This window comes from Carettochelys insculpta, chromosome 6 (assembly GCF_033958435.1).
Source record: "Carettochelys insculpta isolate YL-2023 chromosome 6, ASM3395843v1, whole genome shotgun sequence".
Taxonomy (NCBI): domain Eukaryota; kingdom Metazoa; phylum Chordata; order Testudines; family Carettochelyidae; genus Carettochelys; species Carettochelys insculpta.
In genome coordinates this window covers 30,088,798-30,232,976 of record NC_134142.1, presented here as the reverse complement: position 1 = coordinate 30,232,976, position 144,179 = coordinate 30,088,798, and the positions used below count along the sequence as shown (strand labels likewise).

General features: G+C 44.1%; 2 protein-coding genes across 8 annotated transcripts in view; one reads left to right on the top strand and one right to left on the bottom strand.

Moving 5' to 3' along the window:
• Positions 1-8,253, top strand: part of UNC79 (unc-79 homolog, NALCN channel complex subunit) — a 164,108-nt gene extending 155,855 nt beyond the window's left edge. For all 3 annotated transcript variants that reach the window (XM_074998751.1, XM_074998750.1, XM_074998752.1), the window contains 2 exons: positions 6,726-6,767; positions 7,532-8,253. In XM_074998751.1, coding sequence (XP_074854852.1) covers positions 6,726-6,767; positions 7,532-7,732 — 243 coding nt within the window. In that variant the 3' untranslated portion in view covers positions 7,733-8,253. The remainder of the gene's footprint in view (positions 1-6,725; positions 6,768-7,531) is intronic.
• A 31,254-nt stretch (positions 8,254-39,507) lies between these two features.
• On the bottom strand, positions 39,508-125,324 carry PRIMA1 (proline rich membrane anchor 1). 5 transcript variants are annotated; one of them, XR_012646118.1, is made up of 6 exons: positions 124,997-125,125; positions 124,338-124,466; positions 114,891-115,041; positions 75,903-76,032; positions 43,561-44,334; positions 39,508-43,392 (listed from the first exon to the last, which is right to left on the bottom strand). XR_012646118.1 is itself a non-coding variant. In XM_074998748.1 (5 exons), exons 2-5 carry the CDS (start codon positions 124,428-124,430, stop codon positions 44,235-44,237), a joined length of 474 nt encoding a protein of 157 aa, XP_074854849.1. In that variant the 5' UTR covers positions 124,431-124,466; positions 125,289-125,324; the 3' UTR covers positions 39,508-44,234. The 5 variants fall into 5 exon arrangements, 3 of the variants coding, with proteins under 3 accessions (XP_074854849.1, XP_074854847.1, XP_074854848.1); XR_012646119.1 differs by having other exon boundaries at positions 39,508-43,705; positions 44,169-44,334; XM_074998748.1 differs by lacking the exon at positions 124,997-125,125 and adding an exon at positions 125,289-125,324 and having other exon boundaries at positions 39,508-44,334.
• Positions 125,325-144,179: the final 18,855 nt, after the last annotated feature.

The following is a 144,179-nucleotide window of genomic DNA, read 5'->3' as shown; positions in this document are numbered from 1 at the left end:
CAACCCTGCAGGGTTCTGGGTTGGAGCCCTGGGTTATGCACAATTGCAGTGTTGCTGCAAGAGAAGTTAGGCTTGAGCCCAGGCTCAAGTGCAGGCTTGCCCTGCATTGTAGATGTACCCTTTGATGTCCGGTAGCAACACAACAGCTAAAACTGAAACGCAATCTCCCTGCTATCATGTCTCCTTGAAACCTAGTGGCTGATGGAGTTATTCTGTTATACTATTGTGGAGGGCCACTTAAACGTGACAATATCTCGGTCAAAGAATTAAACTTTTCAAATGATTTTAGGCATTCTCTATCTTACTGCCTCACTTCATGTATTTCCCTTCAGTAAATAGACTCTTTTGACCCCCTCAAAGGAGGTGACATTTGAACGAGACAGCATTTCACTTCTTAACGGATGACTGAGCATGAGGCAGATCCGGATTGAGAAGATTCAGGTTCTATTAGCAAATGTTTTAAATTCAGATTTATAATAAGATAAAGAGCTCAGTTCATTTCTGAGCTCTGTAGATCTGGGCCCTGAGAGTGGGCAAGGCTGTGCCAGGATGGGGCATGGACAGAATTCCAGTTAGGTGCACTGATTCAACATCTGATTCAGGATCCTGTGAAGCCCAGAGAGGGTTTTAAAGCTGCCTTCTCAGCTGAAAGAGAGGTGAACATGGCACAAACTCTGCTGTACAATCCAAAGCAAAATTACATTACAATAGAATTCAGATTCAGAGTATGTGTCAGTAAAATACATAAGGGATGTTGTAATGATTACAAAAAATAAATATTATAGATCTAGGTGATTCAAGATTCATTTTAAAAGAAATCCAAGTATGCTAAGCTTTGTAAATACATAGGGCAACCAAACAACCTTCTTTCTGCCCTGCAATAACCATCTACTATATATTTTAGAAGGTTTCTCTTTTTGAATGAGAACTTGTCTAAATGGTGAGAGTTAGGAACACCAAATTTGGTACACAGCTTTCACTGATTGTTCCTTTAAGCAGTGTAAGGGTTTGATTGTGTTGGGAAAATGGGATGTGCCTGGAACAGGATTGCTTCTCATAAATCCAGAAAAGAGACTGAATCATCAAATCAAGTACACTCATGTCAAGTACTGACATAACTGAATGAATGTTGAAAGATGGTGAACCATGGTGAGGCAGAGAAATAGGATAAACCTGGAATAGGATTGCTTTTCAATAAACCTGACAGAAAAGGGATAAAAAAGAGAGAGAGAAACTGGAGTGGTACTCTGTTTTGGCAAAGTGCTTAAGGTTCAAATTCCCATTTAAAATTTTTACTAAAACAATTAAATAGAAAAAATTTAACCATCCCTTTTTTTAAGAAATCCAAAATAAAAGTTAACTTCATTAAAAACACTGTATTTTTGAAAAAACACAATAATTTAAAAAAAGCTTGTACATTTTCCTTTTATTTAAAAAATAAGTTTAAGGACCCAAGCAATGCCAGGTAAATCTGCTAGGGTGTTTGTAACTAAGACTTTTAGGCTGTGGCTACAGTTGGCCAAAACTTCAAAATGGCCATGGATGGACCGCCAGGATGGGGTGGCTGGGGTGGCTGCCCGCTTGCACAGTATATACTTGTGGGCTTACATGAACCACAAGGGCTACCACTCGGTGGTCCTGCAGGCCCTGGTTGATGCCAGCGGCTGGTTCCAGGACATCTACATGGGCTGGTCCGGCTGCGCCCATAACGCGAGGGTCTTCCGGAACTCAGGGCTGGGACGTCATATGGCCAAGGGGACCTTCATCCCCTGGCGGGAGCTCCCCATCGGGGACACGACGATGCTGCCCTGCATCGTGGTGGACGCAGCCTACCCCCTGCAGGCCTGGCTGGTGCAGCCATACACCGGGCACACCCAGCCGAGCCAGGACCTTTTTAACGAGTAGCTGAACCGTGCCCAGAACACGGTCGAGTGGGCATTCGGCCGCCTCAGGGGTTATTTTAGATGCCTCTATACCAGGCTGGAGGTGGCCCTCCCCAAAGTCCCGGCAGTGGTCGAGGCCTGCTGCACCCTCCATAACCTGGTGGAGGCAAAACAGAAGCCCTATATGCAGAGGTGGGCCGCCGAGGTGGGGTGTGGGTGTGGGTGTGAACAGCCCCCTGCCACCCCGTGCCACCAGGCCCACCAGTGCCTGCAGGACCACCGAGTGGTAGCCCTTGCGGTTCACGTTGGCTTCGCGGCTGTGTTCCAGGGCCCAGATGGCAATGTGGGTGCCATCCAGGGCCCCAAAGCAGTTGGGAAAGCCCAGCTCCTGGAATCCATGGATGGCATCGTCCAGGTCCCCGACACGCACCAGCTGCCTCAGGGGCACTTTGTTGATTGCTCGAACGACCTGCAGGGCATAGGAGGGCGCGCTCGTGAGCGTGGGATGTGGTGCGGCTTGCCCGCCATGCCCGTCCCCATCCCCGGGGTGCCTGCCCTTCTCCCGATGGTGCCCATCGCCAGACTGCCCCTTGCCCCCCACATGCAATCTAGGTGTGAGCTGGGCACAGCTTACCTTGATGAGGATGGCCCCAATGTTGGCTTTGCCGAGCCCAAACTGGTGGCTGACAGATGCGTAACTGTCTGGGGTGGCCAGCTTCCATAGGGCAATGGCCACCCTTTTGTGAAGGGGGAGCGCCGGCCTCAGGTGCGTGTCCTGATGCTGGAGTACTGCGGCAAGCCAGTGGCACAGCTCCAGGAATATCCCCTTGGTCATCCTGAAGTTCTGTAGCCACCGGTCATCGCCCCAGTCCTCTAGCACCAGCCGGTCCCACCAGTCGCTGCTTGTGGGGAAGCTCCACAGGCGGTGCATGACTCGGGGGACCGGCTGGGGATGTTGCACCCTGAGGATGGTGTCCAGGAGGGTGGCTACTGTGGTGGCCACCCGGAGCCGCTGCAGCATGGTGGCCAGGATCTCATCCAGAGCGCTGGCCATGGCTGTGATGGAGGGGGAGTACCGGTCGGGGGTCTATGGGGACCGGGATGCCACGTCCGATGCCTCTTGGTCTCTCCCTCTCTCTCTCTCTTGTGCGCTGCCTGGGGACAGGGTTGCTGGCCCTTAGTGTGTGCAGGCTGAGGTATGGAGGGGGGCCTTTAAGGGGACAGTGCGCGGCAGCCCTGGAAAGGCTCGTCCGCCATGTGACCCTGCCTGTGGCGCTTCCTGTCTCTGCTCTTTCAAAAGAGCGTCCTGGCGTGTGTGGATGCTCTCTTTCAAAATTGTGCTGGGGGCCTTTTGAAAGAACAGACCAAACCTTCGGTCCCTGCTGGTGTGTGTGGACACTCTGTTTCGTGAGAACATCTTTCGATGTTCTCTTTTGAAAGATGTTCTTTCGAAACAGAACTGTAGTGTAGATGCAGCCTTACTGTTTGTAGTCCCGGATTAGTTTTAAATTGTTTTTTTTAAAACAGTATTTTCCATTGTGTCAGTATTCCATCTCTACTTTAAAGGTAAGCTGTAAAATTGTGGGAAGAATATGCTGTATTTTTAAAACATTATGAAGAAACTGAATCTTTGCTTTAAGTGCAGAGCTCAACTTTAATTATGGCACCATGACTGGCCCTTCATTTATAACAGTGGTTTTCAAGCTATGGTTCACAGATCTCTTAGGGTCTGCAGACTATGCTTAAGATTTTTGGAAACCATGGAGATATACATATCTCATAGAGCTGGAAGGGACCCTGAGAGGTCATCAGGTCCAATCCCCTGAACTCCTAGTAGGGCCTATCACCATCCCTCACAGATTTTTTTGGTTTTTTAAATCTAACCTGTCCCAGAGCCTTGAAAGGCCCTCTCAAGGACTGAGCTCACAACCCTGGGTTTACAAGGCCACTGCAGTAACCACAGAGTTATTCCTCCCCCCAGTCTGAAATTTTTAGAGTCCACTAATGAAATCCATTCACTTAGAAATATGAAATTAACCCAAAATCAGTTTTGAAACTGTCTTATTTTCAAGGATTTCAGAGACAACTTAGCGTTCAGAACCCAAACCTATACAAAGAGGCTGAAGAAACAACAGAGCTCTCCATTGGTTGATTGTTATTTTTATTATTTTTCAAACAATTTAGAAATCCCATTATGCCTTGTTCTTTTTGTAATGAATTGTAGGGAACGGACTAAATTTTGTGTTTCAAACAACCGTTCCTTTACCTATATGTAACCCTTTCAAACAAAAATAAGTTATCGTTAAAGAATGATCAGCAGGAAGGAGTGAAATAAACATTTTTTATTCAGTTCCCTTATGTTCTTAATACCTATTTCCTGAGCTTTCTGCATTGTGCCAATTGGATAACTGCCACCAACCTCCCCCCACCCTTCTTAGCATAGTGGTTGCCACTGAAACCTGCTCACTTACCATCTTCATTGATGAAGTTTATTGCTGAATTCATTATTGTGAATAGGGAATCAAAAGTGCTTAAAATGTTCAAAAAGGCCACTGTACAACTTTATCAATGTGGACATAAAAATTTATTACTATAATCACCACCACAATTGGAGTCGGAGGGTCACATGATACCAGGCGATTTTTGGAGGCAGACTGTGGTGGGGAATCTTATTAGGAATGAGATGGGATGGGGATAGGGGGAGAGGGGAAAGCCAGGTGAAATGAGGCAAAATAGGGGAGTGTAGATCCTCTTTAAAAGCAGAGGACAGCTTTCTTTCTTTCACTGGCTGGAGCGGCACTTTCTGACAGCTCCCTGCCCTCTTCGATTGCTGTGATTCATCTATTTTTAGCAATTGGTGTTAAGTTTCCCACCCACTTGCTGGGCGTGTGGTTCCCCCTGGGATAGAGCTGCTCTTTTTTGGTCAGATAGCACTTGCTGGGCTGATTTTGAGGCATTTTTCACCCTTTTGGATAAAAGTCCAGCTGGGAGATAGAAAGAAAAGAAATCCAAGTCTTCCAATGCTGTTTCTTCATCCTCCAGCCAGCTAGGTGAGGGAATAGGAGGGGGAGGATTTGCTGCCTCTTAACACCCACCCACTCTAAGGCAGAGGGTTCAGTCCTCCTAAATCTGGTGTGTATCTTAGGAAACATAGGAAATCCTGTGTTTCTGCACAGCTCCCAAACACCTTCCACTTCGGCAGGAAACATGCAGACACTGTCTGGCTCCATAGGAGCATCATGAACACCTGATCAGATTTCCAGAGGTAAATCTGTGAGATTACTAGAGGGAGAATGCCATGGAATTTGAGTGCTGTTTTAGTTGTCCTATTTCTGCCTCTCAGTAATCCTGCATATACCTTGGTCATCAAAGTTCCAGGGGAAGAGCTTCTGCAAGGTCCCAGAAAAGCTGATGAAAAAGCTAATGTTCCCCTGTTTTCTGCCTCTGGCTGGGTTCCATCTGTTCTGGCATCCATCTGACAGCAGAAGCTGAAGTTTGAAAATAGTTCTTTATTTGCTGCACCAAATAATCAGTACTGATGGAGCTGCATATGATCCACTAGCAAAACAGTACTAAAATTTATGTGATGCAGCCAAACAATTAGCATTCTTTGAACAGGGGAAATGGTGCTTTATCTAATACTGTGTCAATAATGATTAGGTTTAACTTACAGTTCTCAGTATCATAATTGGTAAATTGCAAATTCTGATCCCATTTGGAGAAGCATTTCAGAACAATTTGCCTACTGGTTAAATGAATATTGCAAAGCATGGATAGAAATGGTTTCTGTCGGCTTGTCACGTAAAGTTACTCTCAAATAAAAGTTCTGTTAAGAGATATAGCCAGAAATAAATACCAGCAAGTGGACTAGTCCTCCTTGCTTCTCCTGCTCTGCTGATGTCTGAAGTAATTCCTGATCCTTCAGTTGCTCTATAAATAGAGTTGCCAGGGTAGTCAGAAGGAGTTTTGAATGTGGACTGAAGAAGCACGGGTCCAAAGAAAATACATTCAGGCATAGGTCAGAGCCTAAGAGGTACTTTTTCATCCTGATGAGTGAGCCTGCTGTCTCTTGGGATAAGGGTGCAGGGAAGGCTCTTTTCAGGGCTCCAGTGCACAGAGATCAGTAGGTGATCAGGACATGGGCAAGGCCAGGCTGAGGCTGGAAGATCCATTGCTACATGGGTTCACCCTTCCTTCTCATGGAGGGCTGCAGTAACAGCTGTACAGGAACTCCATGGCTGCATGGCCGGCTGAAGGGAAAATTCCTTATCACAGCCTTCACACTAAGATACCCAGCTCACTGTGTACATGTGCAGTACATAGTGAAAGGAGGTCTTGGGGCTAAATTAAATGTGCAAGTATAGCAGAGATGGCTGCAGTTGTTGACCTATAAAACTGTGGTCAGTGCTCATACCATAAAATACGCTGCATCATCATGAACTTCTGCTTCAGTCCTTTTCACTCTTAAATATGTGCATCAGCACGCACTCTTTGTGCAGTCTCTTGTATTGCATTCATTCCAGCACTGCTCACCTGAGTATTAAGAAAACATCTCCAGGAAAATGAAGAATTCCTTTTCATGGACTTCTATTTTAACCTGTCAGCATTGCCTTGCAAGTGTACCAGTAATTGCTCTGTATTGTAAAAGAGGATACAAATGATCAGAGCTGGTTTCCTAACCTCTGCAAAGATATTTCCATATTTATGGATGAGTCCTTTCATCATGTGTCACCATCCATTGAAAGGACTCAATGAGTTAGACATACCCTGCTCTGACTCACTGGAACTGATTTGTAGGTTCATTTAGTATACTAACAAAACATTTGTTGTGTCTTTGTACAGCTAATACCCATGTGGTTGCCAATGATTCAGTCAAATCTAAAGGTAAGTTATGTTTATTGTTCTTTTATGTACGGTATTTCTGTTCTGTGCTTTGTCTGATTGTACTGTAGAAATAAAACTATTGGACTCCCAACTCTGACAATGCATGATAAAAAATACCTTATTTGTTTCATAATGCATCTCATTATAACGTAATCAGCCTGGTATTTGGGCACATGCAATGATCCAGCATTGAATATGCCAAATTTGAGCAGGCAGGGCATCAGGTAGGACAGTACTTCTCAACCTCTTTGGTACTGAGGCTCTGCTCCATCCATTACTTCTGTCTAGGGGGAACTTTGGATCCATGACCCACTGACATAGATCAACAGGTTAAGAACCCCTTATGCAGGGAGTGGCTTTCAGTTCTATAACACCTGGTGTGGACTGGCTGTGGTCTGTTGGCTGGACCATAGTAGTGCTAAGTGGCCCTGTTTGTGACAAAATTGAGGATGAGGTGTACCAGTGAGTCCTGTCAATCAAAAATAGATGGAAACAAAGGCTGTGCAAAAACCTCCATTATAAGGTGTTGCTGAGAACATATAAGTGATTTTGGGGATGGCAGCCTGAAATCATTGCCTTTTGTGGCAACATCATTGTCAGTGGTTGGAGAGGAGGAAGAACGAGACTTGTGATGGAGAGGGTGGGGTGTGTGAAGAAATACTTTCTTCCTAAAATGAGTGCCTTGGGAAAAGTCTTACATAATCTGGGTTTAATGTGTGTATTGGATAAAAGAGAGACACTCAACCTTCTGCTCGTTTTAATAGCATTTATCTGCTGGACTCCAACTGCGCCTTCAAGCCATTCAGAATAATGTGAACCACCACAGCCTGCGGAGATTACAGGGGTCAGGACAAATGAACAACAGCTCATCCATACTCCGCAAATGGCTCCAGTGTACCCAGTTTAAAATGGCTCAGGTGGAAATACAGTCATCTGAAGCTGCATCTCAGTTCTATCCTCTATAAATTATTACAAATCCTCACTTTTTAGGTCTAGCAATAATAGGGTGAAAGCTATAAGAGAAAAGCCCTTTTTTGTATATATCAGTACTATATCTATGCTTTTTTAGCCTAGAACAATTGTGAACAAACTTGCACAGGGCAAAGCTAAGAGCCTGATCCTGCTGTTCCATAATCACACCTGTAAATTATTGCTCTCATGAGCATGCTCAGTGATATTCTTGAGAGAAATCTCAATAATGTTTGCAGGGCTAGGCTCCAGCTATCTGGCTAAACATATGTCTCATCACAGAACTATTTAACTTCTTTAATTTCTTTAACTTCTGGTTTTTTTAAACTAGACTAGTGCATACTCACCAACACACAAAAGTGCTATGTTGGATCTCTCACTCACTCACTCACTCTCTCACACACACACACACACACACAAAAGCAGAGGTGTTTTGGGCTCCTTTTGAGCTGCTTTCCTTTGGGCTTTTTCTTTCAACTCACAGTTGGCAATGCAATAAAACTAGTCACTGTAAAACAGTGGTGTTACAATAAGGTATTTTGTCAGTATGGTCTGAAAAAAAAGTAGCTTGTGAGGAGCTATTACAAAGCACACATAGAAATAAGGTTGTTAAACTGTGCCAGATCATTTGTCTTTTGGGTTAATGTTTACCACACCTGTCAAGTATGGCTTTATTTTTGAGAGGAAAAAAAAGACTTTTTACATCATTGATTTTGTTCTGTATTTTCCTGTAAACTTCCTGGAAATCACTTTAGTTTTGTGAATATTGTATTTTAGTCTTTTGTCAATATTTGTACACAGTGCAATTAAAAATGTACAGCCCAATTCTGTTCTTTCATGTCAAGGGAAGTTTTACCAAAAGAATTGAATAGGAGCAGGTTTGGTCCTGAACTTAAGCATAATGATGATTTAACAAATTAAATCTATGGCATAACATTGTTTAGAAAGTTTGTTGAATATCAAGGAATTTTAACAACATTTAGGGACTGATTCAAAGCCCATTGAAGTCAATGGAAAGACCATTCACTTCACTGGGTTTTGGTTATTTCCTAAAAGGATCAGAATTTATCACCTCGTATAATTCATATTTAACATTGTTGATTCATAAATTTATTACTGTAATGCACTGACTAGAAGGATAATAAACATTATATATATATATATATATTTAAGCTGTATATTGAAATCCTATTAAAACATATCCTTTACTACCACTCTCAGCATTAATGTGTTTTTTCCCTTCTACCTTTGAAGAGGAGATGGGTCCTGCAAACGATTGTTTGAGTATGTTTTTGTTAAGTTTGCTTGAGTATGTTTTTGTTAAGCTTGGCTGTGTCATTCAGAGGAGGAAATGTTTCTTCAGTGGATCAATTAGAAGAAAAAATGGAAGTAACTGGAAGGTTAAACTTTCATTATACTCTGTTGTAGTATCAGATTCACAAATACCAGCTTAGCACCTAGAGCTTGCTACCACATAGGACAGGAGCAACCTGTATTATTGGTGATAATGGACAAGATGCAAAGCATCCTAATTTAACTTATATTGCATAGTGAGGCTGTGATTTAGACAGCTAGAAGAAAAACCCACGTTTACTTGTAAAGGGAATGCACTTCTTCTAGAATCATTGGAAGACACCCATTGAGCTCCAACATGTTGCTTTCCAGAGCGGAACCACATTGACTCACTCATTATTTCATTTGTGTGGTACGCAGAGGCAGCACCATACAGACTTTGCCCCAGAAGCATAGCCACCTAGAGTCACCATGCAGAACAGTGTCATGCAAAATGTGCTGGTGGACTGTGATGGGCTTCACTCTCCTCCAATGAGTGCACCCTTTGGCTGATAGTGCATGCCTGCAATCCCTCTCTCTTTCTTTCTGCTTCAAAATAGAGCAGCACCTAAGAGCCACCGCCCTGAGGATGAAGTCTTTGCTCCCTTGGGGCTTCTTTGCCACAGCTCTCTAGCTGGGCCACTATGCTTCAGTTCCTCCTCCAGTGTGCTTCAGTATCCAGTCCCAGTGACTAATGAGAGGAAGGAGCAACCAAGGCCCAACCACATCTTGGGCTCGCAGCCCAGGAACCCTGTAGACTCTGGCAGACTGCAGTGTCCATTCATTTAAGTTCCACTGCTGCTCTAAAGCCATGCCCTACATTTTGCCCTTACTGCAGGGCTTTGTCCGTCTAGAGCACCAGCACCAACCCAGGGCTCATTCTCTCCAGCTCCTGGAAGTGCCATCTGGTTTGGGGTTCTGGCAGCTATCCACACTCCTGCAGCTCCAACAAGGAACTGAACAGGCTCTGGACCAGCAGTTCTCTTTATACTAGCTTGCTGGGCCTGATTGTGTGCTTTTCACACAGCTGCTCATGGGAGCTTGGAGGACTTGGCTTCTGTTCTTTTTGAGTGGGGTGATGGGAAGGGGAGGCAGGGGGAGGGGATGGGAGACAGGGCCACAAAATGTCCAGCAGAACATGGAACAAATGGGTCTTTTTGAAGCAGAGAAGTGAGGACTGAATATATTAACTGGAAGCTGTTCCAGAATAAGGGACAGCCTGAAAGATGGCGAAATCAAAATGAACAAATAACCCAAAGTGAGATGACAGAAGTGACCCATTAGGGATACTTTTAGTAAAGCCAGCATATATAATAGTTCAAGGTGTGGACTTAGCTAGATGTGTACTTTAACACATAGAATACAAGATGCAATTTTTAACACTGTAATATAAATCTCTGGAAATGATGTAGGCAGCCTTAAGAAGAAGAGCATGATCTGTTTTAAAAATGCTTAAACAGTTTAAAACATACCTTTAGGCTACTTGAAGGTAATATGCAACTCAAGTCATTCATGTTAATACTGAAATAGATCAGAGCAGCAATTCTTTGTGTTTTATAGGCAGATTAGGAAGTAAATAACATTTGGTGTTCCATAAAAATGCTATCAAATAACACAAACTAATCTTGTTTTCTTATGCTCACGGAGTTCATATCTCTTTGTATATGTGTCAAGAACAGTCAGGTTGTATTGGTCTGGTCTCTCTTCTGGGTACTCTTTAAAGAGCTGGAGCTTAGAAGTAGCATTTGGTTGTACATTGTGATAAGCTTCTTAAATAAATGCCTGTTGCCACATCTGACCTAGTAAAAGAATCAATTTCTTTTGCACTGAACTGTGAAATTGACAAACACAAGACAAGGCACTTGGGATCAAATGACTGTTAAAAAACACTGTGTAGGCAGCCCAAATGGTAAATTACATAACTCTGTGTCCTGTATGGCAAAGTTATTGGATGCATTGAACACCTCAGATTACTTAATTTTTCACTGAACGCCTCACTGCTTTATCCATACTGAAATACACACTTCAGACAAATGGTGTTTCAGTTGATTTTATTAATCTTTACTCAGACATCATATCTGGTGGTGGTGCAATATGGCCTGATGTGCCTGTTGTGGCCCCGAATGCTTCTCTAAACTCCAGACCCCTTGAAGTTGGGAAGTTGACAAGAGACCAGTTTTCCCAGGCCATTTTTCAGGCTGTGCCGTCCAATAGGTGTGAGGTGGTATATTTTCAGCCATGAATACGCCATATAGTATTACTCTGTATGTACCAAATCATAAAGATGAAAACAGTACATTCATAAGTGACTGGTTTTTCATACTTTATTTTTGCTTTTCCATTGTGCAGCTCTGTAAGTGCCAGGAGACTCTGATACATTGGTTCTCCAGCTTGTCTGGGATTGTCAAAGGGGCCAAAGAGCATTTCATACCCATCCCCCATTGACTTTCCCTTAAGCCCCTTTAAATTCCAGCTTTGGTTAACAGGATGAATCTTCAACTTGGTGTCAGGCCTAAAACCAGAGTAGGACACTGTCAAGCAGGGCATTGGAATAGTGGGGGAGCTGGGAGCCATTGAAGCAAATTTTAAACAGATACTGTATGTGTGTGATGGAAAGCACTTTCAGGGATGCTTCTGCACCCCCAGCACCCTATTTCCAGCACTTATAATGTCAAGACAGTCAGACCTACAATGTCACATGTTTAGGATGAGAGGGGACTGGGTCGCTGCTTAGCTGTAGAGATTGTGTGCATGTTTGGGAGGAGAGGTTCTAAGACATTCTCCTTCCAGGTACAACGATGAAAATCTAGGATGGCTCCATTCCCGTCTGGTGAAAGTACTTGGGTCAGAAAAGGGATATAAGAGGAAAGCAGAGGAAGATAGGAGAGCAAAATGTATGGTTAGCTTCTGTAGTCTGGAAGAGACAGTAAGCAGAAGATGAAGTAGTAGTGTGCACCATTCAGAGAAAAGAGTTCGGGTGTTATCCCAGGCTGTAGAGGAGCCAGAAAGGGGCTGGTGCTGCCACAGCTCCAGCTGCTAGTGTCAGATGTACTTGGTCAGGTAGTATGGGACAAAGTTGGTGGAAGGAAAGACTTCTGGGCCCACTGGCTCCAAGGGGTGCAGGTCCCAGCCAGTAGATGTGGGGCAGTGTTTTTTCAGCCATGAATAAGCCATACAGTACATATTGCTCTGCACGTACCAACTAATAAAGATGAAAACAGTATGTTCATAAGTGCCTTGTTTTTCATTCACTGCTAGGGAAACTCAACATAAACATCTGGGATCCAAATGACTGAAAATTATTGCCTATGTACTGGATTTGACAGATGTCACTAATCTACTAATTCATAACTGAGCAATCTATGAGCTGCACCAGATAACATCACAAACAGATACTGTATTTAAGCAGTTGCCTATCAAGCCTGACAAACCATAACTGTGTGCTGGGAAGCTCTGAGTTTCATAGACATAGTACAATGCCAGGTCAGCTTTGTGTATGTATAATTCTGTAGCTTAGCAGGACAAACAGAAACTGTTAGGCTGTTTTTAATATTTTAGATCCTTTCAGAAAGGTACAACAGCATGTCTGTACAGATTTAAACACAATAAAAATGTCATAGGACAGCCTCATTTAGGGCAGGTTTGCTTTTCTGACAGCTCTATGGCTTTCCTATGAAATCAATTGGCTTGCAGCGAAGTTCTTTCCAAAAATTTTTTTGAACCTGGGAATTTTTGCCCCATGGAAATGTTATTAATTGCAAACTTCACCTGTGAAAGGTGGCTGGATTTGAGGAAATTCTGTCTAAATGCTGACAGAGTTAGAGCCTCAGCGGATGTAAATCACTGTAGCTCCATTGAAGTCAGTGGGGTTGCCCAGATTTACACCAGCTGTGGATCTGGCCCAGTAGTTTTGGCTTGTAAAAGATAAGGGCTGGCCCAGTGGGGATGGGATGCAGGCAAATGATATCACGGAGTATATAGAGGCTAGTGTTAGTCCATCATAGCTGTGCATTATATTGCATGCTATTTAATGAATGTGGCCATGCCTTAGTCCTCATGCGGATGTGTTTAGTAAAGGCCATACTGTGCCATTAAGGAACAAGACAGTGTTGGAAGCGATGCAGGGCCACTAAGGGCACAGCCCGGTCATGCCATCCTTAGGAAGGGGTAACATGCCACCATGTATCCCGCCTCCTTCAGTTCCTCTGTGCACCCTACACGGCCCCGCCTCCTCCTTATTCCTGGGTTGTACCCGGGAGTGCCAGCAGTTTCTGAGCTAAGAAGAATATGGGCTCTATAACTATACCTGGCTACCAAACAGGAGTGTAATGAGAGCCAACTGGTGGCTGGCCCTCTTTGTGGGAGTATGAGAAGGAGGACAGAGAAAAGGGGGAACCCCTTCTCTCTAGGGCAACTATGCTGGCTCCAGAACACACACACACACACACACTGGTGGGGGTTGCAAGTGCAGTGGTGCACACTCATAGGAGTGGGTTGGAGGCAAGGCCAGGCCCATGCCCTCCCTGGTGCCCTTACAAGCACTTGGTGCCTGCCACTGAGGAGAATTTGCTTTGAAACTTTCAGAAGGTGTGCACAGAGCCATTGCTGTGTACGTTCCTCTCAGCAGCACTAGCCAGTAGGTGACCAGGCTGTTCAGAGCTTTTTTGGACTATCTGTGTCTGTCCAAAATCCTATCTCACTTAATCTGAATGCATCCTGCAGATAAATCAATAAGAACATAATTGGAGGTAAACATCTTCTAGAACTGGAAGGGACCTTGAGAGATCATCTAGTCCAGTACCCTAACCTCTTGGCAGGACCAAGCACCGTCCCTGACACCTATTTGCCCCAATCTCTAAACGGCCTTCTCAAGGATTGAGCTCACAACCCAGGGTTTAGCAGGCTAATGCTCAAACCCCTCAGCTATTCTTCCCCCTTATATAGGGCTGCAGAAACAAGCCTGCCTGCTTTTGAAAAGCCCTTCTTCTCATTTACCTTGTGACTGACAGTAACAAAGGTGGGCTTCAACCCAGATGGGATTTGAACCCACAATCTTTGACTTAAAGTGCCAATACCTTAACCAACCCTTGGTCAGGTCATTCAGTGCAGCAATAACCTAGCTGATGTTTTCTGCCTTCCTCCAGTACCTCAGTCTAGGCTGGCACCTGGAGAAAGCTTGAGACCCTCTGGCCTAGAAGAGCGGCCAGGAGGAGCCAAGCCCTGTATGTGCCAAAGCCCCACACAGCACTGGCACAGGGAAGATTCCCTGTGCCTCAGCTAAGCTCTGCAGTGAAGGGAGCTATTTCTAATCTGTGCCCCAAACCTGCAGGGTCTGCAGCGGCCTCGTCCCAGGCAGGGGCTTGGCACCTTCTTCACTTGTCCCTGCCCTAGGTTAAACTCCCAGTCAGTGTGGGGTTGCTCTGTCCCATAGGCACTTCTGCTGAGCCATCTCTGTGTCTGCAGTTCACTGAAGCCACTGCATTCAAGTTCCCTGGACCCTAGTGCAGAAGACATCCTTAGGGAATGACTCCTTCCCACCTACAGTGTAGCCAGGGACCAGCAGCAAATAGTCTGAGTGGCAAAGTGCACTTTTTGCACTCGGAGGACATTAAATTACACAGAAGTGTTTGGCTTTTCAGACCAACTTTTAATTAAAGCAATGAAACATGCCACCCACCAGAGACTCAAGTGGTCTCCCCTTTGTCTTCTGAACAGTAGCTGTAATTTCAGCTACTTTAAGGCCACTTATAATAAATAAAAATCAGAAAGCAATCAAGCCTAAAGTACCACAGAAATCAGATTAATACAATCAACTTGGCAGCAGGGAGATTTATTTTTTTGTGCAGGTTCTTGACAGATAAAAATAGAAGGCACAAAAGCCGAGTAGGTCCCATATGTTGTGTTGCTTCTTGTTTTGTAGCACTAAATGTTTTGGAAGCAATGTATGGTAGCCTCAGCAATTACAGACCAACTTTAGATGAATGTGCCTGTCAAAATCCAAACAAAATCCTGTATCATTTTACTTGTTTTTTTCTGCCATTCTAAATGAAATTATGGAGAATTAAATTTCTGAAGCATGACCATTGCACAAGGATTATTCAGAGAAGCTCTGGCCACCTGCATAAGATTCTTTCCCCCTAGCTTGTTTGTTCATTTTCTCTGTTACTAATTAGGTTTCTGACTTAAACTTAGTTTGCTGATAATGGATTTTAAAGATTATCATAAAAGACAGGATAGTGAGGTCAATCTTTTGAGCTGACAGTGGAGTAACCTTCAGAATGTTTATGCTTTATGATATCCCATGAAAACGAAAGACTGCCAGGTCTGCTAACCTGCCATACTTGTTGGGGATTAAAAACCCCACAGCACGCACCAAATAATACTGGCGCCACAATTATGGATATTATCCCTTTAGAGCCACGACCACTGTATGTGATGCACTTTATAAACGTTCAAGAAAGGAGGGCAGAGGGTTTTAATGGTATAACTATTTCAGTGAAAAAAAACACACACCTAACTGCATAGTAACACTGGTGCAAATTCTTCCTGTATGTAGACCCCACCTTTCGTTTGCAAATCACTCCACTGAATCTTCTGGCAGAGTGAGGGCCTACTCAGGTCTGCTCCATTCATGCATTTTGGATGGTATAAGTAAAATTTAGGCACATGAGTATTTTTTTTTGCATAGTGGATAAATCAGTACAAGCCTTTAGTTAATGGCAGTGGGGTGTGATAGAGCTGAACAGTCACTAAGAACATGCAGTCCGTCTGCTAAGCTATGGCAGAGTAGTTTTAGGAAGTGTTATAACCAAGTGTAACTTCTGGAGAAGACATGACTCCTGGGCTGTGACATTGTGATGTGGTCTCTGGAGCTCATCAAGGCCCTTTTTAGCACAGTGTACTGTAACAGAAATGAAAGAACGGTGGGTCAGATTTGTGAAGATTAGTGGCTAATCTGAATTTCTCCATTGTGGCACCTGGGATTTAGGACCCACCTTTAAACAAGGTGGATACATTTGTTATGACTAACTTTAAGACTTCATATGCAGAAATAGTACCAAGAGTGAAAACCCAATACCAGCTTCACATCACTTCCTATTGATTTACTAATCATTTTATTAATTCATCCAACAGGGACAGCTCAACCCAGTGGTCTCAGACCATTATTCTTCTGTATCTTGTTGAGATTGCCTTGTTTTTGACTATGCAAACCTCCCTTTTCTCATGCCAGGGTCAAGTATTTGCATTCACTAATTTCAATCAATTTCACATTTGTAGTAATTTAGCTCACTGCAGCATGTTGATTAGGTTCATTGGCAAAGACAGCTCTGGAATATCCTGTGGCAGGAAAAAAATTACTCTTTGCAAAGCACTCATGTTGATGGAAGAGATTATGATGGGGAATGCCAACAGTGAGGTAGAATAGAAGGATTTATCCCAGGAAGTTAAAACATGATAGGGTGGTGGGACAACAGGGAAAGGGTTTGGAGACAGTTTTTGATTTAGAAATGATTCGACTTTATTGGATTTGTTCAGTTAAAATCCCTTGTAAATTAATGCTTAGGAACAAAATTGGCAAAAAAAAATGGTATTGATATGGAATTAAATTGATTTGTTTGCAAATTCTTTGATCTTCTTTATCATGGACAGCCCCATTTTTAAGTATGTACACTTGATAGGATTTTCAAATCCTGCTTATAGATGCTTAAATTGACCCTTAGGCACTGAAAGTACCATTTTATATATTTGCATCACTCTGAATTACAGGACTTGGATGTGTCCTTTGGCGAAATAGGCCCAGTATGTGATACCAGATGGAAAAGGTTGTTCATTTGAAGTTGAGTATCCATTGCGAAAGGTACGATAATTCCATAAATTCTAATAACTATTGGCAGCCTGGGTGAGACCAGTCTTGTAGCTAACTCACATGGCTGAATTGGAAGAGAGGAAAAAGGGGTTATTCCCCGCTCTGCTCTAGTCTCTTTGTAACCTGAGGCAAATCATCTGTTTCTATTTCTTCACCTATACAATAAACATTATGGATCTTTCTGCAGTGGGGGGAGGGGTGACTGTCCCTGGGTACTACCGGGGTTAACTAAAGGTGGCTAAGGTACTTGCTAGCACCTGGAGGATGAGTCAGGCCCATGTAAAGAGGCAGCCCAGGTGGGGTTAGTGAACATATAGTAGGAAGACCAGATGAGAAGATGGCTGTGGGGAAAGAGCTTGGCAGTTGCTGTGATTTCCCAATAGTAAAGGCAGGGCTGGGAGAGGCACAAGTATGAAAGGACCTGAAGGAAAGCAAATATAGTGAGGCGCCTGAGGAAGCAGACATCAGCTGTCTGTCACAATGTCCCTGTAGTGGAAATCAGAGGAGAGAGGGCCTGTTTCCTCCTACTGGCCACTGGAAAATGCGGTGCATAAACGCCCTGCTATGACGAAGGGAAAGACAACTGAGTTCAGAACTAGGACAAATTTTCTTAAAAAAAAATTGCTTTTAGACAAAAAAACCCTCAAACAGCAACATGTACATTAAAACCAAAATTTAATAATTTAACCAGGTATAGCAAAGAAGAAGTAACATTATATCCAGCTTTAATAATGGAAAATATATACCATCAGTGTATGCTAACAAACAAGTGTCAGATGCTCACGGCACACCTGTGAGTGGTTCGTGGAACATCAGTGTTCTGTGGAACGTGGCTTAAGAAACACTGCTCTACAGGTCACATCCTCCTCAAGCACTTTGCCATGCTGTACAGGCAAATCCAAAGGGGCTTCTGCAAGGTCACACCAGCATTCTGTTATGAAGTGGCAATAAATTAAGCTGTCCCAGCCACCAAAAGATCCAAATCACTTTTGGGAGCAGGGGAAGTAAAATGGATTAAACATTTTAAATTTCTTTTGGTCCACAATGAACTACTGTCTCAAATTTAATTTTTGGACCACTCATAGTCTTAATCCAGGAAACCCTCTACTGAATTGTTCTTATGTAAAATAGATGAGCATTATCTAATACACAAAATGCAATAATACTTTTACTCCACTTGGGACTACAAAGGCATAAAGGGATTTTCCTGAATATAATTACAATTTGACCTTTTCCCTGCTATGGGCTCTGATAAACATACCAGAATAGATTTGCTAATCTCTACAGTAGATTATTTTCTGTTTCAAAATGCTGCCATGAGGCACCTCCTTGTCATTTTATGAACTTTCTCCTCAGTTACTTATGAACAAGAGCCTTCCAGCTTTGACTTGCTCACATTCCCACAATGAGCCATTGACGTTTAAAGTGATCACAGGAAGCCACTAACGAATATAACTTCTCATTTTCAGGAGAGACTGCAAGTAATTGAGGCGATGTCCTACACTAGCCTGGAACATTGATCTGTTCAGGGTTGATCTTCTGGGGTTCGATTTCACACGTCTAATATGGATGCACGAAATTGACCTCTCCAGGTCACAGTCGTCCCATGTACTCTTCGTGAAGCAGAAGGAGTAAGGGAGATTGACACAGAATCTCTCCTGTTGACCTTCCCCAGTACGGACAGCCAGGTTAGCTGAGTGCAGATACATCAATTCTAGCTAGAATTGCATATCTATGGTTGATTTACTTTTCCTAGTGTAGATGTAGCCCAAGTAAGTGCTCTATAAAGAGCTACATGTAATGGGTTCTGCTCCCCCCTTCTTGCCTGCCCCCCCGCATAAAAATAAAAAAGAAGAGTAAGAAGGAAAAGGAGAGGGAAAGGAAAGTAACCCAAGGCATAAGGATGGAGGCTGGTGAGGTTATGGCTCTGGCTTAGGTCCAAGAGATGGGTTCATTTCCTGGCTCTTCTAGAGACTCCCTGTGACACCTTTAAGAAATCATTTAATTTGATATTGTTTTTTAAATTAGATAACAAGTTTGGTTGATAAATGCAGCTGTTGACAGTATACTTAGACTTTAACATGATGTTTGACCTGCTGCCACATGACCATTTTATATCATTGTAGTTTTTTAAATAAAAACATGGCACTCATTAAATGAATTAAAACCCAACTAACATGGGTCTCAAAAATGCAACTGTAAACAGGCAATCAGCACTGAAGGGGGTTTATTTCCAGTAGGGTCCCACAGGTATAAATTCTTGGCCTTAACACTATTTAATATTTTTAATCAATGACCAGGAAGAAAACAAAATCTCCTCTGAAAGTTTTCAAATGACACAAAAATTGAAGGAGTGATAAATAACACAGGTTACTCATTCCAAGTAAAACAATATACATTTTGCTGTGGCTAAATGTAAGCATATGTGTCTGGGAACAAAGAACGCAGGCTGTAATTACAGAACGGGGGACTCAGTCTTGGGAAACAGTGATTCTGAAAAAAAATTTGAACAGGAGGGGTCATCGTGGTTCATCAGCTGGACATCAGCTCCTAGGTTGATGTTGTGGCCAAAAAAAAGCAACTGAGGAGCTAGGAGAACAGCTAGGAGATCCCTGGCAGCCCTGCAGCTGCGAGTCAGCTGGGGCATAAAGCCTGCAGACAGCCCCGCAGCCACAGGGATTCTAGCTGGGGGCAGAGGGACCTGGCAGCCCTGTAGCTGGGGTGGTGAGTCCTGCTGGCAGCACCAACTGCAGGGACCCCTGCCAGGCCAGGGAACTCCAGCAGTCCCATGGCTAGGAGCTGGCTGGGGTGCAGCGCCCCAGCTAGAACCCAGCCACAAGGACCCCTGCCTGATGGTGGGGGAGCCTGGAAGCCCTGCAGGGAGCCCTGAAGGAGTGGGGCCTTCCTCTAGACAGCTGGCCTGACTGCCCTTTGTCTGGCAAATCCCCTTGTCTGGGACCACCCAGGTGCCAAGGGTTCCAGAAGAGGGAGGTACAACCAGTACTATTTGGCACAGGCCCAGGCCTGTGGATGATGGATGGGGGAAAGCAAAGGGAGCAATTGCCCTGGAGCCCAGATATTCAAAAGGGCCTGCGGCTTCCAGCCCCTGCCACCATTACTACAGCAGTGACATCAGCCAAACCCATGGCCCTTTAAATCACCAATGGAGCACCATGCAGTGTGCTCTGGGCAGCTCTGAGGGCTGCCTGGGCTACAAAGTGGGGGAACGGCCTGTTGTATGTGGCACTGAGGGTTGACTGCCCCAGCCCTGTTCCTTCTGACTGAGGCCCTGCCCTTTCTGGGAGTGTGGAGTCAGGCCCACCCCCCCCAACCATCACCTTGCCCAGGGGCTCAGAAATACTGTTAGGCACCCTGTGCAGGCATGGATGCTGATGGAATAGGATGTCCAGTTCTGGCACCCATTGAGGAAGGATGTTGATAAGGTGGAGAGGGTTCAGAAGAACGCCACAGGAATGATTAAACGATTGGAAACCCTGCTAGTGATGGATTCAAGGAGCACAGTCTACTTTGTTTAACAACGAGAATATCATGGGGTGACCTGATGTCAGAGGCTGGAGGTGGATGGCAGAAGAGATCGCTTATGTTCTTATGGTGACAGTCCACAAGCACCTACACAGGAACTAAATACTTAATAACGGGCTCTTCCATCCAGCAGCAAAAGGCAGAATACGATCTAGTGGCCAGAAGCTGAAGCCAGACTTGATTTCAGACGAGATGTGTGAATTTGAACACTGAGAGTAATTAATCATTGGAACAATTGACCGAAGGTGGTTGTGGTTTCTCCATCACTGACCATTTTAAAAGATGTCCTCTAGGATTGTTTGGAGGGAGCCAGAAGAGAAAGGAGGAAAATTCTATTGCCTGTACTACATAAGAGCTAAGACTGACTGACTACAATAGTCTTTTCTGGCCTCAGCATCTGCAAGACCAATACTTTGAATAATATACACTGGCAGTGACTCGACTCCCTATGAATAACCACTTTTGCATCACTTTTAAGAGACTGAAACTATATTGCACTGAAGCCCATGGGAATGTAAGTTTTCAGTGGGAGTGACCTTTGCCCAAAAAGTGCAATGTAAGTGCTTAGTATACTTATTACTAACAATCATTAATACGGTTCTTAGACACATTCATCCAATTTTCTTTCTGCAGGAGTTCTGCTTTTATTTTATTCAGGCCATTCATTTTATTCTCTCCTAATTAAATGCAATTTTTCTCAGCAGAAGCCTTTTTTAGTCAGAGTTTTGACTCAGCAAAGCTAAATAACAGGCCTCCCATTCTCACTGTTAGCATTCTATCTCTGTCTCACTGCAAGCAGCATGGGCAACGTGGTGCCAGCCTCCAAGGAAGTCAGAGCTCCATTAATTCACCCGAGGGAAGATCTGTCATGTTTCTGTGAGCCCCGCAGCACAGATAATGTCCTCATGTCTGAATTGATAATCAAATGATAGTCCCAAAGCCAGGCTGTGCATTCTTAATATCACTTTTGGAGAATCAATCTTACAAATGCAATAAATGCAAGAGGTTGCTGGCTTTTTGAAAATACAAATTATAAATCTATTCTGGAAAGGAGAACTTGGCTTTACTCTATCTTGCAGACCCTAACAATCTTCAGGCACCTTCCCTTTAATGTTTCTCCAAAATTCCCTCATTTGCTTTCCACAAATCCCTCTTTTTTCGAGTCACAGACCTGATTTTTATCTCTGTGAATTGCTGGTGTCTGGGGACACTTGCAGAGCAAAAGAATGGTGCCAAATGATTCAGGTTATTATTCACAAAGGCTGGATTGCAGGAACTGCCCCATTCATTTGAATTAGTGCTTCTGGGTTAGATTTATCTGAATGTGTAAAACAGCCTGGGTCCATTAAGCCAATCACCCTTGGCTCCTCATACAAGACTTTTAAAAAGAAACAAAAATAGCATCTGGCAAGATCTCACAAGAAAAATAAAACAAAGCAGTGAGACATAACTGAATGGGATCAAATGAAGAGGACGCTACATGTAGTACTGTAACATGTAACTTCCATTGCATATAGAAGTTTAATCAGTCAGTGATTGATTTTTAAGGATAAGTTAGACCCAGTGGATAAAGGGTTATTATTACATTAATGTTGATAAACTGGCGCCCTGGTTCCTGTCTGGAGAAGTGCTCTGCATTTGTTTAAATAATGGCAATAAGGTAATAAAATGCTTTTGGAGCTGGGAGAACATTCTCAACCATCACAAAGAAGGCATAGTGCTGTGCAGAAACGCAAATTTCTACACTTCCACTGCTAAGAGTAGCAGGGCCTCAAACTGTCAAGTTGACAGCCAGACAGGCAACTTGAAGAACGAGGGCCTCAGCTGGTATGAAAGAGCTAAATTCACTGTTAGTTTATACTGAGGAGCTCACACAACTTGCAGAAAAGGGAGCAGATTGTTGGAACTGCTTCAACTTTACTGAAGGAATGAAGCCTCATGGGAATGAGGGATTCCAGCATGTTAAAAAGTCACCTGAGAAACTTGGGGTAAAATCAGCATTGGTCCCGCCTTGTATAATAACTTTACTGACAACCCATTGGCCACCTGCTGAGCACCCCCATGCCTGGTGAATTGTAGCCGCAAGGAGAGTGTGGTAGAAAGGAACAGATGCCAAGAAAAGGGGCACTTGGACAGACAATCAATTAGTTAATTTGTAAGGGTTTGAATGAAACTGTTTCAGAGTTGGCTGCCCAGTTCTCCATTATGTGTTCTGTCCAAGGAAATGCATGACTTGGAAATGGGATAAAATGAATGGACTCTCTATTTTATGTATTTATAATAGGTCCACCATGGTAATGTCTTGGTACCAATGGTGCTCACTATGTTTGCCAAATCGGAAGGCTCTAACCCCAGAGGTACATTTACCAAATGGGAGACGTTCAATGGATATTGAGATGTGTATCGAGACTGTGCATCTTAAAACAGCCATTCCACTTGAGTAAAACAATCCTTGTGAAAAAGAATAGGGTGAGTCCTGATCTTATTGCCATAAGTTAACTGCCTGAAATTACCCTAACTTTAATGCTTAGTTCACTGAAGCTGGTTGAGGAAACAGGGACTCTCGCTAGGCAAGACTCGTTTTCTGGTGATGGATGGAGGACCTTAAATTGGACAAATTGGGAGGGCCTTTTAGTATGATGGGTAGAAGTAGCACCACTGGTAAAAAGGCTGCACTATGTTATATACCAAAGTGTGTTGTGTGCCAAGCTGACTGGGAAGCTGAAAGATGTGATGGAAATTGAAGAAAATAATCATTTTAACTAGTCTCAAGTGTGCAACACAGACTACTCTGGTGAGCTGAGTGGAGTCTTCTGCCGACCACAGATCTCCTCCGCAGTGATGTCTTCTGCCTTAGTAAGGGCACAGCACTTGCATACCTCTGTGAACACGAGACTCAAGTTTTTGAGTTCCTTCAGCCAAGCACTCACAAGAAAGCAGCTCGATATCTGGCCCTTGTAGCAGATACTGAATTAATGGTCAAAGTGGGCTCATTGACCACTGTTCCATCCCACACCTCCAGCTGTTAGATTTGCACAGATCAGGAAAAAAACCCAAATGTTTCTAGAGCACATGCGAGCCACCCACATGGACAGGGCACAGTTAAATGCATAGAGGAGAACCATGCTGGAGGACAGGAGAGCAGTTTGGGAGGACAGGAGGGTGCTCAGGGAGTGTGAAGTCCAGACCCAGGAGGAGATGTTAATGCTGATGAGGCAGCAAATACAGCTCTTAAGGTGCCTGATAGAGGTGCACTGGGCCCCACTGTAGCCCATGATATACCACATGTCCTCCTCACCATGTTCCATACTCTCTCCCCATAAGCATCCCAGAATTTGGGGAGGGAAGTCAAGGACAGCCCCGCATTCCATTCCCAGGGATGTTTCTCAGACTAGCAGGCAGAGATTCCCCCACCTGTGATGGCAAAATGCATTTTTCCCTTGCTTACCCACCTCCAAAGCCCCTACCAAGAACTACTGGCTCCTAAATAAAAATGATTAAGCGTGCAAAAACAGTGGCTTTATTGCTCGTGTTGCATGGGTGGAAGCGTTTTACAGGATTTACAGGCCAGCACAAATCCTGGAGGTGGCAGCTCCTTGAGAGCAACAGATGTGAGTGTCATTCAGTTATGTCATTGTCTAGTGACTCATAAAGCTGTTTTTCAAAGCCTTCCTGATTACCAGTGTCACTATGTTGTTTCCTTATTGCTCTGGTGTCTGGCTGCTCAAAATTAGTGACCAGGTGTTCTGCCTCAGCTCTCCAGCCTGGCATGAAATTTTCCATCTGACTCTCAGATTAGTTATAGTGCACACAGCAGGCTGCCACCACAGGGGAATGTTGCTTTCACTGAGGTTTAACATCATCAGGAGGCTTCTGAACCAGGATTTTAAATGGCAAAAGGCCTATCCTACTACCATTCTGTACCTACTTAGCCTGTAGTTTAACTGCTCCTTGCCATGGTCCAGGCTGCCTGTCTATGGCTTCATGAGCCAAGGGAGCAAGGGGTAACCTGGATCTCCCAGGATTACTATTGGTATCTCCATGTCTTCAGTGGTGACTTTCTGGCCTGGGAAGACAGTTCCATTCTGCAGATTTCTGAACAGACCAGAGTTCCTAAAATGTGAACATCATGCACCTTTCTCCACCATCTCACACTGATGTTGATGAAATGACTCTTGTGATCCAACCAACCCCTGAAACACCATGGAAAAGTATGCCTTGCATTTTATGTACTGTGTGGCAAGGTGGTCTGGTGCCAAGATAGATGGAATGCCTAACCCTATCACCCCACTGCAGTTAGAAACCCCATTGCAGCAAAACCATCCCCCTATGTCCTGCACATTTCTCAGAGTTACTGTCTTTCATAGCAGAGGAGTATTGATTGCATTGGCTACCTAAATCACAGCAGCCCCCTCTGTAGATTTGCTCACTCTGAATTGATTGCCCACTGACAGGTAGCTGTCTGGTTTTCCATGTTTCCACAGAGCTATTGCCACTAGCTTCTGAACTATCAGAGAGAGTCTCATTCTGGTATTAGTAAACTTCAGAGTGGGAGAAAGCAATTCACAAAGTTCCATGAAAGCGACCTTATACATGCAGAAGTTTTATAGCCACTACTGATCATCCCATACCTGCAAAACAATATGCTCCTACTCATCTGAGCTTGTTTCACGGCACCCGAACCCATGTTCCAATGTGTACAAAGCATCAAGTGCAGTCAGCTTTTTCCCCATTCTCCTCTCCAGTGTTTCACATTCATATATATCTGCATCCTTCTCTGAGTCTTCATTGCCGCACAATGTGTGAGAAGCTCATAATACTCGCCACAACAGATGAAGCTGGATGGGTTCCATCCTAGCCTTGCAATGGTGTCTGCTGAGATACCCAGTGAAAAAAGGGAGAGAAAACACTTTTGCTTTCCAAGGGGAGGAGGAGGAGGAAGAGATACGTGCACTATAGGAGGCTGATGACACACAGCTAGAATCACCCACAGCACTTTTGTCCCATCAGAAACTGGGAGCTTAACCTACAATGCAAAGGGGCATCAGGAATTGTGGGATAGGTACCCACAGTGCATTGCTAACAAAATCAAAGCTGCCAGCCCTAATGGGGTTGCATTCCATTGACTTCATATGCCAGTGTGGACATGCACCCTTGACTTTACAAAATTGGGTGCTAAAAAAATTGATCTTAACAAATGTGACCTAATTTCCTGGTGTAGATGTGCCCTTTGGGCTTTAAATTTTGTGAGCAAGAACTTTCTCTTAGGTCATGCATGTATATAGAATGATTACTACAGAGGAGCCCCCCGCTCTTAGTTAGAGCATAAGTATATGAATATATGAATAAATATATATATTGATAAAGAAATATAAATAAATGGATTATATCATTATATTAAAACTATTTTTTCAAACCACTTGTTGGAAATTGAACATCACCCCAGAAGTATGATGGATTTGTTCACTATTTCTGAATTAAATAACTGAAGTATTTTGGTAAAGAATTAAAAAGTCATCAAAGTATGGCTTTACTTTGAAAGATGACACTGTAAAATGGCTCAATCTTAATCTTCAAATATGTTTAAATGGATTAATTATAACTAAAGTCAATAAATTACCTCTATGCTGTTTTCTACTCCTTTTAGTCCTGGAGAGCCAACACACCTATATGAATTCTCTACCTTCTCGTGCATCAGCAGTGGAATTGTTTTCAAATTCCAATCAGTTCCACTTTGAAAAACCCATTGAATGCACAGAGGTCACAAAGGTCCTACTATGAAGACATTGGGGTTGTGCAAGGGTAACTGAGGATTTACTTTAGCAGCCAGAATCTGTATTATTACTGATGTGTGAGCAGAAAAAAAAACAGAGGGAACCAAGACTGCAATTTGCATTTGACAAGTGAACTCCTGCACCAGTGTAGAATCTCATTAATGTCAATTTTGCACAAATCAGGGAAGTTATCAAAGTGTTCAGACTGGGTTTGCAGGTCTGACAGTTAGGAAAAATTATATAAACTGAACGTTTGTTCAGATGGTCTGCAACAGAAAAATATGGGGCCCGAAGATGCTGTTTTGATGCAATGACTTTCAAAATACAATCAAATAAAGATTCTGCTATTGTGATTAGGGGCATGAGAAGTGCCTTGCTTTGAAAGATGGTGTGAGACAATATAAAATAGAATTTATATATGAGGTTTGGAATTTTTGCTCTGTGTGTGTGTGTGTGTGTGTGTGTCCCCCAACCTACAGATGCCCGCCTTCCTCTTCTCTGGGACTTCCCACCGCCCTGTCCTCCTGGACAGGAAGCTCTGCTCTCCCTCAGACAAGGCACAAAGTTAGGATTACCACCCCTCTGCAGAGCAACAGATGCTGAACAAGTTCTGCTCTTGCAGGGCTCAGAACCTATGAAACTAGACCCCAAAAGGGGCCAACTCCTCCCCTCCAAATCCATCTTAATCTGCATCTGTGTTTTACCCAGAGAAACCTCATAAGGCCAGGTCAGCTCTCTTTATCAATGAAAGAGATGTAAGCACAGTGGTTGTTCTTCAGGTACTAATTATTTACACTGGGCTTGGTAATCAACAGAAGTATTTTAAGTACAAAAAGTAGGATTTAAATGGTTGCAAGTGAAAACAGTCAAATCAAAATAAGTTACTACTTTAAAATAAACAAAATATGCCAGATAATCCTCATCCACTAAGAAATTTGTTACATGAAAATTCTTATCCTAAATAGCTTTTTATTCTAATCATCTCTTTCACAAGCTAAGTAGCCTCCTAGCTTGGGACTGATCCCCCTCCCCCATTCAATCTTAGCTGTTTCCTGCAGCTATCTTAGATGGAAAAGTGTGTGTGTGTGTGTCTCCCTTTATTTCCTGTTTGCCCAAAGTGGGAATTCTTTGTGCTCAGTTCAGACTTTTCACCTGGAGTGGAAAGTTACCAGATCCAAAATGGGTTTTAGCATCAGATGGTCTGGCCACCTCTTTCTAGGACCAACCACAGTTTGGGTTTACATGACTCACAAACTGTTCACAGATTGGTGATCTGATCGTCAATCCATTAAGTTTCCAAGGCATCAGAAGGCCACACTTAGAAACAGTATTTTTTTTTTGTAAAAAAAAAAAGAGAAGCCAGCTGGCTCTGTCCCTCCTCCCCAGCCAATCCCAAGGCTGGGGCTGCTGAGGAGTACTGGTGCACGCATGTATGTGCGCGCGCACACACACACACAAACACACACACACAAAAGCACTGCTCAGGACTACAAACAGAGCAACAGTTTATGAACTTTACATACAAGAATACCACATGCACACAATAGGATCTGCAGATTCAGCAGATTGTAACTTTAAAGTTGACATGTTACATGATGCATTTTACATAACGTGTCTTTGAGTTACACATAATCATATTCATAAGCCAATTTTCATTAAGCATGGGTGGGCCAGTCACACCTAATACTCTGGCTAATTGTAATGATTTTTGCCTCATCGCTCACAAATGCCCCGTCTGGAGGACTATACGTGTCTGCACTCCTCCAAAGTTCAATAGTCTTTTTAACTACTCAGCCTCCAGCTGTGTCACAGTCTATGTATCACAACAAGTCTGTCAATTGCTCAGCCACCACCCCAGAGTCAGATAATAACAGTCATGGTTGTTGTTCTGGGCTCAGCCTTGTAGCTGAGCCACACACTGTGGAGATACACACCCCTTCCAGGGTATAATGTTAACAGAACATGCCTTGGTGTTCCTGCTCTAATGGCTGTCAGTAGCTTCCCAGCCCTTGTCAGGGGTCTACTTGCCATCCATCAGCACCTCCTGCAGTCTGCATTGCTGGCCAGCTCTCCACCTGGACCTCTCCAAGATAGGTTCTCTCTTGATTAAGTCTTCAGTCTCATTGACCTGCTCTGTTGCTGCAGCTCCTTTTTACGGGCCATCCTGGCTCCTGATTGCCCACTTCTTCTCACTGCTGCTCTAGTCTCCTTGGAGGACTCCTCTATGGCTTAGAGGACTTCTCTATGATTTGGAGGATGGGGCAAGGCCACAAGTCTCAGCAGGGCCTCTTGGGGCCTAATCTGCCCTGTCACATTAATGTTAAGTTTAAATACCAGACAGGGATTGTAATTAAATAGAGCTGCTGTACAGAGGGGAAGGAGAGTGAGGTAGGTGTATTTTGAATGAAGTCCACTCTTGTACTTGTCTGGAGTAGATGGTATAAACTGACCATTGGTTTTGGGGATACCTCAAATGAAAGATGCAATATATATGTAAGATTAAAAGTATTTGTTAGGCTGTACACTGATGCACGCAACTAAGGGGTCTGCCACTCAGAGCAGTTGCGCATAAAACCAGAACAAGGAGTATGTAACGAGAATAGATTTACATGTTAGACCACTAATTTTGTGTCAAGATTTGGGAAAAGGGAAAAAATAGTTTTAAAATAAATATTTTGCTGTCTGCTGTTATAGCCTATGCACCCAAAACTTTTCCACCAGGGAGAAGACAGCAGTAATAAATCTTTTAGCATCAGTGCCTATTGCTATGGTAACATGTTAAAAAGGAATAGGTAGACAGCAGTTTATTGCACTCATTGCTTAGGTTGTTTGATGAAAGATACAAATGTTACTGTGATAAATGGTATTGTGCTTGGAGTTCTGGGTTCTGTTTGTATATCCACTTGTGTTTGAATTTGGATAAGCCAGGGACCCTAGTGCCTGAAGCTTATTCGTCTCAACTGTGTAAGATTTCATTTATGTTGGCAGAACACTTCGGGATCATTCTCCAGGCAGTGCTGTGAAGGTATATTTTAAATTGCACATATGAATGTATATTACTTTACATTAATTGAACATTAAGGATGCCATGTGCTCAGAAGTGGGGAACTTCCAAAATTAAGTTGTCCAAGCAAATTAAATTCGCTCCCTTGTGCATATGCATTTTATGACAGGTTTTAATTACATGATTGGATATTATTTTTAGTAGGACATTTCCTTAACTGCTTTCTAATGCAACCTTAACCTTCTTTTAACTTAGTTTTTAATATAATTCCCAAAGTCCCTACATTTTTTAAAATTTAAAAACCCAAACCATGTTGCTCCATGCAAACAGGTCAAGAAAAGTGGGGGGCATGCCCCCCATGGGGGTGTGTGAAGAAATTCCAGGTGGGGTGTGCGGTGACCCAGCCCGCCTCTCCCATCATTCTCCCCACCTGAAGAAAGAGCCGGCCTTTGGGTCTGCCTCTCAGCCTCTGCCATTTTACATGGATGACCCGGTGCAGCCACTATAAGAACAAGACAGCTGGCGAAGACCCATGTGGAGCTAGCTGCATCCTGCAAAGGTGATTGAGTGTGGGTTGGAGGATGAGGTTAGATGGAGGGCTGGGGCTGGGGTAAGAATGGGGGCTAGTGGTGCTTGGCTTTGTGAGAGGAGAGGTCTCAGGTGTGTGGCTTGCAGGGCTTGTGGGGCTCGAGCTGGCAAGTGGACAGTTGGCCCTGGCATCATGGGGCAGCTTGGCCAGCAGGCTGGCAGCTGGCCCCAACAGTGCGGGGCGCAGGCAGTTGGCACATAGCTGGGGTGGGTGGGCTGGTGGGCAGGCAGCAGGTCCCAGCAGTGAGGGGCTCAGGAGGTGGGGGCAGGTGGCTCTGGAAGTGCAGATCTCAGGTCGGTGGGTGGGTGGGTGGCTTGCGTGGGCAGCTCTGGCGGCTGGCATGGGGCTCAGGCACCTGGCCAGCTGGAGCTGCACCAGGCAACCACAAGGGGCCCAGAAAAACTATTTGTGCTTATTTTTAATTTTAAATAACATGATGGTAAAAAAGAGGTGGGGAGCTATGAGGGTGTCTCAAAAATCAAAAGGGGGCGTGAGGCCGAAAAGTTTGGGGATCACTGGTTTAAACCATCAGCGCCACAGCACATACCTCTACCACATGAGGTAATCTTGCTTCATCTTTTGTCCCTCCCCCTGTCACTTGCCCTTCCCGTCTTTGATTCAGAGCACTTCTCTCTTCTCCTTTACACTGGGTAGAAGCACTGAGAGTAGAGGAAAAACAGTCTCCCTGCTTTCAGTTCCCATGCCACAGCTGCCCGCAGCAGCGAGGGAAGTCTGGGCAGGGCATGGAGCTCTGGACTGGTGGATGACCATTGCTCTGTGGAGCTGGTGCTTGGGCAGTCTGGTCTCAGACAGCAGTTGTGAGGGGTGGGACTGTGGTCATTTTACATGGAATCTTCAGAGAAATCTGCCACCAAATTCCTACAGGTGTCTACTCAGGATGAGCATATTACAACTTTTCCAGAGTTTGTAACTCAGCCACGGACACTTGTGGACACCTTTTCACAGAGTAGCAAAAGGCACAGCCCTGACACCAAAGTGACCTACCTGGCAAATTTCAAGTCCCTTTGCCAGCGCCTGGAGATTTTATAGCTTATTCAATTAAATGATCATAAGAATTATTTTAATGTGGACAAAACAATGTATTTCCCCTCCAGTCTCAGAAATGGCTGCATCATTTTTAGCAGAAGCTTTAATAAATTAACAGTGTGAGTCAGACACTTAGCATGGAAAATTTCAACCTGAACAGTTTAAATTTGGCCACTTAATAAGCAATGACAACGATGTATTATAATGTACAGTATAGAGCAACATTACTTATAGCATCTGTAACATGTTAATGTCTTGAGCATTCATCTTAACTATGTCCAGAATAATAATTCTGCAAAGAAAAATGGGTGCACATATTATACACCCTTGAAAGTTTTTGCAAGTACCTTCTTTTCTGGGGAAATGCTCTGTTCGCGAGATGTGCTGGGTTGACAGCCTGTTTGGGATCCGGGGAAAAACTCATAGTGATTATATCCAATGAAAGAATTGGGCCTTAAGAATCCAAGATGCTTTTCTGAGCCTTGTCTCCAAATGACCTTAACCAAAACAAATGACTTTGTTCAGCCAAAGGTTGAGTCCGCCAGAAGAGAACTTTGCTTGGCAGCTAGCCAGTCAGTCGGCTAAATGTAACCTTCAGCTCCCAGTACAGCTGTGTTGTGGGGAAGACAAATAACTCCTCTGCAGCTAAATTCAGAGGTCATAGGCAACGCTGTATTTTAAAAAACAGACTCAGATCCTTGTGGCTTTAAATTCTCTGTTAAGCTATTGATTTTGTTGTTGAGCATGAAGCTTTGCTGACAGGTGCATTGGCAAAAGGTCCACTCTTATTAAAGATGTTTACATGCAAAGAATTGTTCATCAGTGGTGCCACCTGAGCAGTAACTGATGTGCTTATTTTGGAATACTGACACTTTTGTCCACTTTGCCAATAACATGGTATGTTGTGTGTTGCTGGGTGTCTCTCAGTGTCTTTGTGCAGAAGTTATCACACCAGCCACTGACATCGTTGTTTCTGAGATCAGTTTAAGGCCGCAGTGTCCAATACGTTCGCCACATGGGATGAAAGGGACACTGTGGTGTGCTGATTATGGGCTCTGGAGCCTCATGCAGCTCTTGGGTCATATAAATGTGGCTTCTTAGAGCCACACACGAGTGCCCACCTCCCGTGCCCTGCATGTGCCCCACCATGTGGTGGGACAAGCACATGGTGGCAGTGTTTCCTGTGGCCCCTGCTGCTGTGGCGTGGCTCCCAGCACAGCTCCTGCCTTCTGCTGCCACGTGGCTCAGGCCCTGTCACAGCTCCTGCCTCAGGCCCCTATGCAGCTTGGGCCCCACTGCAGCTCCTGTCTCAAGCCCCTGCGTGGTTCCACAGCTTCTGCAACCAAGGTTTAGGCCCTGGTGTGGCTCTGGCTCCAGCCTGGCCCCAGTGTGGTTCCTGTGGCTGCGGTCTGGTTGGTTGCAGTGTGTGTGTGCCTGACTCTGGGGGAGAGCATTCAGTTAGAGTGTGGGAGAGGAGCTGGAGGTGCCTGGCTCTGGGGGAGGGGGAGTGTATTTATTTAGAGTGGAGGGGGACACGGTGAGACAAATACACAAGGACAATAACCACAAGTGTGGCAATCCTTGCATTACTATTGGACACCCCTGATTTAAGTCTTGAATTCAGCAACTCTTAGGTTGAATTACCCATACAGTAGGACTGCAGAGTTATGAGCACCAGAAACTACACAACTCGTGTGGTACCTGACGTATGCAATCAAGTAGCAGCACAGACCCTACCCAAAAAGTCAAAAAAAAAAAAAGCAAGTACGAGAAAGTTAAATGTAAACTATTGAAAAAAAATTGAAAGTTAAAAAAAAATGATTCGACAAGTTAAGGAAACTGTTTCTGTGTTTGTTTGACTTAAAATGGTAAAAAAAGATGTATTTTTTTTGGCATAGTAAAGTTTCAAGGCTGCATTAAGCCAGTGTTCAGCTGTCAACTCCAAAAGAACAATCAATGTTTTGTTCAGCAATACTAGCAGCCTTCATTCCCAAGCTGTTCATAACTTTGAGGTTCTGCTTTACAGCGCATCCCATTGCAATGCTACGCAATATGAGGGGTTGCAGAAAGGATAGCTATACAGTAAACCCTCGATTTAATGGACCAATGGGGGTATGTCTGTTAATGCCAAAAGTCTGTTATATCCGAATGGTTTTACTGTATGATGATGCACTGACCTTCCCAGCCCATCACTCGCTCCTGCCCTCTGCTCCCCTCCTCTCTTACCTGCTTCTGCCCCATTCTTTGCCTCACACCTCCTTCTCCCTCTCCCAGTTACCAGGAGAGGAGTTGAATGCCAGCCTGGCTCCTTCCACCTCCTGCAGCTCTCAGCGCTGCAGCTCCTCCAGCCCCTGGCTCTGAGCTGCCCGTGTGCAGGTTGAGCATGGCCACCCCAGCCTGCCAGTGGGCAGCAGCCTTGGACACCAGGGCTGCTGCTCAGCGCCATTGCAGGCAGCGGTGGCTGGGCACCAACGTGCTCCACGCACATGGGGCTGGGGGAGAAGAGCTCCTGAGCCCCGCCACAACACCCTCCCCCGGCTCCTCTGCCCCTCATGGCCCCTTCAGCCGCAGCCACTCTGGCAGATACTCCAGCACCGGTGGTGGCTCTGGTGACTATCCAGCATTTATTTGGGGGAGGGCCTGGCAGACGGCGTCTGAACTCCATTTTAGTGGGTCTGTTAAATCGAGGGTTTACTGTATATATATTTAAAGCACTGGGCTTGGCAGTTTAATCCTCACTTTGTTACACACTTCCTGAGTAGCCTTGAGCAGTTCACTTAATCTCTGTGCCCTGGTTCCCTGCCTGATCCAGCCTCTGCTCTGCCATCTTTTCTCTCTCTCTGTTTAGCTCTTAAGGGCAGGGACTTTCTCCTGGTATGTGTATGAACAGCCCAATGGAGCCTTGATCTCAAATCAGGCTTTCAACGTGGTGCTTAAAGTCCATTCAGTTCTGTTTTCTAAACGCCTGCCTCTCCATCATTAGAGGTATAACTGATGGGCTGTCAGGTGCATTTGTATTTTAATCTCCCACTGAAGAGAAGAGACTAGCCCTTGAAGTATTCTATTACGCAGATGATGGCAAATGAGGTGTGAACCCACTAATCAGAATATACACTTCTCATTTTCATTTGCATTCTCACCCCCCAGGTGGCATTGCCTAAGTAAGGGCTTTTCTGGGATTTTAAACACTGGGATTTTTACTTGGCCTGCTCAGGCTGTCAGGTCTAGTTTACTGCTGAAATAGTTCATGCTTTGATACTGGACAATGCATGAATGTTTAAATTGCTTGAACTGTCTAATTGAATTAGCCTCCGATTACAAATCCAAATGGGAAAGGCTGTCTCTAGCTCTCAGGCTCATTCACTTGGATGTGTGTGTGCCACGCCACTGCTTTTCTTTTCACTTCCTTTTGGCTTCTGACTATGTTTGCATTAAATGAAACCCTAAATCCTGGAAGCATTTCTGAGCTGGGGTATGGGGGAGGTGGGGGGTGACGCTGAACTTCTGCCATTTGAAGGGAAATGCACTCACCTTTTCACTCAAGGCTCCCTTCCATAGAATCTGGCCCATGGTGGATGGAGGGTGTGGAGTCCCGTGCCTTGCAGACTGGCTCCGGCAACCTGCTGTCTGGATCCAGCCCGCGGGCCTTGCTGGGCGCTGGAGCGGAGGGGCAGGATGCATTGCAGGGGCCCACTGCCGGTTGCTGCTGTTGTCCCAGCTGGTAGAAGGTGCACATCTGGGGATGCTGCATAGGCGAGTGCATGCCCATCACCCAGACCCTGTGTCCCAGCCGGCTCCTGCACCCCCCTCCTATCCAAACCTCCCCCCCACTCCTTTTCTGCACCCACCCTTCCAGACCTTACACTCCCATCCTGCTCCCTCCCATGCAAGCCCCACTTCCCCCTCCTGCACCCCCCCCACCCAGATCACCACCTCTCTCCTAGGCCCCCTCCTGCCCAGACCAGCCACTCCCAGCCCACTCTTTCACCCTCCCTCCTGCCCAGACCCACCACTTCCCAGCCTGTTCCTGCATCCTCCCACCTCCCTCCAGTGAGGGGGGCACTGACTGATTTGTCTCTGGGTCAGTGGCCCACAACCTGGAAAATGTTCACCACCCCTAATCTGTAGGTGCTTGGTCCTGCCAGTAGGGCGGGGGACTGGATTTAATGACCTCGCGAGGCCCCTTCCAGTTCTAGTGTTCTATGATTCTAAGTAAGAAAACCAGTCAGCTCCTTTTTACAGGCAGACTTCCTTTGTCTAGACAGGTCACAGACAATATATTATTTATACAGACCTTCATAAACACCTCTTATTCAGTCCCCCTACAGGCTTGTAGATTAAGGAAACGAACAGCGCTGAAAGGAACTGTGCAATATATCAGTCACAATAGGACTGGTATATTCTAGCACTAATGTTCATACACAACAATAGAAGTGACAAAGTTTGCATTTACAATAACTAATGGAGGGGGAAATGAATCATAGCTATGAGTAGAGCCCTGTCCCCCTGCACAAGGCAGCTTATCAGGGCTGCACAGAAGGGTGTTTTCACTAGAAAACTTTTGCCATTATAAAAATGTCAGGTGGGGTAACATATATATATTGGCAAAAGACCAAGTGTAAACCTTTATGCCAACAAAATGCTTTGGCTGAGCTGCCTTATATCAGGCAAAGGACTGGTATAAGCTGTCAGAAGCATCAGAAGCTTTGTTTACATTGGGTGATTTACTGGCATAGCTGTACCAGCAAACGTTTTCTAGTGTACACTAGACCAAGGATGCATTTCCCTCAAGCGCTACCTCTTTCATGGCGGCATTGACTTCCTCACATATCTTTGTACACTGCTGGCCCTCCCACACCTTGCGCATCCCAAGAGCCATAACGGTGCTCTTCATGTAAGATGTTCCTGAGGCAGTTAAGTGGTATATATATCAGTCAGCAGCAAAAGGCTGTGGAGTAGATATTCTGCCACCTTTTCTCCTGAGACTGTGGCCATGTCTACACAATATATTTTTGTTGACAAAGAGCAGCGTTAGTTGACAAAACCTTGGTGGTGTACATAAGTCAAATGCCTAGGCCTTTGTAGAAGGACAAGATTAATGGCCCTGAACTCTTCTATTACTGCAACTGCCATGGTGGCCTTCCTAATTTGAAACTGATTGGTGGCTGTCTGGCACTGCCACCATCCACACAGCAATTGCCACGTGTCCACCATGAAGGGAGCTCTGATTTTGGTGTCCTTGCACAACAGGGCAGAGGTGAACTTCACACACACACATTAGAAGAAGGTGGCTTTGCACATCCAAAAATTCTGCTCCTCATCTCATCATCACTAAGCAAACCACCATGCAGTGCTTGTTTCTGAGGCCAATAGTGATGGTCCACTGCTGCTTTGTGACCACCAACCGCAATTTTAAATTCTTTCTTTCCATGGTACATGACAGGACAGACACAAAGGTGCCATTATCAGATTTGCAGCTCATGAAAGACTGCAGGAACAGCTGCATTGCCTTCATAATGCTCATCACAAATTTCAGACGAAGATGGTGGGCCTGTTGCAGAGTCGTGTTAAATGTAGTCAGAAGGCCATCAGAGAAAGAAAACTACCGCCTGGGCTGATAAGCCTAGCCCCAGAAGGCACTTCTATCCATTTCTAGAACACACTGCAGCAGATGGTGGTGACTTGCACAGTGGGATATTGTGGGACATGCACTGCCATCACAAGCAGTATTATGTAGCCAGGCAAGAGCAGTTTAATTGCAGTGGTGGATGATCATTGACTTAACACTGTAGTGGATCAATAGCTTGAGACTATGGCTAGATTACAGCAATTTGCTGACAGACGTTTTTATCAGGAGAGACCTTCCGACAAAACTTCTATTGACAGATCATGGACAAACTGCCAAACAGATCGCAATAGCAAGCTGCTCTGTCCACAGAGAGTGGCCGGACTACCTGGCCGCTCTACTGGCAACATGGCCAACCAGAAGCACAGCAGACAAGGCTGCCCAGTGTCCCGGAAGCCCTATCTGTTGACAGAAGGCCCCCTGGACTGTGCAGACCGGATCTCTGTTGACAGAAGCATTACGCCTCGTTGGGAGCGGGATATGGCTGTTGACAAAAGTGCTTCATTCTGCTGATTTACTGTTGACAGAACGCCTTGGGAATCTGGATGTTCTCCTCTTTTTGTTGACAAAAATGCCACTTTTGTCGACAAAACCCACTAGTGTAGACATAGGTTGAATGTGTACTAGCACAGAGTTCTCTGCCTCTGCATAAAGACTTGTCTGTTTTTATATGATGGAGGGCAGTGTCACAAAACCAGACAGCTATTACATTAGCAAGAATGAGAGCATGTGTCTGACTCATAACACTAAAGAGCATCGTTAATCTTTATTTCAACCTGTGCTGAAGTCCAGAATAGGACCTTGACATGCTGCTTTCTAAGCAGTTGGGAGAGGTTCTTAAATTTGGAAATGAACGTTACTGTTTCAATATGACACAGAATAAAAAGTTTGTAACACACTAGGATTTCTAATACTTTGTTTTGAGTACTGCAAAGTTAATTCGATTTGTGTCACCTTTAAAGGCAGCGGTTGTATTAGTTTGAAATCAGATAACCATTTTTGTTCCATAAAAATTGTTAAATGTGTAATAGCCACAGAAAGGATATTAAGATTGTTAAATAAAAGATTGTGAGGGGAGAGAGACATATTTGATGGTCAGAAGAATAACATTTAAACTATAACTTCTATCAATTTTTAATACCATATAATTATTTCATTCTAAGACAGGGATTCCCAACCTATGGGTCACGACCCAAACATGGGTCATCATTAGATTTTCTAAGGATCGCCTGCTGGGTGGCTCCAAGCCACATGTGGCTCTTTAAGGAGCCATTTGCAGGTCCCGCCACTGCTGCCACTCACTCCTCTGCCCCTAGTCCCTTCCCTGTCATGCTGAAATGGAACTCCATTTAATTGGTTTAACAGCCAGCAGGAGGGATCCGTCCGTTTAACCTGTTAAATTGAGTCCCATTATTTCAGTGCAGCAGGGCAGGGAAACTACCTGTGCTGCAGGTGGGGGAAGGGAGTAGGAGGACTGGAGGGTAGCCACGTGAAGGAGGTGGTGGCAGTGGTGGCCCAGCTAAGGGGGCAGCAGCAGTGTTCCTGTGAGGTAGGTAGGGAGATGTTTTGGGGTTGCGAGGGGCTTAAGCCTGGGGTTGGGCGGTGGTGGTTTAGGGCTGCAAGGGGTATAACCCTGGGTGCAGAGGAGGGGTGGGGGTACAAGATTTATAAAAAATTCCTCGCTCTCCCTGTTTTAAATGCCTTGGCTTACAAAGTCTTACTGAATTGTCAAAATGTGTCGTGGTCTCAAAATGTCTGGGAACCACTGTTCTAAGACAATGATCCCATGATTTCCAAGTGTGTCCATTTTCAAGCATCTGTCACACACAAAGGAAATTGTAGTTTACAAAGTAATTGTATTGGACATGTTCCATTAAGCTAAATGAAATCACTGAAATGCATTTGATCATGATTAGGCAGAGAAAAATAAGTTGTGAATCTTTTGTAGTGTTGCTATAGCTGTATCTTACCTTTCTAGTGATTGTTCTCTGGATCTGCCACCTGTTCATAGCAGGGGCTTTCTCTTCACTACCACAACATCATTTTAATTCAAATGGAGTATGAAATCATCTTCAAAAAACCATTGAAAGCTATTAAACTACATGAATTAAGTCAGGTATTATACTTCTCTTGGGTATTAAAATCAACCAAGACCCATATACATTGAAGACAGGTCCCTATACTTTCATACACAGGGCCAGATTTTGAGCTGGGTCAATTGGTATAGTTCCATTGGATCATTGGCTCAAACATGACAAAACTTTTCTTTTTACTCTTACAAGTTCTACAATGTAAAATTATATGATTTCCTGGATGCTAGTACACAAATAAAGTGATAATGATGTGAAGGGTAAAAAATGTACTTTTGAGATAAGCAGTATTTTTGTTAGGCAAATTAGAGAAACGCATTTGAATTTATTCTTACTTCCCACAAACGATACCATTGAGCCAAATAGACTGAAAATGCCAGTTATTTCTAACCTTCTTGGGCAGCTGCAACATTTTGCTAGTTTAATTTCTTGGCTCTACCAAAGTTATTTTTTTTGCCACTCTTCCCTGCAACTAAAAAAGGTAACACCTTCCTGGCTCCCCTTCCTATGCATCTGCAGCCTCCTCATCTAAGATTGGTTGGGGATTAGAGTGTGTAGTGCTGAAAGGTGAGGTTCAGCACAGAAGCTGCACTGCGGGTTCAGTGCTAAGCATATGGTATGGGGCACTTTGAGATTTTGGCTGATACATTGCACGTACCAATGGCTGGGAAGCCTGATGAAGAGGATGCAATTGAAATTCAGCTCAATACAGAATGTATACAATAGCCAGAATTTGCTTTGAAATCACAAGGCACTATATTTTTAAATAACTGTAGTTAAGACAGGCGACAGTAAAAAAGCCCTTCAAATACGCTTATTTTATTCTGTTTTTCTGTTTCCCTTTGGTGCATATAGATTCTTAGCTACTCAAATGACAAGGCACAGGAAACTTATTAGAAGTACATTTTTATTTAAAATAAAAATTAATTATGGTGCCTTTTTATATAGGGTACTGCACAATCTGTATACGCAACGCAGTTTTTGGTACAGAACATACTTATTGAGCAATATCCTTAAATTCTAAATATACATTAATGGCTTGTTTGAGAAACATGACAACATTAATTTTCATTTTTTCTCTTTAGTCATTTACCACTGATACAGATTTCCCATAAACAATATTTGTTTTCATCTGTACATGTGGTGCACAGTCAAGAAGGCAGATCTCAGAATATTTACATTCATGCATTAATTTTAACACATTATCTTTGCAATATAAAATCATATTTTTGTTTGTACAGATGCAGGGAGTATTGTAAATATATATCTTTATATGAGGCCTGATTTTCCATTGTTACACTATTTATAGTCCTTTGTACCTCTGCAAATTGAGTGTAAATTGCTACACAGTCAGAGCAATACATTTCTACCCACATTGCTTAGTGTAAATGACAACATAAAGTGCAAGATTGTGGAGAATCTGGTCTGTACGTGTGTAGTCTACACTTTAACACTAATACAGCTGTCTGTCCATTATAGTCTGTTTTTGCAGTTTCCAAGCAAGGTCACGTGCGCATTGTATCCTAATTGGCAAGGGTCTAAGCACTGTAAACTCTTTTGATGCCAATATGGGTTGGGTGCTCAGCATTTTGCAGAATCAGAACCTTAAGCATTGGCCTCAGCTATAAGCCTTCTAGTTGCAAGTATTTATTTAAAAGTAGATCCATTATCTCAGACATAAACAGGCCCCCGGGAGGGCAGGGCACTTGCCCCAGGGCCCGGTGTATCAAAGGGGCCCAGAGTTCCAGCCACTGCTGCTATTTTGGCAGCAAGAGCCAGCGCTCTGGGCCCCTTTCAAGTACCACAGCAGCACGGTTCTGCATGTTTCGGGTGGGGGGGGGCAGTGGCACAGTCCAGGTGGCATTGAAGCTGACTTCCCTAGGCTGTGCCCCTTCTGTCCTGGCCCCACCCCTTCCAGGGGGATGGTGCCAGGCCCCTTCCCACCTGGCCCTGGGGCCCTTGGTGGGTGTTGGCTGTGCGGGACATAAAATATTCAGGAAGTTTATGTTCAAGTCTGACCATGATTAGGTGTTAAGGCCGTAGTCACTAAGTAAATCTTACCATGGTAACAGAGGACCGCAAATCTAGAAACTCATAACTTTGAGCCAGATTGTCAACTAGTGCAAATCACTTGACTTCACATCATGCACAGATCCTCATCTGGGGGTGTGTAGGGACTTGCAACATTTTATCATCTTCGAGGCTAAAATTACACTTTACATTGTTAGTCTCTGAGGTGCAACTGAACTCCTTGTTTTGCCTAAAACAGACTAACCTGGCTACTTCTGAAACTTTAAATCCTGTAAATGCCTATTTTGAATTGCCAATTCCTACTCTACCGGGTCACTCTTACAGTGCGTCTCTTACCTGCTCCTTTTCTATTTAATTAAATGTGTAGTAATGGAGCACACAAACCCTGTACACTTTGCAGTCTTAAAGAAAACCCTGAATTCATCAGAAAGCTGCACAAATGGTCCCGCAAGGCATCCCCTCACTGGCTTCTCTTTTCGGAAAATTGAAATCTGCCTCCAGTGTATTGCTCCCAGTGCCCATCTTAAAGTGCCCTTTGGTTTTGCTGCAGTATATCTGAGGGCATGTGGCAAGGTTAGGATTCTAAAAGCAAAGTGATCCCTGCAGAGTTTTCAACCTGTTCTGAAAGCATGATCCATGACTGTTCAGAATAACGTCTCTATGATAAAGCGGAGGTGAAACTGCTAATTTTAACTGGATCTGCTCTAATGTGGCCAGCAAACAATGAAATAATTTGAGATTTGTTTGCTTTTTAAATGCATTGAACTGCACATTCAGAAATGATGGATCAATATTATGATGGCCGACAATTTACAATTAATGTGCCTTACTATGCTTAGTGAAACTGTCCACACATCTGGCTACTACTTAGGTCCTACTTGGTGTTTGCCATCATATATCTCTACTCACCCTTGTAAGTACCAGTATAAACTGAGGCACATAAAGGCAAAGTGACTTGCCAAAAATCATACTCTAGGTCCATGGCAGAACTGAGAATAAAACCCAGGATTCTAGAGTTCCTGTCCAGAGCAATTTCCTTTGAAACATGCTACCAACCCATTTTGTGTTTACTGTTTACTCACACACTGCACTGTAGATAGTTTAGAGAGCATGGGTTACATTTTGATCATATTTTATCTCACGGTCAGATTCTTGTTCCAGTGAAATCAATGAGATTAGGATTTGACCTTGATGGCCTGTGCTTAGATTTTTTTGCAAAAACATACATTTTAATAGACACAATTGCAAATTCCTTTGTAATCATGGCCTTACAGAGCATGCCTTTAAAGCTTTACTAGGAAATAAAGAAAATCAGTGAGCATTAAAGTGCTAATCTGGAATCTGGATTATGTTCACACTGCATGCTCAAACTATGGCAAAGTTTTGTGAAAGAAAATAAAAAAAAAATTAAAAAGAGAAAACATAAGTAACTAGACCAAACTAATCTTATGGAGTAAGAAACCCTGGAAAGATATTAAAATGTTGCTATTATAGTATTTAGGGGACAATTGCCTTAGGCAATGAATATCTGAAAGAGTTGATTCAAATTGTAAATTATGTTACTATTAATTTCACCTAAAATCATATCAATGTATTTTGTGCAAGAATACATATAAATACAGCAGAGAAATACATCATCATGATTTTGGGGTGAAGGGTTCCTTGTTTCTTTTCACATTTGCATTCACTCCACGTCAAGAAAGATTTTGACATTTAAAAATAATATTTATATATTTAAATTGCTACATAGGGATGACAGACTAAAAAGCTAATCAAATAACTCCATAGATTCCTCAACAACAGTATATAGCAGCATTTTGTTTGGTCAGTGAAAGGATATGTATATTTACATAAACTCTACCCATTCATTAAGAATAAAAGAGTAGAGATGGCCCTGAACCAAAACTGTTTATATGAGTATCCTGGAAATCTAATGGAGGAAAGGCTTCAAAATTCAAATTTCACAGCTTCCCTGTATCTAGTGGCCGAACACTGAACGCCAGACATGGAAAAGCCTCGAACTCCGGGGTGCAGGAAATCAAGGTTCAAGTTTTGCTGCTCAGGGCCATCCTTATATAAAACTGAAACATATTACAGTACAGACATACTTTAATGCCAAGCTGCAGATACTTTATGCAATGAGACTGCAATGGCTTGTTTGAGTTTTTTCAAACAGTGATGATTATTGAAGCTTGACAGCAAGATGAGAAGCTGCTGCATTGCTACTTTTGACACAGTGATAAATGAAAACATACACATTGAATGACAAAAATAAAAATTTCAAATATCCTGCATCAGAAGGTTGGGGTGGGGAATATTGTGGACGAAACACTGGCCTTTACCCTAGGGGATTACTGATTAAGTCTAACCTGAGATCCTAAGTGAAATGTCTGGTGGATTCAGCTTCACTTTTAATAATCTGCAATCCATGTCACGAAAAGATACAACACAAAGCTATCACATAGAATTTGGCACAATTGGCAGTCTCTGCTCAGGAAACGCAGAGAACTGAGCTAACACGGGCACATCGATTTACTAGTCACTAGTAAATAGTCCTCTAAGTCAGGCCTACAAAGTCCTTGGAGGGCCAGCTCAGGAAATGAAAAACCTTCAGCATCTGACACTTGTTTCCTGCCCCAGCAGTTGATCAGTGGATAAGGAGGACTTCAGTTTCCTGTGCGGCTTGTCCTTTCAACACAGCCAAGCCCAAGTACTCATTCCAAAATCTTTTCTAGAGGGATACTCTGAGGGATCTGGTGGTGCAAATACAGAAAATGTGCAGAACTTCATAGAGGAATCTAGAACTCATTTAAAGCTAGGCAACAAAGGATATGCTGGGGGAAAATAGAGGCTGATTATGAAGTAACAGTGTTCAAAGCACCTTTTAATATTAAAGTATCTTTATAAGCTATGCTAATTACCAGTGCTCATTCTTTGACTTCTTTTGTTTGAAAAGTCTTCAGCCATGGGAATTGCATAGTCACCTGACTGCAGTTGTATTTCCTGGGTTAACTCACAAGTTCATGCAGTTTTCGGTTGCTTGTTGGATTAATGGAAACCCTTTTCCTTGAAATAACAAAGTAATAATTAATGGAGATTACAAAGCTTCTAGCTTATAAAAGAAACTCTGCACAAGCTGGAGAGAAGCATGCAGGTGACGACTTTCACCCTCTGAATCTCAGACCCATTCACAATGAATTGCTGCCACTAAGGCGTATCATCGTCACATCAAAGGACCATATTTAAGCAGCTCTTTGTGGAGCATTAAAAATAAAGGGGGGAAGGGGTGGGGAAAGAAGAAGAAGCTGGAGGCATCATGATGTTGCTTTCAACAGATGTGGCATGCAGTGATTATGTCTTTGTGAGGTCTTTTTTCGGGGTAGCCCTGATTGGCAAGTTCCTCTTCCCTTTGACAATCAGCAAGGCTGAAGATCAGTCTGCTTTTCTTCTCTGAATAACTGATGCGTGCACTATTCCTGAAATTAAGTCCATGGCCACAGAGCTCCTTTCATTTCCTTATTTCACCCACCTTGCATACTTGGTGTATGTGCTTTTAAAGTTTAACACCTCCCATATCTTGTGGGGTTCCCGGGGATTATACAACTGCATTGTTATCAACTGTTTTGTTGTTTTGGGAGGACGTCATTGCATATTCAGCTCGACTTGTTCCATTCTCTTCTTTTCTCAGTGGTTTCCTTGGGTGATTACACAGGTTCAAGGACAAATGGGGAAGTGGAGAAGAAAGGACAGAAAAATATCTTCATTATCAAAATAGACTGAAAACAATTCAGCAATGTCCTAGACAAACAAATAGAATTTTTCTATACAATGTTTCATTTTACCTCTTTCTGCATGTAAGTCAAATCAGAAATTGTTTTCCTCTAACCTTCTGCTCTCTCTGAACATGTTGATTCAGTTGCTTATGTCAGTAACAGGCTCTTTGGCTTTTCAGTCCCAGTCAATATTTATTTTATCAGTATTATTTAAACAGTATATATGTAGTTGAATTTGCATGCTGGAATGACAGGCCTTGGGAAAAGAATTCCTGATTTAGCTAGCAAGCAGGTACATTCTGAATATGGGCATTGTGAGTTTTCTGACATTGCCCGTCAATGTATTGCTTACGATTTGTCCTGGAGAGAAAGTAGCTCTGGCTCCATGCTTGTTCAAGCCTTCTTTGGCTTTTCTCTTAAAAGGACCAACTAATGCAAACTGTGATGATGGGAAAACAGAACCACAAGGAACTGAATTTCCACTTATTTTACATAGCTCACTGAACAATTATAACATGTCAGTTTTCAGTTGGTAACAAAATGGGTTCCATTGAACCAGTGATTGGAAGGTGAAAAGCTGTGTGTAAAGTTGACCCCATTACCACTATCATCAGTTGGTAACAGCCTGCAACCTTCAGCTCTGGTAATGGTGTAGCCTGGCAGAAATCTCTACCAGTAACTGAAACCATCACTGAGCAAATGCACTAATGCTCTCTATTTCAAAGGGCAGTTGAAGAGAGAGAACAGAGCATAAATTTCACAGAGGAAAATTTTCCATAATATAGGATAACTATCTGTCAGGCATTCTCATCCCTCATTAATCTTCTCCAAAGTGGCCATACCCTTCATGTAAGCATGCATGTTAAAGGTACATCATACAGCAAGTGCAAAAGCAAAGTAGTTTTCATAAAAATGTTGGCATTTAATTTAAGGCACTTCTTCTTGTTTTGTAGAGCCAAAAGGAGCAGAGGAGCACACATAAAATTTCTGTATTGTTTTGAGTAGGTTTTGCAAGGTAAAGCACCAGAAATAAACTGTTAATACCAAGACAACTCAATACAGTACAGTTTCAGCAAGAGAAAAAAAGTTAGATGATGAGTTTATAATGGCTGAGTACAAAACACCAGATTTGTTCCAGTCACAATGTACACCACCCCATTCTGCATTTCCTATCTTGAGTTAAGACTTATTATTATTAATTGTGGTTCCAGCAGTTAGAGAGTCAGTATATTAAATAGCACCCAACCCAGTTCCCATCTTTCTGAGAAAAGTAATGAAGAACCTAATGAAGCCAGACATTTTCTCTCTTCCTCTCTCTTTCCTATAAGAAACAGGGGTACAATTTTGTGAATTTTTAAAAAATCTCAATTTCTTCAAAATTCAATTTTTAAAACATTTCAAAATCTGAAATTTAGTTCTCGAGTTGTTGAAAAATGGGGGAATTTTTATCATGTTTACTTTCTACCGTATGCATTCCCCATCTTTTTATATTCAACACTTTTATTCTTTTCTCTGATTGCATTCTCTGTCTTTTTCTGCCTTCCCCATCTTTCTTCACTTGTCTCTGGGTCTTTTTTCTTCCAGTTTTCTCTATATTGTTGCTTTTTCTCTGTATCATTTCCTTTTGGGGAACTTGCTGGCTATGTCTAGAAAGCAGGGTTTTGTTGACAGAACAGCCATTTGTTGACAAAACCCACAGAACATCCGGATTGCGAAGCGTGTTCTGTTGACAGTAAGTCCGCAGAACAGAATGTTTTTGTGGACAGCCGTAACCCACTCGCCACAAGGAGGAACACCTCTGTTGAGAGAGATCTGGCCACCAAACATGGGTCTGGATGTTCCAGGGGCCTCCAGTCAACAGAAAAGGTCTCTGGGATGCCACATAGCTGCCCCAGTGGAGACCCCATCCACAGCAATCAGCGTTCTTTGGCTCTTGCCTCTGGCCCTTCTTAAAGCCACAGGGAGCTCAGGGAACCTGGTGGCAGGGAACTGAGAGTGTGGGAGCAGCAGATCTACCTGCAGCTGTATCAAAGGTTCTCACAGACACCCCTTCTCTCTGAGCAGTGATGTCAGAGGCCCCCTGGAATTCCCCTGGGAGTTTGAGAGAGTAGCCCCAGGGTCCCAAGACACTCCCCAGGGTTGGAAGAGGCAGGCCACTTGCGGGTCTGGCCCAGAAATACAGGACCCCCATGCCAGATGCCACAAATCAATCAGCTAAGAGGAATAAGGGGATTTCAAAATGTGCAGGGTCCTTTTGAAAAGGACCCCCGTGTAGCTGCACCAAGCCACGCGCATTCGAAAACAGCGCTCTTGGAGTGCTGCAGCCAGAAGCGTGCAAATGCTAATGATGCACTGAATATTCAATTCAACGCCTTGCTAGTACTCTTCGATTTGGCCATTAGCATGGCCATTTTGAAGTTTTGGCCAAGTGTGGCCACAGCCTTGGTTTCTGGATGTGCTCTGTTGACAGAAGTTTTGTCACAAGATGTCTTCTGACACCAAGTTCTGCCAACAAAACCCTGCAGTCTAGACATAGCCCCTGTTTCAGACCCTTGCCTCTCCTTTCTCTTCCCTCTTTTTCATCCCCATCTCCCTATTTCTTTTCCTCTCCCTTTTTGCGTTCAATTCTCCTTCACTACCCTCTCGTGCACTATACTTGTTCTTCCCTCTTTTTTCAAGTGTGAAGTCTACATAGAGCTGGCCTATTCATCTTAAAACTTGCATTGGAAAACTGAGAAAGACCTACCTTCCAATGAGTGAGATCTCTTCAATGTCAGTTGAACAGAGAGGTCTATGAAGAAACTCTGACTGTCCCTAATGTATCTTTAAACATTGTGTTTCTAAGAGCTTGAAAATAACGGAATGGGAAAATATCAAATTTACAATGGCTTTCACTAGTCAGAGTATCACATTTTGCCCTCACTGCTTTAGACTTAACATCAGTAAAGCAAAACAGCTATATTATTGAATATCCGTAATATAGCAAATTGAGATTTATATATTTCAAAATCACATTTTTGTTCAGGTTATGGTTCATAAATTCAGGAAATTTATTTTCAAATGTACTGCAGGTACATGAATTTCAGGGGTCGAACTCTCCTCTTAGTTACACCAGTGTAACTCCACCGACCTAATGGAGTTACACCGCCATATCAGACTGCTGAATTTCACTCTGTTTGTGTTAAATGTTATCATCCTTTCCCTACAATACTTAACTTGCCATTATATATTAGGCCAAAGATCATGGGCTCTTGTTTTTCTAGACATTATTAACTTCAATAAGATTCATGTGTTCAATGAGAAGCCATTTTTAATATCACATTACTGGGGAGATACTTTTATCCCATTTAGTGTCTGTTAAGATTGTCTGTCCCTTTACTTCACTCCTTATCAAACTCTTTGAATCACCTTCAAGATGGTGTGCTAGATCAGTGATACTCAGACTGATGGTGGTGAGCTCTTCCATGCATCTCCTGCGACACTTTGTAGCGCATGATATTAAAACTCTGGTTAACAATTGAAGGACACCATCTAAGTTATTAGCCCATTGGAATGCTTCTTCCTATGTCATTAACCAATTGCAGTTGATAAAATAATACCTGCTTCCTCTTTTCATTGTGAGAATAATATATAAAAATGGTAATGGAAGCAATGAATTCACACTACTCTGACTCTTTTGGAAAATTCTTATTGCTAATTTAGCTTCTGAACGCCTGAGGTCTGAGTATCATCCTGCTCTAGCATTGTTAGTTGTACGCTGCTGCCTCTGTACTACTTTTCACGGCAAAGTGGGTGTGCCAAGATTAGTGATAGTGTAAATGGGGAACTTGTCACATACATAATACTCACTCAGTGGTAGGAGAAACAGGCAGGTTCTTTAACAAGTGGGTTGCATCTCTTTAAAGCACAATTTACTACACACAGGAAGGCAATGTGTAGCAAATGGATTTGTGTGCTCTTCATATAGAACAATTTCAAATGGAATGTACATGCAGCTCTGCCTAGCTTAAAGCAGGTGACTATGGCTCCCAGTACATGCATGCAATGGTGCTTCAAAGTCAGAATCCATAATAACCTCTCCACCAAGTCTGCTTTAATGTGCACATATCCTAAAATCAAGACAGCATCAGAACAGCCATTTAATGAATACCCTTTACATGTTTATAGAATGTACTGCTCAATACAAGTCTAACATTCACTAGTAAATCAAGTTTGTTAGAACAACAGACATCTTCTGTGCTACATGTCTGTAACACTGAAATGGAACCACAACAAGGCAAGACATTTGTATGCTTTCTTCAGCAAATTTCTTAAAGGAAAAGCTTTTTGGGCACTTGATCTTAGCTAAGTGGTGGAAACAGTTTGCCTGGTTTACAAAATCCTTCACTCTAGATCCTGAGACGGTATGCATTTGGCATAGCTCCACTCACTGTTGTCAGTGGATCTATTTTGATTTCATACAATGGAGAGGCTGGCCCTTTTATCTCACTGGCACTTGATTTTGCCAGGATGTGGAAGACCTGCTGGACAAAAAGAATAAGAGCTCATTGGATTGTTAATTTAAACAAGATATTATCATGCCTTGCAATATTTGCCACAAGTGGGTTTACTAACCCTTTGGGAGGATGAGACCACCTAGAAATGGGGATAAAAGCTTAGTTCAGAATGGCAATGTTTAATTAATTTTGAAATGTAGGGGCCAAACTTGTGAGATACTTAGTTACTTGAATAGGAGTTGGATTCTTTCTGTAGACTGAAGAACCTTCAGGCCCACCGCTGAAGAGGCTCCATACCTGGGATTCACAGCGGCTAAAAGAATCAGGCTCTAAAATTCAATATTCCCCTAACATTGAAATAGCTATTTTTTTTAACTACAGAAACTCAAAAATGGAGCTTTCAGTGCCTCTGTGAAGTGAAGTGAAAGCAGGTTTTATTTCTATTGTGCTCAGCATACAGGAGCAAAAAAATGCAGTAGTATTATTTTAATGTGTCACAATCCCAAAATATGGTTGCTTAAAAATATTTAATAAGAATAGAAACATTCTCTCTTTTTATTTGTACAGGTGTGTGGATAAAAATAGAGGCAGCATAAGTGGCTTCATGTTACCTTTTGTCTACCCTTCCCCTCAATCCTGCAGTCCACTGAAGGTCATTCAGGCATAGTCACAAATTGAAGCAACCTTCATAATGACCCATGAAGGGCTGTTCTGTTGGCCCAGGATTGCTCGAGAAAAACAAACTCCATCTTTGAACCTCCAGGTGGGGTTTGAGCCAGGAATTGGTGGAATAAACCAGTAAACTGGGGGAACCCTTTCAGTGGAATGCCAAGCTGTTAGCTCCTGCCACTGGAGCGGTACAAAGGAGGCAGAGCAGAGCTCTGAAATGAAAACTACTGTCATAAGGCGAGTCAGCCAAGGGATTGAACATTGCTCTGCAGTGTTACAAAACCAAGCACAGATAAGCACTGTGCTAGCACACAACAATTAAACAATGAAGCCTATAGACCCCCAAACCAGTCCGCTGTCAAAGGCCAAAGTGAGTGGAATGGAAAAGTAAACAAACATCCCCAATAGTGAAAAGTACTTGAGAGTTCCTTTTCTTTCAGTATCAACAACAAAGGTGTTCTTAGTAACACAGCGATGTGCACACATCTTAATTCTCGTCATAACAGTTTTACACGGGTGCAGTTTGTTAACTTCAATGAAGTTACTAGATTGGTATAAAGGAAAGAATCACATCTATAATTTGTCATTTTTGCCATAACCTCTTTTAGTAAAGTTATATGCCACAGGAGGAAGAAAGTGGAGTTGATAAATACAAGAATGAAGAGAATGGTACTACAGGTAGTCCATATGAACAACAATTGACAATAGTAATTCTGGGTTGTCTGTTTCTCCTGTGTTCTCAGTTATATGCTTGTTTCTTTCTTTTAAAATGTGTTTCCACCTTCCCATCAGAATGTGTGTCATCTGTCATGCATCAAATGGCAAAGTAAGTAAAGAGAGAGTATCAGGAGCTAAAATAATATTGACATACTTCAAAGCAGTGCTTTTTTCATTACAAAAAAAATGGGGAGCTGGTACTCAGCTGGCTCCCAGCCCCTCCCCACCAGCCAATCCCTCAGCTGGGGCTGCCAAGGTGCCAGGAGTAAGTACCAGCAAGTACTGGCGCAAAAAAAGCACTGCTTCTAAGAATTAAAACTTCCAGCTTGGATTCAGAGAGAGAGAAAAAATGAGGTTCATTTGGATTATACAAAATAACCACTTATTTCTTTGATTGCTGTGTTGCAAGTCTAGGGCTACGTCTACACGTGCACGCGACATCGAAATAGTCTATTTTGATGAATAACGTCTACACGTCCTCCAGGGCTGGCAACGTCGACGTTCAACTTCGACGTTGGGCAGCACCACATCGAAATAGGCGCTGCGAGGGAACGTCTACACGCCAAAGTAGCACACATCGAAATAAGGGTGCCAGGAACAGCTGCAGACAGGGTCACAGGGCGGACTCAACAGCAAGCCGCTCCCTTAAAGGGCCCCTCCCAGACACAGTTGCACTAAACAACACAAGATCCACAGAGCCGACAACTGGTTGCAGACCCTGTGCATGCAGCATGGATCCCCAGCTGCAGCAGCAGCAGCCAGAAGCCCTGGGCTAAGGGCTGCTGCACACGGTGACCATAGAGCCCCGCAGGGGCTGGAGAGAGAGCGTCTCTCAACCCCTCAGCTGATGGCTGCCATGGCGGACCCCGCTATTTCGATGTTGCGGGATGCGGATCATCTACCAGTGCCCTACTTCGAAGTAGGGCGCTATTCCCATCCCCTCATGGGGTTAGCGACTTTGACGTCTTACCGCCTAACGTCAATTTCAACTTCAAAATAGCGCCCAACACGTGTAGCCGTGACGGGCGCTATTTCGAAGTTGGCGCCGCTACTTCCAAGTAGCGTGCACATGTAGACGCGGCCTAGATAAGCTGACAAATTTGTTATGGGCCTGCTTTAAAACATCCTGATTTAGAAAAAGCAGGAATGAAAGAATAAGTATTATACCATTATTTAATTATGCCACTTTTATCAGACAATCTCTCTCATTACATATCTGGCTAAGTCTACAGGGTGAGAGCTATTTTCTCTACTTTAAAAAAAAAATGCTGTCCCAATATTTATCATTGGACATATTAGCTGTGTCTACACATGCACGCTACTTCGAAGTAGCGGCACTAACTTCGAAATAGCGCCCGTCACGGCTACACGCATCGGGCGCTATTTCGAAGTTAACCGACGTTAGGCGGCGAGACGTCGAAGTCGCTAACCTCATGAGGGGATCGGAATAGCGCCCTACTTCGATGTTCAACGTCGAAGTAGGGACCGTGTAGACGATCTGCGTCCCGCAACGTTGAAATTGCTGGGTCCTCCATGGCGGCCATCAGCTGGGGGGTTGAGAGACGCTCTCTCTCCAGCCCCTGCGGGGCTCTATGGTCACCGTGGGCAGCAGCCCTTAGCCCAGGGCTTCTGGCTGCTTCTGCGGCAGCTGGGGATCCATGCTGCAGGCACAGGGTCTGCAACCAGTTGTCAGCTCTGTGTATCTTGTGTTGTTTAGTGCAACTGTGTCTGGGAGGGGCCCTTTAAGGGAGCGGCTTGCTGTTGAGTCCGCCCTGTGACCCTGTCTGCAGCTGTGCCTGGCACCCTTATTTCGATGTGTGCTACTTTGGCGTGTAGACGTTCCCTCGCAGCGCCTATTTCGATGTGGTGCCGCACAACGTCGAAGTTGAACATCGACGTTGCCAGCCCTGGAGGACGTGTAGACGTTATTCATCGAAATAGCCTATTTCGATGTTGCTACATCGAAATAAGCTATTTCGATGTTGGCTTCACGTGTAGACGTAGCCATTGTGCCCTATTAGTTTACTTCCAAATTAGAACGCAAACAAAAAAAATTGGATGAGCTATGAGAAAAGATGGAAAAAATGGGTTTGTTTAGTCTGGAGAAGAGAAAATTGTGTTTGTATGTGTGGTGGGTGGGGGGAACATAACAACAGTTTTCAAGTACATAAAAGGCTATTACAAGGAGGAGAGAGAAAAGTTGCTCTAGTTAACCTCAGATGATAGGACAGGTTCAATGAGCTTAAATTTCAGCTAGGGAGGTTTAGGATGGACATTAAGAAAAACTTCCTAGCTCTCTGGGTAGCTAAGCACTGGAATTATTGGAAGTTGTGGACTCCTTACCCCTGGAAGTTTAAACGAGCAAGTTAGACAAGGGTTCTGCAACCTGCAGCTCCAGAGCCGAATGCGGTTCTTTAAGGACTTCTTTGTGGCTCCCAATGCTATAATTACACAGTCAAAAAAACCAACCCTCCTGATTATTTTCAATAAATGGTGAATGTCTAAAAACCCTAAAATGAACAGCTCATATCTAAATAGCAAATAACATGTGATCTTGAAACACTGTCTAACTCCCCCTACCATCCTCCAGATAGAAGGTTTGGGAGTGAAAGTCAGGAAGACAGCGGTACAAACACACGTGTAAAGTGTGAGGAAATAGAATGTGCAAAAAGTTTGTGAATGTCCTGCAGTGAACATGTATCACGTTATAAATCATTGTGCGTGCGTTGTTCTTAAAATAGGAGTTACAAAAAGCATGTATTGACATTATTATTAAGGACCATCTCATATTCATGTGCATTGTGGCTCTTGAATTATTGAGATTTTTACCAAAATGGAAAAAAAATGGCTCTTCATGCTGTTTTGATTATCCACCCATGGGTTAGACACACATCAGCCAGAAATGGTCTAATTATTACATCGTTCTACCATGAGTGCAGGACCCTAGACTAGATCTGATCTACTGAGATCCTTTCCAGGTCTCCAATTTCTATGATGTTATAACATCACCTGTACAAGTTCAATGACTGCATGTCTCAACTACATTCTGTTTTGGACCACATGGCTTGAGGTCTGAGTTACAGTACAAGCTTTATTATCCAGTATCCCTGGGGAACAGAAACTGCTGGATAATAAAATGTGCCAGTTATTCAGGTTGGGGCTGCTGGCCCCATTCTGCCAGTCTGGCTGGGCAGCTGGTCCCACAGCAGTCAGTTGCATAGCAGCCAGTCCCGACCAGGAAGCTGGACTCTTGGCCACTAGCCCTGGCTGAGCAGCAGTCTCCCCTGTTGCTGGCCCCGGCTGGGCAGCTAGCCATTTGGCAGTCGGCCCTGGCCAGGCATGCCGGTTAACTGAGTATACTGGTTATCTGAGTGCTGGATAACACGGATTTTACTGTAGTTATAGTAAGGCCCTATTATACCCTCTGGCAGGGTAAAAGGGACTTTAACATAAAATATACACCCACTTTAAAGGCCCTTTACCTTGTATGAAAACATAGTGTAAACAGGTCTTTGTGTAGAACTGAGTTTGTCTATAATGTTATAAAATTTATCTTGTTTCACTCTAATTCCAGAACTCTTAAGAGACATTAAGTCTGATTCTCTTCTGCCATATCTTGAGTGACTTTTTAGTAAAGTCAGTAGAGTCACCTTGGTGTAAATAAAAGGAGGATCTTAAGAAAGATGGCCACATTCTCACCCTACCTAGTAAAGACCTATTACCAAATTTGGCATGCATTGTACATTGCAACATGGAGGTTGTACATAATATTTAAACTGATTCTGATCTCAATGTTGTAGTGTACAGTAAAACTCTTATTTATAGATTAATGGAGAAGTTGATACATTTGAACATATCATAAAGAGGATAGGTTGGGCTTGTAAGTATACTGTGCTGCATCACTTTCTTCTTGGTCAAACCATTTGCAAAACAATGTTTCATGCACCAAAGACATCAGAATGAGAGAAAAGATGTTGACTTGTTCTTCACCACCACTTTTCCCGTGTGACATTTTGTTCCCCTCAAAATGGTTCATGTAAGTGATTGTGTGACTGGTGATTGTAAAACTGAGGTTCTGCTGTAATTTTATTATTTTATAACCTCATTCCTAATTTAGTGTGACACAACAGAACAGACCAGGCTTTCTGGAAGACAATATTCTATATTCAATAGTCTATTCAGGCTTCATTTATTCAGGCAACAGGAAATTTATTTGTAATGTGGGAAAAATCTACAATACAGTTAGATAGCATCTTCCTTATTTAGGCCTATGTCTCATATTAGATTGTGCTTGAGCTACAGTTTAATTTCTGCTTGGCCCCAAGCCCAGGTCAGGTGTGTCTGGTAGGTAACACATATTCTTGGCTGACTCTTCCAAACTGTTCAAGAGATATTTCACTTCAGCTGGCTGTTCTCTTCCATGGCCTCAGCCAAACCTTTGTGTGACAGATCGAATTTACAGAGGAAAGGTGGCCCACGTCTTACATGTCCACATCTTTTCTACTTTTCACAGAGGGGAGAAAATAGGACTTTCACAATTGCAACCCTCAATTCTACTAGGAAAATTAAAGAAGGCAGGGAGGAAACACATTTTCCTACCATTGCAGCAAATCACATTGGCATCAATGGGGTTTGGATTAGACACCAACTGCCTTTTTTCATAGGTTAGGCTCCCACCCTGTCTGAACGCTAGAGCTTTGTTCACACATTTTCAAATTACCAGGACTTCACAGTGACTGCTCTCCAGCACCTGTTCCAAGCTAACGATTGCTAGGGTCAATTTTAGCAGGCCCTGAAGGCTTGTGGGTTATTTCCACTTTTGGATGCATCAGGCTTTTCAAGAGAGGCCAAATTTCCCCTTCCTGTGCAAAAGACTAAATATGCTGCTTTCACTCAGGGGCTCTCCCTGGGAACAAAATGCTCTGAAGCTGAGCTGCACATCAGCTGTTCACTAGAATTTACAAGTTCACTGACCTTGTGTTCAAAGGCGTCAGAGAGTATAAAATGTGATTGTCTAAGCTCTTCCTTCATAGATCTGCCTAGTGCAGTCCACTGAAATCAATGGGAGTGCCTGAAGGGAAGATCTGGCCTATTTAGATTACAAATAACATTTCTGAGATGTAAAAGAAATTAAAGGGGTGGGGAGCTTATTCTGACACCTCTGCAAAACCGGAATAACTCCAGAGATTTCAACTGAGTTGATCAGAAATTAGTGCGATGTGACAGTAAAATCTGGACCAGACAACCATAGATAATACAATCTTATTTCCTATTACCACTAAATATTCTCTCTTTAAAAGCAGTGATTTAACTTTTGTTCCTTGCTTATTGTCCACAGGATACCTGCATTTAGAAAGACAGGATGCATTACGATAGCACTAGCCTCATTAATAAAGGTAATTTTATTAAAATAAATTTACCTAGCAACACAACCTAATCCCACTCCATCCCTTCAGTTCCTATTAAAAAAACCCAAAAACCAAAAAACAAAAAAAACCGACAGAAAACTCAGAAAGGAATTTCTTACTAGAGAGATTTGATAGACAGCATTATACTTCAGTTGTTTCCAATGTAGAATATATCTCTGTCAGATTTTTATGATAGTAGAAAATAACTCAATGGGCCTAAGGTAAAAAGTGAACTCAGTTTGTTGACCATTTTGCACAGTAAAAATCTGCTCAAAAGTGAATTATGCTCTATTATGTGCCTAACGAAGGGCACCCTCTTTGGAACAGAAATGAAAAATAAGCCTCACAAACACATTAGTGAAATCTAAAGGGATCTCACATTGCAGTTTTATTGCTAGAATCATAGAACACTAGAACTGGGAGGGACCTCAAGTGGTCATCAAATCCATTCCCCTGCCCTCACAGCAGGACCAAGCACCATCTATATCATCCTTGTTAGATACTTATCCAAACTGTTCTTAAATATCTCCAATGATGGAGATTCTACAGCCAACCTCAGCAATTTATTCCAGTACATAACCACCCTGACAGGAAATATTTCCTAATTCCAATTTAACTCTCCCTTGCTGCAATTTAAGCCCATTGCTCTTGTCCTATGTTCACTTTCCCTCCTCATTGTATCACCCTTTTAGGTACTTGACAGCTGCTATCATGTCCCCTCTGAATCTTCTCTTTTCCAAACAAAACAAAAATCCAATTCTTTTACTCTTATCTCAGGAGTCATATTTTCTAGACTGTTGATCATTTTAGTTGCTCTTCGCTGGACCCTCTCCAATTTCTCTGCCTGTTTTCTAAAATGTGGTGCTTAGAACTGGACACAGTACTCAAACTGAGGCCTAATCAGCAGAGTAGAGTGGAATTATGTCTCCTGTCTTGCTCACAACACTCCCGTTAATGCAACCCAGAATGAGGTTTGCTTTTTTTTTTTTTTAAGCAACAATGTCACCCTTGAATTCTGACCCTAACCTCCAAAACACTTGCAGCCTCTCCCAGCTTAGTCTCATCTGCAAACTTGATAAGGGTACTCTCCATGCCATTATCTAATTCATTAACAAAATATTGAACAGAACTGGCCCCAAAACTGACCTCATACAGAACCCCACTTGTTATTCCCTTCCAGCATGACTATGAACCCTTAGTAACTACTCTCTCTGAATGGTTATCCAACCAGCTATTAGCCCACCTGATAGCAGCCCCATCTAGGTTGCATTTCCCTAGTTTATTGATAAGAAGAACATGAGATACTGTATCAAATGCTTTATTAAAGTCTTGGTATACCATGCCCACTGCTTCCCTTTTATCCACAAGTCTTGTTATCCTCTCAAAGAAAGCTATCAAGTTGGTTTGTTACAAATTTGTTCTTGACAAATTCATGATGTTTAGTACCTATCACTGTATTAGCAACCTCTCCTTAATGGATTCCTTAATTATTTCCTCCATCACATTTCCTGGCACAGAAGTTAAGCTGACTGGTCCATAATGTCCTGAGTTGTCCTTACTTCCCTATTTATAGATGGACACCATATCTGCCCTTTTCCACTCTTCTGCAATCTCTCCTGACCTCCATGACTTTTCAGAGATGACAGCTAGTGGCTTGGATACCTCCTCTATCAGCTCCTTGAGTATTGTAGGATGCAATTCGTCAGGCCATTGTGACTTGAAGATCTCTAACTTTTCTAAGTAATTTTTAACTTTTTCTTTCCCAATTTTATCTTCTTGACCTCCATCATTTTCACTAGCATCCATCTGTTTGGAAAAGGCTGGGCAAAACAATCTCCTATCACTGGGAAGAAAGATGGTCTTCTAAGTAGGGCTCTGGATACCTGGTTTCTATTGCCAGCTCTTTTAGTTTTCTAAACCTAAATCTGGGCAAATCATTATGATCACTGTAAGGTAGCACCTGGATAACCAAATTTTTGAGAAGAAGGGGCCTGCAGAAGGAGGACTTCATTCTGGAAGCCCCCCCGGGGGCCGCGCTTCTACACAGCATTTTGGAGTCTGGAAGAACGGTCTTCCGGACTCCAAATCACATGACGTTATGCTAATGAGGTGCGGGAAATTTGCATCCATGCCTCATTAGCATCTTTCACTCCGTGTATTAGCATGCCACTTCCAAAGGAAGTGGCCTATGTAGAAATGGCCTGTGAAATTAGGTTTACCTATTTCAAAATAAGTCAACCACTATTCTGAAGTTATTTAAAAATAATGGTTGTGTCATGTCAATGCTAGCACAGTTATTTTGAAATAACAGTTATCTTGAAATAACTTTGCTATGTAGACATGGTCTTGCACTGGCTAGCATAATCAGTCAGCAGTGCAGTATGTGCGTTTGTGTGATCTAAAAGGATGTAACATTTGGTGTGCAGAGTCTGTTCCCTTTGGGGCAGTGTAGCTGCTTCCACCCAGTCCTAGGGACCGTCCCTAAATAGTTCCATCAAGCTCTTTATTAGTTCAATTTGGTTTAAACTGGGAGGATCCTAATGCCCTTGCAAATATGACTGTATTCCCACTCTTGTAAAAAGTACAGGGCCTCACAGTGGCAATCCTCCCACCCCGACCCCAGTTATTAAATCAGCTTAACTGTCTCTCGCCAAATTTCTCTATGTAAGGGGAATCCCTGGGAGCTACTGGAGAACCAAAGTCACTGTTTTGTGTCACCCTCTTCTCATCCCAAGCAGTAATCCTAGGAGAAGGAAACTACTCCAGAACCTCCGTGATGATCATTGACTGATGGAGTGGGATCCTGCCAAGAGTAGCTCTGAGTCTGCTGTAATTGTACCAGGGACCAGATTGAACCCAGGATCAGGGAAAGATCAGTCGAAACCCCATTTTACTCTTTGTACAAACTGTGCTGCGTATATCTCAGACACTCAGCTGTGCCAGTACTCTCACCCCATGTTCAAAAATAATAATCAGCTTCTTCCCAAACACCTGAGATTTGCTTCAAGATGAGATTGTTACAAAGGTGAGGTCTTATTTGCTTGCTCGTTTTGGAGTCTTAGGGTGCATTCAGATCATGATGTTGAGGTTTCCTCCACAATCACGATGGCTATCAACCTGTTATACAACGAAATGAAAGCCACGATTCTCACGTGTCCTGAGAGCTGGCAACATTCCGCACTATCTTCAAAACATTGCTATGATCCTGGTGCAAACTGGGCGTACAGCAGATGCCACTTAATAGCACCCCTGATAGTAACAAGTGTTGGTTCATAGCAACATTTTGCCAGGAACAGATCCTATCTTCTTGTCTGTAATGTTCATGGGATTTCAACAGTGGCAATGGCATGCCACTTACTGAGAACATTGTTTAGAAAAAATGACCTGGCTGCAAGCCGGTCTGCAGGGCTTTGCTCAGGGAAGAAAGTGCTGCAACATGACCGTTTGGCACATCCCAGTGCTTCCTGCTGTTGCTGCCATGCCGCAAATTTGTCTGTGCCTGGAGACCACACAGGAGATAAGTGGCTGGAACACCCATGGGGCCTAATGGGAAAGCCCCAGCTGGAGTCCTAACTCTGCAGGCTGGGAAGGGAGGCTGTAGCCAGGCTGCAAATGGAATGCCAGGGCTTTCCAGGGCTAGCACCACTGCTCAGGGAGCTGCATCAGGGACCTCTCCTTGCTGCTGCCCCACCTCCAGTCTCTCCTCCCAGCCTGTAGGGAGCTGTACCTTGCAGCTCCAAAGGCCCCCAGGTCCCTACAACCCTGCTGCCCACAGTCTCCCCTCACTGTGGAAAGCCCTGGCAAGTAGGTTGCAGCCTCACTCCCCACTTCTGCCCTGAATGCCGACAGATTTGTGAGGCTGGAGGAAGAGAAGCCATGCCCCTGCACGTGCTTTCCTGGCTGCAGTCCACAAACCTGTCTTCTGCTTAGCCGTAGCTGCTGGATAATAGCAACTTTTTGATGGCAATTGAGGCATAACTGAGTTCAGTGATGCCAGCATAATTACACTAACATAGGACTAGCATTAACTGAGCATCATGTCTTAATACTACAGTATTCGGCCCTCTGCATTTGGGCTAAGTACTGTAGAGTCCTGCCACATTTTTCATAAGGATGACAGGAGGAGACAATTTTCTACACATGCCTGTCTCCTCATCTAACATACCACTGCAAAGTATGGTGAAAAATGCCATATTCGTTAGTACTAATGGCACAAAGTTAATGAACCACTGAACAGACCATGGTCTTTAGATTTCTAATGTCTTCTCAGTCAATATGCTGCAAATTAGAAGTCAATAACTGAACAACATTTTAATAGAAAGTCAATTGTGCGATACGTACGGCATTCCTCTAATGTTACAAATACCTGGAAAGGTGTTCTGTAAGTTTTTGTCATTCTGGGTTATAGGGAAACAAAGTCATATTTTCCTTTTTGTGGCAGGGCTTTTTCTCCTCAACTGCATGATGCTAAGTCTGTGAACTCCAATAGACAAACAGACAGAGCCTACTTCTCCCCTCACATCCCCCCATCAATAGCCATGCCCAAATGCAGTGTTTAAAAAATTCCAGACTGACAATCCTGGAGGACAGAGTCCTACGCTGATCCACAGAACAAATGCTGCACAAGCAGAGCTAGCTTCCTGACACAGGTCTGTTGATGTGCTATAATGAAAGGATTTTTCATTTGTTATGCCCATTCAGTCCTTAAACTGTCCCAAGAAACAGTTAACAAGTGGTAGCAGTAATTTTTCATGAGACAGTCACTTATCTACTGGGACCGCCAAACTCATGTCACATTGACCATTATACAGCTATCAGATGACACCAACTTTCAGTAACTGCCAATTGAGACCTTGTGTCACTGAAGTCAATGAAATGGGTCTCATGGACTGCAGTGGGATTTGGATCAGGCCTTTAGTGCTCAAGTGTGGAACACTTACTTTTGGAAACAATCCAATGGAAGTCAATGCTCAGTAGAGCGCACAGGCTGGACTTGAGCTTACAGCTTAGAAGGTATTTATACCATTAACCCAACACCCTGAGAGATCTAGTCCCCCTGCACACAGCTTTTATGTAAAATAAGGTTTGGACTCTGCCACTCTTATTCACTGTGCAATCAATGTCTACATGTGAAATAAGATCAACATAGGTTAAGTTAGCAAAGGTGTAGATCTGACATGTTTTAATAGCCAAATTTCATGGATTACCAGAAGTGTGCATTATTTTCTTTTAGACAATACTCCGCTGTAATTCAATTTGGTTATAGTCAGTTTAGTAAATTTTGGTCAAAATAAATCACAAGTGACCCAGGGAGGAGCTCTGAATATCTTGAAAGCGTGACCCTTTTCATAGAAGCTGGGCCAATAAAAGACATTACCAAAATTAATAGGTCTTTCTTACAACAGCACATTTCTTCACAAGTAAAAATTATAGTGTGTGAGTTTTCACGTGAGAGTAAGATCAGTGGTTCAGAATATTTAGTATGTTGTCAGTGGATCACCTATAAAGAGAAGTTACTCACCGTAGTAACGGTGGTTCTTCGAGATGTGTCCCCGTGGGTGCTCCACCATAGGTGACGGCTTGGCCGGCGCCGCAGATCGGATCTTCCAAGCAGTTTCTGCCGGACCGCGCATGCGCCGGTACGCGCCGCTCCCTGGCGCGCTCCTGGCCATGTGCGCGATCCGGTCCCCGCCAGTTCCTCGACCAACCGCCTCGGTTGCCCCTGCAAAACACTAACAGAGATCCGAAGCGGGGAGGATGGGCGGGAAGTGGAGCACCCACGGGGACACATCTCGAAGAACCACCGTTACTACGGTGAGTAACTTCTCTTTCTTCTTCGAGTGTCCCCGTGGGTGCTCCACCATAGGTGACTACCCAGCAGTAACCCAGATAGGTGGTGGGTAATCGGATTATGTGCAGCTGGTCCCCGAGAGGACCGCTGCAGAGAGACGGGTATCCTCTTGGAATACCCTGTGAAGGGCGTAATGTTTGGCGAACGTGTCGTAGGATGACCAGGTCGCCGCTCTGCAAATGTCTTTCAATGCAACGCCCTTGAAAAAGGCTGTTGATGCTGCCACCGCCCTGGTGGAATGAGCCCTGGGAGTGGCCGACAAAGGAGTCTTTCTGAGCTCGTAGCACATTTTTATGCAGGATACAATGTGCTTTGAGATTCTCTGCGATGAGAGACCTTCTCCTTTAGATTTGGGAGCGAGGGAGACCAGGAGTCTATCCGATTTTCGGAAGGACTTGGTCCTGTCTACGTAGAAGGCTAGCGCCCTCCTCACATCCAGGAGGTGTAGGCGCGCCTCTTCGCTGGAGTTATGAGGCTTTGGATAGAACGAGGGTAGAACAATAGGTTCATTGATGTGAAACTCGGAAGAAACTTTGGGAACAAAGGCTGGATGCAGCCGTATGGTTACCGCCTCCTTGGAAAAGACAGTGCAGGGTGGCGTTGCCATGACTGCCGCAAGCTCGCTCACCCGACGGGCTGACGTAATTGCAAGAAGAAAGGTCGTCTTTACTGTAAGGAGGCGAAGGGGAACCGTGGCCAAGGGCTCGAACGGTGGTCCCATGAGTGTGGTAAGCACCAGGTCCAAGCTCCACGAAGGTGGAATCGGTTTCCGAGGGGGGTATAGGTTTACCAACCCTTTGAGGAACCTGGTAACCATAGGGTGGGCGAACACCGTGTGCCCTCCCTCCTCATGTCTGAACGCCGAGATGGCGGCCAGGTGGACCTTTAACGAGGATAGCGAGAGTCCTGCTCTCTTGAGGTCCAGTAAATACTCTAGAATTGTAGGTATAGGCACCGAAAGGGGGGCCAGCTGCTTGGTAGAACACCAAGCCATGAAGCGAGTCCATTTTTGTTTGTAGGTTTTCCTAGTGGAAGTCCTCCTGCTACTTTCTAGGACTTGCTGTACTTCCACTGTGCATGTGCTCTCTAGGGAGCTGAGCCATGGATTAGCCACGCTTGCAGTCGCAGGCTTTGGGGGTGCGGATGCACTATGGACCCCTGGGCTTGCGTGAGCAGGTCCGGCGCCACCGGAAGAGGCATCGGTGGGCGGTCCGACAGGCGCAGGAGTAGGGGGAACCATGGTTGGCGATCCCATGTTGGGACTATCAGGATCATCCGAGCCTTGTCTCTCCTGGCTTTTTGCAGAACCTTGTGGATCAGCACTGCGGGGGGAAACGCGTAAAGCAGGGGGCCTCCCCACGGGATCGCGAACGCGTCCCCCAGGGACCCCCGGCCCAGCCCTGCTCTGGAGGAGAATCGTGGGCACTGTTTGTTGTGCTGAGTGGCAAACAGATCTATTTGGGGAAACCCCCATGCGTGGAAAATAGGCCGTAGTAGATCGGGACGGATCTGCCACTCGTGGGTGAGCGCAAAACGTCTGCTCAACTGGTCTGCCTTCACGTTGTGCGTGCCCGGCAAGTAGGAGGCTCTCAGGATTATATCGTGGGCGATGCACCAGTTCCATAGGCGGATTGCTTCCGCGCATAAGGTACGGGATCGAGCTCCTCCTTGCCTGTTTATGTAAAACATGGTGGAGGTATTGTCTGTACTGATCCCGACGACTTTGCCTTGTATACGGTCTCGAAAGTGTTTGCAGGCGTTGAACACTGCTCTGAGCTCTAAAACATTGATATGCAGAGACTGTTCCGTGGGTGACCACAGTCCTTGAGCCACCTCTTCGCCCATGTGCGCTCCCCACCCTATGAGGGAGGCATCCGTAGTGAGGAAAACCGATATTTGCGGCTGATGGAAGGGTACCCCTGTTAGCAAGTTCCCGGGGTTTACCCACCATTGCAGGGATTCGCGCACCCCAGGTGGGGGCGACACCACCCTGTGAACGGTGTGTACTGCCGGCTTGTATACACTTGCCAGCCAATGTTGCATGCCGCGCATGTGCAACCTGGCGTTCTGTACCACAAACGTAGCCGCTGCCATGTGGCCCAGCAGCTGCAAGCACGTCAAGACCGGCACCGTAGGGCTGAAGGTGATGACCTGCACGAGGGAACCGATGGCTCGAAAGCGAGCCTCTGGAAGGTATACTCTCGCCGAGACTGAGTTTATGCGAGCCCCTATGAATTCTATGTCCTGTGAGGGGTCTATCTTTGATTTTGCCATATTGATAACCAGGCCAAGTGCGGAGAACGTGTTTGCTGTGACGCGTATCATGCGGAGAACCTCCCTTTTCGAGGTCCCTTTGAGCAGGCAGTCGTCCAGATACGGGAAAATAAACACCCCCTGTCTGTGCAGGTAGGCTGACACCACTGCCAAGGTCTTGGTGAAGACTCTGGGGGCCGAGGAAAGGCCAAACGGCAGGACCTTGTATTGGAAGTGTTCGTTGCCCACCATGAACCGGAGAAAACGTCGGTGAGCCGGATGAATGGTTATGTGGAAGTACGCGTCTTGTAGATCGAGGGCTGCGAACCAGTCTCCATCGTCCAGTGCTGTAAGGATGGAGGCAATAGTGATCATCCGAAAACGTTGCTTGCGCAGATACCTGTTGAGGCCACGAAGGTCTAAGATGGGCCTCCAGCCTCCTGTTTTTTTCTCCGTCAGGAAATACCGAGAGTAGAACCCTTTCCCTTGCAGTTGCTCCGGCACCTTTTCCACCGCCCCTATGAACTCTAGGTGGGCCACCTCCTGCCTGAGCCTGGCTACATGGGAGGCCTCCTGGGGGTGGGGCTTGGGCGGGGGTCGCGGCGGCGGGAGCGACTGGAAGGGGATGGCGTACCCCGTGGCTATGATCTCCAGCACCCATTTGTCTGTGGTGATCCTTTGCCACTGGTCGTAGAATGGTCGGAGGCGATGGTGAAAAAGTCGTTTCGGATGATCTTGTGCAATGGTGGTGATGGCGCAGCCCTGGATTTGTATGTCAAACTTGTGGCCTTTGGCCCCGCCCCGAGGACGTACGGCCCTGTTGTGAGCGTCGCCTGGGGGTTCTGTACTGCTGGTGCTGCTGATGCCGCCCTTGCTCGTAACCCCTGTGATACTGGGGGCGCTGTTGCTGGTATTGGTACCGCCTTTGCTGTGGGTAGTACCTTTTCTTTGAGTATGGAGGGGTGTAAATCCCCAGGGTCCTGAGTGTGGCTCTTGAGTCTTTACTGGAATGAAGGACCGAGTCAGTTGATTCAGCAAACAGCTTCTGCAAGTCGAAGGGAAGGTCGATTATCTTCGCCTGCAGATCTCTCGGTATGCCCGAGGTCTGGAGCCAGGACTCCCGTCGCATCACCACTGCAGTTGCTGTGGAACGTGCTGCCGTGTCCGCAACGTCCAAAGCAATCTGAACTTCCATCCTCGCAGCCGCGTAGCCCTCTTGCACTATGGCCTTGAGGACCGGCTTTTTGTCCTCTGGAAGCGAGTCCATGAGGGAAGTTAATCTGGCATAGTTGTCGAAATTATGGTTCGCCAAGTGCGCTGCATAATTTGCCATTCGCAAGGTTAAAGTGGAGGAGGAGTAGACCTTTCTGCCGAACAGCTCTAGCTTCTTGGCATCTCTGTCCATTCCCCCTGTTTTAAATTGAGATGTTTTTAATCTTTGCTGCGAGGACTCCACCACCAAGGAGTTTGGCTGGGGGTGGCTAAACAAGAACTCCATGCCCTTCGCCGGCACGAAGTATTTCTTATCCGCTCTCTTTTGGACAGGCGGAATAGTTGCCGGGGTCTGCCATATGGTAGTGGCGGACTCCAAGATCGCTTCATCAAGCGGGATTGCTACTCTGGAGGAGGCCGGGGAGCTCAAATTTTTAAGGAGCTTATGATGTTTCTCTTGCACTTGTGCTGTCTGGATGCCTTGCGTGAAAGCTACCCTCTTAAACAGCTCCTGAAACTGTTTGAGATCGTCCTTGGGATGGACGTCCCCTAAAGCCGTGGCCTCATCCGGGGAGGAAAACGAGGAACCGCTGGGGTACATTTCTTTGGACCCTTCCGGTTCTTGATGGTGATGGTGCGCCCTCTCGCTGGAGGTTTGCGAGGGAAAATCTCGTGGGTCCACGGCCAGCCCCCCCTGGGATGCTTGAGTCTCCGTCCCCGATCGCGATTGCCCTCGGGGGTACGAGGTAATATGTGGGGATCTCCCCCTGGTAGATTGCCGATGGTGTCCATGCCCCGCGTGGAAGGGACGACCATGGTAGTATAGGCACTGTTCCTGGGAAGGTGACCTTGACCATTCCCTTTGCACGTACCCTGTGTGTCTGGGAGAGGGGGATTGTCGAGACACTGGAGAGAGCGATTTTGCATAATAGTCCAGCGATTCAAATCCCAGGAAGGGCGAGGGGGGTGCCAGCCATGGGGAGGCTGATTGCAGGAAAGGAGAAGGGGGCTCCGGGTAGGCTAGGGGGGGCCCCTGCCTTCTGGTTGGAGTCTGCAACATGAGCGGAGGGCTGTGAGAGAAGAGCTCCACAGCCCTGTCTGGAGAGGGGCTGCAATGCCTCCTCTTGTGTGCAGCCTTCCCCCTCCCTTGAGGAGGTAACTCCGCCCCCTGATGGGCGGGGGATCCCGGCCCCGTCGGCACCGTGCTAGGCACGCTCGAGGGCGGTGCCACACGTGCGGAGTCCTTGTGCGCCTGCAGGCTACGTGCCTGTGCGCCCTGCACCGCCGGTTCTCCGGGGATCGGTGCCGCTGTCTGCGGTGCCGCTGGTACCGGCGCTTGCTTAGCCGCCGCCCTGCCTGCGGTGCGGGGCGGCTGGCTGATGATCGGAGGCTGAGCCGCTTCCACGTGGCTCTCCGTGCCGCCGCCGATCAGCTGTTGCTGCGGCTGGGGGCTGCTCGCTCCTCCCGTCCCGCTCACTGTTACTGCCGGCAGGGATCGGGTTGGAGAAACTTTCCTCCGTTTTTGCGCAGATGGAGTGAGGGAGGCAGCTTTCCTTCTAAGGGCCCCGGAGGGTCCCTCCTGCTGCGGCCGCTCCGGCACGTCTGGCTGGAGGGCCTTGTCAAGAAGCAGCAGTTTAATTCTCATCTCCCTGTCTCTCCGTGCTCTGGTCGTTAACTTTGCACAGAAGGCGCATTTTTGTGCCACATGGGACTCCCCCAGGCACCTTATGCATAGACTGTGCCCATCGGACACTGGCATCGCCTCTCGGCAGGACTCACATTTTTTAAAGCCTGAGGCGGACATTGTTGGTGAGTCTTTGAGTTTGCTTGTGGGTACTTAGCACTTCTTTGTGCTGTTTCCCCGTCCGATGGCCTGCCTCCGCAGGAGGGCTGATGGCCCTAGCTCCCGGCCTCCGGCGCTGGTTACTGGGACTGGCTTGAGCTGTCCCTCCGTAGCTTGTTTGTTGTTTGTTTTTTTTTTTTTTTTTTTTTTTTTTTTTGCAAAATAACAACCGGTTACTTATGGTATCCTAAGAACTGAAAAACTTTAAAGAGAAAAACAAATAAAATCGTTGAATACGCTATGTGGCTTTAGCCTAGTCGGATTCCGTCTGCAGCCGACGGCGGTTGAGAGGAACTGGCGGGGACCGGATCGCGCACATGGCCAGGAGCGCGCCAGGGAGCGGCGCGTACCGGCGCATGCGCGGTCCGGCAGAAACTGCTTGGAAGATCCGATCTGCGGCGCCGGCCAAGCCGTCACCTATGGTGGAGCACCCACGGGGACACTCGAAGAAGAAACCTCACTCCCAGGCACAAGATAAGATGAAGTTCATTGTGATATGCTTAAAAAGACAAGTCAAGAAACTTATACATTGGCCTTTGAGCCATAATTAAAAATGGTGGAGCACTCAGCCAATCCTTTGATGATGACCATAAAATTATAGAGGAACTTTGTGTGGAAAAACCCAAGACACTCAGGCTACAAAGCGTTTTCTAGGGCTTACTGGGTTTTTGTTTTATGGGACACCCACGTTCTTCCAAATCTATCTCTGAATCAAAGCACTACTGCCTGTGGGACTGCATTTTGTATGGGCTGACTCCCTTCCATATTGGAGGGACTTGGTTTTAAAGTCCTGGAAATGGGGTTCTGGGTGGCAGCGTACACTAAAGCTGCTTTCATAAAAGGTTTATCTGCTGCTTACGCATTCTCCATCATCACAGTCCTGCGTCCCAGTCTTCTAGCTAAGTGAGTTAGCTTGAGCTTCTCCCACAGCTTGACTAATGACATTCTTGCATTGACCACATTGTTAAATGTAACCCTCAAACCACCTGCTGAAAGGTATTCTGATGTTTGAAACACATTCCCTTTGTACTTCAAATTACATTCTGCCTCCCCGTAGAGAATACATGCTGCCCCAATCTGTGTAATTTATTCAGTCCAACCCATAACAACCAGTGTTTTTCCTGTGAGTACAACTAGTTCATTCAATTAAATGTAGAAAGGTTCACTTGATTATTTAGGCTTGGGTACTGCAGCATGTAAGGTATGTAATGCCATATGTCGGATGTTAGGCCCTCTGGAATACCTAATCTGTGAATTTTCTTGTTTGTCAGTTTAAATCTGACCAGTCACTTTATCTCAACATAGTGCTTTTCTCTATTCAAATATGCTTTGAGGGTGAGTGCACCAGTTATTTAAGGACATGCATATGTAAGTATTGACAATATGTCCCCTGTACTGTGGAGAAGATACATAACTGTTTTAGTCTAGCAAAGTTACAAGAATGGAAAAACCCGTTATGTGAAATTGTTAACAAATATGGGCCTGCCTCTTCCTGCTGATTTAGCAAGAATATTTTTTTCAGTCCCCAAACCCTTTGACACACAATTGAGAACAGAGTTATCCATCCTACCACAGATCCAGCAGACTTTAGAAGTTACTTTCCTTGGCCAACTGAGCTGCTGAAAGGTCATCTCAAAGAGTGAGGGTGTTCTGCAGATTTTTAATACAGCCTAAAACATGGGTGTCCAATCTTCTGGCTTGCCTGGGCCGCTTTAAGTGAAGAGGAATTGTCTTCGGCCGCATATAAAATATATAATATAGTTAATGTATATAAATCACATAATAATGTCAAAAGTTTACGATCTTGTGGGGCCGCATTACTAGCTGTCCAGGGCCGCATGCGGCCCGTGGGCTGGACACGCCTGGCCTAAAGTCTTCACGTGCAGAAAAATAATCTGAAACCTGTTCTAGAAAGCCCAGTCCCTGGACCATCCAGTGGCACAGACACTTGGGCTATTCAGGGTGGCTATTCCCTTCCTATCTTAGGAGTCAGCTGAAGTCTCTTCACTTTACATGAGAAGTCAGGCGTACTTTTAAATATATTTTTAGATAAATATCTTAGTCCTTTTGTACTAAGATAATGACCTGCTAGTGAATTACAGAAATAGGATTATGTAATTCACCTCCATCCCTCATCTCATCTCTTTACTTACCAAACAGCAATCGTTTTTACTTATCGACTCCCCCTAATCTCCCCACCAAAGTTTGTCACTGTGCTATGATCTAGATTGCTTTCATTACAAGTGGGCAGATAAATGAGTTTAAGAGACAATAAGACCCTCAGCTGATTTGAATGGGTATACTTTCACCGTGTTCTTTGATGTTATGCTGCTTTACACCAATGAAGGATGTGGGCCACACAGTGTGGCTTAGACAGCAAACTCAGATTGAGTTACCTTTAATTCAGTCAATAATCTGAGTAATACCAGGAGGGTCAAATGTCTACTGTCCCTCTCCCTGCATCCTAACCTATTTACTGAGTCTTCTTGGATCATTCGCATTTACTAAACAGGATTCACCCACTGAAGGGAAAGTGAAGAGTGTCAAGACTTTACAGAGACACAAGGAAAACAGCTGAACTGGTTTTGGATTGGAACTCCTCCCTCGCGCTACGAGCACAACAGGTTCCCAACTTTCTGCTCATAGGCAAAAACTCATAAGAGGGACACTAAATTACCATTAAAATACACATAAAAGTCTCTGATGGGTTCCTAGGGCTCCTAACTCGGCAAAGGAGAGGCAGCAGGTGACACTGCTTTTGAAAGGTAAGTGAACCGTGGGTTGGGGGGGGTTAGGGAGGGTTAAAGGCTGGGAGCGGTTTGGGGATGTGAGTGGGAGGGTTAAAATTTGGTGGTGGGTTGGGTCTGTGAGGGTGGGAGGAAGGCGGGGGTGGTTCAGGCTGCTGCAGGTTGGGTCTGTGGGGTGGGTGGGTGGGTTTAGGCTGCGGTGGTTTGGGGGCTGGCAGGGGGGGATTAAGGCTGTGGTGGTTTGGGGCTGTGGGGCCAATGGCGGGGCGTCAGGCTGTTGGGCTGTGGGGGGTTCAGGCTGCCACAGGGCCAGAGAGGGGGTCAAGCTGTGGGGATGGTGGGGGGGTCAGTCTGCTGTGGTTTGGGGCCATGGGGCCACCAGGGGGGGTCAGACTGCTGCGATTTGTGGCTGTGGGGCCAGTGCGGGGGTCAGGCTGCCCAGTTTGGGGGCCGTGGGGCTGGTGGGGTGTCACGCTGTGGGGCCAGGAGGGGGGGTTTGGCTGACGCGGTTTGGGACCGTGGGGCTGGTGGAGGGTGTCAGGCTGCAGCAGGATGGGGCTGTGGAGCTGGCGGGAGGGTCAGACTGCACCAGGTTGGAGCTACAGGGAGAGGTTTAGGCTAAGAAAAATAAATAGAAACTAATACCTATTAACATTCCTAAGGTGTCCTTTCTGTTCAAAAAGGGAGGTTGCTGCCACAAAATATATAACCTCCTCATTAGCATGACACTTCACAGTGTGTGACCTCTCCTGGCACTCAGTACATGCCAACAATACGTGCATATACAGATAGAATACTGACAGCGAGTCATTAGATGTCAAACATTGCAATTTGCTTGCACAAATATAAATTTCTCAGGCCACGTCTAAATGGCCAGAGAAAGTCGACCTAAGATATGCAGTCTGGCTATGAGAATAGTGTAGCTGGAGTAGATGTATCTTAGATCAAATTTCTGTGGTATCCCCACTGTGGAAGGTCGACAGAAGAAATTCTCCTGTTGGCTTCCGTTACTCTTCATGACCCAGAAGAGTGTTGGGTTTGATGGGGCACTATGAACAGTTAATTTAGTGGGTTCTTACTACTCCTGTTAAATCAAACCTTGAGAGATCAATCTCTGGGTAAATGAAGACAAACCCTCAGGTACACAACTGGCTGTGAAAAGCTGTATGCACAATAAATCAAACCTGCTCTCAATTTTCCAGACTGTACGGAATCCCCTTTAGAAGTCTGTCCCATATAATCCCTTTTAAACATGTAATTTGTCTGGCACAACTTGCCAGTGTTCTAAACATTGCAGCTGATTGATACGCTCTGCTATTAAACCAAATATGGAAATGAAAACAGAGGGACTGATTAGGTTTACACTGATGTTAACTCCTCTGATGGTAATTGAAGCCAAGAGAATGAGACTGCAACATGTAGATTTGGCTCTAGCAATAACGATTTTTTCCATTGAAAGACCTTATCTGCAGTATTGTTTGTTGTGAATTGTAAAATAAAGGTTAAAATGCTGATGATCTCATGACTTTACAGCATTTTAGAAACCCCAAGAGATTCAATTTTGATCCAAATTCAGCACAAATGCTGTTGTGTTATTATTACTTTGAGAATGGTGACTCCCCTATTTTTCCTCACAAACACATGCAGACTCCAGACAGAGTCTGATTAAATCAGGCCTTTGAAACTGCCAAATGAAATTAAAGCCTCAATACAATAGGATTTTTCTTCTTTTTTCTGCTTTAAATTTGATTCTTATGAAAGTGAGGGACTAATACAGTAGATCCAAGCACTTTGCAAATAAATCTCTGCCGAAGCTTCCCTGCATATAACTTTTAACTCTTACTGCATCTGATTTGTTTTATTTCCCTGCTTAGCTTCCTTTGAGCACTGCCACAGCTAACTATGTCAAATTGCGTGATAGAGACAAACATGGCATAGCAACCACTTATGGTGAAGGCTGTACAACTCTGTTTGTGTGCCCAACCAAATGTGAGCTCCTGATTCCAAAAGGTTATTGCATTGAAATTACTTGTAACAATTCCCAATGGCATTGCAACACTTGTGGGTTTGCCACTGACTTTTCTCTCACTCACACTTTGAGGAAAATATAAATCTGCACTTTTAATTTATATTAGGCTGGACTATAGCATCTGGTCTCATGACAGACAGATATTTCTTTTAAGAAATCAGGGGTCACATTACTGTGTTTTTCATTTAGATTTTTCTTTCTACGCCCAGTATAACTGACTGGCTGAGGAGAATTTTTGAATTTTGTGTTAATTGCACAGAACAAGGAATGTATAGTGATGGGCAGACCTATTAGTGCTTAATAGCAGTAGTAGTTCATGTTTACATTGTCAGAATGTCTAGACAGCCCAGTCAGGACCAAGAATCTACTCTTTTAGTTGCTGCACAAACATGAAGACATAGTCCCTCTCCAAAAGTGCTATAAATATAGGAACTCTAGAACTCTTCAAATATTTTAATTAGAATCAGGTAATGTGTCTCCACAACAGCCACAGGAGGTAGGTGAATATTTCTGTAAATGCTCCTGGTCCCAGCCCAGGTGCATAAGGAGACATAGTACAAGGAACCTCTGCACTTCCCAACTTCACTGAACAGAGACTAGCTGCACTCTGACAGGGAACAAAGAGGCAACACTCTCTGTTAGTGCCTTTGCTGGTCCCTCATGTCTGCATTGGCATGATGAGGGAGGGCCATAACCATGGTTTCCTCTGGACTAGCTAGGCTGGGATTAGAGAGCACAGGTGTCATCTAGATGTTACATTGACATGCCCTGCTTAAAAACTCACAGGATAGTTTCACTTGGGTTGTCTGGCTTTGGTGCATCCATTCTGACACTACTCCAGTTGAACTCAGAAAGCCTATGGCACCACTAACATCTTGTCACCCACTCAAGCCTACAGAGAAAGTCACGGTCAGAGCACAGAGTGGAACTCAAGTGGTTCTGTGTGAAGAGAGTGGGTTCATGTCCCAATGAGCTCACAATCTAATTTAGCCACAGAAATATGGGATCCATTGGATGATGGTCAAACAAGAAAAGAAGCAGGCTGTGCCGGTATTGGAAGACTTTGTGAAGAGAGGTGTGTATGGGAATGATACTGCTCGGTGCACAAGAAGTGGGGTTCAGTCCAGGCAGAGAAGGTGGTATTAAAGAAAATGCCAAGTCAAGACTAAGCGAAGGGGAATGATGATATACAATGGATCTTGGAGGGATTACCAGGTCCCAAAATTCAAGTATCATGCTGTTTGTAACTCCAAGACCAAGCATCCCTGCAAAGCGTTACTAAGGACTGAACAGACATAGCTAGAAACAGAGAACCTATTAGAAAGGAACCTGCCTCGGAGAACAACATAGGTTAATTCCCTTAACTTCCTTTGTGTACACCAAAATACTGTGTTTCTGCTATCTTTCTCTGGGCAGATGAGAGTAATATAAACAGGATGTACTGTAGGGGATTTCTCAGACTTCACAAAAAACAAGGTGTTCAATTCATCATGCTTAAAATAATAAAATATTGTGTTTATAATCGTCTGAGTAGCTGTGCTGTTCTCAGGGTATGAAAGAGACAATGTAGGTGAAATAATACATTTTTATTAGGCTAGTTTCTTTTGGTGGAAGGGACAAGTTGAGCTCCACAGACCTCTTCTTGAGGTCACATTTGGTCTTATTTCCTAGGGTTTATCTATAAATATTCCTCAAAGAGGATAAAGAAAACAATTAGGGGAATACTGCCAACAGCTCTAGGGCAGCCATTCGACAGAACTTTTACTAAAAGGATTCACTGCAGATGGCAAATGCTCTAGTTACTCTGAAAACAAACCAATTTCAGTCCATGAGATTCTCTTTTATCATCCCTCCTTTGAGCAGTTCTTAGCTTAGTGTTTGTCAATGAAGTGATCATCAATATAAATCTCAACAGCTAAATTAGCCTTTGGCTCAGAAAAGTGAAAACTCCTATCAGTCCTTCCTACTTAGGTTGTCTTTATTTGGTAGTTTTACTGTTCTGCCTTGCAACATGATGTGCCATAAGCTTTTCTCAGATCATCTAAACTCAGGCTTGGATTACACTACCAACTTCTGTCAGTACAACTATGTCATCCAGGGGTGTGGAAAAGCCACATCCCTGAGTGATGCAGTTATATGACCTAACCCCCAGTGTAGACAGTGTTGTGTCAACAGAAGGGCTTCTTCCATAGACACAGCTACTGCCACTCAGGGAGACAGAATACCAACTCCACTGGGAAGTGTGACGTAAGTAACCTCTTCACTAAGCACTACAGAGGTGTGACTGCACTGGTACAGTACTGTAAGCATAGACAAGCCCTCAGTTGCTGGAACATCTTTTCTGTACCCTCCCACCCCTCCGAAGATAACTGCTGTGAAGAGAGCTCCCTTGCTGGGTGAGTGTATAATTGAGAAGTTGCTTCCACTGTGAGTGTGTTTTACAACCGAGTTTCTGACAGAAATCATTAACAGGATATTTCGCAAGATCTAAGCCAGAGATAAGGGGGTGTGTGTGACATGGATACCTATCCACTAGAATTGGACTCAGACCACAAATGCATTTCACATGAAGCCATAGTCATGAGGGACTAATAACTTTCAGTCTGTCATCACTGACTGACAGGTGGGGTTACAACCTAAACGATACAAACTTATTACCAATTATCAATTCCATTAGCCATCCAGTTCTCTGCATTTAAAGCAGCTCAGCCATTTAAGATGGAAGCTTTTAAAATCTATGAAATTGATAAAAATGCAGGTTTTTGGATAAAGCACGAACAACTGATTTCTGTAAAATCACTAATAAAGTAGGTATGCGACAGACCATTCCATTCTGTCCTCTGAACCCTCCCTTTGGCTGAAACTGGGTACTTTATTCTTCATTTTCTATCCCGATACTCTGCACAGGTTTTATGAATGCTCTTGACACATAAACTATGTTCCAACTCAGAGATGTCTGAACTTGGGCTGATTTTTCACCCATTTTTAACAGAACATTGGGTTTCTGACTAAGTTAATTGCATAATAAAAGTGTCTTCTTTCTGCAGAAAATTTCTACTTTTCTTAAAAAAAAATCCAAAAACAAATACACAAAACCTGATTTTTTTTCCAGTTTTCTTCCAAAAATAAAAAATTCCTATTCGAAAATGCTCCTGCAATGCTTCATGCTCCCATTCTTCTCTATGGGCTGGGTCCTCCAGCCAGCCCACATGACCATGGCCAATGACTCCACTGATGCACTGTGATGATTCACTAAGAGGGAAGACTGTGGTTTACCACAGAATATGTAATCCAATCTGGGAGTCTAGCCTACAGAGGATAGTGGGGGCAGGAGGCATTTCTGAATCTAAATTTTTGGTTTTAAATCTGAAGGTTTTGACTAAAATTTTTCAACTTGTGATTTGTCACTCCAAAGTCCACATTTTCTTTGGAAAATGTGACAAAAGTTTTTTTTTTTTGGGTGGGATTTCTTTTGTTTGTTTTCCAGCTAGATCTAGTCTATATCAGTGGCTGCTGGCACAGTAGGGATAGGCTGCATTACAGGTTGTACGTCCCTTGTCCAGCACCCTCGGGACCTGAGCAGTCCTGGACAAGGGAAATTGTTGGATAACAGGAAGTCTGGTCAGCTGCCTACCGGGTGGCCCCCTTTCTTGTAGGGCTCTCCCACAGGGCTGAGGACCTCTCTATGGCCGTGTCTACACTAGCGGAATATGTATTTCAGCACCTCATTAGTAATCTTCAAAATGGCCATTTGCATGGCCATTTCGAAGATTTAGGTTAGTGTAGATGTAGCCTCCATCTGCTATGGCTCCCAGCCTCAGGGCTGCCATGATTCCCCAGCCCCCTGGCCAGGTTTCCAGTGGCTTGGGTTGCCCGTGTGGCTCTGCACCCCAGCAGGCTCCCAGCTGCAGGGCTCCCAGGGTTCCTGTGGCTGTGGCTGCTGGCAGGGCTCAGTGCTCAGCCAGCTCCCATTGTCCAAACCTGAATACATATCCCAGCACTGAAACTTTGGAGGAAGTTTCCACTCAAATCTGAAAATAACTGATTTTAATCATCTTCAGGACTGAAAGGTTTTGCTTTGAACTCCATCTTTTACACAAGGAAAATCAGACAACAGAAGCTGGCTTTACAATGAAAACACACACAATGATGTGACAGGATGCATGAGGAAAGGGAAACCAGGACACAAGATGGCAGCCAAATAGGTAACAGCACTTTAAGGAGTTGATCTGCTCTTGGCACAGTCAGGGTGCCCACAGTCTTACCTTTTTATGGCTTTGTAGCAAATGATGACAACTACAAGGAGGAACACTAGTGTGGCGCAGCATACTGCAATGATGATAACCAGGCCTGGCCACCAGGACTCTTCAGTGGGGCAGAACGTAGACTTGGGAGCTGTAAAAGATAATGTGAAAAACATACGAGTTCCGCTGGATAAGCAGTTTATAATCAGACAGGCTTCATTCACCCGGACTATAGGACTGCACCAGGGCCTGAGACATGTACAAAGAGGTTATTTCACATCAGGGACCAGTTTTCTGAGCAGTAGATTCTGCTGTGCTGTACACTGGATTTTGCTTGAGACCTTCATGGTGCAGCAAGCTATCAAGTGCTGGCCGAAGTCCTTTCTGTTGCTACATCATCCACCATGCTGTATTCAGGTACAAGGGGAAAGGCACAGATCTGCTGCCAAAGAGCAATCTCTATTCTCTTGGTGATTGCACGTCTATAGCAGGATAAGTTTCAGTTTTACAGAGACATCATGCTGATAAGTTCAGGCTTTTAAACAAAATTAAGTTTATCTGGGAGAAATAGCAGTGCCTACAATCAGGGATGGAGCTGCTATCATATTAATCTTTGGATGGAGGGTGGGAAATTAGTTTAAAAGAAAACAGGAATTTTATTACATTTTTAATAGCTTTTAGAGGAGATTACAAACTTTTTTCAACTGCACTGTTACTTTTAATGCATGTACTTCATATCAATTAATTAACACATTTTATGAAAATATAAATGAAAAGAAGAAAAGTGTATTAATTTGTAAGGGCACTACCCACAACAAGGAGTAATCATGACATATTTGTTTCCTGTGAGGTTTGAGAAGAGAGCAATATGATTAAAGTCTGTAGCTAGGCTTTTCAGAATTTGATTTTTAAAAAAAGTAATTTTAACAGATATCAGTGTTTATTTGAAGCACTTTTCAAATTTTTAACATAAATTTTCACATTGGCCCAGGATTATGGGTTTTAATAATTGTTTCTGATTTTTATGATTCAAATTTTCATGGTTGCAGAAGATTATGGGGGTGCATGAGAATCACTAATTAATTATAGTAGACGTTGAGATTCATAAAGTCAAAATGCTGTAGTCATTCAAGCACAAACTGTCAATGTCACATGTCAAAATATTCAAGCAAATATCCTTAGACTCTAAATTCCCAAGTAGGATTTTCTTACATTTCCTATATGAAAGTTTCAACCATTACCAATGGAAATATTTTTTGACACTTGGTGAATATGGTGAAAACCATCTATTGATGAAAGTGTAATCCTTCAAACCTATCTATTGGGCTGCAAATTATGAAATCAGGATTGGACATTTTTCTAAAACATATGCTGCAGAAGTTATGTGTGGAAAGTTGTATGGATTTGTTATATAGGAGGTCAGTTGTTCCTTCTGGTTTTGGAATCTATGAATCCATGGCATTCCCCGTGGCCAACACAGCTGGAACTGGGAAGAGACCATTGAATTTCATTGCATTTGTGACCTGACCAAGATTATAATTCATGTCTCCATAAATTGAACATCAGGGGTTCTATTGTTCAATTTAATAAATACCAGAACAAAACGGAGCACCAGACACTTTTTATTATCATTTGAACATGTTGCTTTGATCTGGTGCATTTCACTCTCTGAGCCTAATGTTATATAGTCACTGCCATAGATAAGAATCAAACTCTTCCCTCAAAACTGTTGTGATCAGGTTTTTTTCACTGACATGATTATGACTGGTTAAAATCACAGAACTCCCCTTGATTTGTACCTCTGGTGTGCTGATCATACCACTGATAGCTCCCAGGGGCTCCCCATCACACTTTTCTGCTGCACAAGATTCTCTGATCTCCCCAGCCAAGGCACAGAGCTGGGCTTATGGTCCCCTCCTAAGAGCAACACAGATGCTGAGCCAATTGAGCTCTTAGAGAGGGAGAAGTGTTGATCTGTATCTTCACAAAACAAAAAAAGACAGTCCTGTAGCACCTTAAAGACTAACAATATGATTTATTAGATGATGAGTGGGTCTATCGCACAAAAGCTCATAATCTAATAAATAATATTGTTCGTCTTTATGGCACTACAGGACTGCTTTTTTATTCATTTGAACTCTGGGAGGGCTCACCACCCAGGAAACCAACCCCCAAATGGGGCAAAAATCCTCCAAAAATCCATTTTATCCTGTGTAAGTAAATCTGCCCCCTTTATCAATGAAAGGGAGATACGCACAGCGGTTGCATATTATTCACATTTAGCTTGGTAATAACCAACAGTGTTTTTATTAGGAATAAAAAGCATGATTTAAGCGGTTACAAGTGAAAACAGTCAGACCAAAGTAAGTTACTGAGATAAAATGAACAGAAAATGCTTAGCTAATTCTAATTCACTATGAAACTTGTTACATGCAAATTCTCACCCTAAACAATGTACGATTACAATTGACAAGTTACATGAGGTATTTTGTCTTAAGCACCTTAAGGTTAAGCATATTCATAAGCCTATCTCCATAAAGCATGACAATTATTTACATCTGAGCACATTCAACCTAAGAGGGCTACCAGGAGAGTCATTAAGACAGACACCTAGTATACCAAAGAAATGAAAATGGGAAAGTCAGCTGGTTGGTAACTATCTCAGTTCATCAACTGATGTCAAAGAGGAAGTGCTACCTTTACCACAGATAGCAGTTTTCCATTAACGTTAATGCAGAGCATTTTTCATCTTCAAAATACTTCACAAATATTAACTGTGAGGTAGGTAAATATAATCTCTGTTTAACAGAAGAGAAAACTCAGAGTTTTCTCTTAGTTTAAGTAACTTGAACAGTTAAGAGTTCCCAGCTCCCAGCACTTCATTCAGTCTACTTCATCATACATCTTTCAGTTCATGTTCTCAACGGGCAAATTTCTATTTTATTACTATAAATTAGTGGCATAGCCAGGATGGGACAAGTGGGTTGGCCCTGACTCCTGGTGGGGAGGCAATGATGAGGTCACCTCTCCCCCTGCTCCAGCTGGCCATGGGGAAGGGAGGGTCATATACACTGGCAAGGAGCCTAGTAAAAATGTGGGGGTGGATAAATATGTATGCTTTGCACTCTCCAGCCAGAACTTGGGGCTTGCCTTGCCCTGTCTGTAGGGCACTCCTGCTGTGGAGTGGGGGATGGGGGCTTGCCCTGATCTGCCTGACTCATGCTCCCAGCAGGGAGCAGGATTGGGGTACAGGGGCTTGTCCTACTCCACTCCTAATTCTCAGTGCTCTGAGCAGGTTTGGGGCAGGGAAGCTTGCCCTGTTCCTGGCTGGTGCTCCCAGTAGGGAGGTGGTTTGGTGATCTGGGGTGTTCCCAGCCATGTAGCAGGATCAAGGCTTGCCCCACTTCCCCTGCTTGCTTGGCACTTCTGCTGGGAGCCGGCTCTGGGCACAAGGGCTTACAAGCAGGGGTGAAAGTAACTTAAATGTCTTACAGCTACTGTTGTATCACAACCTGCACTGCTTGCTCCCCTTGGAGCAAGAGGCTGGGGGGCAGAGCTGATACAGTACCTGTGTGATGGGGTGGACTAAGCCCCAATAAGCCCGAAGGCATCCCATCCCAAGCCTAATTCAAGAACCAGCAGCACCGTGGACAGAGCTAGTCAGATCGCAGCCCCAGAACCTTTCCAGATGACCAGACAAAAACCTTATATGGCACCCCTTGGCCACAGAGGGATGCTCATAAGCAGGTGGACCCTGTTACAACCTGTAAGAAACTTAAGTGTGGGATAGAGTGTGAGGGTGGGAGCAGGAGCGCAGCTCAAGGGAGGAGGTTGGGGAGTGCTGGGGAGGAAGGGCTCAGGGCAGGGATGTGGGTAGGTGCAGGAGTCAGGGTTGGAGGGTGTGAGGAGCAATGTTCACTGTAATTTTCCATCCATGTGTGGAATAAATTTTATGTGCACCAAGGCATGCACCAATGTGCACCACCAGTAGAAACACATGCTGCTGGCTGTGTGTGCTCTGCTAGTCAGTAGGGCTGCATTTGAATCTCTCCTGGGTGGCTACCCGAGAGCTCAGCTCACAGGGCACACTGGCAAGGAGGGCCTCAGGGCAGAGGATTAAGGTCTGGAGGCTGCAAGAGTCTGGGTTGGGGGTAGGGAGGGGCTCTGAGAAGCGGGTTGGTGTGTGCGGGTGTGAAGAAATCAGGGTTGGGGGTGAGCAGGAGGGCTCAGGGCAGGGGCTGAGGATGTGGAGGGGTATAGGAGTCAGGGAAAGGAACCGGTGTGGGGGTGTGTGTGTGCAGGATGGGGCTAAAACCCTCCCCATGAGATTCAGACCAGGACCATGCTTGATTTTGTTCCCCTTCCAGTCACTGTCTGGTAGCGAGAGAAAACATGCCCAACTTATCTGCCCTCCCCTGCCAGAGCGACACGGATGCAGCAAACTGTGCACTCTCCTCTTCCTCCCTCACAGGGTCAGGAAGAGGAGAAACAAAGCAATATCCTGGTACAAATCTGAGGAAGGGGCCTTCACCCCTCCCCCATCCTCCCTAAATGGCGCCGGTGGAGGGGAGCCTCAGTGCTGAGAACTCCCAGACCAGTGGAGTGGAGTGGCCCCTCCCCTGCCCCCCCCCCACAGTCCCTTTTATCTGCCTGGCTGCCTGCTGCTTAGTGTGGCAGCCTGCAGGAGAGCCCCAGGAACCCAGCTGGCAGCACACTGCACCTCCTCCTACAGTCCAGTGCCCCAGCTGGCAGGCTCCTTGCCTGAGCAGTGCACTGCCTTACGTTCACCTCTGCTTACAAGCCCCCTACTTCGCTCCCTGACAGGAACACCAGGCGAGTGGAGCAGAACGAGTCCCCGACTCCACTCCCCTGGAGCCCTGGGCAGAGAGGGGTAAGGCCCAGTGTTCAAGAAGGAGCAAGGCCAGGACTGGGGGTTTGGGGGCCTGAATCCTAAGCCACAGCCCACCTGTGGCTATGCCCCTGTTATAAATTCCATGGAACCAGCTCTCACTAACCACTGAACACAGGAGTCTTTGTGTCATGAGATGGGGCAAGAACCAGCTTCAAACACATTCACACTGTTTTAATATTGTTTCTTATTTTACTGCACCCCAAAGTGACAAGGCATTTTGGAGAACACATAGTAAGGGCTCTGACTGAGAGAGCTTACAAAGTGCTCCATTCTGCCTCCACAAGGCAGTACTTCCTGATGTGAATAATCCCACTGAACTCAATGGGCCTACATACATTAAGAAATGGTACACAACATAAAAAGGAGGGGGTGGGGGGCTGTGTTTGGCTTTTAGAGCTGACGCAATAACAGTAACAGGGAAAGGGAATCCAGCAGTATGGAAATACAGCTACAAGGCTTGGCCAAGTGCCACTGCAACATTTGCACCTTGGTGGTTCAACTATAATATTAATTTTAATATGGAAAAATTAAGAAGATGAGATGAGAGAACATATATTACTGCCAACACTGAGTGAATCATCATCTTCATATGTGTATTGATGATAAGAACCAGAGAATTGCCATGATGGATCAGTTCACTAGTTCATCTAATTTGATCCTCTTCCTCTGACAGTGGCCAGCCTCAGAGATTCAGAGGAATGTACCAGAAACCCTGCAGGACTTCCACAAAAGAGAGCTTCTTCCTTGTCTCTGTTAGAGGTCAATTTATGCCCTGAGACATGAGAGTTTATATCCCTTCCAAAACTCTTTGGATTTTTAAAAAAATCTTTATTATTAAAATTCTGGCCCTCTTTAAAAATGTCCCATCATTTTCTGCTAAACTCTTGACCTCCAATGATATTGTCTATCTAGATTAGGTATTTATATGACTCCTGTTACTGTAGCATCGAAGCACCCCATGGGTAGGGCAGTACTCTTATCCCCAAGTAAATTGCCCAAGTTCACATGAGCAAGGAAATGAATCCAGGCCTCCATAGTTCAAGACTATGTCCTACTCATCCTTTCTCTGGTTAAATGTCACAGACTGACTATATTGTGTTGTGTGAAAAATATTTCATTCAATTTCACTGAATGTCTCATCCCCTTCTCTTATTGAGAAAAAGGCTGAATACAAATTCTTGATCTACCTTCTCCCTCACATTCATTATTTTGTATCTCTTTTCAGGTGGCCCTCATATTGGTCTCCTTCCTAAGGTAAGCAGTCCCAATCTTTACAATGTCTCTCATGAGAAGTTTTTTTTCAGTTCTCTAATCATTTTCATTGTCCATTTCTGAATGCCCTCCGCTGTTTCTGTTACACCCGTTCTGAGATGGGGAGAACAGCTCTGAACACAGCATTCCATGGGGGCGGCGTGCTTACTGATTCACGTAATTCCACTGTACTCTTTTCACTATTATTCTGCTCTGGAGCTGGGGGGGCATGTGCCTGTGGCTCAGGTGCGGGAGGGGCTGCATGCTGCTTCCCTGCTCAGTGCTCCAGGGTGTGTGCGCTCTGGTGCTCTTGGGTTGTGGAGGGGCTGCACACAGTCTGCCTGACTCTGTGGAGCTGGAGGTGCTTGGGAGGCCCATGGCTGGGGCTGGGGCAGAAGAGCTGGCGGCCACAGGCATCAGCAGAGCTGGATTTATGCATAAGCTAAGTAAGCTGTATCTTAGGGCCCCTGATTATGAGGGGCCTCTATATACAAACACTACATCACATTTTTTGGTAATGCTATGTGACCTCTTAAGCTTGACACACTCAGGTCCTCAGCACGTCTTAATCACATAGGGTTATGCGGCCTCTGGACTTCAGTGGGCAGAGGGGGGCAGGAGGGGTGGAGCTTCAGACAGAAGGGGCAGGTTGGTCCAAGGGTTAATCTCTTCAAGTTTGTGGTTCAACCACCACCACCTATGAGTACAGGCAAACAAGATGCATTTCAATATAGTCAAATGTAAAATCACATATCTAGGAACAAAGAATAAGTACCATACTTACAGGATGGCAGGCTCTACCCTGGGAAGCAATAACCCTGACTTGGGGATCAAGATGGACAGTCACCTGACTGTGCATTTCCAGTGCAAAGCTGTGGCTAAAACAGTTACCAAGATCCCTAGATGGGTAAAAAGGAATATTGAGTAGGAGCAGGGAGGTTATACTAGTTCTGTAGAAGGCATGGAATATTGAGGCCAGGTGCAGGGAGGTTATACGTGGCTCGTGGAGTATTGTGTCCAGTTGTGATGTCCACAGTTCAGGAAAGATATTGAAAACTTAGGGTACAGAGAAGAGTCATAAGAATTATTAAAGGGTTAAAAAATATGTCTTATAGTGAGAGATTCAAGGAATTCTATCTATTTAGCTTAGCACAGAGAAAGTTAAGGTGTGACTTGATCACAGTCTATAAGTACCCACACTGGAACAAAACATTTAAAGAGGACATGTCCAATTTAGCAGACTAAAGTATACTTAGAAGCTGAAGACAAACTCAGGCTAGAAATAAGACACAAATGTGTAAAAATGAGGGTAATTTACTTCTGGAACCTCTTGTCCTGGCTTCTCCATTACAGGAAATTTTTAAATCAACCCTGAGTGTTTTTCTAAAAGTATGCTTTAATTCACCCGTTACTTTGGCCTTGAAGAAGGAATTGATTCAGTGAAGTTCTACAGCCAAACTAGGTAATAACAATAGTACCTTATGACTTCAAAATCTATGAAGTATAAAGTGTTGTTATGTTTATTCTTCATGAACCAAATTCTGTTCTCAGTTACAGCAGTAAAAATCCAAAGTAAATTCACTGACTCAATGCAATTACCTCAGATTTACACTGGAGTAACTGCATCTGGCCTTATGAAAACAAGCTTATAAAAATAAGTACAATCAGATCAAAGGAACAGTGCAAAATAGTTCACTGTCAGAAAAAGCACACAAGTCCTCTGCTTGTCCAAATTATTCTTGCAATACTTTTTGTACATCACTGCCAGGAAATATTCCAAGCCTCAGCTCCAGTTCTAATTTTATACTCTCAGCCAGTGAGTATTTGCATTCATTTGGCTCCCACTAAAAATTAACCCACCACAGAAGACTAACCCAGCTACAGAGCGTTAGCATGAATGGTCAGTGTCACACTCTTAAGATGAAGGTTGTCTTTGGAACGGAAATTTCCACAGCATCGTGATGAAGTTTCAGTTTTCACCATACAATTCCCAGAGCTGATTTATGACCTCTTCAAATCCCCAATCTTCTTAAACTTCTAGGAGCAGAAAGTCCTGTCCCAGCATTGACACAGTTTGTAGACTGGGTCACAGACAAATTTATTACATATGAGATAAATTGTCCCATGGAAATTTTGTCCTTAATGGAGTATTGGTAATTGTGAGGCTAACGGAGTATTTATAAGAATTATCCTAGCTGGTCATTACTATGCTTAGGCATTGTAACCCGAACGCTCCTGTTATTTGTTTTGTACGAGGGTTATACTGTATTCACTGTTACAACACTGTGATATACCTTGACTTCAGCAAGGCTTTTGATAGGGTCTCCCACAACATTCTTGTCCATAAGTTAAGGAAATATGGATTGGATCCTTGGACTATAAGATGGATAGAGAGCTGGCTTGATGGTCGGGCCCAACGGGCAGTAGTCAATGGATCAATATCTGGATGGCGGTCTGTTTCAAGTGGAGTGCTGCAAGGCTCGGTTCTGGGGCCGGTGTTATTCAACATCTTTATTAATGACCTGGATGAGAGACTGGGTTGCACCCTCAGCAAGTTTGCGGATGACACAAAACTAGGGGGAGAGGTAGATACGTTGGAGGGTAGAGAGAGAATCCAGAGGGACCTGTATAAATTGGAGGACTGGGCCAAAAGAAATCTGATGCGGTTCAATAAGGAGAAGCGTAGAGTCCTGCACCTGGGGCGGAAGAATTCCAAACATTGTTACAGGCTGGGGACCGACTGGCTCAGCAGCAGTACGATGGAAAGGGACCTAGGGGTTATGGTGGATGAAAGGCTGGATATGAGTAAACAGTGTGTCCTTGTAGCCAAGAAAGCTAACGGCATACTGGGGTGCATTAGGAGGAGCATTTTGAACAGATCTAGAGAAGTAATTATTCCTCTTTATTTGGCACTGGTGAGGCCACATCTGGAATACTGTGTCCAGTTTTGGGCCACCCAGTATAAAAAGGATGTGGATTTGCTGGAGCAGGTGCAGCAAAGGGCAACAAAAATGATTAAGGGTCTGGAGCACAAGACCTATGAGGATAGGCTGAGGGATTTGGGCTTGTTTAGTTTACAGAAGAGAAGACTTAGAGATGATTTAATAGCAGCCTTCAACTTCCTGAAGGGGAGCTCTAAAAAGGAGGGTGAGAAACTGTTCTCAGTGGTGTCAGATGGCAGAACAAGGAGTAATGGTCAGAAGTTGAAGGGAGAAAGGTGTAGGTTAGATATTAGGAAAATCTACTTCTCTAGAAGGGTGGTGAAGCATTGGAATGCGTTGCCTAGAGAGGTGGTAGATTCTCCCTCCCTTGAGGTTTTTAAGTCCCGGCTGGACAAGGTGCTGGCTGGGATGACTTAGTAGGGGTTGATCCTGCTTGAAGCAGGGGGCTGGACTAGATGACCTCCTGAGGTCCCTTCCAGCCCTATGATTCTGTGATTCTGTAATTATGTTTGTGTCTGGGAATGTGCACTAAATTTGAATGTAATGAAATTGAACTTTAAGGAGGGGAGAAATACTATGTGAATGTGATGCAGAGGAGTACATGACTTTGAAGCGGTACTCCTTTCCAGCACTGCACGACTGTCATCAGCCTGCACATACACAAGGCTAATAGAGGAGGGCACAGAACAAGAACACTGCTTATCCTCTGCCTGTCAGGATTATTGCTTATATTCTGAGCTTCCCAAGAAAACAAAACATGAGTCTGACCCTGAAAACAGACCCACACACACCAACACTATTCCCACACAAAGTCCAATGAGATGCTCTCAGGATTACAAGTGTGTGCATATGGCTGTTTTTACAGGATCAGACCCAAACAACTGGCAATTGTGCCCTGACATGATGTATAATAGATGAAAGTAGCTTCTCTCGCTTCATTGCAACAAAAATGACTCCATGTCTAAAAGAAGAAGAATGATTTTAGTATAGGTTGAAACTCTCCACTCCAGCACTCTTGGGACCTGACTGGTGCTGAATGAGAGAATGTGCCAAACAACAGCCACATCAATGTTGTCCAGCAGCCTTACAACACTTCCACTGCTTAGCAGGCTCTTAGAAGACATTTAGGGGTAAATTACAGCTAAATAATAGCACAGAAAACTGAGGCTGCATCTACACTACCCCATCCTTTTGGAAGGGGCATGTAAATGCAGAGGATTGAAAATGCTAATGAGGTGACAATATGAATATTCAGCACTTCATTTGCATATTGGTGGCCGCTTGCCGTGTCAAAAGTACTGCTTTCAAAATGCAAAATAGCTGTGTAGATGGGGTTCCTCCGAAAGGAAGCTCCACTTTCGAAAGCACCCTTCTTCCTAATTTGTTTTATTCATATCAGCTTCTCATCAGCATTTTTGATCCGCTGTATTTACATGCCCCTTTTGAAAGGGAGCGGGGATGTAGATGTAGCCTAAGAGCCAGGACAGGTGGCTGTAAACAAACTTTAGGGGACCATGGGAAACTTGGCACAGCCAGGATAAATGGACATGCAGCTAACTAAAATCAGCTGGACCACGGATGTTGCCAGATGAGAGAGTGCTGGATTAGAGAAGCTCAACCTGTATAAATCAGAACTGATGGTTGTTTTTACCCTTGCTTTTATTTTGCTCTTACAGAAAGATCCTGGGTGCTAGCATAGTCATCTCTAAGGAAAGTCTGCATGTTTTTAGTAGTGTACATTCACTAGGGGCTGAATCATGCCATTTTTATGCCTGCAGAACTTCCATTAACTGAGAAAAGATGGCTGGGCTTGGATATATTCTTTTAATTAATATGCTTCATTATACTGTGTATATTTTGTTTAAAAGGCATTTTCGTTTTCCTCTAAGGGAACTGGAATGTCTTCTTAAGCAGGTTGCAACTGAAATGGAGCTGGTGGGGGATGGAGAAAATGTATTTCCCGATTGTCAAAACATATAGGCATACGTATACATAGTTAGAAGCAGCCTGATGGACAGAGGAGATGTATGCATTCCCTTGCTGGTTTTACAGCCCTATTGCAAAACATTTGTGGTCAATTCACATAATCTGTCTGCTCCTTGGTATCCCTGCCTGTGAAGTGGGGTTAAACAATACATTGGGGGTGGTCTTAAAGTGATGGACTGAATACGGTCAGATAACTTACAAATGCGGTAACTGAGGAAGTTTAAAATATGATTGACATGGCTGTGTGTCAAAGTATAGGGATGTTCGGAGAAGCAGCATAGAGAAAGGTGGCTTTTGAAGGCTAAAATTTGGAACTATTCTCCTGGGGAGAGGTTCACCTCGGGACAGTGAAAAGGGATGACTGTGAAATTCGAATCCTCATTTGAATTCAGAATTCCCTTTCCCAACCTAAAATATGGGTGGGGGAAGACAGTTTGAATCCTCTGACACCTTATGCCCTGCTCTTGCATTCACTGCTCCGATGGGGGTGTTCTGATGAAAGATGGGACAGAGTCACAACATTCAGATCTGCAATTTGGGGAAATTTAAGAGCTTGGGTAGGAAGGATCCGGGGTTCTATTTACACTTCTCTCTAGCTGTAAGGGTTATATATGTAATACAACCTGGATTCTGACAAAATGAGCCACACATGTGTAAAATAATGTGTATATATGCAGAGCCACCAACAGCAATAGCTGCCCCTGGAAATACACTAATGAATTTAGCCCAGACTGCACATTGTCAAAGCTTTTAACTCTGTGTCATGTTGTCCTCAGATTTATTAATGGATATGCCTTATGATTGCATTACTAATGCAGCTCTCTATGTAATGTACAAAATATTGCAAGGCAAACATCGCTGCTCACAATGAATGTTTTAGTATCCTGAGGGAGTGTCCTCACAGTCTCAAAGCTGAATTACTGTTTGTTTGTTTGTTTTCTGGTGGCTGTTTTTTTTTTCTACTTTGTATCTTCTGATCATATTAGCTCAAGGATTCAATTTATCTTGAATGTCTCAATTTGTGTCCGTACAGGTGTGCCTGGCTGGCTCAGTGAATTAATCTTACACTGTACCCAGGCTTCCTATAAAATTTACACTTGCATAGGCTGGAAGAACTTCCACTGACTTTCAGGTGGTTTTATCATTCATTCTTATGTACTCAATAAAACTATAATCAACTGGTTATTTAATCTGACCAGATTATAATGCCATGACAGTGTATATCACACTTTTCTGCTAAACTGCTTTTTGTCTGTGGACTGTACATGCTAATAACTTTCTAAATCTTCAAGACGTATTGACATTTAAAATTAGTTTAAAGGAACATATAGGACATCTATCACTGTTGACAACTGTGTTTAATCGCAGTTCATTTTATAAAGCTGCACTCTCACCTGCCAGATGTCAAGTGGGCGGTCCCATTGGCATATGTACGCTTACCAAGAGGGTGCACACCATTTTACATGCATGCAAAGCACACATATTTGCATGCATATTGTTCATTTGTTTGCCCAGCTGTCCTGTGGGTGCATACATAAAAGTTGCACACACAAAACTGGTCTCATGAAATCAGAAACCAGAGTGAAAAATGTCAGCCGCAGTGTGTCTCCTATTGTTTCCTGACACACTTTCCAAATTTCTGCTCCCACTTATGCTGGTGGAAATCAGAAATAATTTTACTGAAATTAGTGAGCTAAATTCTTTTTTCAGCAACACTGCACATTCGCTGCATTTCCATGAAGGAAAATGGGTTTCTCTGCATATGCTGGTGGGAATGAACACCAAACTTAATCAGTCATAATATATCTAGTAAAACTGATGTAAAATTAGTGTTAAACTGTAAGTGCCTGAACCATTGAGTGGAACAACTCACACTGATGTCATGGGCTTTGGGATCAGGTCCTACAAATGCAATGTGTTGATGTAAGGCAGCACAAAAAAGATGGAGAACTTCCCTGGGTAAAGTTTTAGCATTCTAATTCTGTTAAGAAAGCTGAATTCAGGACCAAATCTGATTCTTGTTTATGCTTAGCATATGTCTACACTTCATACAATATGGGGGCACTGCTGTCAGAGGAGACGTGGGGGATCAAGTTCCTCCCTAGATTTCTGCCTGTGTTTACCAGCTGGGCGCTCTCCCTGAGCAGCAGCTCCTGGAGCAAGCAAGCTGCAAGGCATGGTGGTGGGGCAAGGCAACAGGAAACAGGAAACAGCAGTGTGGGTGAGTCACAATGTTAGTTCTGTGGGGAAGGCAGCAACAAACAGCTGGAGGCTGTAAAGAGATGATGCTGGGTGTAAAGGGGTTATGACTCAAAATGTTGTGGGGGGAATCTTCAAAGTGTCTTACCACTATCAGCAAGTATTGGTCATCGCTGGATGCTGCACTGGTGCAGCTGGGCCACTACTGCACTTCAGCATAGATACTATCTTGGCTAGTGGGTGGGGTTCTCTTGTTGGTGTAGGTAATACACATCCCCAAGAGTGGGTAGTTACTACTAGTGTGACACTGAGGATTAGGTCAGCATCTCTTTGTATTTCACGGGTGTGTACTTTTCACTTCCCACAGAGATACAGTGGTACTGATGTAAATTCCTCATGTAAACAATGACTGAGCCCAATGCATACCACTCCAGCAGTATAGTGTAGCCCTAACCAGACCTAGGTAAATTAGCTTAGGTATAAATGAAAGCCAGGTCCTGAGAGCCTAAGAATAAAGGGCTTGATTCTCAGCTGATGTAAACTGACATAGCTCCGTTAAACCATGGTGATTGATATAAGCTGAGGCTCCGGCCCAGAATATTTCATATTGCTGTGTGTGGTGTATAAACATTTGCAGCGCTGTTTCCTAGCTGCCAAGTTCAGTTGTGGATCTAAACCTGAACTTACCCAAAGTTCTTGGCTATTCAGATCCACATTTTTTATTTGGTTTTATTTAACCTCTCGTAGCAATGGCAATATTATAAAATGTTCTTGACTGGACATTAGCCCAGGAGTTCTTGTGGTGTTATTGTATTTTGTTACACGGAAACATTTACAAATAGTTGGAAAGTTCATGCAGTAAGAACATGCAGTAGATATCCAAATTTGCTCTTTCAGGGAAAGTCAGCAAATATAGGGGCGGGGAACCTTTCACAAAGTGCAATGAAATGAAATCTGCTGCAAATACCAATCTTAAAGTATTACTTTTTAAAATAATTTGTGACAGTAGGAAGAGTACCCTTTTCATTCATTCGGAACCCATGTGCCTAAATTGCTGAGTTCATAAGATTGATCTCACATTCCTTTCAAAGCCTCTGTACTGGGCTAAATCAAAGCTCAAGTAAACATTGAGTTCCAAACCAAAGCACGCTATGGAAAAAAATCCTAAAATTTTCAAAATATACATATATATGCTTTAAGGCTAACTCCTTCCAGATACACACAAACAGAGCTTACTCCATTGTTCCTTCAGCAAACAACTAAAAGGCCTGTTAGTTTTAGAGTTACAAGTGCTTTGAGGTCAAGCTCTCAGGTCTGTGTGTGGATCAAACTCCTGTCTCTATAGTTTTGTAGCTCCTGTGCCCATTCCAAATGACTCCAAGGGGATTAACTAGGGCTACGTCTGGATTACAGAGATTTGTCGACAGATGTTTTGTCAGATGATATCTTCCGACAAAACTTCTGTCGACAGATCACAGCCAAATTGCCAAGTGGATCGCAAGAGCAATCTGCTCTGTCGACAGAGAGCGGCTGGACTGCCCAGCCACTCTCTTGACAAAAAGGACAACTGGAATCACAGCAGACAGGGCTGCCCAGTGTCCTGGAAGCCCTGTCTTTAGAGAGAGCTCCCCCCTCCCCCCACCAAATGTCCAGACTCTGAAACCAGGACAGTGACCGTTGTATAAATGCCTAAATCAGACAAAAAGAAGTAAGTGTTGTCTTGCATGGCATACACAGTGATGGTGACTATTTAATCTGTTTTAGAATTATTGGACAGTTAGGCTACATCTACATGAGAGACTTTTCCTCACCAAACTGGGCTTTTGTTGGGAAAAACTGTGGAGCATCTACACACAAAATATGCTTTGTCCATGATCTGTTGACAAAACCCAGCACATCCACCAGCAGCGTTATACCTCTCCCCACTAATGCGTCTCTCGACAGTGTTCTGTCAACAAAACAGCCATGTAGTCACTCCCGGGCTCTTTTGTTGACAGACAGGGATTCTGGTTCACTAGGCAGCCCTATTTCCAGAGCATCTGGTCAGCCATTCTATCCAGAGAAGGGTGGGCAGTCTGGTTCCTCTCTGTCGACAGAGCAGATTGCTCTTTCAATCTGCTTTTATGTATTGACACAATCTGTCGACAGATGTTTTGCCAGGAAATCCCTTTCAATAGTCACTTCTATTGACAGGTGCTTCTCGTGTAGACATAGCCGTAGAGTTTTCTTTATGTTCATAATACTTTTGTCCTTATGAATGTATTATAGTACAGACAGTATAGTACTGAGGAACTGGCAGTGTAAGGTTCAGACTCGGCCTCTTTTACTTGTGTTGGTTAGTGATACTCAATGCACTTAAGAGTCTTGCTTCATGTGTCTTGTTAGTTTCAAGTTCTGGGACATGATGTGGAATTTTGCTGGTTTTGAAAGGGTTTTGGGGAGAGTGGGGTGATGGCCATTTTCTAGCAACTTGTCTAGAGAATTACTGTGGAAAATAGGCCTCACAGGAGAAGTGGTTTTCAGGGATGATTACATAATATTGCACTTTTGTGTTTATATTCCACCGTGGCATTAATCTTTGTCTGGCAACTTCACAGTGGATGTTCATGTTGAGTTCAGCATCAGTATCACCCTCAGATTGTTCTCTCTGACACTTGCATAAACAGTAGGCTCTCACTGAGATCAGTACGGTACCTACCTATCTGATTCCTTCTCAACAATTGGACCACCTCTGCTTTCATTCTGATTAGATCATTTGGGAGGTGCTGCTGTCCTGAACAAATTAAAATGTATCAAAACAAACAAGCGGTCATGTAGCACTTTAAAGACTAAGAAAATAATTTATTAGATGATGAGATTTTGTGGTACAGACCCACTTCTTCAGATCTATAGTCTTACCAGCACAGACAAATATATAAAGCACATAGATCCCAAAAATTGTTATCAAGGTTGACAACTCAGAAAAATTATCATCAAGGTTGGCATATCAGAAAGAAGAGCAGAAAGAGGGGGGTGTGGGAGTTAAGAGTTAGGTCAAACATCAGAAGTATGTAAAAGAGTACTTATAATGGGTCAGGTAATTGCTGTTCCTGTTCAAACCACATGTTAATGCGCTGAATTTGAATATGAATGTTAGTTCTGAACATTCTCTCTGTAGATGGTTGCTAAAGTCTTTTTTCTGAAGAGCATAAACTCAAGTCTTTAACAGAATGGCACACTCCATTAAGGTGCTAGCTGACAGGTTTGTGTATTTGGAGATTTTTGATGTCTGCTCTATGTCCATTCATTCTTTGGCAAAGAGTGTTTGCATTTTGCCCAATATAGTGTGTGGGCATTGTTGGCACATGATGGCATATATGATGTTAGTTGAGGAACAGGAGACTGTGTCCCTGATTCTGAAATTAACATGGTTAGGTCCAGTGATGGTATACATATATACCAGCATATATATGTGGACAAAGTGCGCAACGGGGCTTATTGCAAGGAAAAGTTCCAGGATTAGTATTATTGCGGTATAGCATGTGGTTGCTAGTGAGAATGCTCACAAGATTAGGAGGCTAGGAGGTTGTCTATAGGAGACAACAGGCACAGGCCTATCTACCATTGGATGAACCAAGTCCCAGATCTGAACACATGATTTGAACAGGGACAGCAATTACCTGACCCATTGTAAGGACTCTTTCACATTCTTTGATGTTTGACCTAACACTTAACTTCCCCACCCGCTTCTTTCTGCTCTATCTGATTTGCCAGCCTTGATAACTATTTTTCTGATTTGGCAAACTTGATAATTTTTGGACCTCTGTGATTTATATATTGAGTAGGTTCTGGTAGGGCTGTAGATCTGAAGAAGTGGGTCTGTCCCATGAAACTCATTACCTAACAAATTATTTTGTTAGTCTTTAAAGTGCTACATGACTGCTTCTTCGTTTTGATAGAATACAGACTACAACTGCTATCTCTCTGTTACTAAATTAAAATGTACTTCAGCAACATTTAGAGCCAGGACTTGCTTGCCTCATCACTGAAATACACTAGCTTTACTAAGTTTCATGAAGTCTATGGGTCTGATTCCTCATAGTATTACCCTGTTTTCCATCATTGTTGAATCTGGTGGCAGAGAGTACAGCAAAAAGGCAGCAGATTTGATCCAGTGCATGGACCATGGGTCTAGGAGCCAGATCTGTGTTGTTACTCACTCTGTCACAAGTCCCAACTCAGTTGGCCTGATTTTCAGAAGTGCTGAAAACCCAGCAGGTGTCCAGTGCCTTTCAAAATCAGTCCAGAAATGCCTGATTCTTTGCTCTCAAATGAGTATGCAGGAATCTATATAAAAATGGTCAGATTTCCAGATGTTCAGGGCATGCAATAACCTGAAAAAGTAAGGACATTTTTATTTTGGTGCCTGAATATGGGTATTGGAACTTAACTTTAAGTACCAAGTTTGAAAACACAAATGTTAATCTCTTGTGACTGAGGCAGTGTGGCCTAGTGGACAGAGTACTGGCCTCACTTAACCTGCCTGTGTTCTCTTCCCATCTCTACCTTTCTGTGTCTCTGTTTCTTTAGCTGTAAAATGGAGATGAATCTTACTTCTGTTGGAAAGTGCTTTGTGGCCTACTGAACAAAGACACAATAGATAAAACAGGGATGCCAATAGACTTGCTGAGCCTCTGGGCAAGGTAGGGGGTGGGATCTCTGTGCACCCAGAAGGGGCAGAGTCTTGGGTGCAAGGGGTAGTGCTGGAACAGCTAGTCCTCAGCACTGCCTGGAGTGTGCTACGTTGTAAGCTCCCCTAGCTGACCCTCAGAGCTGCATGGAGTGCATTGCATGGCACTCCTGTGGTGATATAAACGGTCTGGGGCTCTGGTTGCTGGTGCTCCTGTGGTAGCAGCAGTGGGCAGCCCAGGAGCCCCAGGTCTTTTTGAATCACTAAGTCCCAAGGCAACTGTCTTCTCTGCTCTCTCCATCAGCGGCCCTGCTGTTAAGTAAGAAGAAATTATCATCATATTGTGAAAGTCCTTTCTGTTGATCTGTGCACCTACCTGGCTTAAGCATTACTACTCATAACAAACTCTTTTTTTCCTTATTTTTCTAACTTTCCTGACACTTAGCTATCAGGTAAACGCAACAGTTGGGTAATAGTACAGTAGAGTCTCATGATTTGCGAACCTAATGTTCGCAAATTCAACTGTTTGCAAGTTGCTGCTTCCCTGGGGCCCCGGGCAGGAACGCCGGCAGCCACCGTTTTCCCCGGGCACCTCCTGTATTTGCAAAAAATCAACATTCACCAGGGTTCTCAACACAGAACCCTCGCGAATGTTGAGACCCTAGTGTATTAATTCAGAAGAGAAGTAACCCATGGCTGACCCAGGGACAGTAACTGTCAGTGCCTTAGAACAGAACACAACCGAGTTATAGTACAGGAGCTACCACATACAGTGCCAGCCACTTCATTGCCCGCATACACAGTTTCACATTTAAATGGCCAGTCACACCCAAGGAAAACACACATACCCCTCCACGCTGCTGAGAATCAATGCCTGGCATTCTCCTGTGACCCCACCAAACTATAGGTATTGTTCATCTCACAGAAGTGAGAAGAGCTGAATGACCCTTTTGCAGTATAACACAGGACACCTTCTAACTAAGCACATGCTGTTGTAATTTTGACTCTTTGCTTCCTAAAAATGCATGAACATGTTACCACAAGTCCATATTCAGCAAACGGTTGTATTTATGTATTTTCCCAGTTCTATTTTTGTCAGCACAATTCCCCCAAGGCAAGATCTAAAAATAAACAACGATACACGGAGGTGCACTCACAATGGATAAATTTAATACATGTAAAAGTTGCCAGACTGACAGCCTGGAAAGCTGATCCTTGCTGTTCACAGAACCAGTTATTGCATAGGCAGCTGTGGTTTCCCTATATTGCCCTGCCCATGCACCCCACCTCTGCTTGGGGATCACCTCTGTGAGAGGAGAGTTCAGTCTCCCTGCTATTTCAGTTTCGGGGCTTCTCTGGAGAGACTAAGCAGGGTAAAATTAGCGCCAACTGTTGTGGTGGTTTCCATGGCATGCCGCCTGCCCTCTGTGAATTAGATTGAGACTTGCACAACTCATGATAGATAGCAACAATCTGAACATGGGGCATGGCTTTACAGAAATAGGCTCATGGCCATAAATCAGATGTGTGGAGGCATATTTTTAGACTGCGGGTAAGCTCGTGGAGAAAGGGTCTCTGTCTTCCTCCCGGCACCAGACACAGTGACACAACAAATATGAAAGAATAATAACTATAATGGGAGTGACAGAGGTTCATCTCCAAATTAGAGATCACTGCTTTCCTAGCTCTCTTTATCACCTATCCAAATTACCCTCACATATCCATTTGCATCACTACATAGAGTATTGATTAGACCTCTGAAAGTGTTTAAAGACCTGCACCACTTGTTACAATTCAATATTGCTGGTTTTTTTTATGCTGTTACTGGTACCAGAAACCAGCCCTCCCCGCACTACGGAGCCAAATCAGTTCCCAATTACGCATCAAAAGCAATTTCATAACCAGAAAGCTGGGGCTTTGTTTACAGTTTACTGTAGCAAATTGGCAGGAAGGTCTGTAGTGGAGCTCTACACTCACTCTTCAGGAGCCGTTGAGCTTTGTAGTGCAAATAGCAAAAGACCTGGGTGGAGACAATGGCTTCTTGCTTCCTCTGTGGTGCAGTCAGGTGTGAAAGTGGCTACTCCTGTCCAGAACACTTACTCCTGACTCTGAATTGCAGTAATATGCATTGCTCAGTATGGAGCACCTCTCCAAAACACATCACTGTGTTCCAGTGGTCAATACATAAGCCTGAGACTTTGCAACTCCAGGTTCAAGTGTTGTTACAGACCACTTGTATGACCTTGGACGAATCATGTAGGGCCAGTGTTTAAATGCATTGGGTGCCCAATGATTTAATTAGGCGCTTTGTGTGATTTTCAAAAGCAGATAGGGCTCTAACCATCACTGGTTTCAAAAGCCCTTTGAAAATCCCCTGGGAATCTATCTGAATTGTTAGATGTAAAACTACCTTTAAAAGTTGGCCTTAGTTGCTCTGTGCCTCAATTCTCCATCTGTAAAATGGGCTTAATGACATCTTTATAACTCATAGGTGTATTGTAAGTATAAATATGGTCAAAATTGTGAGGGGCTCAAATACTGTAGGGTCACACAAGTAGCTTAGAGATAAATATAGTGACAGGCAAAGGGTGCAAATGTATCCACCTCTCTGCCTCTCCCTGGACCAAAAAGCTCTGCAGAACTCCTCACACACCACAACCCTTACTTCTGAACCCGACATCCCCAGCAACCTACCCTAACTTCTGCACCCCACACATTGCAACCACCTGCCCCGAGTCCCTCATGCATCCCAACCCTGACTCCTGTGCCCTATATCCCCAGCCCACTGCCCTGAGCTTCTCACACTCCATTCCATAAATTTTTGAAGCACTTCTAATTGACTCGTAGATTTGTTTAGCATCTTAAAGCAGAGCCATGTGTGGATAACATGCATTTTGGTGTGTTCACTAGCTTGAATTGTTAGAAAGGATGATAATACAGGTACTCTAAAAGCAGTGTTCATTTTCTTTGATTTCATCTAAAGTAAACATTATACACATTGCTCCTTGTTAATTATCCCTTGGTTTAATATATTTTCTTTCACACCTATGGACTGTTTACACTATAAATATGTAGGTTTTTTGTTCGTACTGGTGATCCACATTCATGTATTGCCTCAGTATTGGTGTTGTACATAAGAGATTTTAACCCTCACAAAAGAAAATTCGACTCATCCAAGGATGGAATATCTTAGATGGAACACTGCTCCCTGCCCTGGGGGGAAGCAGGAGAGCTCTGGCACATGCACAGGGCTAAGGGCAGGTAGGAGAGCCCTAAGTGTGTGGCAGCCAGGATCCGGGTGTGCAGGGCAGGTAAGGTGGGGGCAGGGAGTGGGATAGAACAGCAGGGTCCATGGTATACACAGGTGTTGCCGTGGGCAGCGGGGATGCTGTGGGAGAGGGGCAGGGGCTGTTACTTTTGTTTTCACTTTGATCCTTATGAGTCTGAACACTGAGCCATCACGTCTGTATCTGATCCTTATGCCTCTGTTGAGTCCATTTGTAGCACGGTTGAGAACGTGTGTGTAAAAAGTTGAATAGTACAGGGTCAAGGACATAGTCTTGGTGAAGTCCATCTGAAATAGGAAAGGAGTCAGTGAGATCATTAAAAGTACCTGAACTTGCATCTCTCCATGGACTAAATGAATAAAATCTTTACTACTTTTGGTGGCCAACCAAGTTTGCTGAACATCATCCAAAATCCTTCTCTATTGACTGTATCGAATGCTTTTGTCATATGAGTGAAGATGCTGAACACATCCACAGTTTGTTTGATGCAAGAAAAAATGTATTTGCCTGATACTGAAAATCACATTTATGGTGTTGCATCCAGGTCTTACTCCACACTGTGGCTTCTGAGACAGATGAAATTAGTCAATTCAGGAGGACACAAACAAAGATTTTTTCCCCACTACAGACAGGAGAGTGATCCCACAGTAGTTATCATAATAATTTTGGATAATTTTGATGCCTTGATTTTTAAGTAGAGGAATAATTTTGGAATATTTGAAGTCTTGTGGCATTTCTTCATTTTCCCGGAGGTCAGTAGGGATCTTCTGAAGTGCTGTTACTGTCTTTGAATCAGTATTTTGTCTCTGCCTGAGGACTTTCCTGAGCTTATCATACTGATTGCCTTTTTGGTTTAATCAGGGGAGGGTGGTGAGTCAAGGTGGTGCAGAATAGGCTGTTGAAATAACTAGTTAATATCACTTGTTTCAGCTGAGGATGGTCTGTTGAGTAGCTGTCTGAAGCGTTCAGTCCATCTCTGTTCCATGCCATCTTTGTTCTTGACGACTGTTCTACAATCAGCCATCATGAGTGATCCTGTACCCATCTTTGAAGGTTCCTAGACTAACTTCAGGGAGATGAAGAACTAAATATGAACCACCAGTGTAACACTGTTGCCAAAAAAAAAAAAAAAAAAAAAAAGCAAACCTTTTGGGATGTATTAGTCAGAGTACTGTAAATAAGACATGAGAAGTAATTCTTCCATTCTCCTCCACACTGATTAGGACTCAGCAGAAGTATTGTGTTCATTTTTGGCTGCCCCATTTCAGAAAAGGTGTGGACAAATTGGGAAAAGTCCAGAAAAATTTGTGTGTCTTCTGCCACCATCTCACATCATTTATGCTGTATGAAGCTCACCTGTCTTTATGTGTTGCTTTGCAAGTATGTGAATCTGTCTCTCTTTGAGGTGACTAAATAACATCTTGCCAGTTTTGGAAAGTCTCATTTTTTTTTCTATCAAGAGTACAGCAATTTCCTCGCCATTTTCATCAAACTGGTTAGCCTTTTTCTTCCATCCAAGGATGTCAATTGCAGGTTTTTGTATCATGCCTTTCAATTCTTCCTATGAAACAAGACTATCATCAAAGTTGTTTATAATGCACTTTGTAACTTATCTCAACAAGATGCATGGTTGAGTTTAGCAAAATCAGAGGACACCCGGAGTGTTTTATGGGCATTTCAGGGATATGGTGTTAGCCGGTGGCCGGGTAATGTGCGGTGAGGTACCAACTATGCCCTTGTTATCATCCAAGTTTAAAACTACAAGAGCAGAGAGCTCCTCGCTGCAAGCAGCCAAGACAGGCTGACGGATTCCCCTGGGTCCTAAGCAACCCAGTTTTTTTACTATTAGAGCAGGCAGCTCCTAGCACTCTTACCTATGGCCAGGCTGTTGTAACCAAATGGTTAAAGTTCTTTTGTTGTGCCGGCTGTGTTGCAGTGACAAAAGGGTTAACAAAATAGTTAGGCTTGGGTCTTAGCTAGTTACAAGTTTATTAAGCTACAGTTATAAGCGTGCAGTTACAAAAGGCTATTGTTTACTTCTTATATGCTAGCAAAGTACAGGTGTTAACAAGTTACGTTACAATCCAATACAAAGATATCTGTTACCATGTAACACAATGATATCTTGATACTAGTTACAGAGCTCTAATTCTTTAGCTGTGCACAAAAAAAAGTCAGAGACCTAGCATGGGTGTATCTTACCCTCTCTGCGTCTCTCGATACCAGCGTAGCCAAGCTGGATCGGTCACTCAATTCCGCGGAAAGACGAATACGAGGTTGGGCGTCCCCAGCTGTGGACCTCGGGAGTCAATCACCTGACCCGACCAGCAGGAAGTTGGTTGAAATGCACTCAAAGTTAGAGTTCTGCTGGACCCATCTTTTATACCCCTTTTGGGTTACGTATTCTCTTTCTTATCTATGGTGCCAGATCATACTGGTCTGTCTTTGTGACTCCAGTTTGTTACAAGGGCATTTCTACTTAGTTTGCACTTGTAAGACAAGAGATAAACAATTTAGGAGTACAGGACATTCTTTTGTGCGGGCGGGGCACGTCCCCTTCTGGGTGATTGTGTGTGCATCATATTGATCAATGCCAGCTGGGGTGATTTCTTGAGGGTTCCCCCGCCTCTCATGTTGACAGTCTGGCCTGTTAGCCTTCTAGCTGTACTTTCTGCTTCTCAGGGTCACGATAAGCCAGCATATCTGGGCCTCAATGAGGGCATCAAAGACTGTGCTGTCAGCAGCCATTTCCGTGCCCTGTGTGCTCCTCAGTGGGGGGGGGGGGGGGCAACGAGCAAGCTGGCTTGTAAGGGGGAGACTCTGTCTGGCTACATATGGGTACAATATGTAGATTCAAAACTGACCTAATCATTCTATGATCCCTCCAACATTCTGCTCCAAGCACAGCTTTGATGATCCTGACATCCCTTATGTCAGATGGTCAGCTAATGATGTTATCTATTAGATGCCTTTGGATCTGGGGTGCCTCCAAATAGTTTTATATCAATCTGCCTGTCTGAAGATTGTACTTGTAATTATCAGGCTATATTCTGCTCACTTGCTTAGGCAAAGAAGATAATTTTCATTAATTTTTCCAATGCCTTTTTTGTCCTATGCCATCTTGTCAGGAATCATCTTCACTTACTCTTGCACTGAAATCTCCTAGGATGATTAGTTTGTCAGTTTGTGGTGTCGACTTGATGAAAGAGTCAAGATCAGAGTAGAACCGTTCTTTAACATCATCAGGGCTTTTTAAAATGGGTTCATGTGAACTGAGGATATCAGCAAATTATGACTTATTTAGTGGTAACAGGAGTTTCATGAATCTTATGTTAATGCTTATTGGGAAGTCTTCAAGATATTGCAAGAGTCTGGTCTTGATGACAGTTTCCTCTCCATGGATTCTATCTTCATGTGGTTCCTTTTCCTTGCAAAAGAAGGTGCTGGACCACAGCCAGTTCAGTAAAAATGCCCTTTTCTGCCAATTCAATTTCACAGAGCGCTGCAATGTCAATATCATACCAGACTAGCTCTTTGGAAAGGAGAGCTGTTCTTTCAAATTGAAAGGTATCGTCTTGCCCATCACAGTCCTCATGTTCTGAGGTGAAGTCTTTGGTGCTTTTTTGTTATCTTTGGTTTTCAACCACACTAAGGCCAATCCGCCAGTCTGAGTAAGCTGGCTGGATCCACCTTGGGCAGGCAATGTTTGATGCACATTTTCTAGCTCCTTCCTTTACAAGGGCAGAACAGAGCAATCAGCAGGCCCTGGGACAAAGTGGGAGGTGGTCCTGGCACTGAACCCTGGAGGAGCTGGGGTCAAGTGTGGAAGGGGTGGAGCCAAGGGCAGTTACCCTCAGCATCACCAGGGCTGCAGCACTGGCCTCGCACACCTGCGTGGAGCAGCAGAGCAGCACCACCAGCACTTCAAAGGGGCCTGGAGCTCTGGCTGCCACTGTCTAAGGGTACCGCTTGAAAGGCCAGGCCCTGGGGCAACTGCCCCTTTCTGCCCTCATTGGTGGGCCTGAGTGCAATCCTAAAAAGAGCTGCTTATCACCTGGGGTGCTGCTGAGCTTCCCTGCTGCCCTTGGGTCAGGGTCAGATGAGCAATGTCCCAGGTTACCTGTTTGCAGGCTTGTGACTACAACTCCCCATAGCCGTCACTATAAAAATAACGCATGAACAATCATGACTTTCTACCAGAACAATGCTCTCCTGGGGGACTCTGTACACAAAACAGCCGTTTCTTTTCTTTTTCCAAAAGGGTTTGGGCCAAGTCAGAGGCGTCTCCTGAACTGCTGAAATAAAGCCCTCCATAGCTGCCATTGTTAGGCTGCCTAGAGATTATTCATCACAAGGAGCAAAGGTGAAAGTAAGCTAGTGCATCCTGATGTGCAGCTGCCGCAAGAGCTGGGTGAGCTGTAGGAAAAGCCAGCAGGGAGCTATTTAAGGAGCTGGATGGGACCTGGGTTGCAACAGGACAGTAGTTGTAAAAAAATTAAGTTACTTTCACCCCTGAAAAGGAGATTAGACTCTTTCCCTAGTCAGTCTTTATCTTCTTTTCTAGCTCTGTCAGCAACAGCAGAACTTAATGCCAACAGAGACTGTGTAGTAACAGAGAAGTAGCTGTGTTAGTCTGTACTCCAACAAAATAGAGCAGCAGAAATGTAGCACTTTAAAGACTAACAAAATAATATAGTCGGTGATGAGCTTTCAGCGATGAAGTGGGTCTGTCCCACAAAAGCTCATCACCAAACAAATCATGGAGATTGTGGTCACTGTCAAGGCTCCTAGTTTAAGACCACCAAGCTAGCTACGCTTTGTGAGTCCTGTTTATGGGCTGGATTTTAACTCTGGATCCCATTACTATTTTGTGGAGCTGCCACTCCCCAGGGTAAAAGAAATATATATTCTGGAGAAACCAGCCTGTTAATTTTGTTTTATAAAATACAAATGCCATGCATCAACACAAGTCTAAAGTGCACAGCCAGGCTACCTTAATGAAATGGCTTTTCTAGTTCAGCTTTCTGATTGTATTGAAAAATCAATGTTTAGATCTTCTCATTAAGCCAGCCAGCCTTTGGCAAAATACAGTCTCTCAATTTAATCATCACTACCATGACTTTTTATTGGCATGAATGTATGTTGGCTCCCCCCATTCCTTCCTCCTACAATTTTGCACCACTAACTCTCATGTCAGGAGTCTTATGGTAGGTGGTAGGTGTGCTCATCCCAGCTGTGTCTGGTGCAATGTGAAAGAGTCATCTCTCTCCCCATTACAGTACCAGTAGCTATTTATTCACTTAAAGTTCTTCTAGTCTTTGCTAAAATGTAAATCTGTGGCTTCCCTCATATATGCTCTTATATCAAATTGTCTGGTAGCTCAAAATTGCATTAAACAGCTCATTACAATTAGAATATTTCTGGACAAGGTTTAATATTTTAATGATGCTGTGCAAAACAGTATAGTTATGGTCAGAGTATGTATGGAATCCTGTTCATCCAAGCTGTGGAGAAAGGTGTAATTCCCTGCAGCCCAGAGGGGTTCTCCCTATGAGATGGTGTTCAGTAGGATCTTGGTGTTTACTGGGAGACAGGAAGCTGTAGATGAAGTCAAGGCTCTGCAGGAGGCTGCTGAGGGTATATGCTTGGGTACTGCTTACTTGACTGCCCCAGGAAGGCATTTCCCTCCCAAATGCCTCCTGTTTTTACAGTTGTGGAAGTCTCTGTTCAGTCCTTTAACAGGGAGAAGACTGAACTTGTTTCTGCAACTGTAATAGGCTTCCCTTGCCCCTCCTCAACCCCCAGTGAATTCTCTCTCATCCAAGGCCTCTGCAAGGACTTAGACAAGTAGAAAAGTATAAATCCAAACTGTTTCTTAATATTTTGCCTTGTAGTAATTTATATTTCATCTTGCAGTTTTTTTCTACAGGAAATGACTGGTGAGAAGGATGATGCTCTAAATGACTGAGTGACCCAAACTACAAAACTCAGCTATAGAGAGGAATTGGAACACTCCTGGCTCTGCAAGCTGTAGGGGTAACAAGCCAAAGTTGGCCTTTAGATTCACCTGGGCTACAAATGCATATTGTGACAATCTATGCTAATATGGCCAAATACAGCTAGCCCTCCTTCAGGCCCACTGAATGACCTTGCAAGTTTTTACAAACTGGTCAATACCTTTGGTATGACTCCTTTTCTAGAAAGGCATGTGATTTGTTTGGTTCTTTTAGCATTTTCCTTTGCTCAACTCATCGGTAAATCAGGCCCATTACTGTGGGCAAAACTAAAGTCCAGGGGTGCCAGAGAGAAAGGAAAAGACTTCTTGTTGACAAACAAAATACTACAATTATAGCCTAGAGATGTGGAATCCTCTGCAATGATGTAATTCACTTTGGCTTGGCACTGAATTGATGGTATTGTTATCCTAACTGAGAGCGCTGGGCAGACTTTTGCTGAATTCATGAGCTGTAAAAAGCTAACTGCTTATGCACATGCAAGTGTCAACAAATCAATTGCTGCTATATTTGGCTTCAGTTGCACAAGGGCAATCATTTCAGCTTATCATCAACTAGTGTGTGTTTAACTGACTGAAGAAGACCCACTGGCTCTACAGCTGGCACAGGTGTGATGGTGACACCATGCCACCCCTTTTGGGGTAGCAAGAGGAGGGACAGCAGATGCTGAATAAGAATGCAAGCAGAACAAAGACTTTTTGCCCCCTATCACTTACTTGTGTAACACCAGCAGACTCCTGTGGCCAGCAGGTGGATTGAAGCTGAAACCTCTGGAGCTTAGCATATGGGATTCTGCTGGATGGACTAAAAGCAGACTTGCCGACACAGGCAGGGGGCAAACAACTGTCCTGGGGCCCAGTGACTCAAATTGGCCCTGGGCTCCCAATGGAGCAATGGCGCTACTATGATGGCACCAGTGGCCAGAGCCCAAGGCCCTTTAAATTGCCAGGCGGGGGCGGGGGGGGCGCTGCATGATCCAGGTGGCTCTGAGGGCTGGGGATGGGGGTGCAGCATTACACTCTGGGTGGCACTGAGAGCTGGCTGCCCTGACACCACCCCTTCTGCCTGAGGCCCCACCCCTTCTGGGGGCACAGAACCACCGCCCACACACACTGGCCGTGTCCCAAAAATTTTTGGGAAGAAGGGGTCTCCGGAAGAAGGACTTCCTTCTGGAAGCTCCCCCAGGACCGCGCTTCTACGCGGCATTTTGGAGTCCAGAAGAACAGTCTTCCAGACTCCAAGTCATGTGACGTTATGCTAATGAGGTGCAGGGAATTTGCACCCACGCCTCATTAGCATATTTCAGGCCATGTATTACCATGCCACTTTCAAAGAAAGTGGCCTGTGTAGAAGCGGCCGCTGTGTCCAGGGGCCTGCGGAGATTGTCAGCTCTGCTGGTTAAAAGCCAGCTCCCTTTTAACTAAGGCTGTAACGGATTCATTAATCTGGGGCCAAGGTGATGCTGGGTGGGACAGAACACGCACAAAGTGTGTAGGTTACACTTGCACACTCTTGCAGGAGTCAGTCATGATGTGACCTTTGCATTTTAGAGAGACAAGGTGAGTGAGGAAATATTTTTTAAGAACAACTTCTGTTGGTGAGAGAAACAAATTTCTGAGCTACATGGAGCTCTTCTCCAGACGTAAACCCATGCTCTCTGTAAGCTCAAAAGCTCCCTCACCAACAGAAGTTGGCTCAATGAAAGATATCTCACCCATCTTGTTTTCCTAATATCCTGGGACCATCCTGACAACTCTAACAATGTTGTTTTTAGTCAGTTTTACTTAAGAAAATGTCTTGTTGACTTCATTGAGCATTTTGTAGCAGCTGGGACTGACAGCCTTGACCACTGATTTCTGAATTCTTCCACCACCAGCTCAAATGAAGTGTTATCTTTGCATCAATGCATCACTGAGAATCTTCCACGCTCCTACAATCTGCAAGGGCTGCTGAAAGAGGTATTTAGCTTCTGCCCAGAGAACATCATCTCATAGAATCATAGAATCCTGGGGCTGGATGGAACCTCAGGAGGTCAAGTCCAGCCCACTGCTTAAAGCAGGATCAAACCCAACTAAATCATCCCAGCCATGACTATGTGAAGCCGGGACGTAAAGATCTCTTGGGATGGGGATTCCACCACCTGCCCCAGTAACGCATTCCAGTACTTCGCCACCCTCCTAGTGAAATAGTTTTTCCTAATATCCAACCTACACCTCTCTTTCTGTAACTTCAGACCATTGCTCCTTGTTCTCAGTGGTGACAGATGGCAGAACAGTCTCTTTCCAGCCTCTTTAGAGCTCCCTTTCAGGAAGTTGAAGGCTGTTATCAGATCACCCCTCACTCTTCTCTTCTGCAAGCTAAATAAGTTATCTCAACTACCTTAATGTTTGGGGGCTGTAAAGTTGCTCTGGAAACCTTGCCCAGACGACAGCCTATTTCACTTCATCTGCCTTCAGTCTTGGCCAGGATCCAAAGAAGCAGGTAGAAATGAAGAACACTGAGAAAAAGTTAACTGAAGACCAGATTCTTGTCATCTCCAGCCCCTTCAGGAATCTCACTGAGGACTTCGTACCTTACTCTTACCTTACTAGCATGGAAGTATTGTAGTCAGCAGCTGTATGCAGTAAGAGGGTGGAAGGAATATGGTCCTGCCCTCTCCTGCAAACAGCCCAGCAATTTGCTGAGCATGGACTGGGAAGGAGACCAAGATTAATGGTGTTACTGCTTCAGCAAGAACATACTCAGAGCCACCCAGAGGAGGAATTCTGGCTGAGTCAATTAGAACAGCCACATGCATGAGCCAGATGGTAGTTCAGCTCCTCCATACTCTGCTCCACCATGCATGGTGGAATCTGCCACCCCATTTTAATTTTCAAATCACACAGCAGGGCTCAAATGATTTTTTAAGGCAAAGTCCACACACTAATTCACAATCATACTATATGCAGAGTTGCCTGGCCCTTTCATAGGTTCTCTATTGCAAAGCATGATCTGACCCCTAACCTATCTTCTAAACAAACAATAGCTCTCAAGGATGGGACAGGGAATTTGGGACAGATGCAGGGAGGACTATCATTTTGGCAACTTATTAACAATATAATTCTGCTTCTTTAAAGTATGTTTCATAATGCTTTCCTCAAACCATGGTAATGGTATTTCAAAGGATCTTAAGTCAATAGAAAAAAATGCATGTGGCTGTTTTTGCAACTTCAGGATTTTTGGACGAGCAAAATGGGTGTTTTATTAATAATAGAGCAAAATTTATCTCCAGTGTCATCTGGAGGATGGGTTTTCATCCACCTATAATGAAGCTGAATGTGTGTAAACAAAACAGAACAGGAACTAATTCATGTAGAATAAAAGAGGAAGTTTTTGTATTTTGTGCCATGTTGTGTGCATGAAGAATAGGAGAGGCGTGTCGCATCTGCTGTTGAGTTGTAGTATGCCATTTATTGTGTAGCATGCCATAAGCTAAGCAGTGGCATACCTTGAGTGACATGTTACACCTAACAAGCATGTCACTAATGCTTGAAACAGACCACAAAAATGTACACTCATTTGAATTATTTTGGCATCGAACCTCTTGGTAACACTAAACGTGACTTAATGGACAGGGTGTAACAAGGTACACATACAATCTTTACAACTAACAAGAAGTCCTGTAGCTCCTTAAAGACTAACACATTATATATTAGATAATGAGCTTTCATGGGTTAGTGGGTCTTACCCACGAAAGCTCATTACCCACTAAATAAATTTGTTAGTTTTTAAGGTGCTACAGGACTTCTTGTTATTTGTGAAACTACAGCTTGGACCTTCCTTGGTGGGCACTCTTGGGGCCTGAGCAGTCCTGGATGAGCGATTTTGCTGGACAAGGAGTGGTAAATGTCCTCGAGGTTCCCCTCCTTTCCCCTAATCACTTTCAAGACTTCCTGCTGGCTCCCCAACTCCCTGACTGCTCCCTCCCCGTGTGTCCCCAGCTGACACCCCGGCAGCTCATTGGTCCACGGCTTCCCAGCTCTGCAGCTCCCCGGTTGGTTCCTAACCCACAGTTCCCTGGCTAGCTTCCTGCCAGCTCTCTGGCTTCTCAGCTCCCCAACCAGTTCTCCAGCCAGTAGGGCCTCAGTGCTCGCTGCCAGCTCTCCAGTCACCGGGGCCTGCTGGCTTCTGCTCCCAGCTTCCCTCTTCCTTCTCCTGTAAGGGCTCAGGCAGGGGCTCTGACCCCAGCCCCAGACTCCAGCATGGGCTTCTCTCCCTCCCCCAGTGCTGCAGCAGGGTCAATGGGGGCTCCAGCTCTGGCCCAGGCCTGGCTGAGCAATCACTGCTATGGCCCCAGCCAGCAGCCAGTGCTTTGGCCCCAACCCCTGCTCTCCTAATGCAGGTGCTGCCCCGGCCCCATGACTCTCCAGACAACAGATGTTGCTGGATGAGAGAATTTTGGATGTAAGAGGTTGGACCTGTACAGACTAACATGGCTACCACTCTGAGTCTATATACGATCTGTGGAATTAAGATTTTAGAGCATATGGGACCTAATCCTGAACAATGGCAAGCATCCTCCACGCCCAGGGTCCTCTCTGAATGTGTAAGGTGCTCCGCACCTCACAGTAGGCACTCCATGCCTTGTAGAACTGGAACTATTCTGCGACATACAACACCTCATAAGTCATCCTGGAGAATCACCCAGAGACCGTCTTCAAAAACAAACATAAACTATGCTTCAGGCATTATGATTATGCTAGCCTGTTGGGAAGATATTTGTAGGTCTAGGAGCAGCTGAAACAAGAAACCTTAAATCAGCATGTACTTTCATCTAGCTTTAAGCATGAGACAGGAGTGGTTATTGCTTCAACAGTAGCTTTGTGTTTGAGCAATAAGGACCCATACAGCGAGGTCTACCCAGTAAGATCTGTGTTGCACTCAAGAGATGATGTTGACAGATACTGGTACCTGTTTGTGCACAGAAATCTTCACCCAGACAGACCATCTTTTGATTCTCTCTAACAATAATACTGAGAAACACTTAAGCCTAAATGTTCAGATTTGTTCACTTCTTTTGAGCGCTGAAATTCTTGGGTGCCCAGTCTGAGACCCTTAAATTTAGGCTTTCCGGTTTTGGTTTTTTTACGTCAGCAGTTGGGGTGTGTCTACATGGGCACAAATCTTCGAAACAGCCATGCTAATGGCCATTTTGAAGATTACTAATTAGGCACTGAATTGAATATTCAACGCCTCATTAGCATTAGGATGCTTCCAGCCATGGCACTTCGAAGGCGCCCCTTTCAAAAGCGTGCAGCTCGGCGCGGCTACACGGGGGTCCTTTTCGAAAGGACCTTTCGAAAAAGACCCTCATGTAGCCGTGCTGAGCCGTGCGCTTTTGAAAGTGGCTGGAAGCGTCCTAATGCTAATGAGGTGCTGAATATTCAATTCAGCATCTCATTAGTAATCTTCAAAATATGGCCATTTCGAACATTTGTGCCCGTGTAGACACAGCCTTGGAGTATATACTTGTGGAGACAAATATAGTGAGTTAGGTAGAAATACAACTATAAACACATCTCCAATTTTACTTTAAATATGTGGGACCCAGCCCAACAAACCTCAGTGGATTAAAGTATTGTAATTTCCTGTATATGGGATGAAAGGAAGAGGCAACTGACTTCAGTTTTTACAGAGCATAGAATCATAGAATACTTGGACTGGAAGGGACCTCAAGAGGCCATCAAGTCCAGCCCCCTGCCCCAATGGCAGGACCAAGTACTGTCTAAACCATCCCTGATAGACATCTGTCTAACCTGTTCTTAAAACATCTCCAGCGATGGAGATTCCACAACCTCCCTTGGCAATTTATTCCACTGCTTGACCACCCTGACAGTTAGGAACTTTTTTCTAATCTCCAACCTAAACCTCCCTTACTGCAGTTTAAGTCCATTGCCTCTTGTTCTATCCTCAGAAGCCGAAAAGAACAAGTTTTCTCCTTCCTCCTTATGACACCCTTTTAGATAACTGAAAACTGCTATCATGTCGCCCCTCAATCTTCTCTTTTCCAAACTAAACAAGCACAGTTCTTTCAACCTTTCTTCATAGGTCACATTCTCTAGACCTTTAATCATTCTTGTCACTCTTTTCTGGACCCTCTCTAATTTCTCCACATCTTTCTTGAACTGCAGTGCCCAGAACTGGACACAATACTCTATCTGAGGCCTAACCAGCGCAGAGTAGAGCAGAAGAATGACTTCTTGTGTCTTGTTCACAATACACCTGTTAATGCATCCCAGAATCATGTTTGCTTTTTTTGCAACAGCATCACACTGTTGACTCATATTTAGCTTGTGGTCCACTATAATCCCTTGATCCCTTTCTGCTGTCATTCCTAGACAGTCTCTCCCCATTCTGTATGTGTGAAACTGGTTGTTCCTTCCCAAGTGGAGCACTTTGCATATTGGTATGACCAAGCAAATCTATTTGCCGGAGATCCCTAAATGGCCCCCTCCAGGGCTGAACACGCACCTATGGGTTTAGCAGGCCAAAGTTCAAATCACTGAGCTATCCCTCAACATCCATTCAAACAAACACTTTTTGTGTGTTGATGTTCCACAGGATCTTTTGAAAGAGCCCCCTTCCTTCAAAAAATCTTTTGAAAGAACTTGCTAGTGTAGACGCAGCCTACACATCCTCAAGGTACACTGAAAAACAATACAGTCTAGCTTTTTAATTTTATTACAGTGTTCAGGTGTCACTTAAGGAAGATGATGGCCGAAAGGTCCCCTCCACCTTTCTTTCCTTAATTCACTGCAAATTGTGTGCAAGCCTACTGATTTTCTGTAGAAGGAATTAGCTGATCATTATTCCATCAGAGAAAATACATTTGCTCGTAATTATGTCTGACATCTGGTCACTTCATTTAACTACCAGTTTTCTGCAATCAGTTTGTAATATAATTATTCAATAAGAAAATGGTGGGCAGAACTCAATATCTGCGACATTGATCTAATACCCAAATGTCTAAAGAGACACTAAATGAAGTCTATTGTTCACATCATTCCCTCAAACACCTTTACTATTAAACACAATAAAAGAACGTTAAACGCCCACAACAACTAGCTGTACAAAGAACTTGGTACTTACTGAACTTTCACAATTAGTATCAAATCACAACAACAGTTTTGGAATAACTTAGGAGTTACTTAAACCTCTAGCCACTAACAGTTCTACTGCAACTAGAACTGTGCTTAGCACTTTGTCTTCCTTGTGTGGGAAGCTTGACAAAAAGCTTTGAGAATCAGGATCTAAATCTTTTCAAAGTGCCTCAGGGTTCAGACTTGTTTTCTTGTAAAGATCAAGCTCCTGCATAACTCCCTGGGCCCATGCTTCTTGCTGAGGCTCTCCACTATTTCAACTTTAATGATTTCACAGTGATTGCACAGTGTGCAATTCTAGCCTCAACTATTTAATAATAACCTGTCCTGCCCCTATATAATCTTCTCCCCTCAAATGCTGTTCAGAGGAAACATCTATACCACTGATATTTCACAAGGAGACTAAAACGCTGCTGCAATAGAGGGACTGCTGGACATCTGTGTTAACTCATGGCACTTACAGTTTTGGTTTAGTGCGTAGGGCTTTTTTTTAATTTTGTAAGGAAATGCTGCCTTGCTTCCCTAGAACGTGCATTGGATTGCTCGTCCAAAATTTACAAAGCATTCCCTCTATTTTTCCATCCATGGCCAGATAAATTGCATGATGTTCACCAAGGCATGTGTGGATGTGCACCACCAACAGAAACACCTGCTGCCAGCTGTGTGCACTCTTCTAATCAGCTGGGAAGTACCTGGCTTTCTCCTGCCTGTCCACCCAAGCGTTCAGCTCACAGGGAACACTGGTTAGACTGCTGAGTTGTGTAAGGCTGGATTGGAGCCTTGCAATCCAGCCTGTGTAAGGCTGTATCAGGAGCAGGCTTGAGAACCCCAATTTGTTTTCTGCTTCCCCCTTGCAGTCTGTACCAGTCTCTTTCCTGGTGAAGTTTCAGTCCCACTTTATATCAGCTCAGCTCTGCTGGCCAGTGTGTTACCTGGTGGAACCAGATTACATCTACTCCCCACTCACCTATGCAGGAAGTGGCCTAGCAAGCGGCACAACAGCAGCTGTTCGTCCTTCTTGTGCAATTTGGCTGGAGATAGATGGGACAATTGTAGGTTCCATGCAGTGCTAAAATATCAGCATTCCTTTTGTCAAACAAGTCAACCAAACGCTAGATATTTCATGGGGATTTATGTGCTGATGGTTCCTTGATACTCCTGAGCACAGAATGCTTGTCAGCACCAACTCAACTCAAATCACATTTTGAGCTTCTTCCATGAGATGTGAGGACCATGAACTGATATCTACAGAAAACCAAGCATGATCAGAAAGCCTGGGGGCATAATTAGACTGAACTGCAGAGTCTCATGATGATTTCAGAGTTCAAACATGGATAACTAGACCAGCAAAAACATACTATCGTTGATTGCTGCCAAAGGTGGGCATCATTTACATCAGAAGTTACAAAGCTCGAGTGAATCCATGATAATGTCCTGAATCGGATTCAGTTGCAAGCTTTAAATTACTCAAGGCAGCATCTATGTCTTTATGTATTAATTAGTGCAAGGCCTGACCTGTCAAGGCCCTGATCTAGACCAGAGCATCTGGATGCTATCAAGACATAAACAAATAAATCATTATTATTTTATATATTATTAACAAGAACAATGTATGCCAGGCTTGACAGCACATTCTCTTATAAAATATTATCCAACATCCCCAGTGTATTATTTGTTGAACTGCATGGCAGTACAGAAAGAGAGCTGTCTCTGTATGGCAGGTGAGAACACCAGAAGATGGTCGGAATAAGAACAGCAGCAAACAGTTTTAGAGAGTTCTCAACTAAAATTCAGTATCCATGAAATTGCTTGGGGCGCTAGGATCCACTCGTGCAAGTTGAGTGAAATTCACCTCAGGTGCCGCTGGAGCTCAAAGACAGAGCAAGACTCGAAGGTTTGGAGGATGACAATTCATGGCTGCCAAGAGGGACTTAGTTTGGAGGACTTGATTCTGCCGTTACATAAAGCCACTAACCTGTAACAGGCTGGACATAATTGTTTCCCCAAGTTTGCCAAAGGTCTAAATTTAAGGAGGCACTCAGTGGCAAAGTGGTCCCGCCCCCAAATCACAGGCCAAGATGGTTCTGCCACCAATATGCCTTCCCTTGATCCTTGAGACATGTTCATGTCACATCAGTCTGCATAGGATCCAGCTTTGGGAAAATCTGATGAGATGGCTGGAACAAAGCAGGATGAAAGTGAAGTTGTCTCTTTTCTTGACATCACTGGAATAAAGGACTATCAATCTGGAAGCACAGTACAACATATAAGTCCAAACTAGTGAGAGATTTGATCTGTGCCAATTCATCTTTCACATTGTAATCAGACTCTGGCAGAACTGGCAAGCCTGTGCCACCAAATTCCACTCTCACCAGATACTGAAAATAGGCAGCCCAGGCTAAGCATCTTGCTGGGAACAATTCAGGGTGGGTTTGGTGGTACAGATGTGATCTGGACCATCCACTATTACAGAGAAGGCCTGGATGAACTTGTCAAAGTTACTGATAATTGGACTGGCCCATTCCAAGAGTGCTGAATCTCAGTCCTGGGCTTCAGCGGTCGAAAATTGGATAATAAGCCCCACTTTGGTCTGATTATCAGGATAGATCACAGGACAAATAAAAAACAAAATGCAGAATTGGCTACGAAAACCATGGAATTTTTGGTGGTTCCAGTTAAGTCTTTCAGGCACCATACCTGGCTGTACAGGGGTCACTGTGGCTGTCTAGGTCTGTGAGAGGAGGGAGGCATTCTCCAGGTGCAACTTGACCCAAAGACTATGGATCAACTCTGTCATCTCAGTGATGGACAGTCCAGGGGTCACCTGCTGGAGCCAGGAACTTGCTGGAGCCCATCTGCACAAACTGTCAGAAACTGTGGTCATGCCACACGATTGAGGCAAGAGTGATCAGATGTAGTGGCTGGAGCAGCAGTTGCCAGGTCCTGCGGTCAGGCTGGGGACTGGATTCAGGCATCATAGCAGGGATCAAAACCCCAGAACCTGATTGCATCACAGCTGGAGCAGGAGCAGACACAGGCTGGTGCTGGTGCAATCTGTCAGAACCACCATGCAGCAGGGATAGTCAATGATAGTGAAACACAGCAGACTTGGAGTGGCCGCTGTCATTGGAAGCCTTTGCCACTGGCCTCAAGGTTACCTAGTTAGACCTTCACCTGTTGGTAGGCTGCGCCTAGGTTGATTGATGTGGAGCTCTCAGGGAGTCAGGCTGAGGGCTGATTGGCTGCATGAGAGCGTGTGAGTGGAGCTGCACAGCACAGAAATGATTCACACAACATTTAAAATCAGTTAGAAGTTGGACTCAGTTCATACTGAATATTATTGTGGAATCTCTGCAGGGCTAGTAGGGGCCCATCCCCATCCCCACCTTCTCACTCAGCCTTGCGTAGTCTGGCGATCAGGGGGAGGGGATGAGTTCCCTCTGCCTGACCACTCTGTTCCCAGCAATGTAAGACAGACAGACAGACAGACAGACAGACAGAGAGGAAACAGCATCTTTCTACTGTACTGTGGTGCCAGCGGCAGTGACCGTTTGGGACATCCACACTCCACATTCTCTATCAGAATCTTTTTGAAGGAGTGCAGAAGCAATTTGGTGTGGATGGGCTGAGTGCTCTGAGCCACTCTGTCCTTTTACGGTATGGACCCTGGGCTCCACAAACCTGCTTGTGATTGGAGAAGTGGCCTCCAACACTACTCCTGCCTATAGCTTGCAGTAGCAACAGCACAATGGATATTCACGAGCAACATTTCACTGGGCCCAGGGCAAGCCTTATGCCACAAGCTGCCATCCCAATCCACAGTGAGAAAAAAAGCTACAAACATATTCACTGAGATTATATAAATAACATTTAATTGAACTTAAGCATCCATAATATAGCCCGATTTTTTCCCCCTTCTAAGTCTTGCCCACATTCACTAGGGGGCAGGTGTGTGTGAATCAGTTGGGTGGGGTGAGGGATATGCATTTTGTGCCTCTTTGCTTTTATATAAGATGAGAGCACAGTCTCCCTTCTTGGGCACGTCACTCCTGACACGTTTCTCTCCATTGTTTTCAAGAAACAAATTACAAACAACTGGCCAGACTGACAGCTGGTTTAAACCACCGTAGTTCTAGTGAAGGCAACTGAGAAAAAACTAATTCTAGTCATATTAGTTGAGCTTTTAGCTTTTTCATGGAGACTGATTTTGTCTGTGGTATTTGTAAGGGAAGCTACTTACAAATCTTTAAGCTGCTGCAGACCCAGGAACAAGTGAGTCATAAAATATTTTAAAAAGATCATGCAAACCAGAGAAAATATGGAAGTCAAGGTGGGGAATACATTCCCTGGGGCTTGGTCATTAGTGAGTCATTTAGCACAAGAGAACACAAAGCTTAATGAGGAGAGGGATTTTCTCTGGCTCCTGTACAAAACCAGAACATTATTAATTGATCAGAAAATACTTTACTACGAATATTTTTTCATTCACTAAGTGAAAAATTACAACCAAGTTTAACTCTGCACTCTCTCACTTTTTCACTTTCATCTGTTCCAGTGCCCACCACTGTCCACCCCTCCAACAAATGGCAGTAGTACCAATCTTTACTTACGTGGGACCACAAGCAACCTTGGGGGTGGCGGAGGTGGTGGAGGAGGTGGCAATGGAGGAGGTGGTCTACACTGGCAGATTTGCTGGCAACTCTCTGCAGCTTTCTCTGTTATAGGCTTAGAACATGACTTCTGGGGTTCACCTTGAATGATCTGTAAAGAAAATTATGAGTTATTCACTGGAAACTTCTCTCAAGCTAAAGCCTATAAAATGCATAGGGCAAAATTCTGCCTTGAGGCACAAATATACAACCCCATTAAGTTCCCTGTACAGAATTAGCTTCTTTCTTCATAAGGCGTATGAAGTAAATGGAACTTAAGCATGCACATAAGTGCTGTCTTAAATAGGAGTGCTTTACTGAACCAGGGCTTTAGACAGGATACTGTGAAAGTAATATTAGTAATGGTCTTTCTAGTAATTTTTGATTAACAGTCATTTGATTATAAGAAAATGCACTGATCCATGCAAAAAGAAAGAAAGGGCAGTTTATGGCATCTTCTGGACATATTACAGTTGCATACATTATAGTCACATAATTCTAGCCAAAGAAAAACTACTGTTTTAACACATGTACTGCTTAGTACACACTGCAGAGATCCTGTGCATCATATACCTAAATACACCCTGTGGCTCTGATTATTTGGAGATAGTATTTTGTAGCTCAAACAGCAGGGAGAGGAAAAGGGAGAAGAAATAGTGATGAATTGGAGACTGGTCTGAACAGCATGCCTCAGATGGTCTAGCACCTTAAACAGCTTATCAAATTCTATTACCAAATACTGGAGAAACCAAATTTAATCACAAAAACTTTCCAGCTTCCTCTCTTACAATCAGGAAATAAACAGACAGTTGTAGACCATCCCAAAAAGTTTCCAGGAGCTTACATGGATGTTTTGAACATGCTAATGAATCAAAGTGACTCAACTGTATAATCCACCAGAGCTGGTGATAAATCTGACTACTAAACAGACTTCTTTTTCTCTTTTAACTGGGTATGTCTATGCTACAGAAGATAAGATATTCTGAAATAATGTGTCTACACTGCAGGGAAGATCCAAAATAAGCAAAATTTATTCTGAAATTCAGCAGGGTTTCAACATTTGTGAGCTAACCGTTTGTGAATTCAATTATTCGTGAGCCGCCGCTTCCCTGGGGCTCTGGGGCAGAAGCGCCAGCAGCCGCCACTTCCTGAGGCTCCGGGATGGCGAGCACTGGTGGCTGCCGCTTCCTGGGGCAGGAGCGCTGGCAGCCGCTGCTTTCCCAGAGCCCCGGGCAGGAGTTCCAGCAGCTGGGCTCCAGGCAGGGAGCGGCTGCCATATTTGTGAAATTCAACATTTGCAAGGGTTCTCAACACAGAACCATGTGAATGCTGAGACCCTACTGTAGTGTGTCCACACAAAATACAGCCTATTTCATATTAGTGCCTCTGGAAGCACTGCTTCCAGGGGCGCTAGTCTGAAATACTATACCTACAAGCAGCTTTATTTCAAAATCAGCTATTCTGGAATACATTATTTTGACATGGCCCCTATTCTCTGTCTACACAGACCCTATTTCGAAATATCTATTTCAAAATAGGCACTATTCCTCGTGGAATGAGGTTTGCCAATTTCAAAATAAGCCAACCACTATTTCAAAATAGCAGTTGCATTGTGTAGATAGACGCTCGCCAAGTTATTTTGAAATAGCCAACATTATTTCAAGATAACTTTGTTGTGTAGACATACCCTTTTGCTCCCAGAGTTCCAAAGCTTCAGAAGAACCTGTATGTCATGTTCATTTTGCTTACACTTACTTGTATATCGTACTGTTGTGTTAATGATTGTTTCAGAGATAGACCAACAGTTAAAACACTAACTTTCACAATGGTGAATATTAGTGACATGCTGGGCTGTGACCTACAGTCTTTCCTGGCTTTGGTTGATAGTGACAAAATTTATAATCAGGGAGATTGTGGACCAATATCTTTCCAATGCACATTCACAGATAACTAAAGAGGCTATCAAATCTTAACTATTGTCCCTTGACCTGGTATTCAGTTTGGTGCTTACTTCCGGTCACTAAAATTACTTGCAAGTTAGGGAGAATGGACATGTCTAGGCATAGGATGTAATAAGACACTAGGGACTTGCAACAGACTCTTCTTTTACTGCCTGGAAGAAGCTTTGTGTATAAACATATGAGGATAGTGATGGTATGGGAAGAATAGATTGGCTTATTACTCTAACTTAATATCAGCCGAGGCCAAAAGGCTCTGTCTATTTTTAGAGCTATTGACTGCCTCTTAAATCCCCAGAGGCTGTCTTACCGCGGACTGGTAATAGCATGTCCTCAGGATCCAGTGGGCATTTTTCTCAATTATTTTGCAGACAAGATTAACTCTATACCAGCCATACTCCAGAGGTGCATCCTATTTCTGTTTTGGATCTTTTTTGGACCTTTCGATGCCTTAGTCCATATTGGTTGTTTCCTCACAGTGATTTATTCTCAGCAAACGACTGAGATTCAAAGGGCTTGGCTTAATCACTTATTTTTCCCCTCACTCCCTTGGCGAGCTTTGCCACACAGTGGATCATCTGGAATTTTTCAGTAATTATGATGAGTATTGTAGATTTCACCCTGACTCAAGGGGCAATCTTAAAGGGAAAGATTTTTTAAAATAAATTAAAGACCTATAAGTTAACTGAAAGAGGACGAACACGGAGCAGGAATGAAGGCCTCACAGAGGGTGAGGCTTAGTTAAATATTGTTACAAGGGGATTAACTAGGAGAAATTAGACAGAATTAAGAAAAGGAATATGAAAAATGTTGGCTCATTCTCAAGAAAATCTTTTTTCTATTGATGTCAATTAGTCTTTTGATGAAAGGAATGGAAGGCCATTACCGGAGTCTTCTAAACCTAAATGAAATAAATCTCTAGAAAATGTACTGTAGGGAGCAATACTGCCCTGGCAGAGACTGATAAAACAGATGACCAAATAGATCTTTTCTATATCCAGTGTGTATAATTCAAGATCAGCTCTCTTTACAGAAGATTTCAGGAGTGAAAGGTCTGTTGAAAAAGTCTGGACCTTTTATGGAAGATTCTGCTAATTGTGGACCTGTTTCAAACTCCACTGTTTGTTCATTTTGTCACATGTTTACTTAGCCATAGAAAAACTTCAAGCGCACTTCATAAACAAGGATTACCCAGACAAATATCAGTCAGCCTTCCATTGTGTTTACCGCCTAAAGACTGCTTTTTCAAGTGGTCACTAGCGATCTGTAGATATCGTTTGACCAGGATTTATTTTCTCCTTCTTTGAGCTTTCAGTGGCACTTCCTATTATTGGTCATGGTTGTGAACCTGTCTCATATGTTTGTTGAAAAAATATTTTTGTTTGAGTCTGGTTTCTTCAATGCATTCAGTAATATTTCAGTTCAGTCTCTCAGGTTACCTTAAGTTAGAGCTAGATGAATTATGAGTAGCAAAGAATTTACCCTTTTCTCTGTTCTCTAATTACCCATAGATAGAACTTATTTTTATTAATGCTTTCATTATTTTTAATTGCTTGAACAATTTCTGTGAACGTATTTTGCATGAAGAGCAGACATTTCCTGACATGAATGCAGATAAAAACCGGTTTGCACAAACATTCATGGAAAATTAAACAGAAAATGGTATGAACATATTCAAACTACAAAGCAGCTGGTTGTTTGTTTAGTCAGTTAAGTAAAGTTCATGATTGTAAGTTTGTTTCTTTTTAAATAAAGGATTTTCTGCAGAAACAATGGCCCCAGTCCTGCACATTAGTACAAAGGTGCACCTGTAGAGAGTGCCACTGACATCTATAGGGCACCAGGTGGTCACAGCAGTCCACCTGCACGCTACTCAACGCAGGATGGATTCCATGTCTGAGAGTACAGAGATACAAGGCGGTCAGTCTCCCAGTGAGGGTCTTTCAAGGACATTCTGAGTCAAGAGCAAGGATTACAATCTGACCAAAAAAGTGTTACTCACCAATAGAGAATCAAGAACCCTTACTGCCTATGTAACACGTACACCTGGGTGTTGTGTTCTGGCCCCTCCAATGGCACTGACACCACTTAGGCCGTGTCTACACTAGCCAAAAACTTCTAAATGGCCATGCAAATGGCCATTTCGAAGTTTACTAATGAAGCGCTGAAATACATATTCAGCGCCTCATTAGCATATGGGCGGCCGCGGCACTTCGAAATTGATGCAGCTCGCCGCCGCGCGGCTCATCCAGACGGGGCTCCTTTTCGAAAGGACCCCGCCTACTTCGAAGTCCCCTTATTCCCATCTGCTCATAGGAATAAGGGGACTTCGAAGTGGCCAGGGTCCTTTCGAAAAGGAGCCCCGTCTGGACGAGCTGCGCGGCTGCGAGCCGCGTCAATTTCGAAGTGCCATGGCCGCCCATATGCTAATGAGGGGCTGAATATGTATTTCAGCACTTCATTAGTTAACTTTGAAATGGCCATTTGCATGGCCATTTCAAAGTTTTTGGCTAGTGTAGACATAGCCTTAGAGATCAGTGAGTCTCCTACAGCTTTAGCTATGGGGATTTTAGCTCAAGCAACAGAAGCTCTTACACTAAGCTTCAGAGGTCCTAGATTTGATTCAGCCTGTTAACAACGGGGGCCTGTCAATATTACACCCACTTGATATAACAACTTTTTGGTATGACTATTGTTTAACAGCTTTTATATTAAATTCTGATGCCATTTCCATTGGTGTCAATCCCAAATAACTCCATTGAAGTCACAACACAGTCAGGCCAGATTTACAACAGTGAAACTAAGATAAGATTCTGTCCCCATTAATTTGTTATACCATGTATTATTATTCATTTTAACAATTTGCATTATGGTGGCCTCAAGCGAAACAGGGGCCCCACTGTGCAATACACAGGACAACATGGTGCCTGCCATGGCATGTTTACAATCTAATTTAAAACTAATCCCAACAGTTGAGCAAAGCAAACAATAGGAATCTAAGGGGAGAGAGGACAAGAGTAGAAGTAACAACTTGTGTAAACAGATGGCCGGGGAAAGTACACAACTTAATGGTTTCAAAGTACGCAATAGTATTGTGAGGTGGAAGTGAGGAGTGAACATAAGTTAACATCAACTGCTCCTCACCTAACTATCATTACCCAGCTGATGTTTTGAAAGAGATCATGGGGTTGGAATGAGAAGATGCAATGCCTTATACACTTGTTCAGAGAAAGTGTTCCATGGGTAAGGAGAAGCGTGCAAGGAAAAGTGAAGGAAGTTGTGGGACAAGAAGATACATGAGAAAGTCAGATGGGTATCACTCACAGAATGGAGAAGACTGGGGAGCAACAAAGTGAGACTGGGGGGAAGGTATAGTTTTGAAGGGCCTTAAGGATGAGGACAAGGAGTTTGAATCTGATGTGATGGAAGAAGAGGGAGATAGAGAGATTCATATTGGAGGGTGATATCAGAGAGGCAAGGAAGTTTGTCTTAGGATCTGCATTGTATATGGCTCTAGGGAGGGCAATATGGGTATCAGGAAGGCAAGAATGAGGGGGATACTGTAATCAATGTAGGACATGGTGGCTATGTCTACACAACAGACATGTTTTAAAACAAGCCCTTTTGGAAGATCTGTTCTGAAAGAACTTCTTTTGAAAGAGTGCTTCCACACGCAAAAAAGTGAATCAAAAGAGCATCCAAGCATCCACCACATAGCCCCTGCTCTTTTGAAAGGGCAGGCCAGGGACTGAAAAACCAGTCTCCATGAGGACTGCTCTTTCCACAGAAGGGCCCTGCATCTACACACATTTTCTTTTGAAACCTGTAAAGAAGAGTGATTTCTAAAGGAGCACCTCAATTTTTCGATTTACTTTCGAAAGAACGTGTTTTTTGTGTAGCCGCTCCGCGGGATTGTTCGAAAGAGTCCCCTTCGAAAGAACTTGCTAGTGTAGACGCAGCCAGTAAGGTTCTAGAAAAGACCTTTATCCGTGTGGACCACATGAAAAGGTTCCACTTGGAAAATGCTATAGAGGAAAAAGAAGCAGGATTTGGATGTGATCTGGATATGCCAAGCCTGTACTACTGAAGTGCACTATTGCTGGCAACCCCAGTCACTTTCGTCAGGTAGGGGTAACTTAAACAGAACATAATTGATGGCATGCTCATGGAACAAAGCATGCTCATAAACCTGGCATCTCTGGGCAGGTCATACTTTTTTTCCCTCAGACTGTTTCATCAACTTCCTGAAAAACAGAAAAGTTGTGACAGAATTATTCTGCTTAGTCTGGGCAAAACCATGACACTTGGTTTTAAATTCAACTGAAGATTATGGGTCAAATTAATCCCTTCTTAGTAAGTGAAATTATGTTAGAGTTGAATATGACCCAAAATCTTGACCTATTTATTTTTAGCAACTTGCACATGAGATGATTTTCCCTTGGAGTCTCATCTGTGACATAAGGGAGTTCATATTGGTAAAAGAGCTAGGCTCATATATTGATAGTGCAAGGATCAGTTTAAGGCTTAATATAAAGAATGTGCAACCCTCATGCCTCAATATGGACACTAGTGGCTATTCCATGCATGATGTGTGCATTACTATAGGCATATGTGATTGTTATAGATGCTGAACCTCTCTAATCCAGAACTCTCTTGTCCGGCAACATCTGTAATCCAGCATGATTTTATTTAGATAGATAAGCACATAGCATCGGTGTGACCAAGTTTCACATGGTCCCATAAAGTTTATTTCCTGCCACCAGTCCTGGCTCTCAGTGTTCAATGCTCTTATTTAGCTCTAATTTACCCCTAAATGTCATCTAACAGCCCAGTAAGCAGTGGAAGTGTTGGTAATTCTGCTTGACAATACTGACCCCCTGTTGTCTGGCAAATTCTCTCATCCGGCACCAGTCAGGTCCCAAGGGTGCCAGATAGAGAGGTTCAACCTGTACTTTTATCCCTGGGCAGTGGATAGGGAGGGCAAGTAAAAATGCCAATATGAGCACACTGGTTGATTGGACTCATACTAAACTCTGAACATGTTGCAGTTATGAATTTCAAATTGGACAGTAGAACTTCTAAACTAGGTGTGTCCAACCCGCGGCCCTGGACAGCTAGTAATGCAGCCCCACAAGATTGTAAACTTTTAACATTATTATGTGATTTATATACATTAACTATATTATATATTTTATATGCGGCCCAAGACAATTCTTCTTCACTCAATGCGGCCCAGGAAAGCCAAAAGGTTGGACACCCATGTTCTAAACCATTGCAGAGGAAGTTTGGCAAACTCTGGTTTACTTTATTCACATCCTATTTAGATTAATATTGATTGATGTCATGTGAGTTACTTGTGCAAGAGATGCTTCTGCAAATTTTGAGTACTACCTGATATTTTGAAGGAGATTTTTTCAGAACATCAATTATTTCACATAGTTACTTTTTTCATTAAAATCTTCACTTTTTCAGATACATAATCGAGAGCAGCCCTCTGAATTCCAGAGCAGGACAGCCGGCACAGTGAATGCATTATTTATTGCAGTTGGAGCGTTAACAAATCTTATAGACGGACAAATATTAAACCAAATTCAAAGAAACTTTCTGCACAATCTTTCAGAATCCACTAAGTTTAGAACAGAAAGCAAAAGACATCTCTGCTAGCTTTTCTCAAAAATGAAACTGCAGTTGCTTTGTGCTGAAACAGTAGTCAACTAGCTTCTCTATTGCTGCTTTGAAGACATGTAAGTAAGGTGTAAAATACCAAAAGGATATATTTTGAGTTATCTTTGCTGGTTTCCTCATTGCCTGAATTGGAAGATCACTGTCCATTTTAGTCTCCTATTTCCCACACTCAGTCCATCCCTAGAAGGATCACTGGTCACCCCTTATTACAATCAAGGCCACACAACAGTCAGAGGCTGAGAGTGGACAAAGCTGATTCAGCTTTTATCCAGTGAATTCTCAGTTCAGAGACACTCCAAACACTATGCCAAAACACTGTCAGAATGAGGCTTCCAGCACTCCCCAATGTGTTCCCTGTTTTGTACATATTGCCACCTACAGTAATTATACTCTAAAGCATCTCACTGTCAATATGTTTAAAAAGGTCAACCACATCTTGCTCAGAAAGAGCAAGTTGCATTCCACAGACACAAGGCTCACTAGGGTGTAAACCACTTCAACTTGCTAGAAAAGCCTCTATTTTTCTCTGCAATCAGCAGTATTCAGAAGTAATTAGAATTATATCAAGGCAAACAACAGCTATTCCTTGCTGATGGTTGGATGGCTATCAGTTTTCAAAATCAAGAATTTACAAAATTTAAAATCTGAACAATTCTCTCTGCATACATATACAGCTTATTTTATGAAAACAGAAAGCTTGGTCCGATGGCAATGAATGTGAATTGTTCCCATTGATTTCACTGGGGCCAGGATTTCACCCATCAGTTAGGATACATTCACATATGCATGCAACTCTGTCCCTCTGTTTTCATATGTATTATTAAGACAGCACCAAAAGCGTGAGAGTTTTTTGCAGACAGAGATGGACACAAGGGAGAGTTTACAAACCACAGCAAATAATGAATTGCAATATTGTTTTGCAGCGTAGTTGTAGCAGCACTGGATGCAGATACTATAGAGAGACAGGGTGGGTGAAGTAATACCTTTTATTGGATAAATTTCTGTTGGTGAGGTGACCTGAAGAAGAGCTCTGCGTTAGCTCAAGAGCTTGTCTCTCACCAACAGAAGTTGGTCCAATAAAGGTATTACCTCACCCACCTTTGTATCTGTAGTATTGTTATTTATCATGTGTATATCTCACCATAGACATACTGGGCAAGTTGATCAGAACAATTTGAGAGAGGTCACTGAAGTTTTCCCAAACACGTTACAATATTTATACGCACAGGAAAATAAGGAGACAATTTAAACGTGGGTATGCCCTAGATTCCAAAATTATGAAAACACCATTTAAAACCGCACACTTTGGAGTCAGACACAAGCAATTAGACGTTCTAAATGCACCCGTTTCCTCTGTAAGCTGAAACCATCAGGAGCAGTGGTGACAGAGAGACTTCAGAGGCATGGAGAGAGCAGCCTCCAGAGATGGAAGTAGCACTCTGGATTTTCCTGGAAGTCTCTTTCTGGGGCATGGTCAGACAGCGATCTCCCATTTCAGCCTTTTCATCTGTACATGATTCTGCCTCCCTCGCTGGACACTCTCCTAGCCGAGGAGATGGAGCTACCAAACCCCACCTATTCCCAAACCCCATCAGGAGACTAGGGGGGAAGGAAGCCCCACCCCAGGATCCCAACCAGCAATGAGTCTTCCCAGCCCACAGAGTCCTCTCCCTTCCACGCCTGGCTTGAGCCACAGTGCTCGGGGGAATAAGGCCAGGGGGTGACTGGTGCCGCCCCCCAACTGCCCGGGCCAGCGGGGAGTTACCTGGCTGACGCCCCGGAGCGGGTGGAGGGCACAGTGCAGCAGCAGGGGAGGCCAGCAGCAGTGGAGGAGCCGCAGCAGCTCTCGGATCAGCATCCCGCCGCGGGGCGCGGGGGCTCCTCGGCTCCCGACCTGCGGAAGCGAAGGGGAGAGCGCCCAGCACAGGCGTCGGTCGGAGCGCGCCCCCATGCGCCTCCCGCCCCGGCAGCGCCCCAACTTTATGGGCAAGCCGGTGCCCCAGCCCCCCCCTCCCCCGACCGCTGTAACTCCTGACCCGGGGGCTGGGCTCCGGGGCGGCGCCGCCGGCGCGTCCTTTACCTGCCCGGGCGCGGCGCGGGGTGCAGGGCGAAAAGTTTGCAGCGGCCGCAGCTGCTCGCTCCCCTCCGGCTCGGCCTCCGCTGGCGCCTCAGCCGGAGCCCGGCAGCTCTGCCGGGGGACGGGGGAGGGGGACTCGGGAGAGGCGCCCGCCCGCCGCAGATGAAGGCGAAGCCCCGCGTGGCTGGCGGGGAAGGGGAGGGAACAACCACCCCCCGGACCGCTCCTCAGCGCCAGCGGCCGGAGGAAGCCGGCGGAGCCCCCGAGGCTGTTCCGAGCCCCGCCCCCCGCGAGCGCCCCGCCGCCCGAGCGAGACCCGCCACGCGATCGGCGGCTCCCGGCCGTACCCGGCGCCCTCCCCGCGCGGAGCCGGGCGGCGCTCTACTCCCTCGGCGGTCCCCGGGCGTCCCAGCTGCTCCGCCGCTCGCCACAGCCCCCCGGGCCCGCCGCGGAGCGCGCGCGAGAGGTCGGCTGTGCAGAGCCCATGGGAGGGAGCGGGGAGGACAGCAGGGCTGGAGAGGAGCTGCACATGCAGCAGGGAGGGGAGGGGGATTGTGAGCAAAGCCAGAGGCTCCTGGCTCGCCTGTGAATTTAATCTCTCCCCTGCCGACTGCTGCTGCAGTGATTTTTCATTCCCACCTAGCGAGCCCGCTGTGTACTTGGCGCTCGGCTCCGTGGGTTTGCTTCCCTCCCAGGCTCGGCTGATGACACTTGATCGGGGATTTCTTCCTGGGAGGCTCAGGGGTTTTCTCCCACACTCATTCAAAGACAGTGGCAGGTTGCAGGAAACTGACGAGCCCTCTCCCCCCCGCCGCCCAGCTGCCGGTGCTGCTGGGAGGCGAAGTGTGGCTTTGCACACAGCTTCCTTCCCCTCCCTGGGGCAGGCACCTCAGGGGAATAGGTGAATCGCAGGGAGACTTCAGGTTCACTCGTGTTGCTCGTTTTTATGCAAGTGATCACTATAGAATATGCAATTAGAGCGAGTACAAGTAGTGTTCGTGTTTCTTCGGCCTCTGCATGGGAGGATCTCAAAGCACTTTGCCATATTAATGTATTTAACTCCAGAGCACTGCAGCAGGCCTGGGAAAATATCACCGTCCTCCTTTTAAAGAGAGGGAAGCGGGACTGGCGAGGTTAATGGCCTGATTGTCAAAGCCACTAAGCACCTGCTGTGCCTATTGCAATCAAAGGCAGCTCATGGATGCTCAGAGCTTCTGAAAGTCAGGCCCCAAGTGACATGCTGAAGGTCACACAGCAACTGTGTGGCAATCCCTGGTTATAGAACCCAGGTTTCATGGCTCCCAAAGCTGGGCCTTCCACATCAGAGATTAAAGAACATTAATAAAATAAAATAAAATCAATATTGCAACAAAGACAACTAAGAAGGATAAAAAAGTCACTCCAACCTTAAACACTGTTGGCAGGCCTCAGTGCATGCCCTGGCAGTCATGTGACTTGGAGCCCTGGAGGTCTCATGGGCCACAAAGGGTAACAAATGTCAGTCAGATGCCTTCTGCTGGGAAGCAAATTTCTCTCATCGTGGTGTGTGGGATTATCCTGTCGTGTGAGTGAGTTATTTGCTGTATGGGATTTTTTTTTTTTTGGTGTTTCGTGAGATGTAATAATGAAATACGCTTTGAGACATTCATTTCTATTGTGTTTCTATGTGATAATGAAGCACATTGGAACATTTAAGAGCGCTTGCAGGGAAGTGAATAAAGAATCCTTTATTGTCAGGGTGGCACAGTCTTGCCTCTTTACAAAGAAGAAATAGAGTGGAAGGATAAAAAAGGAAAATGGGTTCAGTTTTTTAGTGAGCCTGTTAATGAGCAAAGCCACAGGAGGGCCTGTGAACGCTGGCTGTTTCTGTAAGTTGGATTTGTCATGTCAACACACTAATAAATATTTTTGCTGTGTTGATAGCTTGAGTCAACTTTTAATGTCACAGTTAATGTCTGTTTCTAATTATGGAGAGAGATGGGTCTAAATCAAAACATCTGAACACCTCCCATATTGTGGCGGTGTTTGGGATCAGGACCCAAATTTTTCAAATGGTCTCTGTCTTTATGATGATCCAAAGCAAAATCCTGAATCAGCGCATCTCAAATATTGCAGAGCTTGGGCTCCAGATTTGAAGTCACATGTTTGAACGAGGGCGTGTGCAGGTTTTAGATTATTATTTTTTTCTCCAAGTTTCTGGACAAACTCAGTCTAGGTATGCAAAATTACCATTTTATAGATCTAGTTTTTGAAGAATAAAAATACTCCACACCACTGCAAATAATGGGTTAAACTTCTTTTCTCACACTGCCATTACACTGATATAACTCTTCTGACTGTAGTCAACTTACTCCTGGGTAATTGTGAAGGAGAGCAAGCTCGCCAATGTCTTATAAATGTACACAATGCATGTGAACTTCATAAATTTCAGGATGCATTTGTCCTCGTACAGAAAACTCTTTCATATACAACATTCTATTATCCAGAACTCTCAAATAACCAAGATTTTAACCATAAGTAAATATTAGTTGTATTTTCCATAAGCACTGTATAGTGAAAGTAAATACAAATAAATCTAGAAAATACAGTATAAGTTTACAGTGTACAGTAATACTGTTGTTTGGTAAATAAAGTACTCTGCATACACTTGGGTTTATTTCTTAATATCTAATGTTGTTTCTCTTTGGTGTTGTGCATTGCTAGGCATACCTCTCTATTATCCAGAATATTAGAATATCCAGCAACCTCCTGGTCTTGGAGGTGCCAGTTATGAAAGAGTTTACTGTAGAACTATGTATTTGTGTGTGTGTGTGTAAGAGGGAGAGAGAGAGGGAGAGAGAGAGAGAGAGATGTATAGCTGATGACCTTGGATACATACAGTCAGTAATTGCAGAATAAATGCAACTTCTGTAAGGATGCTGGAAAAGATGCACTGCTTTTCCATAGGTCTTCAGTGTAACCTACTGCGCCTAATATATTGTCCTTGTTCAATTATAGTTTTACTGAGCTGGAGTCACAAGAGGCTGCAAGCTTTTCAGGCTGTCTGGTGATTTCCTGAAGGTATTTCAGCACTTGATCGCAGTACGGAACATAATAAATTGCACCATCTGTATACATAGTTCTTGGTTCCTGAGAGAATGAGAGATAGGGCTTAAGGCACTGTAAGCCAAAAAATGCAATACAGATTTCTTTTCTTTCTGTGTTTGCAGTGACTTCATGTCAAAACAACTGTGGATTTTCCTGCCATTAGCAACTGTCCAAGTACCAACTCTAAGGATTATTCTTTAGGCCCAAAGACACAACAGGGAACTAATGGCTCCACGGACCAAACTCTACGCCGAGTTCCATGGGAGCAACTGCCATTGGTGATGCTGCAGTGGGACCAAGTGCTGACTTTGGCCTGCCTGGATGGCACCTTTTCTGCTTTGGAATGGTAATTGATGTCTGCACTAATGGAACTGCTTGACTGCAAACATTTCAAATTAAATGTCAAACTGCTGTCCATACTCTGGCAAATCTCCCGTGAAAGTGAACAGGATTTACATGTAGAAGATCCAAACTGTATGGACCTTTTTCTCCTCCATACCAGTTTCCTCCATTAACTTTAGGAGGATTTTCTAGTTTTCTGTAAGGAAAAATAGGGCGTCACAATTTGACCCCTGTGAGAAAGATAAATGATATGATTGGATCATTAAACTACTATAGTTCCTGATTTAGCCGAGCTTAAGAAAATGCTTACCTTTAATTGTATCAAGTTAGGTACATTCTTTAGTGCTTTTTTGAAGTGTGGCCTTAGCAAAGGACAAAAGCACATGCTTAAAAGTTAAGTTAAATTAATTTTAAGCACAACTTAAACCCTTTTGCTCAAAGTTAAGCATATGTTTAAGTGCTTTCCTGAATCAGAGCCAAAATCAAGAAGGACCAACTGGAGGATAATATATGTATACTGAGAGACAGGCATGGCCGAGCTGTTTGATCTCAGGACTACTAACTAAAGACTCTTGAAATATACTCTGTGTTTTAACAATGACATCCTCTGTGGCCTTGGACAAATAACTTAAACTCCCTGCCTCAGTTTCCTCACCTGTTACATGGCGGAGGAAAAACTCAGCTATCTGGTGGCGGAGGCTTGGAGGTTGAATTAAATAATGCCTTCATCTGCACTAGGTGCATCTGTCGACAAAAGTTACTGGCAGAAGAGATGTTCTGACAAAACTTTTGTTGACAGATTGCGTCTATGCATAAAAGTGGATCCCCTTATGACCCGCTCTGTCGACAAAAGGGCCACCCGAGCATCTACATGGGTTTTTTGTCAATAGTTTCTGTTGACAAAGAAACATTTTGTGTGTAGATGATCCGCGAGTTTTGTTGACAAAACCCGCTTGTGTAGATGTAGCCAATAAGTTCTGTTCTACAAGATGTGCTTAGAATGGTGCAGCTGTGGCCATTCTGATCTGATAAATTGACGTCGCTCCAGATTCTGGCTCAGTGTTGGCAAAGTGAGGCCAAAAAGTGCCGTGGAAATGTGGTTTGAATTCTAAGCAAGATTTGTTAGAAAAAAGTTTAAACTCTTTCAGAAAAAATGCAGTTTGTATTATGAAAACCAAGAAGCAGTCCAGTAGGACTTTAAAGACTAACAAAATAATTTATTAGGTGATGAGCTTTTCGTTAGTCTTTAAAGTGCTCCTGGACTGCTTTTTGGTTTTGATTGTATATAGACTAGCACAGCTATCTCTCGGTTTGTATTATATTATTCAAATAATCTAGCAAAAGTCACACAAATCCTTACCTATATTTTGCTCTTTTACTACATCCAAGTAAATTGGCAATACCTTCGGATAAACTGACAGTAACTCCAGATTTACTTCAGAGTACAAAAAGAGTGTGATCCCAGATGACTATTTTGTGGAATATTTACTTTGGTTTTTGGTTGGATTAGCATTGATCAGACTAGTTTATCTTGTTGAGTTTTTTAATCATATAGTAAATAACAAAACAGTCATGGTAACATTCAGTTTTTACGACTATTCAGAGAACATTACAATAACTGGAACACTGAATAGAACTAAGAATAAATATTATAGCTATAGGTGTTCTTATATTCTAGGTTGCCATGCTGCTGCTGCTGATCCATAAGAACATATTTATTTTTTCAAGACAGACTGATTTTATGATATTATGAAAGTGCTTTGAAGACCTGCGTCGAGATTCAGTTCACAGTTGTAGTGCTGTATATCTGGAGTAATATCCCTGAAAACAGGAAAGTTACCATGTGACTTTGTGACCATGTGACTTTGTCCCCTGCTTCTTCTCATGGAAGAGGCTTCTAGCTGGATTGGAGTCTACATCAAAGAAAATGAAGGTTACAGCATTTCAAGGAAGGACTTTGTGGTCAGTCAGAGCTTGGAAGCTCCCATTTAGTATTTTAATGATATTTCTGGATATATGTCAATGAACTCAAGAAGAATTTAGTTAGGCTTGGTCTGCACTAGGTAGCTAAGTACACAATTCTAGCTCCTTTTTCCACCAATCTGCAATCAACTTACCTAGCCATCCATACAGAGGGAGGTTGACAGGAGAGTTTCTTTCGTTGACCTCCCTTACTCCTCACAATATTGAGGAGTACAGGGATCAACTGCTGACCCCAGATAGTTTGATTTTGCGTATCTGTATGAGGCACACAAAATTGAACTCCAGAAGATCAACCATGACTAGGTCACTTTTCCTGGTAGCGTAGACATAATCTTAGCTTCTTCCTCAACCATTGAGATACTCAGTTTTCTAGCTGGGGAAAATATGAAGAAAACATAGTCAAATTAAAAAAATAAGATTGATGTTTCAAAGTCTTGTAATGCCTCATAGCATATTTCCTTCAGTGTTATAGTTATCTCTGTTTTCAAGAATATCATTGTCCCCTTGGACAATCTTGAATACAGTATTTTGGATACAGTTTACTTTATTTACAATGAATGTACAAAGTCCCTGTCTCTCACAGTAGATGGATCAAACAGCAGGAACAGATTCCTTTGCTCATAGCAACAAAAACACCTTTTTTTGCAACCTGAACCCGTGACTCAGAACCCTCTCCCTAAGCTTTGTCCAGGCTCAGACACCAGACTTTCAGTTGTTCCTCCTACCTGCTTGTCTGTCTTGTGTTTTCTGCTGTCCTAACCCTCTCCCCAATACTCACAAAGCCCTCCATCCCATCTCTCCAAACTCTGTCTGGGTGGATACATGTTGGGGTATGTAAGGGTTAAATAAAGGCCTGTGTAATTGACACCATGGTAATAGGGGAGTGTGGCATACAGCGGATGTTATTCTTTTTGCTAGGCAAGCATTATTTCTTTTGCTTGATGGATGAAGTTTACCTCCCCTCCCTTTCATTCCCTACCTGTGTTAGAGCAGACAAGAGTATGCAGTTGTACAAGGAATGTAACTTTCTAATGAACTCTGTAGCTATGGCTACACTAGAAGCATCTCTCAACATACTTTTCTGTCAGAAGAAATTTTCCAGAAAAATATTTGTTGACAGTGTGGCCATAAATTAATGCAGATCTAAAGAACGATTCGCTCTGTTGACAGAGTGGCCTTTCTGTCGACAAAACAGCCAACTGGAAGCACAGCAGACAGGGTTGCCCAGTGTCCTGGAAGTCCTGTCTGTTGATAGAAGGTCCCCAGAGAATCCGCACAGCTTTTTTGTCACCAGAATTTGTCGAAAAATGCACTCTTCCTCACCTAGGAGAGGCAGAAGGTTCTCGGCAGAAGTGATGACGTTTGTCGGCAGACTGTCGACAAAGCACATTTTGTGTGTGGATAAGCGTCGAGTTTTGTTGACAAAACTCACAAGTGTAGCTGTAGCTTGTGTGTAAAAGTAGTGTTATCCCCTGCCTTGATTTTTATTCCTTTCCAGATACATGCAAAGTGTTCAGCACCATGGCTCCTTTTGCCACCTGTAAACTGCTGATTCAGGGAGTTTGTGTTATATGCTTCAATTAAAAGTGCTGCAAACAGTAAAAAGAGGTGGGCTCATAATATTCATCGCAAGGCTATTTCTATTCATTGTCTGGGCATTCATACTACCAAAGAAGGGTTTAGAGGGTGGTGTAATAGAGATGTGCATTTACATACTAACTTGGATAGAAGAGTGTACCTATGGTTAATTTGGGACTCTCTCGAACAGGTTTGTGGTATGAGGAAGAACATGAATTTGCAGTAAAGAAGCTCATCTACTCCATCAGCCTCTGGGTCCTCTTGCTCTTTTCTTTCTGCTAGTACACAGCCTCTTTTGTCTTGGGGAGCAGAGGCGGGGGAGGGTTCTGTTAACTCATTGTGACTGTTATGTGAATTGAAGGGTGTGTTCACACCCAGTCTCCGTGAGGAGAGACAGAGAGATAGCTGTGTTACTCTGTATTCTATCAAAACAAAAAAGCAGTCATGTAGCACTTTCAAGACTAACAAAGTAATTTATTATTATTATAATCTCAGTGAGGGTTTAACTGAACTCATAACAAGGTTTCACCCAGCTCATAACAATGCTATCAGCAGAGCTACCCGTATAGCATTAGCTTGTTATTTCTAACTTTCCAGAGATATGGAACACAAAAGGCTGTGTTTACATTAGAAGCACTACAGACCACTCCAGCAGTGCTGCTGTAATGCTTCTGCTGAAGATGCTTTAAGCCAACAGGAAGGAGTGGTGCTGTTGCCTTAGAAAGGTTCCTTCCCAGGAGAGTTGGTTAGTGTGTTGATAGAAGGTGCCTCTTGTGCCTTACAGTGTGCGTTGGCCTGCTAAACCCCAGGTTGTGAGCTCAATCCTTGAGGAGGCCGATTAGGGCAAATAGATGTCGGGGTGGTGCCAAGAGGGCAGGGAACTGGACTAGATGACCTCCCAAGGTCCCTTCCAGTTGTAGGAGATGTGCATTGCCAATTATATTGCTGCCTACACACATGCTTACATTGCTATAATTTATGTTGCTTGGGGTATAGATTATTCACACGCTATGTGATGTAAGTTATATCAAAATAAGTTCTAGTATAGACAAGGTCTAAGCATTTCCATTATTTTTAAAGTATTTCTTTTGATCTATCTATCTATCTAATTGTATTGATAAACCTCCAGATTCCACAGTATGTCAGTTCTTCTGGGCTTTCATTTAGAGGATCCCTAAGTATTTTATAAACTATGTCCAAATATGTGTACTCTGAGCATTCAGTATCTCCCCTTGGCTCCAATACACAGGGTTAAGATTCCTAAAGTTGTAAGAATTTAGATTAAATTTTTTAAACAGCTGATTGTGTTTTTTCATTGATATAAATGAACAGTTGAATATTTGAACTGGAGTTTGATTTTTAACATGAGGGGATTCAAATGAATCTTTCTTAGGTTTTCCCCAGGGAAGTACTTGGGCACTATTCTGTTAATGAAAATCAGTCAATGAAGCTGCACTGTTTTAAGTAGGAATAAAAACAGAGCCAATGTATGAGACTACTTGGAGTGATCTATAGCTTTTGTTTATAGGTGTGCGCTTTTCTGGGTTTCTCTGTTAAATCCCAAGACACTGCAGGTGTATGTTCATGGTGAAAAATGTACTACACTGCGTATCAGCATGGTTTTGCCTTTTCACATTTCTAGTAATGAAATGCTGCTCACTGACGTGCAGAACCAAGCATTGTGCTTGTCCACCTTCAGCAGTTTGTCACAATCTGTTGTCTTCAGCAAATGGATCCAATTAGAGCATCACTGGTCTTTATTGACTAAAGGGAAAATATTGTGCTATTAATTATTAAAAGCACCCAAAGATCTCCCAGTATCTTGACTCATTTCCAGAACAAAGGATAATGTAAACCATGCAACAGCCTTTCTTTTCTCTCAGTTGGTTACCGCTCAACTTTCACCCATTTTAACTTTGTAGGGTTTAATACCCATCATTTGTACATGTAAATTGATTGTGTTCATACACTGCTTACACATACTACACTCTCAGTCTGCAGTGCCCTCTCTAGGATCTGACAGCTGATAAAGGTAACATAGGGATAGACTAGGGCATTACTTTTTTGGCAGAACTCTTAATCAATTACACTGCAGACTTCTGCTTTAAAAATTGATAATGAGTAATGGCCTGTACTTAATCCTCTGAGCTATGAAAATGCTGTAGTTAGCGGATAACTTACCAAGGAGCAGTTAGTTAAATATACTTTCAAAACAAAATAGCAGTAAAGTAGCACTTTAAAGCACTTTCTCTCTGTTATTAAATATACTTATTTGTTTTTATTGTATCACTACATTAAAACCTTCATTTTTCTATTATACTTACGTTTAGGCTGTTAAAAGTGAAAAGTAAAAGTAGGCTAGTCATTGGCCATATTACTATTGAAACTGATAGGATCTAAGACTACATAAGCTTAATCCTCTGAGCAAGCAAATCCTGAGCATGCAAATAAAACTACATTGGGCATGAACACAAAACCACTTTTCCAAGAGGAATAAATAATTATCTAAGTGGCTTCTTTTGACAGACAGGGGCGATGAAGTAATATCTTTTATTGGTAGGGTGACCATATGTCCCTGTCCCATTGGGACAGGGAGATAAGGGGAGAGGGGTGGCTCCTCCTGACTCTGTGAAGCCCCAGGAAGCTGGGAAGGAGGTGGCAGCTGCTAGTGTTCTCCAGGGAAGTCACAGCCTCCAATGCTCCCTGGGAGCCCTGGGAAAGCTGCAGCTGCCCATGCTCCCCCTGCTTCGCTGAGGCTTGGAGAAGTGACTCCCGCCAGCAGCTGCACCTGTGCAGCTGCTGGAGGAAAAGGGGGGGGGGGCAGCCCAAATATGGGACAATTTGTCCCTTTTAAAAAAGAAGTTGGGATGCCTCTTTGGTGTCCCAAATGCAGAAGCGTCCTGCCCAATACGGGACGGATGGTCACCTTATTTATTGGACCAACTTCCTTTGGTGAGAGAGAAGCTTTTGAATTACACAGAGCTCTTCTTCAAGTCTGAGAAAGGTTTGAACTTGTGTTTAACTGGGATGCTTGGACTACCTCTGATATGCCTCACTCACTTTGTCTCTCTAATATCCTGAGACGCGTGGCTATGGTACCACTGGCTCCATTTTGTTCAGTTTCACTTGCACGTTTGAGCCTCAGCACATGTAGTTGAGATATTTTAGATAAAGAATTTATTAAAAGGAAATGAAAAGCTCTAGTTTTATTTTTCAGTCAAAACCCTTTGCTGGTTGTCACTTCACTGACCACCACCAAGTCAGAATCATCATCACATCAAGCCAGGGGCTTTCTATCATCAGCATGGGTATGATGAAGCAACTTGAGGTGGTTTCTTCATGTTGTCATGTGTGATTGTTCTAGGATCCAATGAAGAAACAGGCCTAAAGGCTGTTAATGTGACATAGCAGTAGCACAGAGGGCCTGATCTGGTGCTTATTGAAGGAATGTGGCACGGGTCCTAAATTCTTAGGACCTGATTCTCTCCTTTGGAACTTAACATGTTTTGGATGAAAAAAGTGCAAGTGAAGCCCTGTCCTCTCAAAAGACAGCCAATTACCTGGTATTCTGTCATCCTGCCATTAGCTAGAGGGGAGATCATATAGGGTACTTGACTTGATCACTCGCTCCCATGGCCTTTGAAAAAGTGGGAGTAGCTAGGCCAAAGCCTTCCTCCATGGTGGGCTGCCCTCCAAAGGCAATGGAGGAAGCAAAAGGGAATTAATGAAACACACGGTCCCTTGCAGAGTCATATACTTCCAGGAAACAGAACTGCTTTTCTTTATTACGATATTTTAAAGACAATGCATGTCATAATTCTCTCCTTGGCTTTCTGCCCATGTGTTCTTTACACGTTACTTCTATTTTTACTAGATATGAGGCCCATCTTGTGATGATAGGACCCAAGCTTTCACAATCTCTCCTCTGCAAAGCCTGATGGATAAATAGTTCAGTGCATCATTGTATTTGGGGCCACCCAAAACATCTGGATTCAACCAAAATGTTGTGGGATGTTTGGCTCTGGGCATTCACATGCAATGATAAAGGTCATGGATAAAATCCTGTAGAGATGTACAGAGTGAGGAAAAGATTTTTTTTTTGTCTGATGTCTGATTTATACTGCATTTTATTGTGTACCATACTCTTGCTGAGGAAAGTTAGGAGAACTATGGGAAATAACCAAGACAGAGGCCCACTCCCCCAAAACACCTCCCCTCTCTTGCTGCATACAACCACAGCATTTATGCAGGAGGCAGGGATCACACTGTGGTAGCCGATTGATTCCACTACTTAAGGGTTTTTAATGATCCTGTAAACTAAAGGAAAGTCTTGAATAATGTATGAAATTATTCAATAATTAATAAAAGCCATCAGAAACACTCAGTTAAAACCCAGCCTTGCAAATGATTTCACCCCATTGTTTTGTTTTGTTGCACAGCATACGTTTGAAACCAGGGGACAGCAATCCTTCCATTTTGATGCAGGACGTGTTTCTAAAGTCTCAGGGAAGAGGTGGAAGGGGTCCATTCGTTGCTGGGGAACTATTTCTGTCCCAGATGTGCGGAAAGCCACTGAACTGTATTCCACAACACCAAAGGGAGCACTTAGAGGGGAAGCAGGGAAGGATTATTGTGATCCCTAAGTGTGTGGGTACACGAGAGTGTTTGTAGCAGCACAGCTGTATCAGCACACTTACATCACTGTAAATTGTGTTACTCGAGGTTGTGGATAATTCAAACCACTGAATGACAACACAGGCCAAATTAAACTGTAGTGTAGCCCCGAGTCTTGTGCTGCTTTCAAAATGCAAACTGGCCTTGTAGATGCAGGCGCTTCAGAATAAACCCCAGACTTTGAAATTCCCTTATTCCCATATTCGAAGCATGATGGGCACCAAATATTCATATCAGCACCTCATTAACCAGTTCTAATCCATGTCATATACATGACCCTTCCAAAAGGGAGGGGCATGTGTAGACACGGCCTTCGAGAAAAGATTAAAGGAAAAAAAGGTTATGAAATTGCTTTGCACCCTTCTTTCAATGGTCCTACCCCGCCTCCTGCAGTTCTTCCACAGCTTATGCACATGAAACATTTCTCGCTGGGTGGGATTCCACCCATTGGGAAGGGCCTGCAGAAAGGCCACCAGGCTGTAAAACCCCCAGCTACTCAGTGGTTGGTGGGGCTTCAAGTGAAATGGCTCCATACAGGGAGGAATGGGAGAGGAACATTTTTGGTCACTAGAGAGCTGGGCTGTACCCTGTGTCTGATTAAGCCAATCTTGAGTTGATTACTCAAGAAAGGTCTGAGCTGTCTGATTTGCATGGGGGCAGAGGCGGCTGGTCCAGGTTACAGCTGGGGATAGCTGCAAAGGGACTGAGCCAAAGGCCTGTGACTTGCTGCTAAGTTGTGCTGCGTGCAGGTTGTGTCTCACCCCATATCCTGTCCTAAGCCCATCTCTGTTATCTTGTGTTCCCCTGCCAGTTCATTGTATCCAGCTGTTGTCTCTCATCTGATAGTTCGTGTGTAAGCCATTTGGGGCAAGGACTGTCTTTTCATTAGGTGTGTGTATGGTGCTTCACCCAGTAGGATACCAATCCTTAAATGGGGCCCCTAGGCCTGACTGTGATACAAATAATAATATGTTGACGATATTTTGCAGGAAGGCAGTGAGGGCATAATCCCCCTCCCCCCAGAGAACTGCCAAGTTAGTCACAAGAGAACTGAGAACTACACAAAAGCTTTGTTTTCATAAATCCTCAAAATCAGAGCTGGAAAATTGGCTCACCTAGTCTGTCTCCTGCCAGTGTTTCCTACAAACTGGTCTTATGTGCTCTGTCCCATTTAGTTCTAAGTGTCTCACACGATAGGGCTTCCCCAGGATTCTGGCTATTAGAGCTCACAGCCAAGATGTTTTTTTTTTTTTTATTTTTCTGACTCTTCTTCCCTGACTGCACTCCAAAACACTCTTCCTTTTCTGACTCAGTTTTACCGTTATTCCTCACATAAACAATCATTTCCATTGCCTTTGCAAGAACTGCATGTGGAAGAAGGTGCAATGCAGGGAGCTTGGGCCTGTAGCTTTGTCTGTATAGGGAATTTTACCCAAAAATTCCCTCTGGTGTTAACACCAGTCTACTGTACACATGGATACCCCTTTAGGCAACTGTCACATCCCCTTCACTTCCTCTTTTGTCACTTAGCCCACATGTATGCATTAAAGGCCAAATTCGGACACTTTTACTCACACTGGGCAGTAACTTACTCTGTGACTACCCACACAGATTACAGGGGGACTACTCATGGTTAAAGGTACTTTTCAATGTGAGTAATAGGAGCAGAGTCAAGTTCTAAGTTCCTGTTTTTTCATATAGCCCTAGAACCCATGGCATATTTTTGACATTAGCATCAGCTCCCATTGTGTTGCTTCCCTTACAAAACTACCAACCAAAAATGCATCTGTTATAGTCACCAGTGACATTGCATTCAGTGTTGCAGCTTGATGTTGGTTAATGGCAAGAAATACATACCATTTTGATCCAGTATCTGAGCTAGAGCTATGATTAATACTTTATATTGATCCAGGGGAGAGTAAAGAGCCAACAGCTGGGTCCATATGTCATTACAAGCTTATAAAAGGTTATTGATCTGTTATTACTGCTTATCTAAGAGGAAGATATTAAAAGCAATGCTAGGCCACAGCTGGCAGCACACATCTTGGGACCAAGCCATGCTCAGAGTTGGGGAGATACTTGCTAGGCCCTTGTGCGAGGTGTGTTTGGGGTGGGGGGCAGGCTCCAGGTCCCTGAAAGAGACCAAAAGTGGGACTTGGTTTAGGCCAAGGCAGAAGAGGAGGGACTGGGGTTAACCTCCTGCCAGCCCACCCTTCAGATGAGCCTGGACCACACCATTAGGGGTTCTGGTGGCAATTTAAAGTGACTGGTGGCAGCTGCATTGGCCAGGAGTCCCAGGCCCTTTTAAATCACTAGGTCCCAGGTCAGCTGTCCCTTTTGCCACGCCCCCCCCATCAGTTGCTGCAAAGTGGGTAGCACTGAGAGTAACATGGAAGGGTCCCAGAGCCGCAGATTTGGCATTGCCAAGATCCTAAGGTTAGGGAAGGGATTGTCCTGTGTATTTTTGGTATGTACACGGTTGCCCAAGCTATGAATCCTGCTCCCTCCAGCCACATTGCTGCCAGCCTCTTCTTCAAGGAGATAAATGCACCTGGAACCACACTGAATTTACTGAGTCACTTTGTCCCATCTACAGGTTTTTGCATGGAAGGAGATGACATGTCTCTATAATCTGACATCACCCACACTCATAGAACCAAAGGCAGCCCAGTGTCACCAGACACAACTTGCACTGACTTCAGCAGCAAGTGCACCAAATTGCTGCAGCCAGGCTGCATTTGGTCCTGTGAGCTGGTGTTTCCTTTGTCTTTTGTCTCAGAAATATCAAGCACTTCTGTTCCATTCAGAAAATATATTACAGTTCTCTCTGCAATCTCGAAGGGAAACCCATCTGTTTTTCAGATGTTAGTAATGGAAGCTGTCACAAGACATTACCTCTCTATAAGTCATTGTATGATGTACGTTTGAAGGTGCCAGTTTCAACACAACAGAGTATTTTTCAATTTAGTTGGCCACTAGCAGCATTTCAAGGGTATTCTCTTAGAGTCCCTATGTTTCTCTCCAAAGAAAGGAGAAAGACACCAAAGTCTTTCCAGCATATACATGTCTATATTTGGCCATTTTTCAATGTTTCCCTTTGGCCTGGCCTGTCTTTCAGTATATAAGATATCTTTTGTGGCTGTCTAATCTGTTACATCTCTGTTATTAGCGAGAACACGAGTACAATTGCGCCACTCAGGGGAAGTCACGCCTGTAGCATTTCAGAATACATTTCTTTATGGACTAATATGACTTTTATAAAATAATGCATGTTCCTGCAAATCCCAATTGCCTCCTGCATGCCCACTATAGCTGTGTCTACACGTGCACGCTACTTCAAAGTAGCGGCACTAACTTCAAAATAGCGCCCTTCGCTGCTACACGCGTCGGGCGCTATTTCGAAGTTAACTTCGACGTTAGGCGGCGAGACGTCGAAGTCGCTAACCTCATGAGGGGATCGGAATAGCGCCCTACTTCGACGTTCAACGTCGAAGTAGGGACCGTGTAGACGATCCACGTCCCGCAACGTCGAAATTGCTGGGTCCTTCATGGCGGCCATCAGCTGGGGGGTTGAGAGATGCTCTCTCTCCAGCCCCTGCGGGGCTCTATGGTCACCGTCGGCAGCAGCCCTTAGCCCAGGGCTTCTGGCTGCTGCTGCGGCAGCTGGGGATCCATGCTGCAGGCACAGGGTCTGCAACCAGTTGTCGGCTCTGTGTATCTTGTGTTGTTTAGTGCAACTGTGTCTGGGAGGGGCCCTTTAAGGGAGCGGCTTGCTGTTGAGTCCGCCCTGTGACCCTGTCTGCAGCTGTGCCTGGCACCCTTATTTCGATGTGTGCTACTTTGGCGTGTAGACGTACCCTCGCAGCGCCTATTTCGATGTGGTGCCGCGCAACGTCGAAGTTGAACATCGACGTTGCCAGCCCTGGAGGACGTGTAGACATTATTCATCGAAATAGCCTATTTCGATGTTGGCTTCACGTGTAGACGTAGCCTATATGAGACACCTAACCTCTTTCTCCTTGTTTCCCTTTCTGTGTCACTGACCTACATAATTACCTGCCTCAGGTGTGACTTTCTTCATCAGTGTTTGTAAAGCACTTTGGGATCCCTGGATGAAAGCTGATTTAAAAGTTCAAAGCACTGATATATAATAAAATATTATAAACATTTAACTAGAGGGGAAGGAGAGAATGGTTGTTTCTCCAACTCAGAAATGCCTGAGCAATCTGGGTCCTCAGACAAGTTTTCTACATGAGCATGTAGTGGGCCTGATCCAAAGCCCACTGAATTCTATGGAAAGACTCAGCTTGCTTTAGATTAGGCTCATCATGCGTAGGTAGTGCAGTGTACGCTACCTCTGACAGGTGGACCCAGAGGCTGAACGTTAAGATAAACAGACAGCCTTATGTAAGGATTCCAGGGCTTCACTTACTGTTGTTCAAGTTCAACTATATGTTTCATATAGTTTTAAGGGAGTTTGCAGTGAATCTAGGCTTATCTCTCACCCTTCAGATAAATTGCACTCCCTTGGTGTATGTATACATTATGCAGTGTGCCCATCACAAATTACATTCTCATTGATGGCAAAGTGTTTGGAAATATAGAAGTGTAAGAAAAAAAACCAAAGACACTGAAATGCTTTGCCTTGGGTGCTTGCTTTAAATGTTCTCATGTACCAGGACATAAATTACATAGACTATAATAACACTCACATAACACATTGTCACTATACCTCACGGAGGTCTTGTGTAAATACTAGGACCTTCCTGCTTCAGATTTCTCTCTCCATCAATGAGAATTCATCACCCTACAATTTTGACACACCATGGCTTTGATCTCTGCACCAGCCATTCGAGTCTTTTGCCTGTTAAAATATACCTTCTGCTAGCAAACTCTAAGCCTCTAATATTTAGCCTTTTAAAGCAATGTTAATTCAATCTGCTGTATGTTGTGTTGTTAATTTTTTAAAAGGTCAGATCCCTGCGCTGTTCCTTTTCCTGTGTTATCTTAACAAATTAGCAGGTTTGGTGGAAGAGAATAACAACCTGTATAAGGCTAGACTGAGCTTTTTGGATCAGCCCTAAATAAAGGGCTGTGTGAAACTGCTCTACTCCAGGACCAGACACCTCAGAGAATCACAATTCCATCTTATATGCAATGCAAAAGACGGAACAAAAATTACTGCAACTCTTAAAAGGGTGAAGTTTCCTTCCCTCCTCACTCTTAGGCATCTTCACCCATTCTATCCCCATCCTGTCCTGTCCACTTGACCAGTATGGTGAATATCTAGAGAGCAAAGGTTGTGCTTTAAAGGTCAGGTTTAGGAGCTTGCTGACTTGGTTAGACCATAGTAAAAACAACATTACCATCATGGTGGCAGGCTGTTGTGTGCTCCATAATTTATGTGAGAGCAAAGGGAAAAATGTCATGCATGGCTGGAGGGCCAAGGAAGATCACCTGGCCACTAATTATGAGCAGTCAGACATCAGACCAATAATGAGAGCACAGTGAGGGATACTGCTAATCAGGAAGGCTTTGAAAAACAGCTTTATGAATGGCCAAGCATCAAGTCTGTTGCTGTTAAAGATGTGCCCCCTGTATGATGTGTGCTGGCCTGTGAACCCTGTAAAACTCCCACCCCCACTTGTGCAACACAAAATAAAGACACTGCTGTTGAGAGGCTATGCATGTTATTGAGGGAACAAAATGAAGCAGACAGTAATGGAGTTCATGGCAGGGGCTTTGGAAAGGGGTGAGAAAGAACAAGAAGCATTTTGCAATCACAGGTGTGGGTATGTCAGCCTGCTGTTCAGGGAACCATCCCTGAAGGTTGAGTGGAAGGCCGCTCTTGACTCCCCACCCTGCTGCTTTCTGGGGCTCCTGGTGGGGAAGGGTATGGAACATGGTGAGGAGGGCATGTGGTTCAGCATGGGCTGCAGTGGGGCTCTGTGCTCCTCAGGCACTTCAGAAGCTCTGTTTGCTGCACCATGAGCTTCAACAGCTCCTCCTGGGTCTGAACTTCACGTTTCCTGAGTGCTTTCCTCATGATCCAGCCTCCTTTTCTGCAGGGTCGTTCTCCTCCGTGCATTTAAGTGTGCCCTGTCTATGAAGGTGGATTGCATGTACTCAAGCCCATTTTTGCTTTCAGATCTGTGCTAGTGTAACAGCTGGAGGTGTGGGAAGAGTGGCAAAAGAGTTTGGTTTTGCACCCACTGCAATACAAAGTAAGTGAAGGCCAGACATCAGGGAGATGCATTCACCGTAGAAGAGAGAAGTTTTACAACATACAAAGTGATTTCATGAAAGAGTGTCTGTGGAAAATAATAGGGACGTGCTGTGTACAAGGACAAAGTTTTGCTTTTAAGCATCTTCTATGCAGCAGGTAGAACACAGAGATCTTAAGGGAGCTGTTTGACTCAGTCTTCTGCCAGGCATGGTAAAGCACAGATTGGGGCATGGTTTCAAACCAGGTGTGGGACAGTAGATTCAAAAACTGGTTCTGCATCTGTGCATGCCTACACCTTCACAAATAGGGGTGGGGGTGGGGCATGGTGGCTATCGGGGCGGTGGCTCAGGCGGTTGCCATGTGCTTCCTGTCTCCCTTTGCTGGGAGAGTGAAAGTTTGCCTTCTCCCAGAAGCCTGGGGAGAAGTGGGGGGTAGGCATGGTGGTGTGGCTTGTGCTACCCAGGCTCTGTGGCTAGAGCAGTCACCACATGCTTTCCCTCCCCACTTTGCTGGGACAGTGAAAGTTTTCCATATACTACGTATAGCTTCCCCTGCTCCTTCTAGGTTGCTGTGTGTGAAATTAGCCTTCTTGGAATCACACACAATGATAAGGAACAGTTGCTGACTGAATGTGGACAGAAGGCTGGTCCTTCTGCTGCTCTGCAATGAAGCCAGATCACTTACTGTTGGCTTGATGTGGAAAGGTGTCCTATCCAGGAGGTCAGAATAAGAACATGTGGAGTGTCCACACACAAAATGCACGCTTTCAATCTGAAATCAAAAGAATGTGTCTTCTCCCAGAAAACCTCTGGAGCTCCTGGATCAGGAAGAGCACCTCCTTTCGAAAGCGTCTTTCAGAAGAAAATGTGTGCACTCTCCATGGGCCCTTTTTTCGATAGAGTAGTCCTCATGGCACTGGATTTTCGGATCCCTGGCCCGTTTTTTCAAAAGAGCAGGGGCAGTGCGGACACTCTCTGTTGAAAGAGCACATCAATCTTTTGATCTGCTTTTTGGTGTGTGGATGTGCTCTTTTGAAAGAAGAGAATCGTTTGAAAGATTGCTGTAGTGTAGAGGGAGAGAGGGTTTAATCTGTTCCTACTTTCAAAACCCTATCTTATTTTATTGATTACTAGACTTAGCTTTATTAGGTTGTTTCTTCTTTTAATTCCCCAATGTGTCACTCAGTGATCAGCTGCCAAGTTAAGGTTTGACTCTGGCACACCTTTTGAAACGGGCATTATTCTGAATTCATCACAGTGTTTTCCAAGCACTTGGGGAGCCTCTGATGTAAAGGTACTTAATAAATGCAAAACATTATATTGTCAGCACTTTAAATCATGACAGATTTACCAGGTTTGGAATGTGAATGCATGTTTTTGTGACTCAGTCATGAATAATAGTCTACATTTGATTATAATATTTCTCTGTATTTATCTGACTTATGCTGCTGCATTAAAATCCAAAGCTAAATAATAGAAGTGATTATGAACTAGTTCGCTGAGTACTTGGGAGGAGTAATCCTTGGGATATACACAGATGTATCTATGCACATGGATGTCACTAGAATGTCACTAGTCATTTTAACAAGAAGGCACAAAAACATTTACCAAAGTTCATTTTTCCTCATCTGCAAACAGATG

What these genes read in the sequence shown, in the direction of transcription:
- PRIMA1 (XM_074998748.1), bottom strand. Translation starts at nt 124,430, where the DNA reads ATGCTGATCCGAGAGCTGCTGCGGCTCCTCCACTGCTGCTGGCCTCCC. An exon ending in CGCTCCGGGGCGTCAGCCAG is followed by an intron (nt 115,042 to 124,337) that starts GTAACTCCCCGC and finishes TTTTCTTTACAG; the next exon opens with ATCATTCAAGGTGAACCCCA. An exon ending in AAGGTTGCTTGTGGTCCCAC is followed by an intron (nt 76,033 to 114,890) that starts GTAAGTAAAGAT and finishes TATCTTTTACAG; the next exon opens with CTCCCAAGTCTACGTTCTGC.